The sequence below is a fragment of the Thunnus albacares genome, chromosome 22 (assembly GCF_914725855.1).
Source record: "Thunnus albacares chromosome 22, fThuAlb1.1, whole genome shotgun sequence".
NCBI classification, from domain to species: domain Eukaryota; kingdom Metazoa; phylum Chordata; class Actinopteri; order Scombriformes; family Scombridae; genus Thunnus; species Thunnus albacares.
Window position 1 is genome coordinate 4,699,934 of NC_058127.1, and position 121,896 is coordinate 4,821,829.

Below are 121,896 nucleotides of genomic sequence, written 5' to 3' on the forward strand. Positions count from 1 at the left end.
TACACACTGGTCCTTTAAAAACTCTCCAGAGATCTTTTTTGTAGTTTGAAGAAAACATACATGATGGAAACTTGTTGAATGTCTTTAATACACGTTAAAATACGTCATGGTTATTTGTTTTCATAATAAAAACAATGCAAACCATGATGAAGGTTAGTATTGAATTCAGTCTCTACCCCCGAACACTACAATGATAGTATAATATGTTATCTTTGTACTGACTCTACAGAACAACAGCAACAACCAAAGCTGCAAGTTTTTAGATGAAAAACTGACTCTTCAAATTAATAAAATATAAAGGACAATCAAAATTAATCTGAATTAGATTTACAATTCCAAACAACTGCCTGAAGAGTTGAAGGAAATTAACAAATCTAAATCCACCAAACGAAGGCCAAGGTTTATACAACATGCAATATCTGGTCAAGACAACTTTTGGTAGCGTTAGAAGAACTATTTTTATTTGTTGACTTCATGTAAAATTTTAAGGCAGCTCTTTCACTCATAATTTTAAGATGAAACAACAACTTACATTTTATAGTGTACTTAAGCACAAATTTGAGGTACTTCAGTTTCAAAATCTCCTTTTCTACAAGAAAAAAATCTCATTTGTATTTCACTATTACACTTTTTTTGTGATAATGTTGGTTCGGAAGTCTTCAACCTCAGCTTCAGGTGTGCTTGTGACTGTTTTTGGTATTGTTTGCTGTGTTGAATAATGTTCAGTGAATACCAATCACAATCCTAAAAATCAGTCAACAAAGTTTCAAGTGAAAATTTTAAAAATATGTAAAAAATTTAAAAGGCATCTTGAAAAAGGATACACAAAAGTTCTTGCACTTAATTTCTGTCATGTAAGAGAGACAAACATATAGAAAATGATGTATTGTTACATCAACTAGAGAGCCAATGTTCAGTACCACCTTTCTGTAGGATGTACTAACACTCTTTATATCCTTTCAAACTCAGAAAAAACTTGTTCATTCTGCTCCATTCTGTATTTTTTGTGTACAAACAATTAACTTTTTTTTCCTATTAACATGCTCAAGCTCATTAACTTTCATCTTTATCTATGTTCTTTATTTTACTCCCCTGTACACAAGCATATGTATGAGTTTTGTTTTTCCATTTGGATAAAAAAATACATAGCTAACAACTCAAAAAGCAAATGAGCCCCCCCAAAAAACAAGAAAAAACAAGTCAAAAAGAAATGGACAAGAAAGGAAACAAAATAAGATATATGTAAATAATAAATAATAATAATTAATAAATAAAGCTTGTATAGTTCTACATGTATTAGAGATACTTATCCACACATGTAGATAAACGGAGGCTCAACACACGTACAGTGTATACATGTACACACACATACATACACATATGCACCCACATTAAAGTCACACATATTTAATATGAGGTGATAGAGATACATCAGTCCTTTTTACCATTCTACAGCCACACATGTGAGGTTACATATATTGCTTTATAAGGCTTTTGACCAATTTTCAAGTGTTTCCGTTCTTGTGCAATTTAGTTTAGCTGTTGATCTAAAATGCAGATATCAGAATTTGTATATGTTTTTAAGAATAACCACTTTTCCTGCTGTCTTTTTAAAAAATTGCAGTGCACTTTGTGTGAAAGTTATTATTAAATTATTATTATAAAAAAACAGATGATACACTTAATATAATATGATGCAGTACTATTACTATTAATCTACCCAAAATACCTAAAATTGGCTCCACATTGATGAACTGCAGCATTAAAATACCCTTAAATGTATTTGTAAGTGTTAAAAACAAACAATATAATATAATAATAACACTCAATAACACTCTAAAAGAAGGCAGTCTGCATATTAAGTACTTTTTTTACTTGAAGTACATTTAGCAGAAAATACTACTGTACTTTTACTTAAGTAACATTTTCAATTCAGGACTTTTAAAAGGATCTGAATACTAACACCACTGCCAGTAGAAACCAGTACACAGTAGATACCATGAAATAAAACCAGGGACATACTATTCCGTTAAAAAAATGCTTCATCTGGCTACACAAGATGATATCAAAAGATTTACAATGATGACTTAAAGAGAAATATAAGATAAAGATAAAATGAAATTTAACAAGAGAACAAAAAGATATGGAAGTACATGTTATCAAGAGCTTGTTATATTTTGAAAGTTTTAAAAGGAAATTGTCATCACATTGTTTCTTGATGTCTATTTTTTTTCTTTTTCTCCGTACTGTCTCTCATATATTTCTTTGTTTTTATGGGATTTTTGTCAACTGAGTGGTTAGTTTTTTCATTTGTGTGCTTATTGTCATAACTTATTTCATCATTGTATTTTCCTAAATTATGTTAGCTTTTTATTTTTGTTGTTTGTTTTGTTTTTCTTTAATTATTATCTGGGTTTTATGCAGTCTTATGTGTGTACAAATAAAATAAAATAGAAATGACTGATACGAATTCATAGTCCCAAACTGAATTTATATATATATATATATATATATATATGTATATATATATATATATATATATATATATATATATATATATATATATATATATATACACATATATAACCTTTAACCTTTTTAGTTTCAACCAGCAGACTAGTGCTAGTAGCCTGCAGAAGTTAAAGTAGTAGTACCAGCTGTAGTACAAGCAAGTGGTTGTTGTACCAGTGGTAGTGTAGTAGTGGTACAGTATTTATAGCAATAGAAGTGGAAATGTAGTTGTAGTAGTAGTAATAGTAATAGTGGCAGTTTCAGGGTAGTTAGAAGTAGTAATATTGATAATAATAGTACTAGTACTTTAAATAATATTATAAGTAATAGTAGTGCTAGAAACAGCAAAAGTAGAAGTAATAATAGTTTTAGTATTGGCTAATAGACTAGCAGACGCAGTATCTGCAGTAGTAGTAAAAGGAGTAATAGTGGGAGTAGCCCTTGTCGTAGAAGTAGTGATAGTTAGAATAGTAGAAGTAAATGTACTACAGTAGTAGAGTAGTAGTTGTGATTGTTATAATGGTAGTACTGAAAGTAATGATAGTACAGTAGAGTAGATGTGATTGAAAATATTGAAAGTATCAGTGGTAGTAGTATTTCCATAAACAATAGTATTATTGCAGTAATAGTAGCAGTACAAGCTATGACAACCAGTAGTTGTAATAGAGATATAAACAGTGATAGTATTTGTAGAAACAGTAGTATAGAAGCATGAGTACAGTTACAGTAAACTTAATGGGAGCCTACTTGTTGTAATAGTAGTAGAAGTAGCAGTAGAAGTGTAAGCAACAGTTGTACTAGTAAGTTAGTGGCAGTAATAGTGGTAGTAGCAGCAATACTAGTAGATCATATTGGTGGTAGTAATAATAGTTTAAAAAGTAGTGGTAACAGTATCAGTAACAGCAGAATAAAGTACTAGTGATAGTAGTATCTGTACAGTAGTAAGTGAAATACTTCTGGAGTGCAGTGTCCTGTGTCAGCCTGCAGGGGGAGACAGAGACAGCTGTTTGTTTCTGTTTGTGATTACTTATCTCTGAGTGTAAACATCACACCAAGATATAAACAAAAACACAAATGAACAGAAAGTCTCACTAACTTTTATTTCCCTTTATTGTTGATGTTGATGACAACATATTGTACATATACAGTAAGTAGTAATAGACTGGCATTATTGGATATTAGGGCTGTCACAATATCAGATTTTCACTACACAAATTACAAAAAAAACAATTACACTTACACGACATATTTCAGATTTAAGACCAGTTAATTGTGGGCAGCTTGTCCAATTTTTCCCCCGGGGGGAAAGTGAGAAATGAAAGAAACGGAAATTATTTAAGAGGTGCTGGATTATTCACATGGTATTATCAGATGTGTATTATTAACATGATATGAATATTTCATTTTTGAAATATCACCATTATCGTCAATACCAGTATATTGTGACACCCCTATTAGAAATAATACAAAAAGGTATTTCTTATTGCAAACAATGCATTGAAAGTATAATGAACCTTAAATTCAACATTTCTCGCATGAGGTTTTGTGACTACAAGAAAACCTTGTAGAAGATATATGAGGTTATTTCCTTGATCCTGATGGAGAGGTCTGTTTCAATCTCGTTTCAAAAGCCTATTGCTTTCATTTGGAAAAATACTGAAAATACAAAAATAGAGTTTGAGATTATTAACAGCTGAATTTTAAAAAATAACTAAGAAAATGACACTAAATTACTTGTTAAGATGGATATTTTTTTGCATTTTTTATGCATGACTCACCTTTACCTCATCAACATTCATCATCCTCTAATCACAGGCTCTGCAGGAGAAACACACACATTCAGACCCACATTGATCCCCCACAGACAGATAGATCAATAGCTGTAAATATTGATTTGTTCTTACACAGCCTGGTAGAGACTCTTCTGGTTCATCATGTGCTCTCTGAAGATGTTGATGGCTTGATACTCGTCCATGTGATCCTGGTGTTTCTCTAAAACCTTTCTGTACCTGTCACAAACAAGTAAAAAACAGAAAAAAACACTGTTTCTCTTATCCTGTTTTACTCGATCACACTCTTTTGTTCTTCAAAAAAAAAAAAAAGTTTTCAGAGATATTCCTCCCAAAATACCTTTCATGAATTTGGAAAAAGTTTGGCTCCTGAGCTTAAACATGTCACACACTTGTGGGAGGCAGATTTAAAAAAAGACAGAGTCAAAATTAACGCAGCAGATCCTTCAAATGTACTTTCAATGTAAGTGATGGAGGCCAAAATCCACAGTGTGTCCACACAGTCATTTAAAAGTTGATGTGAAGCTTATATGAGGCTTCAGCAGTCTGAGTTAGTCATATCAAGTGGATATCTGACACATTTACAGTCTTTTTAGCATCAAATTCACTCTTTGTGTTTCCTCGGACAGTGTTTCTCTGTTGAGCTGCGGTGGAAGTATAGTAACAAAAAGAGGAACTTTGGCAACGTTGAAAGATATCTACTTGATTTGACTCATTTGGACGTTGAAGCTTCATATTAACTTCAGATAAACTTTTAAATAAATTTTTGCACAGAAGGAGGACTGTGGATTTTGTCCCCCATCACTTCCATTGTAAGTGCATTATGAAGGGATCTTCTAATGGTCAGTATGAACAGGACGAATGATTACAGCAAGAAAAAAAGGATTCACTGACTGTTGGTTTAAGACACACTTGAAAATTTTTAAATCTGTCCTTTTTTTCCAAAACAATTGCTCAGAGACCCTTTAGATGAAGTGGTCTCGGTCCAGTCACATAACAATTCTGGAGCGATTTGTTTGTGGTGGGAACGTGATCCGACCTCTGACCCAACTGAGTTCAAGCTAAATGGCTTCCATAGCCAGGTGTGCTAAATCAAGAGCTGCTAGCAGCAGTTGAGGTCCAACCTGGGCTGCTAAAAAAAGTACATTGCCTTCTTGATATTTGGCAGATAGGAGTTTATTAAGGACCACCCTCTCATTCACATGAACTCACCTGGCTTTTAGTGATGCATTTTGGTTCACTTTAATCTTTTTTCTATGTGAAAGGAGACTAAACCAGGTGAGTTACCAACTCATCCGCTAATTCGGACCGTACAAAACAAACTTTAGGTTTGAAAACGCCCATAGTGACTTGGAGAATTGGGCACAGGTACTCCCAGGAAGCAGGTGGAGTAATATGAACCAATGAGTGAACTGACCTTCATGTGTATAATAAATGGGAATGCCCCTTTCAATAAATCAATCAGTCTGCTTCTATCTAATTATGGAATAAAACCTGCTAATTAAAGTATACCTGCGTGGAACAAACGTGTTAAATGCGTTACAGAACTGTTATAACATTTACCTGTTTATCCAGTCGACGTCCTTCATACTGTCTCTCCTCCACTGCTGGTAGAAGCTGTTGGCCTCAGGCCCAGAAACCAGTGTGGGCTCAGAGGGGAGCAGCTCCTCCACCAGATACTTATGGAGGCAGGCCCGGGCCGACAGAGCCACCAGCCAATAGACCGGCTCCTCCAAAACCACAGAGTGGAAAGACTGGAGGGAGTATATGAGCCACTTTGGGAGAGGTGAGACGATGGCACTCTGGAGGAGGAGACAATGAAGATTTGATCCAACTCTCCTCTATGACATTAAATTTCTTCTGATTTCTCCTGATCAGTGGGTCAATTTAATCTGACCAGGCTGTTATTCTGACTCTTAGTGGTCAAAAATGCTCTGTGAAGATGCATCCAGTCTCACCTGGTTTCTGCTTCTGTAGTGTTTAAGTGCGTCCAGCAGCAGTGATCTCATGTCATCTGCTCCCTGGAAGCTAGTACTAATCAGGGCCTGCAGGAAGAAACAGGACACTTACATCACCACCAATCACACCAATTCACCTCAGATAGGGGAACAAAATCACATTTGCAGCACAGAGCAAACGTCTCGTCACTCAAACCAGAGCTTAGTTTGTTCTCTCTGCCTACAGCTTTATACAATATCAGATATTTAGGATTTTTGCTTGTGATGCACTGATCTGATGATCTGGATCACTATCAGGCCTCTTGACCATATTACTGAACAGACACGTACACGTTCAATACTTACCATCTTAGTCACTATCATTATAATTCTTAAGATATAAATATAAAAATAGAAGGAAAAAAGAACAGTGATATTGTGATATCAGTGATATTTTCTGTACCGGGTAAAAGCCAATATGCACAATTTAAGTATGTGGCAGGAAAAATGCAATGAAGTGTCTGAAAGATTATGAAAAAGGAGTGCTACAAGTCTTAGTTTAGCATGCTAACACTTACTACTGGCCGCTCGGTGGAAAGTAACTAAGTACATTAACTTAAGTACTATACTTAAGTACATTTTTGAGGTACTTGTACTTTACTTGAGTATTTCCATGTGTTGCTACTTTATACTTCCACTTCACTACATTTCAGAGGGAAATATTGTACTTTCTACTCCACTACATTTATTTGACAGCTTTAGTTACTTTTCAGATGAAGATTTGACACAATGGATAATATAACAAGCTTTTAAAATACAACACATTGTTAAAGATGAAACCAGTGGTTTCCAACCTTTTTGGCTTTGACGTCTTACAAAAAGCAGTGTGTAGTCGGGGTCACATTTCACATGTCTATGAGTTGTTAACAGCTCCACCAAATAGTGATTTTTCCCTCTAAACTTCTCACATGCTTTCATTTCAATAAATGTTCAAATGATCCAATATTTCAGCAAAAATCAAAGATTTGAGAAAAAGTCCAAAAACTGAAAACAGATTTGTGTATCAGAACTTTGTTTTTTCTTCTTTCCTCTCCCATTAATCATCTCACGACCCCTCAGATTTATCTGCTGACCCTTTGGAGGGGCCCAACCCCTAGGTTGGGAACCACTGGACTAAACTAGCTAACTGTATATAAAGTAGTGTAAACTAGCTCCACCTCCAGCAGCTACAACAGTAACATGCTGCTCTAACACTGATGCTTCACTATTAATAATCTAATGATGTCATATATAATAATATATCAGTCAGAGGGACCAAACCACTACTTTTACTGCAATACTTTAACTACATCAAGCTCATAATACTTATGTACTCTTACTGCAATACTTTAACTACATCAAGCTCATAATACTTATGTACTTTTACTGTAGTAGGATTTTTCATGCAGGACTTTTACATGTAATGGAGTATTTTTACATTGCTTTATTGGTACTTTTACTCAAGTAAAGGATCTGAATATTTCTTCCACCACTGTTTGCAGGTACTTGACAATCCATCCAATAGTTATAGAAAAATTTCACTCAAAATCAAAAATAAAACCTCATGGTGGCGCTAGAGGAAAGGTCAGGGATCACCAAAGTCATTAAGATAATATGTCTGCTAACCATGAATATCTGTAAAAAATCTTGTGTCAGTCCATTAATAAGATGTGATATTTCACAGGATACGTGGACAAATTTAAATTTTGACCTGACGCTGGCGCTAGAGGGAAAGTCAAAGAATCACCAAAGTCATTAGAATTCATCCACTGAGGAACATGAGTGTCTGCACAACATTTTGTGGCACTGCATCTGATGGTCGTTGAGATATTTCAGTCAGAGAAAAGCCAAAATGGATGACATCTGACCTCCAGTGTGTGGCTGACTCGGTGCAGATAAAGCGCCTCCTGCTGGGTGAAGCTGGTGTAGCAGCGCTCCGTCGGCTGACCGGACCGCACCTCTTTAAGGAATGAAGAAGAACGGAAAATCTCCTCCGGCAAAAAGTCGCTTTGACCCCACACAACATCAAACAAACTCACACCGGGGACAAGGCCTGAGAGAGAGAAACATACACTGATCTTATATTGCTGAAATAAAACAGTGAAAGCTAATTTGAACTACTTTATATACAGTAAAATATATAAAGTATATACTTAAAGTATAAATGTAAAAGTACTAGTCACCATCACTGTGTAAGCGGCATTTTTATGTACTTTATATACAGTCTGATAATTTAGTCCAGTGGTTCCCAACCTAGGGGTCGGGCCCCTCCAAGCGGTCACCAGATAAATATGAGGAGTCGTGAGATGATTAACGGGAGGGAAAAAAGAAATAATTAAAAAAAGAATTTTTAGACTAATGTTTTGTTTTTGTTTTTTTAAATATTGGACTTTATCCTCTTTGGGCCTAAAATGGCTTTTTAAATGAATCGATGTGAGAAGTTTAGAGGGGAAATGTCTCTTTAGTGGAATTGCATACAACTCACACAGCCTGAAGCATGACAGAAGAGCCGCTTCACTGCTTTGTGTAAGCACTGGTTCAATCTTTAACAATCTGTTGTATTTCAGAAGATTACTATGTGTTTTTAAATGTAAAACATCAATCTGAACAGTAACTAAAGCTATCAAATAAATGTATTGGAGTACAAAATATTTCCCTTTGAAATGTAGTGAAGTGGAAGTATCAAGTAGCATACAATGGAAACCCTCAAGTACAAGTACCTTGAAATTGTACTAGTAAAAGTATTTAGTTAAATATTATTTGACCACCGACCAAGAAATAGTCCCACCATGTAACTCTCTAAAATTAGAAAAATGGTTAATCCAGTTATGCATGATACATTAATGCTCACCTGGCTTAACTGGTTTACTGCTGCTGGGGAAAACAGCAGAACTGGAGGTGGAGAAGGACAGAGGAGATGACAGTGTTTAGGCTAATGTAAAATGACAGTGTAATTCAAGAACATGTCAATCTGCACATAATACAAGAGGGAGACGTGAGCCTTAAGTTCAGACAAAAAAGGTAGGTAACACATGTGGTCGATCACAATACATGCTGGGATTTAATACATCATCGACACATAGGATATCACATAAAGCTGCAGGGGAAGTAAAGATTTTGTTACCTCAAACCTCCCAGGCCCCAAGCATCTACTGCTTCAATTCACTGACCTTCACCACAGATAACTCCATGGCACCAATACAACATTGGGTTACTCTGTAGACATCTGTTATTTTGACCCAGTGTCACACAACACGCTTTAGCTAAAAAATGTATTGTTTGTTGTACAAAACAATGTGCATATGACATTCAAAGGTTTCACCAGGTATTAACAATCAATAACAAACTGTGACATGTAAGTTTAAAAAGAGAAGAGCATATTATAAAGCTTTAGTTTTTCCAACAGTAAAATAAAAAATAACACCAAAACTGGGTCAAAACAACCTCTTGTCTTGAGTGGCTTTCTGGGTAACATTAATCCAGTATTGTGCTGGTGCTGTAGTGACCCAAAACTGTGTAAAATTTCAACCCAGTGATTTTTATTGTGTTGAAATACGCACGCATACATAGTTTTTAATGCCCAAGAAACTTCTCTGATCTCATAGATTAATGGCTGATAGATATAAATCCCCAGAAGTCACTACACTTGGACAAGAAATAGTCCTTGTGTGTTACTCCCCATAAAATCACAATTCATTGTTTTTACATTTCTTTGTTTGTTTGTGGGGTTTTCAAACCCTGACACTGAAAAATTAACTTAATTTGTGCTAATTAAGTCTTTTCAGGTCACATTATAGTGCTATCATTAGCCAGCACTTCTTGCTCGAGTCAAGAGTACCACAAAGTAGCTTAATGTGCTGTTTGTCATATTTCCAACGTTTAGTTCCTGTATTTCAGTCTGCAATGTTCTTTGTATAAAAACATTGCTTAATTTCGCTACTTTAAGTACCTTGATTGCCTCCTCGTTTTCCCCTGCTCCCAGTCTTTGTGCTAAGCTAAGCTAATCACCTGCAGGCTCTAGCTTAATATTTAGCATACAAAAATGTAAGTAGTATTGATCTTCTCATGTAACTCCTGGAAAGAAAGTGAATAAGTATATTTCCCAAAATGTTGAACTATTTCCTTTAAAATGATTTGTATCAATAAGATTAACGCTTGTGTAGCCTAGCTAGCTTACCTAACTTCTTGTTTGTTTAATGTTCAATTAATGAAAATGCTGTGATGTATCCACAACATCTAATGAAGTATTTTTTTGGTTTACTTGAAAACTACCACAATTTTTGAATTCACACTACAAACATTTTACCACCACCATTACATCTACTGGGATTGGTGGTTACCTGGCTTTGGAGCAGATGTAGAATCTGAGTTCTCCACAGGTGGCGCTATGCAGTTCTCCACCTGAACACAAACAAACACAAATGCTCATTTGTTTACACCAAACTTTCTGTCTCTATGTTATTCCATTATTTTTACAAGGGATTTTGTTTCATGTCCATTTTTAGACATTCTTAAGAAACACAATACAAGATCAAGCATGTATTTGTAGCCATGATAGCATGACAATGTCAATTTTTTGGTCCAAACTGAGATATATTAACATTGGATGGATTGCCATTAAATTTTGTACAGACATTCATGGTGCACAGAGAATGAATCCTTTTTGACTTTGGTGACCCCCTGACTTTTCCTTTAGCGCCATCAACACAGACTGAAAGGTCTGAACAACTATTAGATATATTGCCCTGAAGTTTGGTCCACACATTGACGTCCCCCCTCACAATTAACTGTAATAACTTTACCTCTAGCACCATTATCTGGTCTAAATTTAAAGTTGCCCAATATGTTGGTTTATGATGAAATACCAACAAAACTGATGATATTCCCATCAGCCTCAGCTGTACTTTGTGTTCAGTGCTAATTAGTGAATGTTAACATGACAACACGCTAAAGTAAACTGGTGAACATAGTAAACACTATACTGTAAGTGTGAGTATATTATCATGTTAAAATTTGCATTTAGCTCAAGGTATCACTGTGCCTAACAGAGCTGCTAGCTGTATCACCAGTATTATACAACACAAAAAACAAATCATGATAAATTCTTCTAAATTATTCACATACATCTTGACATTTAGTAAAAACAAGTTGCCTTGTAATAGATCTATAATTATTCATCTATAATCTACAATGATTTTTTTTTTTACTTTTTGGTGTCATTTCCATGCAAGCTCCACCGACTCTGGTCTCCTTCTGCCTCTGATTGACCCAGCTGCTGATCCTGAAGGTGGAGTTGTCACTCCAAAACCAAGAGTCATTCTTCAGAGAGATTAACAGAGACAAAAAGAGATACTTGTTACATTAGAGCAATGTTTTTTTAGGCAGAGCTCCACCCTGGTTAAAGTATTCAGAATCAGAATCAGCTTTATTGGACAAGTATGTGGTATGCACTCAAGGGATTTGGTTTCAAGTGGCTCTCAGTGTACTTCCACGCAACCATCTTCAGAAAGTTACACAAGGACAACAAGCTTTTTTGGATTTTCAAACAAAATCAGAGGTACCTTTAACTGCCACTAAATGCAAGTATAACAGCGATAAAACACTTTACCTGTGGTATCTGGTATCCACCCAGCCAGACAGAAGTGTTTGTATTTGCTAGCTGACTCACAAACTGCCTCTCCTCTGGTGTGCGGAGCGATACGAGGTTACCACCTGTCTGAGAGCACATGGACTGACAAAGACAAACGCACATTAAACCATAAGGAAACCATGAAATATTTAAATCTCATGTATTATGATTTGTATATTATGTGTTTTATTTTGTTTACATTAGCATTGCTCCAGGAGCTCCACACGGGGTAGAAAGTGAAGCATCGCTGCCCAAACAGGTGCCATCGAGGTGGGCAGGAAGAGGCTGACTCATTCCCTACAGACAAATTATTAACTAGAAGGTTTTAAAATATATGAGGAGTCTACTGTTGCATTTGGGTGAAGTATTCCTTAATTATAATGCGTACAAGACAGATGGTGTGGGGAAAGGTATGAGTTTGCATCTAATTGTTCCTCTTACCTGATAGGGACGGCGAGGCGGAAGTCTCAGTAACGACAAACAGGAGGAGAGGAACCAGCACACACAACATCCTCTACCTGTAACACGAACATTCATGTTTCCATCACTTCAGAAGACATTAAATTGACTTACATTCATTTCCTGGAACCTCACCTTAATGTAACCCTAACCTTACTCAGTGGTGGAAGAAGTATTCAGATCCTTTACTAAAGTAAAAGTACCAATGTACCGTTGTAAAAATTCTCCATTACAAGTAAAAGTCCTGCATGAAAAATCCTACTTAAGTAAAAGTACATAAGTATTGGCAGCAAACTGTAGTTTAAGTATTGCAGTAAAAGTAGTGGTTTGGTCCCTCTGACTGATATATTATTATATATGACATCATTAGATTATTAATGTTACATCTGCCCCCGGGACATCATCTGCCACACCCTCTACCTCCAGTTCTGCTGCCACGCCCTGAGAGTCTGTTTCCCTCTCCCTCCCTGTATGTGTGTGATTATCTGCAGGTGTACCGGAGTCAGAGCAGAAGCACACCAGCTGCACCTGGTCTCTGTAATCAAGTTTCTACAAATACTCCACCCTGCCAGATTGTAGACCCTGCTACTCACTATGTTTCTAGCCAACTTATTCCCAGTTTTGCTATTCAGCCTTTTGTTCTTCTGTTTTTGTTGTTCTTCGCCGTTTCCTTTGTAGTCCTGCCTGCTCTGACTCCGGACCCTGTTCCCTGCCACTCGTCTGCTCAGCCCTGGAACCCTGCACTACTCAGCTTCTTCAGATCCCTGTTGGGACCGCTTCCTCAGCCCCTAACTGCCCCTGCCCCAGCTCAGTTCCTGGCTCTCAGCTACCTGCTCAAGCTTCCCCGAACCTGCAGCCTGTCTTCACTGTGCTCAGCAATAAATTAATGTTTACCTTATTCCTGTTTCCTTATCTGTTTTTACTTTTTGCATATGGGTCCACCTGCAGCTGTACGAAACAATTAATACTGAAGCATCAGTGTTAGAGCAGCATGTTACTGTTGTAGCTGCTGGAGGTGGAGCTAGTTTACACTACTTTATATACAGTTAGCTAGTTTAGTCCAGCGGTTCCCAACTTAGGGGTCGGGCCCCTCCAAAGGGTCAGCAGATAAATCTGAAGGGTCATGAGATGATAAATTAATTAATTAGGCAAAAAAAAAAAAAAAACTAAGTTCTGATACACAGCTTTTAGACTTTTTCCCTAATCTATGATTTCAGTGAAATATTGGATCATTTGAACATTTATTGAAATGAAAGCATGTGAGAAGTTTAGAGGGAAAAATCACTATTTGGTGGAGCTGTTAACAACTCATAGACATGTGAAATGTGACCCCGACTACACACTGCTTTTTGTAAGACGTCAAAAGACAAAAAGGTTGGAAACCACTGGTTTCATCTTTAACTATGTGTTGTATTTTAAAAGCTTGTTATATTATCCATCGTGTCAAATCTTCATCTGAGAAGTAACTAAAGCTGTCAAATAAATGTAGTGGAGTAGAAAGTGCAGTATTTCCCTCTGAAATATAGTGGAGTGGAAGTATAAAGTAACATCACATGGAAATAATTGTAAATATACTTATTTACTTTCCACCAGTGACCTAACCTTAATTTTAAACCAAGTCTCCACCCTAAATGGGAGGTGAGTCCCCACAATGTGACTGTATAGACTAGTGTCCCCACGATGTGAGTAATAAAGTATAAACACACACACACACACACACACACATATAAATGATGACCCAAGAACACAAACAAGCACAGAAAACATGCGTATACATGTGCTTGTGTACAAGGAAGTAAAAGAGAGATTATAGATAGAGATGAAAGCTAATGAGCTTGAGAGGGTTAATGACAAAAAAGTCAAGTGTTTGTACACAAAAAATTGCAGAACAGAGCAGAATAAACAGTTTTTTATAAGTTGGAAAAGATGGAAAAGGTATGATTACGTGGTATATCCTCACTCTTACTTTCAACCTCACTACAGAAAGGTGGTACCTTGGCACTCTATTTAATGTTACTAATACAACAATACAGCCTGACTATGGGAGGATGAGAAAATTGCAGTTCAAATCCATTCACTGTAAGTCTGTTTTACCTGTTAACTGTTTTGCGATTATAATTTTTTAGGGCACACAGTACATTTTTTAAATAAATATTGGAATGTCACTGTAACTCCAAAACCCGTGTGGACCTTTTACTTGGTTATTTTATTTGACTGCTGCAGGTGTGGCTATTTAATCAACCGGATAACATCTTAAAACAACAACAATCATATCATATCAGCAAAATGGCGCAGACCAAGACAAAAGGCCGCCAGTATTCTGTTGAACACCTTAGCTATGGATACATATCTTTCTGCTTTTTCCCAGTAGCCTCAGACTTTTTCCTTGGTAGGTACTTTCAACCTCACTACAGAAAGGTGGTACCTTGGCACTCTATTTAATGTATTAGTATATTATTTTCTGTATGTTTGCCTCTCTTACATGACTGAAATTAAGAGTAAGAGCTTTTGTGTTAAGTTTTTCAAATATATTTAAAATTTCCACTTGAAACTTTGTTGTCTTGACTAAATTTTAGGATTGTGCTCCGTTTTATCAAAATTTCTGCGACAGTTTGTGACAAGTCTAAAAATAAAATTTGGCATTAATTACACAGGTGTAATTTTTGCATTTTGTCTGATTGTGAATGTTTTGTGTGTCGATTAATATTATTTCTTATTGGTATCCTCATTCTGCTGCTTCAATTCTTTAGTAATGAAAAAGAACTGATAAGAGTATTGATAAATACTCTAACTTCTTTCTCCTGGTGTTTCGTTCATTCCACCAATGCAGTCAATAAAGCAACATAACTCATCAGTATAACAACCATCTCTACTGTTATCAGATCATTAACACCTGCAGACAGAAACATGATGAAAACTATTGGTTACATTACCTTTAGATGCTGAAAATAATCTGAATCAAGCTGATGAATGAAGGTAAAATTAATCAGCGGCTTCAACCAGTGAAACAACCAGAAGAGGAACAAACATATAACTCAGAGCTGGAGGTTTTTAACATCTGTTGATCGACAAACAGTTTCAACTCCCTGTATTAACCTTTAATCTGAAATGTTCTTTAAGGCAAGCTGATAACCAAGCAACGGCACTGACCTCAAGAATGCAACATCTGCAACAAAAATTAAATATTAACAGATGTTCTAAATCTTTATCAGTTGAATCATAAAGTCTAATTTGTGCGTTTTATTCCAACAAGGAATAAAAAGTGACAAGATGACATTAATGCAGTCTGTTGTATCTCTGTGATATCTGCAAAATGGGACAAATAAATTGTTTGTAGATAAAATAAAGATAAAATTCTAACCATAGTCGTCTGTACGGCTGGCTAGTGGCTACAGCCTGACTATGGGAGGATGAGAAAATTGCAGTTCAAATCCATTCACTATAAGTCTGTTTTACCTGTTTACTGTTTTGCGATTATTATTTTTTAGGGCACACAGTACATTTTTTAAATAAATATTGGAATGTCACTGTAACTCCAAAACCCGTGTGGACCTCTTACCTGGTTATTTTATTTGACTGCTGCAGGTGTGACTATTTAATCAACTGGATAACATCTTAAAACAACAACAATCATATCATATCAGCAAAATGGCGCAGACCAAGAAAAAAGGCCGCCAGTATTCTATTGAGCACCTTAGCTATGGATACATATCTTTCTGCTTTTTCCCAGTAGCCTCAGACTTTTTCCTTGGTAGGTACTTTCAACCTCACTACAGAAAGGTGGTACCTTGGCACTCTATTTAATGTATTAGTATATTATTTTCTGTATGTTTGCCTCTCTTACATGACTGAAATTAAGAGTAAGAGCTTTTGTGTTAAGTTTTTCAAATATATTTAAAATTTCCACTTGAAACTTTGTTGTCTTGACTAAATTTTAGGATTGTGTTCCGTATTCATTATGATATAGCTGAACATTTTCTGCATAAAAAAACAATATCAAAAACAGTAACGAGCACATCTGACGCTGAGGTTGAAGAGTGCGTTGTACCTTGTACTGCAGAAGTATCCACAATAGTTTAGTATTCTTGTAAAAAAAATCTATAAAACTTGTTGCTGATATACTGTTGTGTACGTCACAAGGTTTCAACACTGAAGCAACACCAAGCGTGTGAGTTAACGTATTTCTATCAGTTAACATCTCAACTGTTGTGTTAATCAATGCAAATATTCTATTTGCCTACAACAGTTACTCCATAGTATTTGAATTGCAAAAGTAAGTTTTGTATGTTGGAACATCATTTAATCAGACATTTTTTTTCTGTATTTCTGTCACTTTACATGATGGAAATTAAGAGTAAGAACTTTTGTGTATCCCTTTTCAAGATGCCGTTTAACAGTTTAACGTATTTTTTTATATTTCAACTTGAAACCTTGTTGCCTTGACTGAAATTTAGGATTGTGGTTGATATTCATTAGGATATAGCTGAACATTACTCAATGCAGAAAACAATACCAAAAACTTTAACAAGCACACCTGACACTGAGGATGCAGAGTGCCGATCTAACTTCATCACAAAAAACATGTAACAGTGAAATACAAATAAAAAGGACATTTTTTATTTCTTAGTTGACTCAATCTTTGTCCCAAAACATCAAAAACATAAACTTAAGTTGATCAAAACTAATGTAAATTTAAAGAGAAAACCTACCTGTCTGCTCTCTTTGCACTGGTTATAAGATGAACGTTGTACTGCGGAAGTATCTGCAGTAGTTTAATACCCTCATAAAAAAAACCGTTATGGTTGTCAGCGCAAAGGGGAGGAGAAGAAAAAGGAGCTGGATACGCAGCTGGATAAAAAACAGGCTTCACTTTGTGAGGCAAAATCAAGTGTTTGTGCTTCAGTGTTTATATACTTTAACATCGCCGATACAAATATTCTATTTAGCTAGCTAGCTTAGCTTTGTTTCCTGGTTTACATTTAACGTTTGTGTGTCTCCTGTTTTATCAAAATTTCTGCAACAGTTTGTGACAAGTCTAAAAATAAAATTTGGCATTAATTACACAGGTGTAATTTTTGCATTTTGTCTGATTGTGAATGTTTTGTGTGTCGATTAATATTATTTCTTATTGGTATCCTCATTCTGCTGCTTCAGTTCTTTAGTAATGAAAAAGAACTGATAAGAGTATTGATAAATACTCTAACTTCTTTCTCCTGGTGTTTCGTTCATTCCACCAATGCAGTCAATAAAGCAACATAACTCATCAGTATAACAACCATCTCTACTGTTATCAGATCATTAACACCTGCAGACAGAAACATGATGAAAACTATTGGTTACATTACCTTTAGATGCTGAAAATAATCTGAATCAAGCTGATGAATGAAGGTAAAATTAATCAGCGGCTTCAACCAGTGAAACAACCAGAAGAGGAACAAACATATAACTCAGAGCTGGAGGTTTTTAACGTCTGTTGATCGACAAACAGTTTCAACTCCCTGTATTAACCTTTAATCTGAAATGTTCTGATAACCAAACAACGGCACTGACCACAAGAATGAAACACCTGCAACAAAAGTTAAATATTAACAGATGTTCTAAATCTTTATCAGTTGAAACGTAAAGCCTGATGTGTGCATTATTCCAACAAGGAATAAAAAGTGAAAGGATGACATTAATGCAGTCTGTTGTATCTCTGTTGTATATGGGAGGATGAGAAAATCGCAGTTCAAATCCATTCACTATAAGTCTGTTTTACCAATGTTTTGCGATTATTATTTTTTAGGGCACACAGTACATTTTTTAAATAAATATTGGAATGTCACTGTAACTCCAAAACCCGTGTGGACCTTTTACTTGGTTATTTTATTTGACTGCTGCAGGTGTGGCTATTTAATCAACTGGATAAAACAACAACAATCATATCATATCAGCAAAATGGCACAGACCAAGAAAAAAGGCCGCCAGTATTCTGTTGAACACCTTAGCTATGGATACATATCTTTCTGCTTTTTCCCAGTAGCCTCAGACTTTTTCCTTGGTAGGCTGCTCTTTTTTTCCATTGGAACAATTGATAAGAATGCTTCTTGTTTGGCATCTGCACCAAATTACTGCTTTCTGATTGGCTGCTGTTCGTGATCAGTAACAAGACCTAATTAAAGTGTTAATGTCAAATTTCTAACTGTTGCATTTGTTTAACACTCGTAAATATAATTTCTATTCACATGGCTCTTTGCTCCCTACATGAGACACTAATGATAATGATATTCCAATGAGTTATTGGGCATCCAATGACATGATATTTAATGATATAACAGAATAATAGTCAACATTAATATTCAGGGGAGACAATCAGCCTACATTTTCATTGATGGGGGGTGGCAAGGGACCTGGATAATGGATATGGGGGCGCTGGCCCAAAAAGGGTTGAGAACCACTGCCATGCACGTACAAACAAAGCTTAAAGCTTTAAATTGTGTATTTCTATAGTTTGATATGAGAGTTGTTAACTCAGAGACTGTTCAGTTGGGCCGTGCTTTCAGTGCCTTCAGTGGACGAGCCCCCAGCGTTTTTTCCACAATTTTGAAACTTGATTTTATAAACTTGGCGATTTTTTAAAAAAATCATTCAAATTTGGCTGGGTGGTTAATAACGCATTTGTCTGTGGTGTGATGAACTCAGAACACATATTTATTATTGCTTTACATGGACTTTAAATGATTTACCGCAGCAAGTTGACGCAATTAAAGCTGCTTTTTGAGATGTTTTAATAACGTTTTCGCAGCAACATCACTGGCCGTTTTAACACATTCACTATTAATATCTGATTGTTTGACAGTAAGGAAAGTATGGAAACATTGTTGAGCACAATGTAGAATAAAAATAACAGCTATGAAAATGCAGGAAAAGACATAAAATCATATCCTGACTTTGTACTACACTGTAAATAACTTTAGTACAAAGTCAAGAGGTTGTGATATGTAGCACAACAAGCTAGTGAACTTACGCAGAACTACTCTCCAGAGACTGAAAACATGATGATTTGGCTCTGCACAACACAAAATTTGTTGACAATAAGAAAAATATACTTTACCAGTCAAAAGTTTGAACACAATTTCTCACTCAAGTGAAAGGGAACTTTTGACTGGTAATGTAGAAAACTGCTATAGTAGGTGATGAATATAGTTTTATCCTTTAAGTAGTATAGAAATAAAAAAAGGTAAATGCAGCATTTATTATCCAAAGCACTATACAGTGTTTCTGCTGTTCACTCACCCATTCACACACACACTCTTGCACACTGATGGCAGCGAGCCACCACACAGGGTGCTGTTGTAACCATTGGGAGCAACGTGGGGTTCAGTATCTTGCCCAAGGACACTTCAATATGCAAACAGGAGGATTTGGGGATCAAGCCACTGACCTTCTGATTGGTGGACGACCTGCTCTACCTCCTGAGCCACAGCTGCATAGAAGGAGGGATGCTGCAAGATCAGTGACAGAAGTTAATGACAGAGAAGTGTTTTATTAGAATCTGTACAGTTTACTACTTGGAGCAATGCTGTTGTTAATCTGCTGGCAATGACACGTGTGTTATTTAATGTTGATGTTTTATCATACCGGTTCTAATATTGTTTTTTTTGTTGTTGTTGTTTTTTTTTGTTTTTGTTTTTTAACATTTTTTACCTTCTATTGTTGTGTATTTTATTTTATTTCATTCTCTGTGCTTATATTTTCTTGATTTTATTTAACTGTAGTGCTGAATTGTTTTTATTTATTTATTTTTTGTAACTTTTGAGAGGTTATTATTATATTTGTTAGTATTGGTATTCTGAATGAAGCTTTTATATTATATTTTGCACACTTACAATTATCTGAAGAAAGGCTGGTTGCCATTTAACGTGTGTTATAACATCTTTAATAGAGTTTAAAGTTATTTTATGATGGAAATGACAACTAAAATCTGAGCAAAATTTGTCCCTGAGGTTATAATTGACAAAATGATGAGTGACTGATTCATTTTCTTTTCTACAAAAACAACAGTTTATATTGACATCAGCAAAATGTAAAACAAATACATTTGTGGGAATGGGAACACGCTGTTCTGTTTGCAGAACAGACCAGAACAGACCAGATTTTGTCTTGTCTTAATAAAAGGGAGGCTGAATGAAACTTGATTCTGATTGAATGAGCTCTGTGCAAACAATGCTATGTAATGCTATGTACACATACTAATGTATGTGATTATATTCTATATAAATAAAAACCTGAAGCATTTATTAATATATGTTTGTTTTATTAATTAATACTAATGTATGTATTGTATTACATTTAATAATCAAGTATTCATTTATTTATGATAAATTATAATATATATTATAATGCTTATTTTTAACTCTCAGTGACAACTGAGCAAACTCTAACAGCTGATGAAACCAGTATTCAGATTATTTACTTGAGTAAAAGTAACAATAAATGTTGAAATACTCTATTACAAGTAAAAGTCTCATTTAAATTCCACCTTACTGTAGGTACAAGTACAGTAGTATTATCAGCGAGTATAAATGTCAAGTACGAGCCACTAGCACTGTGTAAGCAGCATTTTTATATACTTTACATACAGTCACATAATTTGGTCCAGTGGTTCCCAACCTAGGGGTCGGCCCCTCCAAAGGGTCACCAGATAAATCTGAGGGGTCATGAGATGATTAATGGGAGAGGAAAGAAGAAAAAACAAAAGTATACGACAAAAATGTGGATTTATTTTTTCAACTTTTCTCTAATATTTGCTGTTTCGTGTAATATCAGAGAATTTTCCTTCTTTGGGTCTCAAATGCTTATTGACATTAAACAATCTGAGAAGTTTAGAAAGGGAAATCTTTTTTTGGTGGAACTTTTAACAACTCATAAACATCTGGAACACGAAGAAACAAACAGACATAACTAGACACTGACTTCTGTAAGAGTTACAAACCAAAAAATGTTGTATTTTATAAACTCATCATATGCTTTTTTAAATGTAAAATCTCAGTCTGCAAAGTAACCAATAACTATGATTGTCAGATAAATGTAGAGGAGTAAAAAGTATAATATTTACCTCTGAAATGTAAAATGTAGCACAAAACTTTCAGGTAAAGCACAGGAAGCTTGTTACATGCTACATAAGGTTAAGTGTTACCTACATTATTTTTTGAGACTACTGAGACTCTGTGCACCTACCTGAGTTCGGTTAGAGATCTTCTTGGAAAATGAGCTTTCTCTTCCGTCATCCACAACAGCTCTCTGTCAAGCGTTGAGTCTTTGGGGATACTAGCTTTCAAAGTCTGAACTTGCATGAATACATATTCTCAAAGAAAGCTAAGACAGGTTTGCACAAGTTATTTGCATGTTGGATTATGGATTCATGTAGGGCACCTCAGTCAGGTTTGACTGCATTTCATCCTGGTAATCACAAAGACAGTTTTCATTAGCACTGCCTGCAGGCTGTGGTTACAAGTGTCAGGCAATTATGTAGAGGCAGAGGGAGGGGAGTGAGGTAGGGAGGCAAGAGAGAAGAAACCAGTAGAAATGCTCAGGGGATCCTGGAGAGAGGCGGCTACAGCTGGTGTACATCCTGTTAGTTTGTGTGTGTTGGGGGTCCTAATCTCATAGAAATGCCTCCACTAGAAAAGAAGCCTTTCTTTCTGCAGTGTAACAAGAGATACTACAGAAAGTTTGAGTTACATAATGGTACTCTCATGACCTCATGGCCCCACAAGGCTGAAATTCTATCTAAACAGAGTTTCTAGATTTAGGTCATTTCTGAGCACCTTTGTGTGTTTTTGTATAAGGAGAATAAGTCAGAAATGATCAAATGCTACACCCATGTGCTTTTACTGAATTTCCTTTTCTTAAAATGTTTGTTCTACTTTTGGAAAAACAAACTGCTAAAATGTTATTGAACAAAAACAAAAAGATGATGAATGAAATATAAATTAACAAATTTAAAAATTGGTGTTGCTATTCTGATACATAAAAAAAAATTATCTTAAGATACCAAGATTCTGTACTTCATGGTCTATCCAAGTGTGTTTAACACCTAGCGCTGCAAATGTTACAATTCATCTGCTTATCATTTTTCTCAATTGAACTTATAGTTTGTAAAATGTCAGCAAATAGTAAAAAAAAAAATACAATACAAACAATTAATAATATAATTTCCTGATGTCTTTGAATTCCTCATTTTATCCGACCAACAGTCCAAACCGCAAAGTCAGTTTTCATATCACAGATCACATCCTTAAAACTGAGAAGCTTGAACTGGGGAATGTTTGAATTATTGCTGAAAAAAAACAACAATTGAACTATTATCAAATTTCTGTCAACTGACTAATTGATTAATCAAGATAAAGATATAAAATGTAACCATATGAAAACAAAAAGGTTGCAACTGTGGCACATAATGGCTTCCATACATACACACAACCACACACAAACATATAATAGCATACTATTCTTCTTCTACTATTCTAAATGTAATGTGCTCGGGGATCCGACCTGCAGCTCTACATATTCTGGTTCTACATCCCCCCAACACCACCTCCAAATCCTGGACCCCAGGATCCCTCCAAACTTCAAGCTCATCTTCACACACTTTAAACACTTTGGGAATCAAACAGTCCAGAGGCTTTTACACACCGAACACCACAACAACTAAAGTGGAAGACTGCGACAGTGATTATTCATAAACTGACGAAGAAGAAGAGGAGCATCAGGCTGTTGAGGTGCTGAACATTTTCTGGACATCGTTATTGAACCAGAAGGTAGGAAAGCTTAAGAGCAGACTTAATTAAAACTTACATCTATCCTGTTTACTTCTGTACCATTTATTCAATTATTTGTAATTTTTTTCATTTAGATAATATTTGTTTAATATGTAACATCTCATTAACATGAATGTCCTGCTTAAAGATGACAACAACACAAAAAAGCCCCAAAAAGGTCAGAAAATAATGAAAACAAGAAAGAAAAGAAAAAGGGGTCAACAAAAAAGTCAAAATTAAGAGAGAGTTAGCCAAAATTTTGATTTGACATTTTTTTGGATTATCTTATTTGGATCTTTTGTTCAATCTTATTTAATGGAAGTTATAGAATTTTTCCTTTATTAACTGTTTATTGGATCTGGTTAATTTGTCATAGTCTCTCACAAATATCTTGTTTTTTAATTATTTTTTTAAAATTTTATTTTAAATTTGTATCTAATTTTGGATTTACTGCATCATGAGTAAATATTTGAATATTTGCAGGATGCACTTATGCTATGAGAACCTGACAGATATTTTCATAAACAAGCCAAGATTATTAAAGGGTAAGTCTGGTGATATTTTGTATTTCTAATTGTCCACTAATTCCATGAAAAGATGAAAACCAACAATGAATTGATTATTCTATCAAGTTTTGTTTGTATATCCAAAGCCTGATATATCTTATTCCTCTGTGTTGTAGAGCTCCATTGTTGTCCAAAAACTATTAAAAACACGTCAGTGAGACACACTGATACTACGCACTGGGTGACATGTTCCTTTATGATGATGAAGTGGGAATTGTAGTTTGTTTTGATTCAAACCCACATCATCCTGCTGCTGAAAATACTCAGAGCACCAAATGTAGATTCATCCAACACTGAAATTAGGAAATTACACAACCATTTTAAAAAATGAAAGTATATATTTCATTTATAGATTTACTTAAGTTTTAACAAACAGGTTTGGGGGTGAGAGCAACACACAAGCTGAGGAAGTTGGAACTTATTGAAAGATGGACTAACATATTGTTTTGGTCCTTTCATAGGATTGGTTGACGATAAGAAAAATAAAGAATATTGCCAGCCTTACCCTTCAATCCCTCTTCCCCTAAAAACTGAGAACTGTAGTTCAGTTTGTTTGGAGTGAGAAAAAAAGTAAAAGTCTGACAAATAGTTTTTTTTTTTAAAATACAAATATCAATTTCCAAATAACATAAAATGTCCTCAATCTTCATGCCAGCAGTCAGATTTTATTTTAAATGGTAGAAATCACATTTTTCTAAGTAGTCTTTCAAGTATTCAGACTAAATTTTCTCACTTAAGGAAAATGTCATGTGAATTGCATTTACTGTCTGTCTTTGCTTTGATTAAATTGCAACAGAAAATGTATGTGTGTGTGTGTGTGTGTTTATGTGTGTGTGTGTGTGTGTGTGTGTGTGTGTGTGTGTGTGTGTGTGTGTGTGTGTGTGTTATGTGTGTGTATAGATGAAGTCCTCCCTCCATTGTTTTGGGGTGGGTGTCGTCTTATTGTCGCTGGCTCCATCCACCCTGTCATTCTCCCGTGGTGCCAACCACGCCTCCTGTCAGGAAATGACTCCCGGTCACATCCGCGCTCAACCCCAGGACCCGCAGCGCAGCCACGTCACTCTGCGCACGTCCGCCTCTTCGTACCTACCGGGGCAGTTAGTCACAGGTAGTAATTAACTAACCAATTAATGACCAACTTACTTGCTGTGACAACTAGTAACAGATAGTAATTTTAATTTCAATTTCAATTTAAATTCATTGTTTAAACAACTAAAGACTAACTTACACTTGTCAACACAGTTGGTCACAGGCAATAACTAACTATTAATTAATTTACTAAGGGCTAACGAACTTCTGCCTGCCAAGACAGTTTGTCACGTGTACTAAATATCTGTTAATTAACTCACAGCTCGATTAACTAACTTCTAGGTTTCATTCAGGTACATATCAAGTAAAAATAACCTCTGTGAAAAGTTAGTGGTAGAAGTAAAAAAATAAAATAAATAAAAACTTATTTTATTTTTTATTGTGTTGAGCTTAATTCACATTAATTTTGCCTAGATTTTGAGTGGTTTTATTTGTTTCCATTCATATCTCTGCCCTCAGTAACTGTTCGCAGCTCTCGGGACTTCATGGGCTTCCTGCTCCAGGCTCGCAGTATGGAGGGTACCAAGGAGGCTGGAGCTGGGGCCAGGGTAAAGGCCAGGGCCAGAGCTGGAGTTGGAGCCGGGGTAAAATCTATGAGAGTGGGACCAGTACTGGTGGGTGGCTCCTGGACCCTCACTCCCCCCGGCACTCACAGCCTGCGCTGCCTCTCGGAGGGTGACACCCTCACACACTCTGACAAACAGCCAAAGAGAAACCTCTCGTTTGTGTGGAGGGCTCCTGATACACCGATGGGAGACATACGGTTCTAGTAAGTATGGGCTTATCATTAGTACAAGTTAAGGGTTGGAAATCACCACTATCTAGCAGTCAAATATTTATTGGACAATCGGTTTATTATGTACATATCTTTTTGGACAATTGCATAATTTTTTTTATCAAAACACAAACTTCTTTGTCCTTCCAGCATCACAGTGGTGCAGTCCTACTTTGTGTACTGGGCAGGTATTGAGTCTGCAGTGGTGCGTGATGGGAGTCGTAGTCCTTGGAGTGAAAGTAACATTACAGGGGTGGATGAAGGGAGTTCAATTTTTGCACTGCAGGAGGATAAAGTTACTGCTCCGCCAGGTATTCAACCAGCTTGTAAGTTGTTGATGATTTATTTATGATTTGTGATTATTTATAAGTAAAAAAAAGGAACTCCAGGCCAAAGCCAAACACAAACTAGGCATCCTGAAATGCCTAACTTTCTGTCCCTCTATCCACACTTCATCCGAACTAATACCTTCTCTTCTCTCATCTTCCCCTCTTGCAGCTCTAAGAACACATAGAGTATCATTCAAACAAACTGGCAACGAGATAGCCAACCCTCCTACTACCTTACAACCCCCTACGACAACAAGCAGTGGAACACAAAGCTACAAATCTCTGGAAACACCAACAGAAGTCACTCGTTCAATCTTGGAGATGAACAGCTCTGCAACTTTAGCATCCCTTGCAGTTAATCACCTGACAAATCAGGCCATCAACAAAAGGAACATCTCTGTTACTTTAGGGTCTCTTCAAAATTCTACTGAAAGCAGTGAGACTGACATCTATGTAACTTCAGGATCCCTTTCAGGTGTGACTGAAGAGGCAGGCACTAACACAGGAAACCTTGTTACTCATACCAAAGACCCCAAGAGCTCTTTTTTCTCATCCACCCACCTTCCATTCACAGCCTCTTTCTCATCAGATGAGGCTAAAGAGGTAAAAGCAACTTCCACTCTATTGGCAAACATCTCAGTGCAAAAGTCAACCAGTCCTCCTTCCTTGCCACGCTTCTTTACTCCCCTCCCTCCTCTGAAGGGTAGTAAGATGAAAAGAAAAGAGGCAAAGATTAATTTGCAGGATTTAAAACTGTCCACCAATCCTGAAACAAGGGACATAACATCAAACCCCAAAACCACCACATCTATACCTTCAAGCAATCAAATCTTCCACGATATAAAACCTTCAATGCCAACATCTCAGAATCCAACAAGACCAATCCAGGACCAAACTAGTTTTGTAAGGTTTGAGACCCAAAGTAGTTCTTTGCAGCGCTGGATGGCTAGTCTATCCAAATCCCAAGTTAGTCTAATCAAATATGGAATGGGTAGCCAGTCTAGCCCCCAGTCCCCAAATCCTTACATCAAACCTTTATTTCAGTCCCAAACTTCTTCACCCAAGCCTTTTCTTCAGGTTCAAACTTCTCCATCCAAACCTCTTCTCAAGTCCCAAACTGGTACATTTAAGACCTTTCTCTTCTCTCAAACATCTTCACCTAAGACAGTTTCCCAGCCCCAAACCTCTTCTCCAAACTCCATGCTCCCATCCAAATCTCCTTCCTATCAGTCCTTTCTCCAGTCCCACACAACTTCATCTCTCACTCAGGCCCTACCTAACAAACTACCCAACAAAGTCCTGAATATCACATCCCACCACCAGCCTGCAAGTGATTTACCCAAACCTCGGCCAGAAAATAGTCCGTTTGCCCCCAAAAGTAGACTAAGACAAACCAGTCCACCTCAACCTCAGCGACAAACTCCTGGAACTCTGAGCAGTACTCAAACTCAAACTCAGAGCAGCTTTCACCAAGCCCTGCCTCAAAATAACCCAGCTCAAACTCCGGGCCGAGCTAGTTTTCTTCAAGCAGATCATACCCATTCTGACATCCCACTTGTGGCTTCAAGTATCTCCCCCAAACCGTGGTCCCAGTTCCATCCCCAAACTGGTGCATCACAGGCACATACCTTTGGGTGGAAGCAATCTCAACCCCCATTTACTCCTAAATTGTTTAATCTTCTGCTCTTCACATCAAGGTTTGATGCAACCCTCACACCAGATGAGGGTATAGAGGTCAAAGATGTTCAGTCACAAACGATGATAAAAACCATCAGCCCAATCTTTGCCTCTGTTCCCTCAGGCACTGCTTCTTCTCCCAAGCCTACTCATCTGACTAACCTTCACTCTTCAGCCTCTTCTTCCACCCATACTTTGCCTTCCTCTTCCATTAGCTCTATCACTCCCCTTTATCCTCCTGGAGATTCAACCCTGGTATCCATACGTCCAACTTTCAGGTCAAAATTACTCACCCATTCCTCTTCCTCCTCCACGAGAAACCAACCAAAAACAGCTCCAGTGCTTTCTGCTCTTCCCTCTCCTTCCCCGATATCTATTCCTCCTCATTCTCCCCCTGCCCATCCTTCCTCTGCTTCCCCCAGGCCATCCTCCTTTACCTCCTCTTCAATACCTTCCTCTAGCTCCTCCAACTATCCATCATCAGCTTCCCTCTTTTCCCCAGTCCCTGTATCTACATCTTCTCCTTTTGAATCTCCCCAATCCACCACATTTTCCTCACCCTCTTCTTCCAACATCTTCCCATTCCTCTCCTCCTCATCCTCCCTCTCCATTGCCTCATCAACCTCTTCACTTTCTCCTACTTATTCTCCCCCTTCACCTCCTCCTTCTTCCTCACCTACCTCTACTTCTAACTCAACATCTTCCCTCTCACTGGGTTCCTCATCTTCTTTCATCTCATCCGCCACCTCTTCTTCTTTCATACCCTCGCAGTCTACCTCCCCTCACCCAGGACCCTCTCCAGCTCCCCGTCGCTCTCTCTACAACCCCTTTACATCCTCTTCATTGCCTTTTCCCTCCCAGAAACTCACTTTAGGTCAGAGGTTGCTAATCCAGAACCCCATTGCATCATCTGACCCTGAGCCCAACCTCAACCCACCAACACCAAGTTCAGTGGTTCACCCAAACCCTGTACCCCATCCAAACCTTGTACTAAATGCTGGACATGAATTAAAACCAAACCCTCCTGAGAGTGATACCAAACCTAAACGTCCCTCCAATCCCTCTAGAACTCCAGACAAAGACGGGAAGTATCCAGACATTATCCCTAGACACAGTACCTGGGAGGTGGGCATGCTGCTGGGCTGCTCAGCTGGCCTGGGCATGGTGCTGGTGGTTGGGATAAGGTACGTGTACCGTCAGACCTGTGGCAAACGGACAGAGGTGACACTGAATGACAGGGAGAGAGAGTATGGAACAGGAGAGAGAGGGCTGATCCATGTCCAGGAGTGTGGAGATTTGGTCAGAGTGCGGAGAATCAGAGAGAACAGTTTTGTGCTTCTGGCAGAGTATGATATTCTAGCAGCACCTGGAGACTGAAATACATATAAACAGATTTAAGTTTAAGATACTTAACCAAAATATTTCTTGAAGTCAGAGCTGCTGTGAGGGCAGAAATAATCTACTGCTTAAGGCTAACTGAGTCAAAGAGAAAATTCAAGACATTAGCGAACAAGTTGATATTATGAAGTATAGTATTCTATTACTAATTGTAAAACATAGCATAAATACACGAAGTAACTTCGGTTATTGATAGCTAGTTAGCCTAGCATGCCTTTCCAATTATCTTCTTAGCTAAGCTATTTTACAGTATTCTAAAATCATGAAAACAATGGTCATGAATAAATGAAACAAGGTCATTGTTACATATTTTGGGTGCAGTAACGATGCTCAATGATGGTCAATGCAGTTCAGAGCAAGATTGATTGATTCAAGATTCAAGATGCAAGATGGACAACTACAATCCAGTTTGCCAGGGTTTCCAGAGGACCCCTCCCCTTTTGTTTAGCAACACACCCAGGTAACTCTTTGGTGCCTGACAAAGTATCTCAAAAACTACCCTACAGATTTCCTTGATATTTGCTGTGCATATTCATGATCCCCAGAAGATGAACCATTTTTGGTGCCCATTTAGTCTAACACCACCATAAGGCCAAACTCATACTTGTACAAATGTTATGCAATACTGCAGTGAAATCTACTGAGCACATTCATGCTCTCAGGCAGATAAACCTTTTTTTATTTTGGCTCCATGAGTTTTTGACATGTGCCACCCTTGGGCCAAAATATCAACTTTGCAACAGAATTTTATACTTTTAGCCCCACTACCAATAATGTCAAAACTGGTAGTATGTTGTTTGTTCCAGCCACTTTTAAAGTGTAATAATCAGTGGAACCTGCAGGGACCATTTGTAGATTTTAGGAGTTTTAATCCTGTTTCCATGAATAACTACAGTTTTGTTTTTCCTTCTCAAGTTTACCAAATGGTGCTCAAGAAATTGTTCTTGGCTAACTATTTTTGCCTCTATGGATTTCTGCCTCCAACATGTTTAGACAACTAAAACTATAATCTGCCTTTTGACAGGTAGAATAACAAACCCACATAAATCCTCTTCATCTTTCTTCTGAAAACACATGACTGGTAAAACAATTTAACTGTGAACAGACAATTTCTGACTGTAAACTGTTACTGGACAGAGCAACATGATGACCAATGAAATGACATTTGTGCTGCTGAGACTTCAGTGGCTCCATGACTCCATCATGGAGAAACAGTCTGACAGTTTGTGATGTGTAAATCTCTACTAAAAGAGGCAGTATAGAGCTGAAACTGCGCATTGTGTCTGTTGATTCCTTCAGTAACATTCACTGTCAAAATGTACACTCTGATATGTCAGGTTTGAAGGATGCATTCATTTTAAGTCAAGACATTGGTTTTTGTTTCTCATGCGCAGCTAGCAGGGCACTCAACCGGTCCTCTTCATGTTTTTCAGAGAACCTGGAGTTACAATGGTTTTAAGGTGTTTTCAAACTTATGTTTGTTTGCTCTCATTCAAATCAGTTTGGTTTATTTAATTTTCACATTGAGACAGAAAGAGTGAACCAAAATGCATCAATACAAGCCATGCAAGAACGTTCACTCCTCTCATTGGTCAGACGTGTCTTGGGGCGGGAGCGATAACAAAAAACAGGAGGGAGATCATATCTGCCAAATATAAAAAAATGCAATGTACTTTATTGTTAGTCCATGTCAGACTACAAATCATTCTCCAGCTAGCTGCTAGCAACTGCTGATTTTGCTCATCTGCATCCCAGCATGCTCCCAGCCAGGACGTAAGGCCCCCATAGCTCCTGGCTATGGGAACCGTTTAGTTGGGTCGGATCATGTTCCCATCACAAACAAACTGCTCCAGATTTTGTTTGTAGCCAGACCACTTCCTCAAAGGGTCTTGTTACAGTTGTTTTGGTCTGCGACTGAGTACAATTGCTGTTCAGATCTGCCCAAACAAATCGCACCAAGGCGGAAAACAAGCCAGAGTCCGACTCAACCGGACTGAACAGGGCAGGTTTAAAAACATCCTCATCATTAAATGTTCAAGATCTACCTATAAGGAGGTGGGACTACTCCCTGATTCCCAGCAAGGGACCACCAAGGAAAAGCAAAACAGCTCTATGGTCCACAGGTGGTGCAGGACCAAACATCATCATCCACAGCTACAAAAATGTGCCACCCTTGGGCCAAAATATCAACTTTGCAACAGAATTTTATACTTTTAGCCCCACTACCAATAATGTCAAAACTGGTAGTATGTTGTTTGTTCCAGCCACTTTTAAAGTGTAATAATCAGTGGAACCTGCAGGGACCATTTGTAGATTTTAGGAGTTTTAATCCTGTTTCCATGAATAACTACAGTTTTGTTTTTCCTTCTCAAGTTTACCAAATGGTGCTCAAGAAATTGTTCTTGGCTAACTATTTTTGCCTCTATGGATTTCTGCCTCCAACATGTTTAGACAACTAAAACTATAATCTGCCTTTTGATAGAAAGTAGGACATGTAAATACAAGGCTAGGATGACATACACCATTTCATTTGGTGGGCACTTTTTGTATGTTTTTGCATCACAAAGATGGATAGAAAATGCATAAACACACACTCACACAGAATAGTGACACAAGGGCTGTGAGTCCAGCTCTATGGCATGATTAGATTATTTCAATATATATATATACACACACACACACACACATACACACACACACACACATATATATATATATAGTACACTCTTTACCTCAGAAGAACACATAGAAACATTAATCTGGTCTGTTCAAATCCAAGTTTATTCATTAAGCAGATTTCATCAAGTGTATCTCCAACTACTGTTACTAATGTCTTTTCTTTGGTAAATTGTCATGTTGAGTCATATGGATGCACTTAAAAATAAAGTATATTTTAAGTATTATGCATTGTGTATTTCTTTATTTTAGCTCCTGCAGTATGTGGCTTCATGGATGGCAGTGCTTGTTTCTTAGTTCTTTCAAATCACCTGGGTCTGGTTGTGTGTTAGAAGAGGTCTCCAGGGTGTGTTGGCAGGACTTCCACAGGCTTGTTTTGCTATTGCTTCATCCAAATAAAGTGACAGAGGAGCCATCTGTCGAAAAAAAGTTGGGTCAGTGAAATTATTGAGCTGCCAACACTTCCTTTTGCATTTGGAGTTTTTTTTTTCTAATTTGGTCTTTTTTATACCAAAGTTTATATATCCAAACCGGCCCTGAGGAGGAAAGTTGTCTTAATGTGATATAGAGGAGTGCTCATTAGGTACACGGCTGTTAAGACTACAGGAGAAAGAATGAAAAACAAATTTAAAGCACTGTAATCTCTCGTGGGTGCATGAAAGAATACAATATAATGGTGCTCATGCTGCTTTTCTCTAGCATGTACTGTGCAGGATTAACAGTGCATCATAATTTAAAAGTTCACCATCCAATACACATGTATGCAGACGGGTGACAAATTAATGGAAAAACCAACATTAGCGTCTTATTAAGTTTTGGGCCACCATGTGCTGCCAGAACAGTTTCAATGTGCCTTGATATTAATTCTTTAAGTTTCTGGAACTCTTCTGGGGAGATGAACACCGTTCTTCCAAAAGATATTCCCTCATGTAGTGTTTTGATGATGGTTGTGGAGAGTGCTGTCACGTTGGCCCTAAATCTCCCATAGGTGTTCATTTGGGTTGAGATCTGGTGACTGTGAAGGCCATGGCATATGATTCACATCATTTTCATACTCATCAAACCATTCAGTGACCCCTCGTGTTCTGTGAATTGGGACATTGACATCCTGGAAGAGACCACTCTCATCAGGATCGAAAAGTTTCATCATAGGATAAAGGTGATCACTCAGAACAACTTTGAATTGATTAGCAGTGACCCAACCCTCTAAGTGGGCAAGTGGACCCAAACCATGCAAGCAAAATGCCCCCCAAAGCATAACAGTGCCACCAGATCCCCTCACTGTAGAGGTCAAGCATTCAGACCTGTACCGGTTTTTCCTTTAATTTGTCACCTGTCTGTATGTATACTCTATAAACATTTAATCTTTCCTTTGAGGAAAAGACTATTATTCTCATTGCTTACACACATTTGGGGAAAAGGCTAACCTTACATTCATTATCTAATTATTAGAAATTTAAAAAAAACAAGCTGCTCCGAGTTCCGAAAAACCCAAGAAGCACTCTACTGAGGGATGCTTTGCTTATGGCTTTTGGTGTGTGGAAACCGAGTGAAGTACAGTAAAGTAGTAAAGTAGTAAAGTAGTACCTTTGTAGCAGGTTTAAATACCCTGCCATTACACTACTCAAAATGTGATAGTATAGTGCAAGAAAAAAAACACAGTTTTCACAGTTTGTAGGTTTATTTTCTTATGCTTTTCTATAAACAGGTAGAATAACAAACCCACATAAATCCTCTTCATCTTTCTTCTGAAAACACATGACTGGTAAAACAATTTAACTGTGAACAGACAATTTCTGACTGTAAACTGTTACTGGACAGAGCAACATGATGACCAATGAAATGACATTTGTGCTGCTGAGACTTCAGTGGCTCCATGACTCCATCATGGAGAAACAGTCTGACAGTTTGTGATGTGTAAATCTCTACTAAAAGAGGCAGTATAGAGCTGAAACTGCGCATTGTGTCTGTTGATTCCTTCAGTAACATTCACTGTCAAAATGTACACTCTGATATGTCAGGTTTGAAGGATGCATTCATTTTAAGTCAAGACATTGGTTTTTGTTTCTCATGCGCAGCTAGCAGGGCACTCAACCGGTCCTCTTCATGTTTTTCAGAGAACCTGGAGTTACAATGGTTTTAAGGTGTTTTCAAACTTATGTTTGTTTGCTCTCATTCAAATCAGTTTGGTTTATTTAATTTTCACATTGAGACAGAAAGAGTGAACCAAAATGCATCAATACAAGCCATGCAAGAACGTTCACTCCTCTCATTGGTCAGACGTGTCTTGGGGCGGGAGCGATAACAAAAAACAGGAGGGAGATCATATCTGCCAAATATAAAAAAATGCAATGTACTTTATTGTTAGTCCATGTCAGACTACAAATCATTCTCCAGCTAGCTGCTAGCAACTGCTGATTTTGCTCATCTGCATCCCAGCATGCTCCCAGCCAGGACGTAAGGCCCCCATAGCTCCTGGCTATGGGAACCGTTTAGTTGGGTCGGATCATGTTCCCATCACAAACAAACTGCTCCAGATTTTGTTTGTAGCCAGACCACTTCCTCAAAGGGTCTTGTTACAGTTGTTTTGGTCTGCGACTGAGTACAATTGCTGTTCAGATCTGCCCAAACAAATCGCACCAAGGCGGAAAACAAGCCAGAGTCCGACTCAACCGGACTGAACAGGGCAGGTTTAAAAACATCCTCATCATTAAATGTTCAAGATCTACCTATAAGGAGGTGGGACTACTCCCTGATTCCCAGCAAGGGACCACCAAGGAAAAGCAAAACAGCTCTATGGTCCACAGGTGGTGCAGGACCAAACATCATCATCCACAGCTACAAAAATACAAAATACAAAAGTTCAATTCTCAGAAGAAGTATCTCAAACTTGGTACCAAATGAAGACAACTGAATCCTGCGGCGCCAGTGACTCCTACCGGTTGGTCAGGACACCACACCACAATGGCAAAGACACTGACGGTAACAAACATAGAGATTCATTCTTGACTTTGACAAGAAGCTAGTGAAACCATCTACTTTTTGTCTTAGCTTTCAACCACATCTCAGAGTCAATGTGACCTAAGTGAGGAACTTTGGTCACAACATCGACTTGGAAGGTGTCACAGTCACATGACCAGGAATCAGTGGACAGTTGGAGAAACATCAAGAAGGACATTCCCATTAAAAGCCAAAGATCATCTTTAAAGCAGACACAAGGGTTAGAATTCCCCCATATATGATCAGCTTTTGTCAGATGACCAAAGCTCAACATGTGGGCAGTATAGCATCGCAGTTATATCCTTACACAACTTACTACGACAGAAACCCAATCAGCAGTTCACAGAAATGAGAATCTCCAATATGTCTGCTGGGGGTTGAGCCCTAATGTAACACGAAGGCCCTCAAAAATGTCAATAAGAAGGTTTGGAAATCAGAATTCATGTTAACCTCCACAAGGGAGTAAGGCTAAGCAAAGACATGCCCTTATATTGAATGTCTTCCATTTGTGTTTTTATTTTTTGTGCTGGATTTGAAGGGGATATGTCATGCTTTTTGTGTTCTTCTGTCATTTATATCCTGTTATGATGTTGGATGGTTTGTAACAATGCATATAAAAATGCTTCCTGAAAGACAAAACCTGCTCTTAATGCTTCATTTGCAAAGTTTTTTTTTTTTTTTTTTTTTAAACTTTCCTGACAAGCTGCATGTCCATAAATGGCAGTCTGTCCTGTAATCTTTGTTGCTGACGGTTGTTGCCGTTGTCCACTGTCACATTTCAGATAGGATTCGGGCTCAAACATGTACAGATGTATTTGAGAAGTTGCCACTTTGAGTAAAGGACAAGAAAAAGAAGTGAAACCTGACTACTACTCTTTGTTTACGTAGCCTCTGGAGCTGGAGGAAGCTTCCTGAAGTTGGCCAATGAACTCATCAGGAGGCGGGCCTTCAAGAGACAGGGGCTAAAACGGCCTGTTTCAGACAGAGGCTGAACTGAGGGGCTGCATAAAGAGCCAGTACAAGATAAATAAGGAGTATGTTAAACTGTAAATCATGCAAAGATATTCCAGTAGAGCCTCGAGATATAAATATAGACCTGGAAATGTGCAGAATACGTCCCCTTGCAAGATTTTGGTCAATGATCTATATGAAAATATCAAACTGACATATGGCAACAGGACCATATCAGTCAGTTACACTTAGAATGAGTCACCATCTTCATAAAAATTTACAAATTCACATTTGTACATTTGGCATCATCATTTTTCAAAAATATTTGTAGTTTTTAACTATTTAAATGAGATTTTCTGTTTTTTTCTGTGCAGGATGAAATCTGAATGTTAGGAACCCTCATTGTGCCTCCTTATTGGTCCAAGTCATTGATATATGGATCACATACTTGATCAGAATATAAGGAATTTGATTAAGACAAACAAATTAAAACAGATGAAGTAACTGTGTGAATAAGGCAGGAAAAGAGACTGTCTCAGTAATCATGTTTTACCTTCATCATTTCGATAAATCATTCATCAACTCAACATCATCCCCACAAACATCATTTCAGATAAAAAAAAAAGTTATTTCAGAAAGCGTAAAAAACAAAAACAAAAAAAAAAAAACAGCCAAGTTTGACCTCGTTATACTGTATATTAAATGTCAGATAATCCAGCATTAGTTTGATCTATCAAGAACATAAATGTAACAAACGTCCACATTTGTCTTGGCAGTGAAAGCTAGAGGAGAGATAGAGTAGAAAAAAAGTAGAAAATAGCAAGAAAAATAAAAAAAAAGAATGGTCCCAGTAACTCCATCCTTCCTGTTCCTGCTGGCAGGTGCTGTTTTTCACATCTGTTTGAAAACAGCTGTCCTTCATTTTGCAGGATTTTTTTTTTGGGGTACTCCATATAAAAATAAAACATGTACTTTTTCTTCTTTTAAATATAAAAGAATATATATGTGATGGAAATAGGAGAGTTCATTTTTTGTTGTTGTCGTAGAAACGGAGAATATTGAGGCGACTGGTGATCCTCGTGCCCTCCGCCACGCTGAGGTCTCTGTTGGTTGGTTGTAATAAGGCACGTAAAGGCTGCTGTATCCCTCCGCCTTAGTCCGTTTTGTATCACAGCAAACACACACACACTCACACACACACACCAAAAACACTCATTTCATCCTCGTCAGATGGGCTGCAGGGCTGTTAGTTTCACCGCCTGGACAGAGAGAAAGAAAGTAAAGAAGCAGAGTGAGAGATTCAGAACAATAAACAGAAGTCTGGTCATTGAATCCACCACCATCAGCATGTAGGGTGAAAGTTTGAACATGTGCTGTATCTTCTGTCCACACTGGAATTAATTCAATTGCTGTCAAAAGTAAAACAATCACAAATTTTTCATCTAATTCGTGCAGCGAGGACTCTTCAGCGAGGTTACTGTTGGCTTTCTGTAGTATCTTTATATCTTATATGTGACAAAAAAGAGAAGCACAGTTCTGTAATCGAGGTAAAGGATGAAGAAAAATGGAGCTGAAATATTAATCGATTGACAGAAAAATGATCGACAATCATTTTGATAACTGATAATTAGTTGCAGTCACCAAATTCTGGTTCCAGCTTCTCATATAGTCTAGTAGGAAGGGGGGGTCACCATGCAAACCACTGATATATCTTTCTAACTTAGCTTTTTGTAATCCTCAAGGTGTCTAGTAAACATATTTTCATGTTCCCAAAATATTGTCCCATGGGTCCGTTTGGCGGCCATCTTGGATTTCTGGTGGAAATTGAAAATTGACATAACTTTTGAACAAGACATCATACAGAGACAAATGACCCCATTTTCTATATAATTTTGGCATGAGGAATTGATTGAGATGGTTATTGTAGTGATTTTATCAAGTTTGGTATATTAAAACTCGAAAAATAAGAAAGAAGTCTGTATAATTTACACTCAAAATCTTGCAAAATGACTGTCTACATATGGGTGTACATGTGATAAATATATACAGTGTTATTACACATCTTGACATAAAGAATAATCACTAAATAATGTAATTTAATAAAATTTATGAAGCATTTTATGGGTCCAAATACCACTTTTGTTCATGTTCCACAACTGTGGTCTTTCAATTACAATATGACATTATTTCAAATGAGATATTTTCATATAAATAACACTTTAAACCATATTAAAATTCATTCTTTTTGTTTAATGATTATTTATATGATTTTTTCACCCTCACTTCTGATAATCTAATATGTGAGGATTTGCTGCTTTTCTTTTGTCATATATCATTTTAAACTGAACGTCTTTGGGTTTTGGACTGTTGGTCGGACAAAACAAAACATCTGAACTCTGAGCCTTGATTAACTGTAAAGACAACTTTTTGACATTTCATAGTCTAAAACAACCCATGGTGACACAGGTGTCACCAACCCTTTCAATGTTCTGGAAAAATTCCTTATACAGTTTTTATCCTTGATTTTAACTCATGAAGTCCCCTAAGTGACATCTACTGAACATCCTGGTGCAGTCATGTGACAATGTGTGAATCTGTGTACCCATGACATCACTTCCATGATGGCGGCAGTGTGCCTGGTCAGCAAATGTGACAGAACTAGCTGATTTTAAAAAGCTTGTTTTTTGTTACTAAAGGTAGGTTTCAACCCATTTAACAATTCTGATGCTTTAATAAGACGTCCTGTATCATATTTAACCTGTTCTGACCACATTTCTTGAACAAACTGATATAAAACAAGTTTGGGAAATTACATATATGTTACATTACAGATCTTTGACACTGAAGGTAGAATTCCTTGTGGTCCATTTGGTCTGTTTTATATTCCCCATAATTTTCCTTTAAGGGGAAATGGGTTCTTATGGGTTAATCAGAAAAATATACTTCAGATTAAATCATTAAATAAAGTAATTGTTAGTTGCAGCCCTGTTCTGAAACCAGGTAACACATTTCTGCTGCAATACCAAATGTAACCATGTGGAGGCGCTTCAGACAAGGAAGCAGAGCCTGGCTGATATATTTAGTTTATTACAGATACATTGAGATAGTCTGTGTGCATATTAACTTCCACACCAGGTGCTCAAGCTGTAAAGACTGATAATTACACCTTGAGGTGGACGGGCAGTCCACGCCTTTACTCGAAGAGTTAGCCAACTTTTATGTGAACAGCGTCACGGCTCTTGTCAATCAGATATAATTGTCTTTTTAAGGGCTGCACCTAAACATTATGTTCTTGATGGATCAATTAATCATTTAGTCCTTTAAAATGTTAGAAAATAGTCGCTGACAGTTTCCTGGAGCCCAAAGTGACGTCTTCAAACGCCTGTTTTCTGTTTTTTTTAAAAATCAAAAGTCCAAAACACAAAGGAAATAATTAGTTTAGAATGATATAATACATTTTATCATATTTGAGAAGATGGAACCAGCAAATCGTTTTAATTTATTAATAAATGACTTAAAGGATTATTCGATTATTACTAAAATTGTTGATTAAAGTCGATCAACTGCTCGATTAATTGCTTCAGCCCCAATCATATCTGTCAAAATGATTAAATCCAACAGTTTGACTGAACAGAAGCTACAATAACGTAGTTTTTATAAGTTTTCAACATTATAATATACAGAAGATTTCATTTGCAGTGATTGTCATCATCATCACACCCTCCACCATTAAACCAGTAAAACCCTACTGGTGCTGAATCAAAGTGAAGCTGGTGAGTTTGCAGCAGTGAGTCCAGCAGGAGGGAGGCTCGTTTTTAAAACCCTCATCAGCATCGAGGGAGAGGAGCCTGCTGGACGCACCGTCACAAGATCACATGATCATATCAGATCCCACGCTCAGATTATAAAAGGCAAAAAGAAGAATTACAGGAAACTTTTTTTATTAATTAAATCAATTAAATAAGAGTCTGTTTTCTGGAGTCAGTTACTCACTCGGGGCAGCAGTGTTGGCATGCGGCCCTATCGCAACAACAGACTAGACTGTAGAGGAGAACAAGGTGAAGAGATTAATGTTGGAATGAGGCCTCAAACCGGATCAGATCAAACCTGAGTGTGTGTGTCAGGCCTGTCAAAACTGGCAAAAAATGACGTTCAGTTACTTCTAAAAAAAATTTAAAAAACACCATTCGATTATCTATTTTTGCTCATTAACGAAAGACATAACTACTTGTATATTTATCTCAATGTAAACATGTCTCTTAAAACATCTACACACCTAAACTTCACAAAATAAGCAACTAAAATAATGTCTTATACCTTAAAACTTAATTTAAACACCGTCTCTCTCTCTCTCTGCGCTGTGATTGGTGCTCTCTCAGACTGAGATCAAATCAATGATTCATTATTGATATAATGTTTGATAGCCTCATTTTTTATAAAGGTTTGGTAATATTCATACTGGTGTTTCCAAACGTGTGAACTCTCCGCCATCATCATCATCATCATCATCATCACACGGTTGTTGAATTATTCGCTTGTTTCAGTTTGACGGACATTTAATTCTTAATCAATGACAGTGACTTCTGTCTATCTGTCTGTTTTTTTTGTTTTTTTCTTTACAATTCGATTATATAATTGAATTTAGAAGTGTGTGAACCAGGTATTACTCCTGTCGTGGGGACAAAAATCAAATCCCCATAATGTCGATAATAACATTTCCGGATGAAGACTTGGTTTGAAGTTAAGCGAAGGTTCGGTTGAGTCTGCAGGACGTGAACGTGAGTCTGTATCGTACCTTCTGCCGGCTGGTCATCCAGCTGCGGATGGTCGGCACGAGGACGGAGCCGAGCAGGATCTGAGCCGGGTGATAGATCAACAGAGGGACCGAGATCAGAGAGAGATGCTCGTAGCCTTCGAACACGATCTTCAACATGGGGATACCTGGAAGGAGGAAGAAGAAGATGTTTTTATACTTTTTTTATACTTAAAACTGGCAGATATTCAAATTTATTCTTTCTAACTCTACACCTCCAGATGTTTATTTAAAACCTGTAGTCTTCAGCCACATCCGACGCTGACTCAAGTGACATCACTTAAGGCAGTTTATATAGCTTCATATTAACCTTTCACACATAGAACAGCTGGAAACAAACTCTGATGCAGCTCCACTTTAACATATAGTTTGTTTCTGTATCTTAAATTTTACTTATAACACAAATCCAATGTGTGCGTGTGTGTGTGTGTGTGTGTGTGTGTGTGTGTGTGTGTGTGTGTGTGTGTGTGCGTACCCAGAGTGAGTGACTTGTGTGTAGAGCAGAACACGATGGCGACTGTGTCCGCAGGGCTGAATCCTGAGCCCGACCTGCAGAGACAAACAGGAAGTTACGACTCATGTAAATCTGAATTCGAACGCCCAAAAAAAATCACAAATCTGCCTCACGGAGCTTTAAAATCTGTTCAGCATTTAACGTCATCCATCATCAGACACTCTGTTCCATCTACTGTCTGAGTGCTGTGACCTCTGACCTCTTATTGTGCCTACAGATAAACTTGAGATCTGTTTAAATGCTGCCATCTTTATACTTCTTAAAAGGACGAGTTCACAATGTCTCAAATCTGTCTTAAAACAACAGTCAGAAGCCAAAATGTATTTAAAAGTTTATCTGAAGCTAATATGAAGCTTCAGCGTCCAAATGAGTCAAATCAAGTAGATATCTTTCAACGTTACAGTCTTTTTAGTGCCAAAGTTCCTCTTTTTGTTACTATTCTTCCACCTGCAGCTCAACAGGGAAACACTGTCCGAGGAAACACAAAGAGGGAATTTGATGCTAAAAAGACTGTAAATGTGTCAGATATCCACTTGATATGACTAACTCAGACTGATGAAGCTGAATAGAAGCTTCACACAGACTTTTAAATGAGTGTGTGGACACACTGTGGATTTTATTCTCCATCACTTCCATTAAAAACACATTTGAAGGATCTTTTAATATCCAGTATGAACAGGAGGAATGATTACAGCGAGGAAAACCTCTTTCACTGTTACTATGGACACCTGACTGTTGTGAAAACCAGTGAACTCGTCCTTTAATCTAAATATCAGACACTTTTGTTCTCCACTCTTCCTTCATACTGATACTGCAAGTTTCTATCTAAATATTTTTATTCCCAGTATGATGAACTTGAGGCAGTTTTTGCTTTTATCGATTAAAAGTTATTAAAAAAAAAGACATTTGGTGGATAAAAATGAAGAAATATGTTGTAGCTGAGAGGAAAGAAGATGTTTTGATTTTACTGCAACATGTGATTCATATTTAATGTAATTCCAACGTTGCTTTCTAACATATTGGCCTGAATATTCTGCAGTATGTTAAACCACCGACATCCCGGGTCGAGGCCATCTGTTCTCTAGTGTTTCGACCCCATCGCACGGATCAGCTCTCTCTCCTCATCCTGCACCCAACAGGATGCTCGCTCTGCAGCCGCCGAGATCTTCTGCACTACTGTTCTCCGCGTTCAGCCTGTCACCCCTGGAGAGATAAACTTCCGCCGTACAGACTGAGCCGGAAAACCTCGACGTCCCACCTCGACTGGGAACCAGCCGAGTTGTCGGCAGTCGGCCATCAAGGTGTCGCACTTGGCTCTCTTCCTCTCGTTGGCACGGTAACTTCTGTCATAATGATCATCCCGGTCTTGGACGACCACAGGATGATGTCGGGGCAGGAAGTAACATTTGAAAAAGTGGGAGGTGTTTTTGATTTGAGGTCTTGATGATTGTTTTGTAGACTTAACGTTGCAAAGTTTCCTCTTTTTCCAAAAGCGTTTTGTTTAACCTGCAGGAGTTTCTGAAGCTCGTTTAACGTGTTTTTTCTGCCGCAGAGGAAGAAAATTAAAAAGATAAAAAGACAAAAAGAAAAGTATTTTTTACAAATAACAGGTGCTGGAAAAGCAGGAGTGGTTTTATATTCAGGCTGATACGCTACACTTGCCTGACAGCTGAGACTTGTAAGTAAAAATGTGAAACTGATGGAAAGAAAGCGAAGAGGAGGAGGAAGAGGAGGAGGAGGAGGAGGAGGAGGAGGAGGAGGAGGAGGGAATAACAGAGGAAGAAGAAGAGGAGACTCACCTGGTAGAAAAGGCAAACGTGAGCAGCATGAAGCTGAGCTGGATGGAGAAAACTGCAGAGAGAGAAAGATTTCACTTTAATATTCAACTAAAATCATAAAGTTTCATTTATTTTTATTACTCGTCATGTTAAACTGATTTAACCGGATCAATGAATTTATTACATTAGTATCAAACCTGTAATTATGTTGTTGGAATTAAATCCAACAGTTATAACTTTCTGTTTAATATGAAGAAGAATCTTGTAATATGTGAAAATTATTTATCTTCTAATTTATCTTTATTACTATTCTGATAATCAATTAATCCTTTGTCATATTTTTAATAAAAAATGTCCAAATTCTCTGATTTCAGCTTCTTAAATGTGAATAAACTGAACATCTTTGGGTTTGTAGACAAAAGGAGAAGATTTATATTTTATATATATTTGACAGATTACGTTAGTTGGAGCCCTAAAGTTAAATTTTAAAGTTATATTTATATTTTAAATTATTTCCCTCTTGAAAGTTTTGTGACTGGGAAGTTTTTTGTCCAGAACCAGTCAGTAACTGGTTGACCTGATTTTAACTATTAAGTCTTTCAAGTCTTTCAGGTACAAAACCAGTTTCACTGCTTTGTGTTTGTACTGGAAGTTGAACTATGTGACTTAAAAATGTGTTTTCGGATGTTCTTCACAACCTTCTTTCAGTTGAATTCAGCTTTTTCTAAAACTTCTCCACTTAATTAAAATATCGTTTGTTTGTTTTCTAACTTGCGTGGCATTAATTTACTTCCATAGAGACGAATAAAAACAGTGCACTGACTGATGAGGACGACCAGCAGCAGGCTCGTGGGGTCCAGCTCGATGTTGGGGTTACTGAAGGTGTCACAGAAGGTGGTGTAGATGATCATGAGGAGGACGGCGCTGCTGATGGCGCCGAACGGAGGCTTTCTCCGCTCCAGATACTCCCTGAGGAAACCTCGACACACCTGCGCGCACGGACGGACACGACAGCTTTCAATGTATTCAGACACATTTAAACATTTCACACACACACACACACACACACACAGAGTCCTACCTGACCCAGGATCAGAGGCACCACAACCGTCATGAAGAGCTGAGAGAAGATGGAGGTGAAGGGAACGGAGGAGGAAGAGCCAAGCTGGAGGAGGAAGAGGAGGAGAACCAAACACTCATCATATATATTTATATGTATTTATAACCAGAGAACCGTCAGAAGACGATGCAGCAGACTAAACATTCAATTTGTTATAAATATGATTAATATTCAGCTTTATCCTGTTAAAGTTTTAGTGTATAAAGTACTTTGAGCTCAGTTTGATTTGTATTAATGTAAATTAAAGCTGCATTCATAAATATTTTTATATTAACAGTGTGAGAAATGACAATGAATGTGAAAGATGTTGCTTGCAGTGATGAATCCACAGAGATTATCACCACCTGCAGGTCCCTTCAGCGTTTTAGCCTCTTTCAGCTCATTGTTTTGGTTTTATAGTCAACAACTTTACTGTTTTGGTTCAATCTCACAGCTCTCATCAGTAGAAAAGCTCTAAAAGCTAGTTTAGAGTCGTGTTTCTGTCCACCTGGTGAACATAAGTCCAATATTCACTCTCTTTTAGCTCTGTTTTTGGTCTCCACCAGCTCCTGAGGGAAATATCTGGCTGTTTAGCAGCTAAACGCTCCACTATGTTCACCAGCTAGTCTACAGCTAACTGTGTCGAGGCAGGTAAAGTATATTTATGAACGTGGTGTCACAGTTTATGTGTATTCAGTGTAAAAAGTGTTTTAAATCTCAGCAGGTCTGACTTACAAACAGCAGCAGCAGCACTGGAGTCACTACGATTCCCTGCAGGACACAAAGACACGGTTACAGGTTCGACTCCCCGCAGAGCGTCACTGACGTTTCATTACTGATGGACTCGTTTGGAGGAAAAGTTCAGCTTCATTATATATTCTACACATATAGATTCCCTAAAACCACGTCTAAACCTGGACTCAACATGCTCACTGTCCAAAATCTGAACCACACATGAACATCTTACCAGGAAGCTTCCAAATGCTGAGTTGAAGATGGCAGCAGCCTAGAAACACACACACAGTCAGTCACCATGACAACAACACACTAATATACTGTTTATTACTTTACATGATTTGTCAAACACTGGAGGAAACAAACTGCTAACGTGTGTGTGTGTGTGTGTGTGTGTGTGTGTTACCTCGTTGCCTCCGACAGCTTTGGTGAGAATAACAGCAGAGGAGACTGGAGGCGGCATGCAGCCCACCGTCTGTAACCTAGGCAACCACAACAACAGGATAAAGATGAAGAGGAGGATGATGAGAAAAGACTTTCTTTCCCCTAACTGTCCTTATTCTGCCTGCTTCCTTCAGAGGTCAGAGGTCAGAGTCTGGAGCTGACACACACACACACACACACACACACACACACTATAAGACCAATTATGAAAGAACAGATGTTAGAGAGCAATAAGATCAGGTTTTAATATTCCAAATAAAACCTATAATTAGTTTGTTAGACTGCAGCTACAGTGAGTCTGAAACTCTTCAGGTTCAAGATGATTAATAATAACCACGACTGTCATTTAGGAGCCTTTTAGTTTAATATTTCAACCTCGTTTTACCTGAACGAGCCAAGAAAAGAAAAAACATCTTTGGCTGATGAAGAAAAAGTTGACAAAATCATCAGTCAGTCGACCACTTTGGTCTAAACTGAAACTTCTCAACAACTATTAGATGAACCGTCATTAAATCTTGTGCAGAGATTCATTGTCTCCAGAGGACGAATCCTCCTTCCTCTGACTTTATCTCTAGCGTCACCACGAGGTCGACATTTGTTGTTTTTAATGAAATGTCTCAACAGCTACTGGATAGATTGTCGTCAAAGTTGGTTCACACATTCATCTTCCCCTGAAGATGAGTTTCAATCCCTTTGGTGACCTGACGTTTCATCTGGCGCCATCGCTACGTCATAATTTCTTTGATACGTTTGTTGGATGTTTACGACCAAAACCTGTGAAGCTAAGACCTTCACATCAACCTCAACTGAACTTTGTGTTTAGTGCTAATTACTAAATGTTAGGATTCTAACTTGATCAACATTATAGCTGCTAAACATCCACATGTTAGCATTTAGCTCAAAGTAAAAGTAAATAAAGCCTCATAAAGCTGCTAGCATGCTAGCAGTCTTGTTGTTCTATGAATGAAATAATTATTCATGCTTCCGACCATTAAATGTACCCAGATGTTTCCACATGTTTCTGTGTTTTTGGGCGAACACATCATGCTAACTAGTCTCCATCTCTAGCCCGTTGAGAGTGTGCACGTCCAGAACCTTCGCTAACCGAACCGGCAGCTGACTTCCTGTTGGCTCCTCGCACACACGAATGGGATAAAATAATTTAATCATACGGCTCCTCTAGACTTTCCTTTGATGAAAACAGTAATTTCGGGGGTTGTGACGCTCAGTAAAGTTTATTCACCATTTAAAGCTGCTTCTTTTCCAATAATTTTTGGCTCAGTGTGCATCACGTGATAAATCCAGGAGTTGCAATACTCCGTGATGCCACTACGCCTTTCCTGGGAATTTGGTCGGAACATCCTCAATGTTGGCGGACCTCGATTGATTTCCAGGTCAGTTATATAAGAGGACAGGAGGAGGCTCGTTAGCTGAAAGGAAAACACTCCTCATGGTTCCTCCTGTTTCTTATTCTTTGATTTCAAAGCGCCTCCGTGTGGTTTGGAGCGTCATTAAACCATAAGAGACGAAGCTGCAGTGAGTAAAAGTTTGTGCTGCTTTCAATGACACAATTATTTGAGTTTAACATGAATTTGTCTCTTTTCAGACGCACACACTGCATCGCCTGTAGCAGCAGTGAATATGAGTCTTTGTGTCCGTTCATAACTCGGCCTTCAGGTACAGTCAGGCAGGGACTCGAATAAAGGACGGCATTCACACACATTAACACACACACACACACACACACACACACACAGAGTCTTCCTACCCTCTGAGCAGCCATTGGTCGATGGCGGTCAGTGCGAGCACTTTGAGCAGCAGCCACACGGCCAGCGGGAAGAAGATCAGTGTGAACGACTGAACAAACAGATGAAGCCGAACGTGAAGCAAAGCGCTGGTCAACTCCTGCAGAGACACACAGGAAACAGACTTTCATTACTCACATTAATCTTCTCCAACCAGCAGCTGCGTCCGTCACTCTGATGTATGAAGTTTTTCAGACGCTCTGCTGACTCTGCTTCAGGATTTCTTACCTCCGTTTTCAGTGAAAGGCCGCTGTTGAAGAAGATGAGCGAGACGGCGACGTACGCGACCGTGATCTCTGGCTTCAATGGACCTGAGAGAGACAGACAGATGTATTTACAGTGGTGACCATGGTAACCGTCATCATCAAGCACCGACTACATGTTAATATAACATCAGGTCACCAGTTCAACTGAAGCCTGAATGACACATAAGTTATTATTCATCTCCTGGTTTACAACATCAAACTGCTGCATCACACTGTTAAAAAAATCATCTGAGATTTTGAGAATAAATTCTAAATGTTTTGAAAGAAAAGTTGAAATATCTCAAGAAAAAAACAGTTGTACTACAAGAAGATATTTCAGGAGTAAAGCTGCAAAATTTTGAGACTAAAATTGACAAAAAATATTGAATATTTTGAGAAAAAAAGTCGTAATATAAAATAAGAAAAGACATATTTTAAGAACATAGTCAAAAATCTAAAACAAAGTCAAAATATGTTGAGAAAAAACTGCAATATAAAAGGAAAAAAGTTGTTTTTTTAGAACAAAGTAGGAGTGTTTTGAGAGTAAAGTAAAAATTTTTACCAAAAAAATCCAAACAAAAACAAAAAAAGAAGAAAATCAGAATATTCTGAGAAAAGTTGATATTTCAAGTATAAAGACAAAATGTTTTGAAACTAAAGTCGAAAATGTACCAAAAAAACAGGTCAGAATATTTTATATTTTAAGACTAAAGTCAAAAATTTGCCAAAAAAAGTCTGAATATTTTGATAAAAAAGTTTGTAATTTTACAAGAAAAACATTAAAACATTTTGGGAGTAAAGTAAAAAATTAACATAAAAAATTCAAATATTTTTGAGAAAAAAAGTTTGTAATATTGTGAGATTTTAATTGTAATAAACAGGTGAGAACAGTTTGTCAGCTTTTATCTGCCAAATGAGTGATGTAGAATCAACATACAACTGATGATTACTTTCTTTATTGATTAATCTGCTGATTATTTTCTCAGTTAAATCGATTTATCATTTGGTCTTTGAACAAGACATTTGACACCAGCTCTAGTAAAATGTTAAACTCATCCTATTGTGTAAAATTATGGTTTAAAACAAAAAAAACTAAATCCTGTAATTTCTATTTTTCAAAAGATACCAGAATATTTTATTTAACAGACATTCTTCAAGATTTTCAAGAGAAAATAATCAGCCGATTAATCAATAATGAAAATAATCATTAGCTGAAGTCTTAATTTCTCTTACAGGATCTGTTCGACTGCAACTCCTGCTCTTTGATACAGGAGTTTACGAGCCGCACCTGAAGGCAACAACTGACAGTAGCAGCACAGGAGCTGATCTAAAGGTGACGCCGCCGTCCCTGAACGCCTCACAGATAACACTTATCATGTAAGGTGATAACAAGTGAAATTACGACTGAGATAAACTCTTTTTATCTTTATTACAACTTCCACTCATGACATCAGAGTTTCTCAAGATGTGGTCCCAAATCACCTGTGGCCGTTTCTGATGGGTCAGACCTGATCAAATCCACTGCATAGATTAAATATGAGTAAAATTTAAGACTTTTAAAGGACATTTTTAATACACAGAATACAATTTAATACCTGTTTCATGAAAAATTTCATTAAAAACAATTAAAGATAATAAGGTCTCGGGTTATTAACCAAGTGCAATGTGAAATAAATGTCAGTTTATTTAAATTAATTTCACTTTTTTTTAATTACCTGACAATTAGCCTGGCAGGATATAACATTCATTCCCCTAAATGTAACTAATGACTCATTAATCATGACGTAGACGTGGATAAGCAGCAGAAAAAGACTGGATGGATAGATTATAACTAATTTATTTAAATTCAGAAGACTGAAACAACAGAATTGGACATTTTTCAGCAAGTTTTGTTAAAATGAAAAACATTTTATAACTGACATTACTGACTTTTTCCAGCGGCAGGCTGGGAAGTTACAAGACAAAACGTTGACAGAATATTTTGAGAATAAAGTCAAAAATTTACAAAAAAAAAAAAAAAAGTAAAGATATTTTGAGGTAAAACTAGTTTAAATTATGAGAAAAAAATTACGATATTTTGAGATTAAGATTAAATATTCTGAGACTGAAGCCTAAATCAATGCTTTTTATGACCTGCAGACACACTGAAGATGTGAAGTGACACCCAACTGAGAGGTGTGTGTGTGTGTGTGTGTGTGTGTGTGTGTGTGTGTGTGTGTGTGTGTGTGTGTGTGTGTGTGTGTGTGTGTGTAGACTGTCATAGGCTACTTTTGAGGACAAATTTCAGACTGAGGACCAGTTCATAGGGGACAGCTTGTCCAAGTGGGGACAAAAGCAACGCCCCCACTTGGGGAAAAGCTGATTTTTGGGTCAGTGGTTATGGTTAGGGGTTAGGGGTAAGCCTCCAGGAAATGAATGTCAGTCTATGTAATGTCCCCAAAAGACACCATGATCTGATATGTGTGTGGGTGTGTGTGTGTGTGTGTGTGTGTGTGTGTGTGTGTGTGTTGACATTTCTGCTGAATGCAACGTGTCACTACAGAGCCAGGTAAGGCAGGGAGGCAGAGAGGGAGGAAACACACACACACACACACACACACACACACACACACACACACACACACACACACACACACTAACAGAGGAAGCCTGTTAGCTCCACTTTCTCTCCTATATGCGAAAACCGGAACTCCGTTTAAAAAATCCTTAAATTCACAGTAACATCACCTTTTGACAAACATGCGCATTATTTAAACCATTAATTTACACCTGAACGTAATCAACAAGATTCAAAATTTACTTCGGCATATATAATGTCCACAAACTAACACGTATATAAGTAGAAACTCAACATTTTAATGATTTTTTTTGTAACTCCCACATTTTCCGTCCTGGGACACAAAGCGCGAAACAGAGTTAAACCAAAGTCTGAAAGTTGGTGATTATTAAAAGTAAAGTTCCCGCTAATTAAATACACTCATGTCGATCTTTTCAGTGGGTCCAAACATTTTATTTTACAATGTCAGGTCTCTGTCTGTGAAGCCATGTGTGATCAGAAGCAAACTGTAAAGATAAAGAGGTAAAACTCTGCTCCAAGTCTGGCACCAAACATGCAAAAAAGTGGCAACTCCTGCTAGTTAATATAACACAACATCTGTTGGTTGTTGCACAGCTGGATCACCTTCAACATATGCGCACTGACAAGAGTAATTGTTAGTGATGGTTAATACTTAATGCAAAGTGACTAAACTCCGGCTGACTGACCTCCTTTGACGCCGAAGCTTGGCTGCAGTTTGGCCGATAAGATGACCAGCACTATCCCGATGATGAACCATTCCTTCCGCAGCCTCGCCAGGAGGCCCATGTTTCAGCCCCGGGATCCACCGGATCACCCCGCCGGCCCCGTCTCACCAGCCGGACCCAAGTTTCACAACTCCGCAGCTTCTTCTCCGGAGGGCTTTTCTGTCAGAAAACAAGAAGCTCAACGACCGGAGACTTTTCCGGACACATGGGCCACGACGAGGCCGTAAAGACTGAAGGAGATGCGCAGCGGCTTTTTTTCAATTACCGTGTTTCAAATGAGAGAAACATGAATAAACATAAAGAATAAACATAGAATTACAGCAAACACAGGTCATGTATTTCAAAAGTTGGTGTATGATTTAAGAAGAAATAATATATGTATTTATTATATTTGTATATTAAAAGAAATAATCACGAAAAATATATCTATAATTTTACTGAACTTCAACCTAAATGAATAAGGAAATAAAATATAAAATAAAAAAAAGGAAGAAAGAAATAATATGAAAAATATACCTAATTTTAGTGAATTTCAACCTAAAGAATAAAGAAATAAATTATAAAATAAATAATCAACATAACTAATATTTACATGACAGTATAGCTCTAAAATTCAACCATCAAAATACGACCTATAGTTACGTTCACGCCATCTAGCAGCCATAGTGACGCACTGCAGAACGACCCTGCTCTCCCAAACCGTTACAAATCACTGTTAAGAAATAATGATGTTTTATGGTATAACAACGCTGTGGTTAAGGTCTGGTTAGGTTTAGTGGTTAGTGTTTGGGAAAGATCATGGTTTGAGTTATCACTTGAAACGTTGTTTAAACTTCCAAGATGTCTGCCTCCATGTCCGCCATTCTGTCTGCAGATTGGTGCTCTTGGTTTTATTACCAAGTAGATTTGCACAAACAAGGAATTTGCTTTAGTGTTGTGGTGCATAACAGTCAAAAATATACACAAAATGAAGTAATCCTAAATAATATTTAAAAAAAAGAAAAATTTACAATAAAAATTGTGTAAAATACATTTTTAATGAGAAGAGCTGCTACAGGTTTAAATTTTAAATTGAGGACAATTAAATGAAAAGTACAAAATATTAACCAGGAATGTTCAAATCCAAAACTTCAAATTAAAATACGTTAAAAAAATTAAAATAAACATTAAATGAATTTATTTTTAATTATAAAAATTTCACCAGTGTAGTTTAGTTTCCCAACATAATTCAATGGTCAAAATCAGATGATGATTATTATTATTATAATATTATAAGTTACAATTCAAATATAAACTCTTTTATAATGACACAAGTCTCCTAAAAATTCACTGATTCATTTATATCTAAATCAGTATAAAACCAACATACAGCAGTTTTTACAAACAAACAACAAGATGATAAATTATATTTATTTTAAACATTTTTATTCTGTATAACAATGAACACAAAGTTGGTATCATAGTTTTATTAAGTGTAATAAAATCATTTTTTGATGTCGTTATAACGAATGTTTGACGTTTCAGTTTCAGAGTAAATCCACCAGCTTCAACATGTGTTTGAGTGATTATGATTAAAACTCTGAATTCTTAGATTTAATCATTTTAAGCTAATTTACTGCAAATCTGTCATCTGAATATAAAACAATAATCTGCAGTAGAGCTCTTCACCCTCCACTCAATGGCCCCGCATGCAAAAATGTTTCAATAACTAATTTATATGTTCGGACTATTCCAACTGTTGAGATCGGCAGGACAAAGTCATTTGTCGTTGGCGCGCTGTCACCAAGACAACCACCACGTCCTGCACTGATGACGTATTCTCCTGTTAAATCCTATTTTTCTATATTTTAATTCATTTGGTCACATTTCTGTACACAGCAGTACAGCGAAATAAATCATTAAAAGTGTTGCTATTACAAAAAAAGTGATAAAATTTGAGTAGACGTTCAGTCGTTTATACTAGTGTTTACTACTGTACAACAGGAAGTTGTTCCCCGACAGATTCCATGTAAGTAAATTTTATTGTATCATTAAAATCAAGTTCTGATATTTATATAATCAATCCAAAACTTTCCCTCCTAACTAGTAAAATGTTTCTGTTTGGTGTTGCAGCTTCTCATTTTTCTCTCACTCAGAGTTCAAGTTCAACATCACGGCTGTTATTATCTGTGCTCTGATTGGCTCGTCTCACAGGTTTCAATCACTTATTTGACTGTTTACAAGGAAATCTGATTATATAACATACATTTATAATATATAATAGTATAATATATCAAACAGCTATGAAGGCATCGTCTGGATTTTATTTACTTTTTATGTTTGCGTGAAAAACGTTTCTTGGCTTCAGTGTTTTTCTACATTTCGTTCACCGATCGATCACTTTTATAGAACAGAATCTTTATCTGATGTGGAGCAGCAGGCAGCAGCAGTGTTATCTGTGGAGTCTGTACTGAGCTCCTGACCTCCTCTGGTCTCCTTCCAGACCAGCAGTCGTCGCAGGGCGGCGGGCGTCTCCGACACAACGTCAGCGCTGTACTTCCTGATGAAGGAGTGAGCGCAAGCGCTGCCGACCCAAACCTGACGGACAGAAGAACAGCTGTCAACACGTGTGAGGAAACACAGAGAAGTTTGTTGTTGGTGACGATGATGACGACATGTAAAAAGATGAAGAGTACCTGAACTTCCTGCAGCAGAGCCATGTCTCCAAGGTTACAGGCGACTTCATAACTCTGCAGGAAGTACTGACTGGCTCTCTCATACTGACGCTACGGAGACACGGAGGGAAAACAACAACTATTTATCTATTTAGGTGATTTAATGTGAATGTTTTTCCATTCTGAGAAAACAGGACGTCACCTGAAGTTCATCTCTCAACAAATCAATTAAAACAAATAAATGAAAATGTTCATATTTGGTAAATTAAGTGCTTTAGAAGCTAATAATAACTTCAACTGTGTGTTTTAAAGGTAATTTTGTAAAAGAGGTGATTACTGCTACAAGGACACAGTAATCTGTTTATATAATATTCAATTTATTGTTTTATAAGACAAAGAAAAACTGCAAATTATCACATTTGGGAAACTGAAACAAAAGAACTTTGCTTGAAAATGACTAAAATCATTAATTAATCATCAAAATAGTTGCCGATTAATTTTCTTTCAATCGACTAATCAACTCATTTGATGAATTATAACTTGACTTATCATGAATCAAATAACTGTTGCTTATCTAATGTGTGTGTGTGTGTGTGTGTGTGTGTGTGTGTGTGTGTGTGTGTGTCATACACTGGTGAAGTAGATTTTGCCCAGACACAGTTGGGCATCTGCCAGGCTGCGTTGTAGTCCGTTGCTAAGGGAGATGGCGGCCAACTGTTCCAGACACCGGACCGTCTCGTCTATGTTTCCTTCACTGAAACACACAAAATAAACATCTGTACTGAGCAGCTACTGATAGATTCATGGATGTTGAATGTGTGTAAAAAGGACTAAATGATAACTGTGTGTGTGTGTGTGTGTGTGTGTGTGTGTGTGTGTGTGTGTGTGTGTGTGTGTGAACCTCTGTGTAGACTTGGCCATAGCCTTGTAGGCCTTTCCCAGTCCGTCTGGATCCTCAAGTGTGCCGCAAATCTGCATGTAAGTGTTGAAGAACTGGACACACAAACACACAATCACATCATCTTAAAGGATAAATCTGGTGTCAACAAATCTCATGAAAAGACCAAAACCAACAATGAATTTATCTTCTTAGATTTATTATGTCTAAAGTCTAAATATCTAAAGTCTGATATATTTTATTCCTCTGTGCTGTCGAGCTCCACAAACTATTGAAAACACATCAGTGAGCAACACCGTCCTTCATTATTGTAGTTTATTTTGACTCGAGCCCACACACACATACGTCCTGCTGCTCTAAATACCCTGTTTACTCCTGATATTAACATCCGATCACAAGTGGACAGCTTTAAGTGCGTCTGTTTGCACCTGGCGTTAACACGCATCCTGAGTGACCACTTGTGATCAGATCTCACTTCCCTGCTCAGTATGCAGATAAACATGGAGATAATCCGTTCGCAAAGACCAAATTTGTTCGTTATTAACCGGCGAGAGAACCAGGTGTGTGTGAGAGAGAGAGAATTATATGCAGCGATCTCCCCGCAGCCGCATCTATCCATTCAGAGACAAAATAGAAAATAGAGGACGTCAGTTGAGTAGGCCACCTCCAAATGTGGTCTGAGTGATCGGATCTCAATCCGTCCTCGATGCGTCTCAGGCGCGTTTACACCTGTATTTAGAGTTGTCCATTTGTGATCGGATGTCAATACCAGGTGTAAACAGGGCCTAAAACACCAAATCATCAATTCACCAATTCATCCGCCACTGAAAATAGTCCCCAATTTAGTGTTTTCCTGTTTCCTGTGTCCAGCTGTTTTAGGAAATAATATTTAACCCTTTTTAAAAATGAAACTACACATTTATGACCCTCTTTTTAAAAAACACGGGGCCTCAGCAGGAACAAACGCTGAGCTGAGAGCCAGTCAGGGAAAGCATTCAGAGACGGATTAACACATGGTTGGTTTTGGTCTTTTCAAATGAAAACAAACAAAAGAAACTCACACAGACACACACACACACACACACACACACACACACACACACACACTCAGGTACCTGTTTGGCTTTGTCGTGGTCTCCTGCTCTCTGATAGGTCAGTCCCAGTCGATAAGCAGCTTCCCCTTCGATCTGTTTGTCTTCAGCTGAAACATCAGTACTGTAAATACATCTTCAACCAGACACATAAACAGCTGAGTTTAGATTATATTCAGTCTTTTTGTCTCTTTTTGGAGAGTTTTTTCCTCGCTGGTTGCCGTCTCTGACCTGTATTCACGTGTTATGATACATGTTATAAATCTCTGAACTCAAACACCACCTACACTCAGTGGCCATTCTGTAGCCCTTGTGGAGCAGCGTCAGGGCCTCGCTGTAGTCCGCGTCGGCCAGCGGAGCGTCGGCCATACGGTTGAAGATCCTCCACAGCGCCTGGCGAGCCCGGAGCCTCAGGGGATGACCGTACGAGTCCAGCCAGCCGCCGTCCTCCGCCAGCTTGATGCACAGCTCCGCCTGCTGCCTCGCCTCCTCCAGCTCACCTGCAGGACGGAGAGGAAACAGATCTCAACCTCAACTGGACATCTATGAGAAATTTTGTTAGATGGCGCTCAACGAGGGAATAACTTTTGGAAGAACGCAGGTCATCCCTCCAGTAGAGTTCAGAGATTTGGAAACTCTCCGCTTTGAAGTTGTGCTGGAGACTTCTGGTGGAAAAACACCTCAGTGAGACACTTTTCTTTGATACCCATCTATATATATATGTGTATGTGAGTGTTACAGCTGCAGCTATTAGTGGATTAATCGATTAGATGCCGACTATTAAATTAATCACCAATTATTTTGATAATCGCTCAAATGCTTGGAGTCATTTTTTAAGAAGAAAAGGTCCAAATTCTCTGATTCCAGCTTCTTAAATGTGAATATTTTCTGGTTTCTTTCGTCCTTTATGACAGTAAACTGAAAATCTTTGGTCAAAACAAGACATTTGAAGACGTCATCTTGGCCTCTGGGAAACCATGCTCGACATATTTGACCATCGATAATGAGAGCCATCACTATTTGCAGCCACCTTGGTGAAGGTAGAGCTCGGCCAGGCAGGCCCGGGCCTCGGTGGCCGGTCTGGAGCGGCTTCCTTGCTGCCTCTCAGTGCAGCTGAGGTAGAAATGTTTACTGAGCCAAAGATCCTCCGGAGCCGAGAAATATCGACCCAAAAACAGACGCTGCTCGTGCACCATCGACCAGGAACCTGCACACACAGACATCTTCATGTTAGCAGAAACGACCTGTATTTATTTATTTTATATTGAAAGAAATGAAATTGATCCGTGTGAGTTCGTACCAGTCCTTTCAGCCTTCTCCGCCAGGCTCAGGTGCAGCTTCATGGTCTCCAGTTTGTCTCGTTGTTCCTCCAGAGGACTCTGAAACAAAACATCTGTACCTGGTTCAGCCGTCGCCCTCTGATCCTGATCACGGCGCAGCAGAGAGAACAACTCGGAGAACGACCTGTGAGAGAGAAACTGAGTAGTCAAAACTAAACACAGAGAAGCAGAGTTCAGTCTTAATGCACCAAATATCTGAATAAACTCCCAGAAAACACGAGATCTGCTCCAACTCTCTGTTATTTTAAATCAAGGCTGAAGACTTTTTTACTTGCCAACACCTTCTGTTAAATATAATGAAGGAGTATTTATTCATATCTTGCTCTGCACTGTAACCATCCTCCTGTTTTATCTTATGTCTTATTCTATTTTAGCTTATTTCTTATTTTCTACTTTATTTAACTCTTTTTAAATTTTATTTAAATGTTTCTGGATGCCTTTTATGTTTCATATAAACAATTTGAATTGTCTTGTTGTTGAAAGGTGCTACAAATAAACTTGCTTTAAGCTGCAGTTTCATGTCACCACCTTTCATAGTGAACTTTGCAGCAGAATGAATAGTTGTGTGTGTACAGAATATGACAGAGAGAGAGATTGTCTGCTCACATGAGACTTCAATAAAATGATTATTTTAACTCTCACACGGCTGGACGTGGTTAGCTTAGTTTAGCATAAAGACTGGAAGCAGGGGGAAACTGCTAGCGTTGCTCTGTCGCTTCTAAAAGTCACTATATTAACATGTTGTATTGTGTTTGTTTAATTTGTGCACAAACAAAAATGTGAAAATGACAATCTGTGTTTTTAGGGGGAGTTAAATGCTGGAACTATTTCTTGATGAACAAAATCCAGATGTGTCGTCACGGTGAGAAGAGCAGATGTTACAGAGACTAACCTGCACTGTGGCCGAACACGACGATGATGGAAGATGGATAAAACATTATTGGTCAAGAAAAGTTATGTGGCTCATTGATGTGTTTTTAAGTACTTTTTGTATGATGGAGCTCTAACAGGCTTTGGATACACAGATAATACCTCATTGTGGAATAGATTCATTGTTGACAATAAGAAAAATATAAAATGTCACCAGACTTATCCTCTAATTTAGCATAATAAAACGAGCCACTTCATAATGAATAAATGAGACAAAACAACAACAAACAGTTATGAGATACCTGTGATAACCTTCTTGAAGCGTCTCCACACAGATGTTCTGCTTTAGACTGTTTCTGCACCTGGACAGAGAGACATGAGAGACGTCAGAGAAGGAAAAACAGCAGATGTTATTGAGCAGATGTTTAATGTGGAAACATCACCGCAGATTATTAAAACGTGACAGTGAAATTTAAATATGATAAGTCTGCTGAGAGTCATGATCTCAGCAGGTTATTACTTGGTGTAGCAGAGGGGGGGCGCTCTAACGTTTCTGTTTAATGAACATCAGTAATCTCACAGCTGCAGTAAGACTTCCTGTTCAGTCAGTAGTTACCGTGTGTCCAGTTTCATACATTTCATATTAAAGTACACTTATTAAAAAACCAACACGCAGACTAACATCTCTTGATTTTATTTTTTTTGGTGGTGTGAAAGGAAGAATGTAAATGTGACGGAGCCACTGACGGATGGAAAAAAAGTCAACTTTAATATAAAGATAAACTTTCTAGTGCACCTGGTTACCATGGAGACCGAACTCACTGTGCAATTTCTTCCCTGGAGAGGATCTGAGCTGATTTATCCAACACAGATGCAGTTTGAAGAGACCCCACCTTCATCCTGCCGCCAAAAAAAGACACACACGTTTCATTTTTAAATATTATGAATTTATGCAACTCATCAGTAGAATAAACATCAATTTCCAGTGTTTTAATCGTGTGAGACTTTACATCTACTGTAGTTACCGCTTACTGAATTAAAACATACACCTGTGACATCATTCATCTGTCTGTGTTTGCAGCTGAACTCTACCTGCGCTGAGCATCTCTCCTCTGTTTGTTGCTGTTAATTTCCGGTAGAAACGGCCTGGTGTTACCGCCTGTATTCATCTTCACCTGTGGGTCAACCTGGAGGAGAGAAAGGACGACACCCAGCAGACAAATAAACACCAAACAAACATCATCTGGAGTCTTGTTTAGAGTAGCAACGGTTAGTCGATTCATCGATTAGTCAATAAATGGAAAATTAATTGCTAACTGTGATAACTGACTCATTGTTTTTAGTCATTTTTTTCAGAAAAAATTTTTAAATTTTCTGATTCCAGCTTCTCAAATGTGAGTATTTACCAGTTTCTTTAGTCTCCTTTGATAGAAAAATGAAATATCTTCATGTTGGTCCGGACAAAACAAGACACTTTAGTTTGGATCTCAGGCTTTGAGTATTCAGTAGTTTTACACCATTTTCAACATTTTACAGACTAAAAAACTAATCGTAATTGTTGAAAATAATTGTTTGTTGCAGCCCTAGTCTTGTTGAATTTTTGTTTTTCAATTTAAATAATAATCTCCTTTTTCAAGTTCATTTCCCATGATCTCATTAGCTTTAGCATAACTTTAAAAAAACAGCCTTACTGTTACACTGCTAAATGTGCAGGTTACTGATATACTTTATTATTTTAATACAACATGTTTCATCGCTGTATCCTGTTAACAAACCTTCTGCTCCGGTAATGTGATCCGTGTTTTCTGTTAAATGAAATAAAATAAAACATTGAAGTGAATGTGACAGTAATAAACAGCACATAAAGAGTTAATGCTGATGTACAAGAGCAACTATTGTTCTCTTATAGTTTTAAGTAGCTGGCTGCAAAAACCGTGAAACCATCTGATTATCAACTATCAGAGCAAACTCCATTCACTGATGAAGACCGTGAAATACTGTTGAAAGCACTGGAAAGTTAGGATTGTTTTGTCAAACTTATTTCCAAGTTCAGAAATGAATTTTCATGCTTAACTTTTAAAATAACACGGATAAGAAGTCTTTAAAGTGCTCTGGATTGTCACAGCAGATACTGAGCTCAATGAAGACCTCAGAATATGGCTGAGAGCTCCGGGAAAAGCTAGAAATGGACCTTTATAGATCAAATTAGGGATAATAACACCCATCACTGAACAGGTTATTTCTGTATTTGTTACACAACCTTTCTCTCAGTTGGAAAAAGGCTAATAAACCTAAAATGAGTCAGTTGGGGAAAAGGTTGCCTGAGTAAAGTAGTTGTAGCGTTAATTAACTGGCTAAACGTTATAAGACGTCACCGTTTCAAATTCAGTTTACTAACGTTATATTTTAAGAAAACTTGTATTTAACAGACTGAGTTTTTCTTATGACACAAGTTACTTTCTGTACAAACAGTAAAACACACTCACAACAACAGAAATATTGACGTACCGGAGATGATTTGTTTTCCATGTTTCTTACCATCGCTGCTAGCAGCCGAGTTACGCCGTCGCCATGGCAACAAAGACCAGGCCGCATTCCGACACTAACAACGGCTGAACGGCTGAACGCTGTATGGAAAGCCAAAGGTGTCACTATTTTTAACCACCTGAACTTTATTAACGTCGATATATTGAATAAACAATGACAATGTGATGACATTAAATATTATTTTCACATATCAAATTATAATCAAATTACTTTTTAAGTTAAAAAAATATAAATACAGTACATTTTACATTTATTTTGCACGTTATTGGCAATATCTTGCCTTAAAGTTTAAAAATCTATTTCTATTCTATTTTTATTCTACTTCTTTTATTCTACTTCTTTTTATTTAGTATTGTACTTTTGTATATATATATTTTGGTAATTCACACCCACCCACCCACCACACACACACACACACACACACACACACACACACACACACACACACACACACACACACCTCATTGTGTGTGTTTTTGTAAGTTACATGTGTTTTTTGCATTTCTTGTCATTTAGGTGATAGCTGCTGTAACACAACTCTATCTATCTATCTATCTATCTATCTATCTATCTATCTATTATGTCATTATGCAACAGCATCAGAGAGGTGTCTGATCAGTCACATATTCATTCTGCAGCATGACAACGACTCTAAACATCTAGCCAGAGTCATAAAAAACTCTCTTCAATGACAAATAGAACAAGGAGTCCTGCAACAGATGGTTTGGCCCCCACAGAGCCCTGATCTCAACATCAGGGAATTAGTCTGGGATTATATGAAGAGACAGAAGTAGCTAAGATGCCTAAATCCACAGGAGAACTGCGGCAACTTCTCCAAGATGCAGGAGAACTGGTGCTGTATGTGTTTATATAAGGGCTTATATAATTCATGGAGGAGAAATTGAGAATTGTCTCATTAAATTTACATATACAAATGTAAGCTTTTATATCATAGAATAATAAAATTGACTAAGGTATCACATTTCACCTTCTTTAAACACTGACTGCTGCCTGGTTCCATTTCAAAATAATGAAATATTTCCAAATAAGCTGAAACAAAGTCACCAATGATAACAAAAATCCTTTCTCTTGCAAAAAACAAACATTAAGACAAAATTAAAACATACAAAACTTGAACTAAAATGATTGATAATTGGATAAAAATGATCAAATCAGCAATAAACACATTTGAAAACAACAATATGGTAAAGGCCAAGTTGTATATTAAAACACCCTCACATAAGCATCTGCATGAGAAATAAAAAGGTTTTATTGTTGAGTTGTTAGAACAAATCAATATTTTGTACAAACTCGCAGTATGTCAGAAGTTGTTGGAGTGAAACTTTTCCATCTCACCACAGCTGGCATGGAAACTCGGTCAGTGTGTGACTGCGCTCGTTCTGCGGTTGTGGATGTGTTTCTTTACTTCAAAGAGTCACAGAATTTCTAATAAAGTTTCACGTTCATGGTGGAAATCAGCAGCAGCTGAGACACAGAGGCTGTTTCCTGTCTGTCTGTGTTACATGTTCACCGAGTGTCTGGGTTTGATTTACTGTGAAATTTAGACTCTTTAGATATGGCTTGTTTGTTCTTCTCATTCTAATTAGCTTCAAGTGTAATTTGTCCATTAACCAGCACTGTTTTTGAAGAGAGAAGTGAGAATTAAACCATGTTTTTACAACACTTATAATAGTGGAGACTAATAACATAGACTAAATTGCAAACAGTTGGTGGTCTGATAAACTCACTGCATGTTACATTGCAAGAGGTCATCAAAACGTAGTGTTTCTGCTTCAAATAAGTCCACTTAAAGTGCAGTATATTCCTTTCTTCTCTGCAATTAACTATATTATTTTCTTCTATTACTGCTACAAACTAAAACTAGTATTTTTACTGCTACTACTGCAACACATCTACAACAAAACTACAGCAACATTTTTATTATTGCTCTAATAAATTTCTATTTAATTATACTCATACATAATTGCTTGGAGTTGCACTGATCAATATTTTTATATTAACAGCAGACAAAATGACTGCATGTAGTGTGAAAGTGTGTTTTAGTGGTGTATTAATAGACTATTTTCAGTTGTGTTTTCACATTTGGTGGTTGTGAGTGCCCAAAACGCTCGACAATGGAGCGCTCCCGGATTAAAGATACACAGGTGGACTAAACCATTTGACATTAATAAAGGGGGGAGTTGTTATCAATAGCAGCACTATCCTGATGATTCCTGTCTTTAATAGTAAGAATTAAATTCTGTGTGTGTCTGCTGTATTTGCTGAGTGGCAAAAAACCAATGCTCAAGTATCATGCTGCAGTACCTCTAATGGCCACAAGATGGTGGATGATGCTTCCGAAACAACAAACAAACAAACAAACAACAACCTGAAAGTATTGTAAATCAAAAGAAAAACCACAACCTTTCTCTAAAAAAAGCACAAAGTAAATAAATTTTTCCCCTTAAAGTTTAGCTCACTAATTTTAAGTTAATTAAAAGTGTTTCTTAGTGATGATGAAAATCCCTGTTTTATTACTGTAAAGGTACTGTGCGATGTTTTGATCAGCATGTTTGTATCTTATGTAATGCAGCACGCTCACAATGAGGCACATGGACACCACGAGCACGGGAGTGATGGGATACACATTTCTGCTGACTGCAGAGGGCAGTAATGCATATTGGCAGTTGGTGAAATCTAAAGATTTTCTAAATATAAATAATTTATTATTGTCAACAAATGTCATGTTCAGAGCCAAACCAACGATAAATTGTGAAATGTAACACAACAAGCTAACAAAGCACTGTAAACGGAACCACATTTCCACATGCTCAATGGTGTCCACATTACACAGAACTACTCTCCGGAGACTGAAAATGTGATTTTTATTAGTCTTTGGAGCCACTTCTAAACAAACTACAATAACCGTCATCTTTGTGGTGAAAGAACACGTCACTCTGTGGCTCATTGATGTTTTTTTAATAGTTTGTGGACAACAACAGAGGTCTACGACACAGAGGAATAAGATGTATCAGAATTTGGATACACATGCAATACTTGTAAGTAGATCAATCCATTGTTGGTTTAACTCTGCACATGAGATTTGTTGATTTGTTGCCAGACTTATCTATAAATATGTAAAGAGATGTGAGTGATGGAGGTCAAAGAAGTATTCAGATCCTTTACTTAAGTAAAACTGACAATACATCAATGTAAAAATGCTCCATTACAAGTAAAAGTCCTGTGTGAAAAATCCTAAATAAAAGTGCAAGTATTATGAGCTTGATGTAGTTAAAGTATTGACTGATACAATATTATATAATCATTAGATTATTAATAGTGAAGCATCAGTGTTAGAGCAGCATGTTACTGTTGTAGCTGCTGGAGGTGGAGCTAGTTTGACCTACTTTATATATAGCTAGCAAGTTTAGTCCAGTGGTTCCCAACCCAGGGGTCGATCCCCTCCAAAGGGTCACGAGATAATTCTGAGGGGTCGTGAGATATTGCTTTTTGCAAGACGTCAAACGCCAAAAATGTTGGAAACCACTGGTTTCATCTTTAACAATGTGTTGTATTTTAAAAGCTTGTTATATTATCCATTGTGTCAAATCTTCATCTGAAAAGTAACTAAAGCTGTTAAATAAATGTAGTGGAGTAGAAAGTATAAAGTAGCATCACATGGAAATACTCAAGTAAAGCACAAGTACCTCAAAATTGTTCTTAAGTACAGTACTTGAGTAAAGGTACTTTGTTACTTTCCACCACTTGTGAGTGAGTGAACAAGTGTTCCTGAGCTTTTTCATTTAACTGAAAAACACAAAGAGGCACAAACAGCTGAGATTTGTTTTACTTCTTTCTATCTTGTTTCCTCTTGCTGCTTTAACATTTCATTCAGATGCAATTTTGGCTGTCTACTACTGTGTTGCTCAATAGCTCTAAGCTGTGTGCACATCAGGATGTTGTGTGTATTTGAGTGTGCATGTGTGTGTGTGTGTGTGTGTGTGTGTGTGTGTTTCAGAGAGATCCCATTATCTGCCTGCATGGTTCAAGTCACGTAGAGCCTTCGACTGTTTATCTCTGCAGGTACTGCAACAAACAAACAACACACAGACACACTGGCGGTCCACATGTCTCCACTGATACTCAGTTAACACAAAATGACTTCTTTGTAAAAACCAAATTTAGCCGTGACATTGAGTGAATCTCAACTCCCCAGGGTCAAAGGTCAGATGAATAAAAAACAGTTGGCTGAGAGAAAGTCAAAGTTCACAGCAGTTTCTTGCTCTTGCATGAACATTTTCCATCACAGAAGGATGGATGGATGATGGATGGATACAGAGTAGATAGATAGACAGATTTTTATACTTAATATTATAGTTTATCATATTTTATGTTTAGATGTAAGAGGGGATGGATAGATAAACATCTGTAGGTGTGGCTGTGACTACCACACGTTTGTTAAAGATGTGTAAACACAACATGCACAGCATGTGTTGCTGCCACGAAGACATAACACAGGCTGCGTGTCACTGACAGATGTTTAAACCTCTGCTGCGTCACAGCAGATCATGGACGGTGGTGAGAAAGCTCCAGGATCATCCCAGAAAACAAAAACAGAAAGCATCTTGGAGACGAATTAGTTTTCAAAGCCACAGTTTCAATCATACACAAGTGAAAAATTGTACATTGACTGTCAAAACTGTCCAAGCTCATAAAAGGCCTAAATTGAGATATGTTTATGATATGATATGCAGCTATAATCAATATTTATATATGGTCACGTGACTGCAGTGATGACTTTGCAGTTCCCCTCAGCTCTTCAAAATGCTTTAGCATCTTTCAGCTCATGTTTTAGCTGTTTGGCTGCAACTTTACTGTGTTGATTCACTCTCAGCGCTCTCATAGTGTCGTTTTGGACCACAGCAGGCAGCTGTTTTCAGAAAAAAGCTGTAAAAAGCCACTGTACACTACGTGCTCAGCACCAAACAGCAAACAGACACAGTTAGGTGTAGACTAGCTGGTGAATATAGTGGAGCATTTAGCAGCCAAAGAGCCAGCTAGGTGGACAGGTGGACAGAAACACGACTCCAAATGAATGATAATGTTGCTCCATAACTGCTGGATGTGGAAATAAGCAACTGTTGGCTAACAAGTTGAACAAATTAATTTAAAGTGACCCTATTTAACTTGCTAAATGCTAAGATCTACTATAATAATAACATAACTAGAGATTCTACTGAATAATGTCTGTTATATAGAAAAATCTACTTAAGGTTAGCTAACATAAGCTAACATTAGCCAACAAAAGGTGGTCATACCAGACCAAGTAAGACTGCAGCAGCAGAACTCCTGTGTGTAGTCAGTTGAGCAACGGTACATCTTATTGTTGAAAAATCAACTTTTCATTTGTAAGAGAAACAATGTGACAATTTCCTGTTTCAAAAGTGAAATCACATGTCAGTGTTGTGTTTACAGCTGGCCCCAAGTGTCCAAAACATTAGTTATTGCAGGTTTAATAATATTGTAAAGGAATATATTTTAACCCCTGTAAATGTTAAACCATTGTTTTCAGAATGTTTTCTGTACCCTACAAACTTTTTTTGAATTGATATTTTCAGGTAAAGAGATCAGGCTGACATGAGCAACATAATACATATACAGGAACAGGGTCTTTCAATGACATATGTAATGGCTTACATCTTATAAGCACCATGTTTTATGCAACTAACGATTATTTTCATCATTGATTAATCTGTCAATTCACTTGTTTGATCAATATAATGTCAGAAAATGGTGAGAAATATTGATCATTGTTTCCCAAAGCCCAAGATGACATCTTCAAATGTCTTGTTTCATTCACAACCCAAAAATAATCAGTTTACTGTCATAGAAGAGTAAAGAAACCAGAAAATATTCACATTTGAGAAGCTGGAATAAAGAAATTTGGACATTTTTTTCTTAAAAATGGTTAGCAAATAATTGAATAATTGACTGATCATTGCAGCTCTACATATTTTCTGGTATTTTAAATGCTGATCATATCGTAGGTAAAGGTCGATTTCTCCAAACAGTTTATTTCATTGGTAGTTGCAGCCCAGTCGTCCATTGTTGGAGGGTTTGCCTGCCACCATTTCTGTGTGATCGCTTTCTTAATAGCTGCCAAAAGTATTTTAATGAGATCACTGTCCCTGAGAACCACTTTGTATAAATTTCAAGAGTTGGAGTCACAAAATATCATATCATGTTCTTCTAACAGACCTCTCATCTGGATCTTGAGTTGGAAGTCGAGGTCTGGCTTTCCCCATATATCACTCCAATCATCCTCAGATATCTAAGGCCCTATTCTTGCAAAAATGGGTGACCTTTTCACAAAAACTAATCAAAAACAAATAAAATGTCACTTTGATGACTGAGACATTTAACTAAATGGTGGAACTGTATGAAACCGACAGTAAAGAAATTAATTCCTTGTTAAAATACATTTAAATCAGAAAGTAAGGAAATGGTTTCAGAGGTCAACAATAAAGTCTGATAGAGAGGGGGACTTGGTGGTGTAATAAACTGAATCTGGAGTCTGGCATCACTTCAGTTCAAACACTCCAATAAAGTCCAATTTGCCGTTCAAACACAGTATTAAATTTTACTGCCTTAATTTCCACAACATTGTTTTTTTTTATCAACAAATCCTTAAGTGGGAAAAACAGGTTAAAACTAACTATCGCTGTATGTCAGAGTGTTTATGAGATGTTCCACTGTTACCGACTGAAAGATGAGAAGAGGAGGGAGGAAAGAAAGGAGAGGAGGTGACAAAAGACAACAGAGGAGGGAGAGAAGGAGCAGAGAAGACGAGAAGAGGAGAGAAGGTGTGAAGAGACACCCAATGAGAGAGAGAGAAGATATTGGAGGGAGGAGAAAGAGGAAATGAAGAGGAGAAGGAGGGGGAGACACAACTATCAGAGAGAGAAAGTCTGACTTTATTAGTTTTGTCTCAACCGAACAGAGCACACTCTTCTCTTATTCATCCTCTTCTTCTTTTTCACACTGTAGCTAAAATTTCTGAAGCTTTTCATTTAACTAAAAGCCACAGAAGGAGACAAAGAGACACAAACAGGTGAGATTTTTTTATATATATATTTTTCTCTTGTTGCTTTAATATTTCATCCAGATGCAATTTTGAATTTTGAAGAGGAGGAATTTATTTCCAAAAGACTGAGAATTGTTGCTCTATGTTTGAATGAGACCATATTTAACAGGCATTGCTTTAAGAAATTGTGCAGAATCCATATCCGAAAATATTTACTTTAAGCCCATTTTTTTCAGTTGAACTATGTGGTTGGACTGTGAAGTTTCACAAAAAGTTTAGTTTATTATGTGCTTTAGTTTTTACAGTAAGGAAAATGACAATTAGATGAGACATAAATACTTTGTTCAGCTGTAATCAAAACTAGAGCTGCAATGATTAGACAACTAGTTGCCAATTATTAAAAGAATCGCCAACTATTTTGACTAATCATTGGGAGTCATTCTTTAGGAAATGATTCTCTGATTTCAGCTTTTCATATGTGAATGTTTTCTGGTTTCTTTAGTCCTCTATGATGGTAGACTGGATATCTTTGGGTTGTGGACTGTTGGCCCACTGCTCCCGACATTCCTTCCAAATAAACAGATAAAAAGATAAAAAGATTTAACGATCTACAGTCCAATTAGTCCAAGGTTTGAGTTTGTTACAAGACCATTTATGAGTTCAAACTAGTGGAGCTGCTGGGTTAAAGCTGTTATAATCAATGTTTCTTTCTTTGTTTGATTTGGTTCACTCTCAGTGCTCTCATAGCACTGCTTTCTGTGAAAAAAGCTCTGACAAATCTACTGTACACTATCTGCTCAGCACCAAACAGCAAACAGAAACAGTTAGCTGTAGACTAGCTGGTGAACATGGTGGAGCATTTAACAGCTAAAGAGCTGAAAGAGAGTGAACATTGGACTTATGTTTACCAGGTGGACAGAAACATGACTCCAAATGAATAATGATTTTGCTCCGTAACTGCTGGATGTGGAAATAAGCAACTGTTGGCTAACAAGTTATGCATTTGCACTGGATGTAGTGTATTAACTTCATGAGGTGATAATTTTCCAATGTTTACAGTTTGTCTCCCATCCCCAAGGAACCAAAAATCAGTTACTGGGAAGTAGAGGAAGTAGAAAAAAGTTTTAGTGTTTAGTGTTGTGTTTTTTAGTGTAGCATTTCTTTAAAGGCGTCTAGAATTCAGAGAGGCAAATTCAGTTCAGACCTCTGACATGTATAAACCCAACACCGACATGAACCAACTCTGCATATACTGTAAGAAATGAAGATCAGACACATGGAAACCAGAGGCATTGATTTCTAAAACTGGCACGACAAAAATGCACTTTTTGACTCCATGACTCAAGATGTCATGAAAGATCTGATGGAGTCCTGAGGAAAATTTTTCTCACTTAAAGTCAGTGGTGTCCACACATGTGCCACAGTGAGCTGTGTGTATGTGGGTTTACATTTCAATCAAAAGCTGTTGTAGCCATTTTAAATTCCCTTTTCTGTTTGAAAGCGTGTTAAATATTTTTTAGGTGAAAACCTGCACACACACAGCTGAACAATGGCATCTGGTTACATAAACAAGACAACTTGAATCATCTCATTTATGTCAACATTTAGAAAACTGACTTTCCGCGATGTCCACTGAGTGGATAATGGATTAAAAGGTCAACTGACAATATTTTTAACCTCAGTTTTTATACATTAAAAAGGAAAAACTGATATAATTGGTAACAGTGTTATTAGTCATCCTTTCAATCTGTGCTTGCTAATCAATCACCTGCTTCATTTGCATCTTGCTTTCCAGATTTTCGCACCAAATTCATCCAAGAACCTTGAACACCTTCTGGTCCACTCTTGACGTCAACCCTGAGAACATCTAGAGCCTCTAGAACTTATTTGCAAATTGATTCTGGAGTCACAGCTGTGGCATTTTAGAACAGGTTCTGGAATCAGAGCAGGTTCTAGAACTGGTTTCGGAATCCATTCTGTAATAAAACCAGGTTCCAGAAACACAGCAGGTTCCAGAGTGGACTCTAAATTTACATTTGGTTCAGGAATTGGTTCAGTAGTCTCTGATGGTTTCTGGGGTCAAAGCAGTGGATTCAGGAATCACAGTGAGATCCAGAATGGGTTCCAGAGTTCCCTCCATACCTGGGATGTTTACCTTGCTCCTGGTAGTTTGGTGTTTGACATTGTTTTCCAATCCAGTTGGTTGCCACAGTAACATTTCATCTGAGCCGTCTCTATCAGATCTGATGATGCCAGACCTGCCTGGTTTCTATGGCACCGACCCACCAATATTAGCGAGGATCTTAGAGCGAGAGCCACATCTGGTGCAAGAGACAGTGAACAAACCCCTGTCCTCTCTGGAGCCCGAACCAAGAAAGTCAAAACACGCATTTGAGTTGAAACACAAACATGAAAGAAAACCTCACTCATCTTCCTCCAACTCCTCTATGACAGTCCGTAAGCACTCGGAAAGGCTCCCTAGCTGCCTGCAGGCCACATCAATCAAGACAGCCTTCAAGTACATCAACGTGGTTCTGTCCTGTTTGATATTTGCTGTGGGGATCATAGGAAACGCCACCCTGCTGAGGATTATCTGCCAAAACAAAAGCATGAGGAATGGACCCAACTCTCTGATAGCCAGCCTGGCTCTGGGAGACTTGATCTACATCGCCATCGACATTCCAATCAACGTCTACAAGGTACTTTAGTATGTCGTTAATGTTAGGGTTAGGTTTAGGTATTCAAATGTTGTATTTACATATTTGTTTGTTTAGATGTTTCTCGCTTCAGATATCTTTGTTTATTCACTGATACCTGAGCTGATGTACTCAGATCCTTTACTTAAGTAAAAGTACCAATACAGGAATGCAAAAACACTAAGTCAAAGTCCTCGATACATCTTTTTTGACCATTAATTTGGACCTTTGTCCTTTGGATTACATTTGTTTGGACAGCCCACTACTTTGGATTGTAATAAACTGTCATTACAGGAGGATTGTATACAATATGTTTGCTATAACTCGTGGTCCCTCTACAATAGGGTCTCAAGATATGGTGTTTGTCTCTATAAATTTTGCTTATATTGTGGTTTTTGTTACAGTGTTACAGTATAATCTATCTTTACTATTTACCCACTATAACTGCAGTGGTGGAAGAAGTATTCAGATCCTTTACTTAAGTAAAAGTACCAATACAGCAATGTGAAAATACTCCATTACGAGTAAAAATCCTACATAAAAAATCCTACTTCAGTAAAATAAGTATTAGCAGTAAAATGTAGTTAAAGTATTGCAGTAAAAGTACATAAGTATTATGAGCTTGATGTAGTTAAAGTATTGCAGTAAAAGTAGTGGTTTGGTCCCTCTGACTGATATATTATTATATATGACATCATTAGATTATTAATAGTGAAGCATCAGTGTTAGAGCAGCATGTTACTGTTGTAGCTGCTGGAGATGAAGCTAGTTTCAACTACTTTATATACAGTTAGCTAGTTTAGTCCAGTGGTCTCCAACCTAGGGGTCGGGCCCCTCCAAAGGTCACCAGATAAATCTGAGGGGTCGTGAGATGATTAATGGGAGAGGAAAAAATAAGAAATAATTTGTATTCATTTTTTGGAGTCTGGACAGAATTTATTTTTTGTTTTGTGAAATATTGGATCATTACTGGATATTGGATCTCTTTTGGCCTTTAACAATTATTTAAATGAAACCGAGTGAGAAGTTTGGAAGTAAAATCACTATTTGTGAAATCGCGCTGTTGTTTTTTGAGAGCTCAAAAGACGAAAAAGTTGGAAACCAATGATTAAACAATGTGTTGTATTTAATGATATATGAGTAGAATATGTTTATTTATGTAAAATCTTAATCAGAAAAGTAATCAATAACTATACTGTAGCTGTCAAATAAATGTAGTGGAGTAAAAAGTAGAATATTTCCCTTGAAGTATAAAGTACTCTGGCATAAAATGGAAATACTCTAGTAAAGTGCAAGTACCTCAAAGTTGGCACAGTACTTGAGTAAATGTACTATGTTACAGTCCACCACTGGCTAAAGAGTTAAACATTTGATAATAAAGTCAGTTAAGTGTGTCACTTAATCTCATCCCTAAACTGGATACTATAAGATAAATACAAGCACCTCTATATATTTTAATTATGATAAATGTTTTTTTTTTCTTTTTTATTTACCATCACTACCAGCTGCACTTTTTCTAGTTTAACCTCTCAATAGGACTGGGAAGTAGAGGTTACTGGGTTGCAGAGGAGCAGAAATGCATTATGGGTACACAACACATCCCCATGTTGGCTGTGTGTGTTGTGTGTCTCACTCTGGAGGTTGAGTGTTGCACTGATAAAAGCACCAAAATATCCTACTGACTGTGATAACACACCAAACACACGCTGACACTGATAACACACATGCAGCCACTGTGATATTATGTTAATCTGATAATGCTGTGTGTGTATGTGTGTGTGTGTGCGTGTGTGCAGCTCCTGGCCATGCGGTGGCCGTTTGCAGACAGTGCAGTTGGCCTCTTCCTCTGTAAGCTGTTTCCCTTCCTGCAGAAAGCTTCAGTCGGCATCACCGTCCTCAACCTGTGTGCCCTGAGTGTGGACAGGTAACTCACACCTGTAATTAGTATTCCCTGGCCCTTAATCATAACCATAACCCAAACTTAGTTCTAACCTTTAGCCTAAAACCAAGCCTTGACCCTCAATTTAGTTTGTGTAGCACATTTCATGCACAAAGGAAATTCAAAGTGCTTTACATAATGCATTAAAAACATGAAACACAATGTCAAACTTTAAATCACAAATTAAAAGGATATGAACCACACAGCCTACAGGGAACATATGAGAAGGTTTTGACATAATCAATGTGTTCTTTAAGCTGTAATCAATTATTAGTCCTAGATTTTTGGGCTTTAGACTTACCGTTATTCTCAAGTGAGGTCTTTGATCAGTTATTTAGAAATTCTTTTTGTTTACTGAAAATAATACTAATAATACTAATAATAATATTTTGTAATAGAGCCTACTTAGTGACAGTTTGTTTGCTTTCAACAATTCTGCATGAGCACATAAAATATACGAGTAAGAACCATGTGTGCTATTAAATCAGTTGGACCAAAACATTTGTACAGTAAAAGAACAAACCAAACATTATTTTGCTGGTTGGTGTGTTTTACTTGAAAACTTGATAAATACATTTGCATCCAATTAGATATGATTAAGTCATGTTTACATGTGACAATTGTGCTACTTCTGCAAAAACCATAAAAGCATTCATTTTAACAAGTGACCTGTTTCCTTGAACTGACAATTTCTTGTGATAAAATAAACTAAAATCAATGCCCTTGTACTCAGGTATCGTGCAGTGGCGTCTTGGTCACGAGTGCAGGGCACAGGCGTTCCCACCGTTACGGCGTTGGAGATCGTGGCGATCTGGCTGCTGTCCGTGGTGCTGGCGGTGCCCGAGGCCATCGGCTTCAACATGGTCACCTTCGACTACAAGAACGTTACCATGATGACCTGCATGTTGCAGCCCAAGACACCTTTCATGATTGTGAGTGTATGTGTGTGTTTACAGAATGTGACCGGAAGTGTCTGTTTGCATGTGGGCAGGAGAGGGAAGGGAGAGTGTATACAACATGTATGTGTTTATGTGATGATGGATATCTTGTGCTCTGTACACAGAGCTAATGAGCAGAGTTGTGGGTGGCAGCCGCACCAGCTTCTATAAACCTCCCTACAGGTTTAATACAGAACTAGAGGGTTTCAGGCTTGGATCACTGCAGAACCTGTTATGGTGTTTCAAGGAACCTTTATTGGGTTTTTCTCGAGCTCTGCCATGCTCTAACAGAGACTGACAACCTTTTTTGTCAGATGCACCACCACAGCCTTGTCAGATAACCTCAAGCACCCCTTTAACGACCCCACCCAACATGTTCCAAATGTGTCCATTTGCGTAGATTCTAAACAGGACATTTCATAACACAATTACAAGTGGATATTGTTACAATAATGTCCAATTTTAATGTTCATAGAGTATAACAGAGCTGTCAGTATTTGGTCAGTTTTGTCAAGTTTTCTACTACCAAATGCAGTGGTAGAAACGGAATGTTTCAACCATTTGTCCATTAATTTCAACTAACTATTTCAACAGTTTATCCTTTACTATTAGCTAAAAAGTTGAATTGTTTATCCTTTACTTTAGGTAACAATTTCAGCTATTTATTTGTAAGCTTTTGTGAACTCTTTCAGCTATTTATTCATTGCTTTTAGCTAATTTTTTAGCAATTTTCCTCCATTTCTTTAAGAAGAGCCCCCTGGGGTACAGGTACCCTGGTTGGGAATCACTGCTCCAACAATTCTAAAGTAGAACCATTTTAAGGACACGTTTAAAAAAACAAAAAAGAAATTATTTAGAAATGTATAACCAAAGAACTGAAATTAAACTCTCAGTGGCAAAAAAAGTTGTTGGGAAAGAACAACCCTTTCAAAAACCTTGCGTAACATCATCACATTACTTTCATTTAGTATGGCCCCTTCGCTGTGGTGCAGCTTTTGTTGTTTGACAAACATGAATAAATATATAAATTAAATTTTGAAGTTGGCCTAGTTTATATTAAGGCATACTATGTTAGTTTCAACAGTTTCGTGCATGATCTAAATTTGAATTTCCATGACAGAAAGTTCTATAACAAGTTAAATTTAAACAATTAATTCCTGTAAGATGACTGTCAGTAATATAACGTAATAGGTCATGAGTAAAGGCATAGGGTACACTGGGGGCTTGATCTCATCTTATCTAGATGATGGATGGTCTCTCTAGGGAAAATAAATGTACTCTTAGGCCCATTTCCGCAATCTCTTTTTTGTTGTGTTTCAGGGCGAAGTCCCTGTAACTCAGATAGTTTGAAGCATAATTTCCTGTTTATGTCTCCAGGTCATGACTTGGCTAAACACACTCAACCCAGACACTCACATCTCAATCTGGGTCTGCTAAACTGCTATCAGTCTTTAAACATGGCCTTTTCAAAAAAAAATTTTGGATTTATATATTTTTTGAATATTGAAATTAAACCCTGTTGTAACAAGGCAGTTGAGTTAAAGGAGCAAAAAGTGGTTCTTGATAATATGCATCTACAATAATACAAGAGGGTTCTACCACATCCAGTGAAAGTTACAGTGTTTTCAATATTTTTATGAGGGTTGTTAAGGGGGTTAAGGGTTCTGCCACGTTTAGAAAAGCTTTAGATTGCAATATGATACTTAGTAAGACATGTTGTGCTGTACTACAATATGTATGCACCTTTATAGGGGTTCTAGAATGTAAAATTTAAAAAAATAATCTTTCCATCATGAGGAAATGTTGTGAAAGTTATTTTGCCTTTAGAAACCTTCAAAGCTTTTTCAGTGTTCTCTGGACTTGAAAACATCAAAACAGTTGTTGAGTGCCAAGAAGCTGTTAAACTGTTACAAAACAGCCTGTTATTTAGATAGTTAAGAACATTTGAAATTGGGTCTTTACTTTAGAAACAAGTCTTGCTTTTCCTTTGAGGTCAAAAGTAGAGTTGTTGCTGCCAACTTTATGTCTGTGCTGGATTATGGCGATGTTATAAACATGCCTACACGTGCAGAATACAGTCTACCATGGAGCACTGAGGTTCATTTCAAATTTTAAAGCCCTTACTCACCATTCCTCTTTGTATGCTCGGGTTGTATGGTCTGTCTTGTCCACCTGTAGACTTAACCATTGGCATATTCTTATTTATAGATTGATTGATTGATTGATTGATTGATTGATTGATTTTATGAATATAGAAGACAATGAATCCAAGGGATAATATGTAAAAGTGAGAACACTTGTTTCCAATGTGGTCCCCGATGTCAGAGAAACAGGGCAGACAGTAACACATACTATCCACAGAATCCTCTAAAACAATAAGCAACAAAAATTCAAAGACAACCTCAATATAAAAACAACAGACACGAAACTTTTAGTCACAATCAGTACATCCTAAAGCATTTTACAAATAATAAATAATGAAAAAACACAATATATGCACCCAACCTAACTGGTCGTCTTACTCCAGAGATGAGCCTGGACCTGACCGCTAAAAACCCCTCTGGATTCTGACAGTTTGATGCTAAATGGAAGGCTGTGCCACAGTAAAGTCCCTGTATAAATAAAAGGAGCTCCGAGCTATGCTGTTTACTCCTGGCACCTTGCATGAGCGCACATTAGCTCTGATGTTGTTTCCATGCTGAGTAAGGATCGTGACTATCAGCAAGAATACGGTACAGCAGGAAAAAAAAGAAAAGGTAGAAAATAATATTTTTGTCTTTTTTTTTTTTTTTTTAGAAAAAAGTAAACATCCAACAATGGCTCATTGGCAAAACTATTACTGAAACAGTTTAGTCATGCTGCAGTGGAAACTATTACCGAAACAGATTAGTTATGCTGCAGTGGAAAAGTAAACAAGCTTTCTGTTTCTTGCTGACAGCTGTTTTACGCTCATTTATGGTTTAACTGTATATAAAGTGGCTCAAACTAGCTCCGCCTCCAGCAGCTATAACAGTAACATGCTGCTCTAACACTGATGCTTCAGTATTAATAATCTAATGATGTCATATATAATATAAAGAACAATTTATAGCTATGTTAAAAATCCATGTAACAGAATTGCAACTGCCTTATTTGAGCTGGATTTAGTCTCTTGTGTGTTTGATGTATGTAATCCCTATCTGTTGTGTTTTATTTTCTACTTAAACTGAAACTGGTGTGCTGCCTTGGTCAAGTCTCCCTTGGAAAAGAGATTTCAATCTTAAGGGACTTCCTGGTTACAGAGAGGGGAGGCGGACGGGGAGACATGATATCATTTCCCTATGGAGATAATGAAGCATGGATGATGATTCATTGTTGACTGAGCCACAGCCATGCTATATGAGTAGCAATAGAACAAGGCACTTGAACATTACATCACACACACAAACACACACACACTAGGGGTGTGCCTGAATAAAAATACGTTATTTGGCGAGGCACAAATAGTGTGCTTTTTATGAATATTTGTTTCATACAAATATTTGAAAATTTCTTTGAAAGAAAAGAACAAAAAAAAACATGTCAAACACAGCAGGTCTCAACGAGGGGAGTCACATCCACCTGCTACATGACGCACATTTCCTTATTTGGACATCACTCCCGGAGTTGTGTGTGTTCCCCAGAGATAGAGCTGAACTACTGACACAAGTGAAGTGTTTCCAAGGGACCCTCCATAATCTGTTGTTCCCCTTCTCCTTTCCACAAAGTTAGGTTGTAAAAAATAGGCAATAAATGCAAAGTGCAAAGCAAGAATCAGATACAAACAGATACAAATACAAATACTGGACTCTCTGCACATCCCTAACATACACACACAACAATCGAAAACATAACACTGAACAGGCCATAGGTAGTACTTTACAAACAGGCTTTCATTGAAGTATACTGCTCCCTCTGCTTGGAATCAATTGCAAAATTACCTGAATTTTCAGGAGGTGGTGTCACTGAATGCATCTATCTACTAAAGGAAGGAATGTTTGTCTGTATGTCTTTGGCGTACCTCTTGAACCGTTCAACTGATCAACTCCACACTTGGTGGGTGCATTGCTGGGGAACAAAGGGAGTGCGGTGTCGAATTTGGTGCAATTTGGACATGCAATACATTTAATATTGATAAACTTTGAATAAACCAGCTATCAGTGAGCCCCTTCGCTCTGTGCAGGGTCAGGGCAGAACTCCAGGGCCAACTGACTGCAGTATGTCAGATAGACCAGTGACTTTTACCCAGTGTCTAGACAGAAAGCGTAGCATTAACAGCACGTTTAGCACATCAGTAGCGAGTCACTACACGGGAGGCATTCAGGTACATTGTTGAGCATAGGTCACTTGCATTTTAGAAGTGCTCAGAGCCCAATACACAGTGACTGTAGTTCAGCACGTAAAACAGAGCAAATACTTTCCACGGGCAGTTCAAAATCAGTTTGTCTCATCTGCTCTGAGACCGTGACGATTGTGAAGCACAACTACAGACAAAGCACAAATCTTTGGAGCAAATATACCCGCTCAAATCCAAACTGAAGGCACAGAAAATAGGAACAATGTAAGAGCCCAGTATGACTTTATTTTAGGATGCACATTATTTTATTTTTAAGTGCGGCCCTAATTTTATTTGAAATGATAAAATAACACGTATTTGCTATCATAGTACTTAGCCTATTATTTATATCATCTGTCTATAATAGAATGTTAGTTTCTTTTATGTTGTTGGTGTATATACTCATTCACACCTCACATCGACTGTATTAAGTTTTTTAATGTGCTGAAGTGGCGGCCAGAGACAAAGCAATCGGCCTGTTCCCAACAGGAACGTTTTGAACGGGCACTGCGCTACTTTAAAGTAATTCTAAATGACCTGGAAGCACATGTGGCTGTAGATGTTTTGACTGACTCACATTGCCCCTGTTTGATCCCTGACTTGGCCAGGATGCAATGAAACTTTTCCTGGTTAATTAAAGGTTAAATAAAAATTAAAAAGGTAAAAAAAACATCTCTGTGTTTCTCTGTGTTCCAGTTTTACCGGGATGCAAAGGACTGGTGGCTGTTTGGCTTCTACTTCTGCGTTCCTCTGGCCTGTTCAGCTTTTTTTTACAGCCTGATGACCGGTGAGATGCTCAGACATCAGAAAGGAAGTCTGAGGATCGCACTGAGTGAACACCTCAAACAGGTGCACATACAAACACAAACACACAAGTACATATGGTAGGATATGAGGAGCATGATTTGAGATGACGATGTTACACAAGCATGTTTCTGAGGCAAATTTCTCTCCACAGCGTAGAGAAGTAGCTAAAGCTGTGTTCTGCCTGGTGTTGATCTTTGCTCTGTGCTGGTTTCCGCTCCATCTGAGTCGCTTGCTGAAGTGGACCGCCTACAAATCCAATGATGCACACCGCTGCGACCTGTTAAAGTACGTGCCCTACACTTTTCCTCTCTCGTAGTTTTTGTGATTGTCATCTCTTCTCTGTTTGCAGTTTACAAATCATCTTAATAATCATTTATTTCACTTTTACTCTTTGTATTTTCACTGTTGTTGTCTTCTCTTCCTTCAGTTTTTAAAGTTATGTGTTCTTGTTGTAGTTTCCTCTTGGTGCTGGACTACTTCAGCATCAACATGGCAACCATCAACTCCTGCATCAACCCCATAATCCTCTACTTCGTCTCCAAGAAGTTCAAAAACTGCTTCAAGGTAAAAACACAACTACAGTGTTGAGGATAGTAAAGAGCTAAGAGTCTCTGCTTTTCCCCCAGTCAGTGTGACATCACAACAAGGTCACTGGGTCAGAGGGCGTGAGATATAGATACAACAGACACAGAGAGGAAGACTCTATCAAGATTGCAGACTTCGTGAGGGTAGAAAGGGTAGTTCAGACATCTAAACATAGAAAGGTTGTGACCTTTGATAAAAGACTTGCGGGAAGTGAGCAGTGACGTGTTGGGTTAAAGGGGCACTCCACTGACTTTACAAGGTCAGTTTACTCATGTATGTGTATTCTGGGGCTCTACAGGAGCTTAATAAAGTCTGAGAAAATAACCCTGATGATGTCATAGTGGTGTCAGCAAGGACAGCTTGGGCTCAGATTACAAATTTAGAGCCTTTAAAGCCTGCGTTGCTGCGGATGTGGTACATGAGGATTTACCAGAAAGGGAGGGTCAAATCGAGTTGCTAGGTGGGAGGGGAAGTGTCTCTCCTTATTTCCATTAATTTTTTTTAAACATATCTTCAATATTACTTAACATAGTAACACAGGACTCTCATGGATAATGTAACAACCCTATAGGTTTATGTTATAACCACCAGTTTCAATTATTTCAACTTTGTTTCTGAGAAATCATGTTTTGTCCTTCATTTTGGCATCATTGATGGATTCAAATGCTTCGTTGTTGCAGCTGCAAACAAAACGCGGCACCATCGTTGCTGGATTTACCCAAAAGTGACCCAGAAATTAAAACTGAGCTGATGTACGTTGAAGATTGTAAAATCAGTTTTTTCAGTGGCTAAATCTTTAGCTTCTACCCAGCCTTAGCTGTGCATGTGATAGAATTTTAAGCTCGATGATTGGACGTTTCTTGCCGAATTGTACCTTGGGAGTCGTAGTTAACTTCTACCCTGAAGTTTTTATGTCCTCAGTCTTGTACCTTCAACTTTTTACCAAAGAGCCAGATATTTCATGTCATGAGTCATGTAACATTGTGGTACTCTTTGAAATGACAGTATTGGGTTGCATTATGGGAATTGTAGGATATGGTGTATATAGAGTTTAATATACAGTATATACTAGAGACTAAATGATAGGATATCTTGACCTCTGCAGCATCACTTTCAACCATTCTTTTTAAATCTGTCTCTTGTGAGTCGACAAACTTTATAGAAGTGCCATACTAAATAGCTGGAGTACCCCTTTAATCAAACTGCCTCTCCCTCTTTCTCTCTGTCTCTCTCTCTGTCTCTCTCTCTGTCTCTCTCTCCAGTCCTGTCTGTGTTGTTGGTGTTATTCTGGCTCTCTCTCTAACAGTATGCTGCCTCTCCACCATGGGACGAGCCAGCAATACAAACACACTGACCACTGAGTGAGAGTGAGAGTGAGAGAGAGAGAGAGAGAGAGAGAGTGAGTGAGAGAGAGAGAGAGAGAGAGAGAGAGAGAGAGAGTCGCCCTCATCTGCAATCAGCAGTTCAAACAACGAGGACGTCTGACGCAGACGCTGAAAGAGACATTGTTGTGTTTGGGAGAGAAGACAAAAAGATGGAGCGAGACATTGTGTGTGTGAAACGGCTGATAAACACCTCTATATCAATCATTTTTACCTTTTCATGGTGTATTTATGCAGTTCTAAATATAAATGTATTTTTATTAAGTGCAAATTATTTTATAGTGATATATTGTACACTATATGGTCTGTGCATGGGCTTAATGTTCAGCTGTCCACTTACTTTTGGCCACGTTGTGTATTTATTATCATGTTTTATATGTAAAATATTCAATTACAACTCTACCTGTAAAGAAATAAAAATAAGTCTGAAGTTTAAAGCCTCACTAGTAGCCTCTAGTGACTGAAATGTGTATTACATGCCAAAATAAACACGAAGCTGTTGACAGAATAAACAAAATACTGATGATGTTTCTGCCTCAGTCGACTAAATTGCACACACTTTAAACTTGAGAGCTCAATCAAATTATCTTTTATTAATTTTCCAGTACGCTGCCCACAATTAAGAGCTGTTGTAAACACACACACACACACACACACACACACATGGTCATATGGTTTCCAGCTGAAGCTCTCTACAGACTCCACAGCTACGCTTTGAACTAAATGCTTACATCACCATGTTAACATGCTCACAATGCCAATACATCCAATTGTTGTTGAGATTTTCGTCTGGGCCAAAGTTGTATTGAACTGTGGTTCAGCTGAAACGTAAACAACCTGATAAACCTGTGTCCTTGTCTGCACACTTCCCTCTGTTGATGGTCCAGCTGGAGGAGGAGGAGGTGTAAGAGCCAAAGGTCATCATAATATACTGTAAAACTGCTGTAAATAAATAATTATATAAGATAATTGTTGACAAATTGTGAATATTTTTTGCTGTCTAAAAGATGAGTTGTGTTTATTTTTTCTGTTAGTTGCCTATAATTCAAGTATACTGTGGGTGTATTACTAGGTCATTATTGTTAAGGTGCACCTCTAAAAAAAATCCAAAAGTCTTATGTAATTTGGCTCGATACAGCTTTTCTGACTATTAATTTGGATTTTTTTTTTTGGACAGCCTACTCCTTTGGATTGTAATAAACTGTCATTACAGGAGGATTGTATACAATATGTTTGCTGTAACTCAGGGTCCCTCTACAATAGAGCCTCAAGATATGGTGTTTGTCTCTGTAAATGTTGCTTATATTGTAGTTTTTGTTATAGTGTTATAGTGTAATCTATCTTCACTATTCATCTGCTAGAGCTGCAGTGGTGGAAGAAGTATTCAGATCCTTTACTTAAGTAAAAGTATCAATACATCAATGTAAAAATACTCCATTACGAGTAAAAGTCCTGCATGAAAAATCCTATTACAGTAAAAGTACATAAGTATTATGAGCTTGATGTAGTTCAAGTATTGCAGTAAAAGTAGTGGTTTGGTCCCTCTGACTGATATATTATTATATATGACATCATTAGATTATTAATAGTGAAGCATCAGTGTTAGAGCAGCATGTTACTGTTGTAGCTGCTGGAGGTGGAGCTAGTTTACACTACTTTATATACAGTTAGCTAGTTTAGTCCAGTGGTTCCCAACCTAGGGGTCGGGCCCCTCCAAAGGGTCAGCAGATAAATCTGAGGGGTGGTGAGATGATTAATGCGAGAGGAAAGAAGAAAAAACAAAGTTCTGATACACAAATCTGTTTTCAGTTTTTGGACTTTTTCTCTAATCTTTGATTTTTGATGAAATATTGGATCATTTGAACATTTATTGAAATGAAAGCATGTGAGAAGTTTAGAGGGAAAAATCACTATTTGGTGGAGCTGTTAACAACTCATAGACATGTGAAATGTGACCCCGACTACACACTGCTTTTTGTAAGACGTCAAAAGCCAAAAAGGTTGGAAACCACTGGTTTCATCTTTAACAATGTGTTGTATTTTAAAAGCTTGTTTTATTATCCATCGTGTCAAATCTTCATAAAAGTAACTAAAGCTGTTAAATAAATGTAGTGGAGTAGAAAGTACAATATTTCCCTCTGAAATGTAATGGAGTGGAAGTATAAAGTAGCATCACATGGAAATACTCAAGTAAAGTACAAGTACCTCAAAATTGTACTTAAAAGTACAGTACGTGAGTAAATGTACTTAGTTACTCTCCATCACTGTAGGACTGTGTGGGCTATGAAGAAGCATTTACACGTTCGTGTCACGAAATAAAAGTTACAGAAAATGTAAAATAAATAGGATATGAAAAATGCAAACGATGTCAAAAAAGTATTTCTGTGTGAGCAGTATGGCCTGAATGTGGATTAAAATATCATTAGATTAAGATAATTAAATTTGTGCCGCTTTTCTTCCAAACACGTGACTGATGGAGAGAGAGATGGTTGAGATTCCTCCCGGTGACGTGAGCGCGTCAACACGGGGAAACAGGAGGACAAACACGGACTGCTGCAGCACCCTGACGCCGGCGGATCGGCTGTGTGTTGTTCGGCCTACGGTGACGGATTAAACGGATCGGTGTGATCGATCATCGGGGCCGGTGATCAGCCGGTGAGCGGATCAAACGTCAGTTGGCGGTGTGCGGTTGGGCGGAGGAGATGCGTTGCCTGGTAACAGAAACAGGACAGGAGACGAAAACAGGCCAACCGTCATCTTCAGCTCTGCTACCATTCAACATTTATCTCATCGTATTTTAGCTATTTTATTCCTGCAACCACATATTTTGACGACCTGATGACAAAAAATGACAAATCTTCATATTTATGTTCGAAAAATACACTGTCATATTTCTATGATCTGGTCTGTACTGTTTATTGATATGTTTATCGTGACCTACTGCACTTTATGGTAATTATTTAGAAAATAACTTAACATAACTTAACATTTTATTGTATATGGGGTAATTATAATATTATAGATGTAATATAGGACCTAAATATATGTGTTTTTACTGCCACATACATTATACTGTAATGTTTGATGATTCAGTAGCATAATTCCTGTAAAACTAGCTAGCAGTTAACTAAAGTCTAACTATTCAACTTTCATGGATAAAAAAAATAAGGAATAATATTTAAAACTGTGTAATTTCACATTTTATGGACTAATGTGAACTGGACTAGTGTCTCTGAGCACAATATATTCCACCAAATTCAATTTACTTGAATGGAAACATGTAATATGTTAGCTAGTGATGCTAGCTTCCACTTTCATAGATGCAGACACATTTTTTATTTAATCACAGTCCATAAAAATATATATCTAGAATTATCCTTTAAAAATATATTATTATTATATATATATTTTTTTTTCATTTGGTGAATTGGATTTGATTGAACATTTCAAAGTGACACACAAATACGCTGTTGGCCAATAACAAACATTAGTTTTGTTGACCACTGGGTGGTAATGGTCCAATATTTTTCTTATTCAGATGCGTCAACTTCGACAGAATTTTAAAAAACAAGTCGTTGTACCTCTGGTTGGTTGGTTTGTGCTAAATTTTGTAAAATCCAAAGAATGTTTTGGTTATTTTGTGTTAAAGACTTTGAAAGAGCTAGATCGATCAAACCAAACAAATCTGGACAACTTGTCTCTCTACCTTGACTGTTTATTCATCAGTTTTACCCATTCAATCAAACCCCACCACAGGTTTATGAGCTTGTGTTCAATGAAACATGGATACTGTACCTTGTTAAAAGTGAGAAAAAATGGAAGATAAAAGAAAAGATGTGTCATCAATTACACATAATCTGTCTCGTTGTTCCTCAGGTGTGGCCTGTGGATTAGGATGTGCCTGTAGTCGACGCTGAGGGTAAAGCAGCCATCATGCCGTGTACGTGTGCAGAGTGGAGGAGGTGGATTCGCCCGCTGGTTCTGGTTCTCTACGCTCTTCTGCTGGTGGCCGTGCTGCCGCTCTGCATCTGGGAGCTGCAGAAAGACAAGGTACACTTCTGTCTTACAAATTTGCAGTGTTGGAAGATCAGATCCTTTACGTTAGTAAAAGTACCAATACAGCAATGTAAATATTAACAGCAAAATGTAGTTGTAAATGTAGTGGAGTAGACAGTACAATGTTTCCCTCTGAAATGTTGTGGACTGGAGGTATAAAGTAGCATCAAGTGGAACTACTAAAGTAAAGTACAAGTACCTCAAAATTGCACTTAAATACAGTACTTGAGTAAATGTGCAAAGTTGGATGTTACATTTTGATTTAGGCTACTTTTAGGCTGTTAGGGTTCATGTCTTTCTGTCTCTCTCTCTGCCAGGTTGGGACTCACAGTAAAGCCTGGTTCATAGCCGGCGTCTTTGTCTTTCTGACAATCCCAATTTCACTTTGGGGGATTCTGCAGCATATGGTTCACTACACACAGCCTGAGCTGCAGAAACCAATCATCAGGTGGAGACACACACACTCACACTCTTTAAGTTAGTTTAAAGGATTTTTTCACCTCAATAAGGAAAGAAAAGAAGACTCATTGTTGGGTTCTTTTGGCCAAAACACACAGCGAGTTTGCACCACAGCTTTAACAATTTAACATCATTTTGGGTAAACTGTTCCTTTAACTTTCATTACTTTTCAGAGGCAACAGAGCGCATGATACACATATATACACACACATACACCAAGTATATTGGTTACATAAGATGACGCACTCTCTGTCTTTCTCCTGCAGGATACTATGGATGGTGCCAATTTACAGTTTGGACAGTGTGAGTCATTATTACACACATTCACACACAAACACACACACAGAGGAGTTTCACTACGTAGCCATGGCAACAGGACTTAATTGGAGACGATGGGACGATGTCACAAGACCAGTCATCGAGTTACACAGAAACACACACACTTCTGTGTTTTTGACTGTTTTCTTCTTTTACAGTCTGATATCACTTAACTCCATTATAGTTAATGAAATGATCTTTGGTACTTGATCTTTCTTTCTTATGACTTTGTATAATCTTGGCCTGAACAAAATCTTTTATTAATGTTTTATCATGACTACATATTAAAAATAATCCTGTTTACTTCCCCTCCTTCATCTCTCTCTACATCCTATCACTTCTTCCTCCTCCGCTCTCCAGTGGCTGGCTCTGCGTTATCCTAACCTGGCCATCTACGTGGACACGTGCAGGGAATGCTACGAGGCCTACGTCATCTACAACTTCCTGGTGTTCCTGCTGAACTTCCTCAGTAACCAGTACCCCAGCCTGGTGCTCATGCTGGAGGTCCAACAGCAGCAGCCCCACCTGCCCCCGCTCTGCTGCTGCCCCCCATGGCCCATGGGAGAGTAAGATATACACCAGTGGGGACACAGTATATGATGGACTGATGTATGTATGTATGGATACTAAAACATTCCTCTTTCTCTGTTAGAGTGCTGCTGTTCAGGTGTAAGCTGGGAGTCCTCCAGTACACTGTGGTCAGACCAGTTACCACGGTGATAGCATTGTAAGTTTCCTTCTGTGACCAAGGTAACACCACCATGGGTTTGTCACTGTAACCACGTTGACACCACTGTATGTTTCCCACCGTAACCAAGGTGACACCACTGTAAGTTTCTCATTGTGACCATGGTGACAGCTTTGCAAGTTTCTTACTGTAACCATGGTGACTGCTCTGCAAGTTTTGTACTGTAACCATGGTAAAACCACTGTATGTTTCCTATTGTAAGCATGGTGACACCACTGAAGGTTTCCTACTGTAACCATGGTGACACCACTGAAGGTTTCCTACTGTAACCATGGTGTCAACTTTGCAAGTTTCTTACTGTAACCATGGTGACTGCTTTGGGAGTTTCCTACTATAACCATGGTAACACCACTGTATGTGTCCTACTGTAACCATGGTGACAGCTCTGCATATTTCCCACTGTAACCATGGTAACACCACTCTATGTTTCTTACTGTAACCATGGTGACGTGACTGTACGTTTCTTACTGTAACCAGGTTCACAGCGTTGTAAGATTCTCATTGTAACTACAGTGATTGAGAATTTTCCTACTGTAACCATGGTGACAACATTGTAAGTAGTTTACTGTGATAGTGTTTCACACGGTACTCACTGTAACCTGTAACTATAGTGATAACACTGCATGTTAATCACACCATGGTAACATATAATAATAGTTAGCAAAGTAGCTAACTGTAACCATGGTGATAACACTGTATGTGACCTGTGGTAACATGTATGCTAATAGCACTGTCTATAATGGTGTAGTCACATCAGCTCTCAAAAAGTAAACAACCGTGGCTACTTGCTGTGTTTTGAAGGTCAAAGGTCAGGACCAGGCATTGGCTCATACAAACTAAATGCCCTTGAATTTAACAGTGGTGACTAAATGAAAAATATGTGAATGCAAAATGATGTAATTATGATAATAATAGCAATGATAATACAAAAGACATTTGACAGAAGGGGTGTCATCTGAAAACACAGTAACAGGTTGAAGTTCCTGTTGTGTAAGAAGCTGAATGTTTGATTTTTTGTTTCCGTCTGTGTCTGCAGGATCTGTCAGCTCTGTGGGGTTTATGATGAAGCCAATTTCAGCTTCAAAAACGCCTGGTCATACCTGGTCATAATCAACAACATATCACAGCTGGTAAAAACACATCACACACACTGTGATTGTGAGGATTGTATTGTATTGTCATGTTAATGTCTTAGTCCTAACCCCAACCCAGCTGTCACTTTCCAGCTGTTACTTTTCCCCACACTCAAAGCGTAAAGAATTCACAGACAATTTAACAATTTTTTTTTTCAATTCAGTTTGATTCAGTTCAACAAGTAAACTGAATCAAACCGACATCTTCACTCATTTTTTTGGTTTGTCTATGATTTTGTTAACACCTGCTGGGATGATGCTCAAGTTTTTTAGTATTTCTGTCTTTGTCATTGTTGTTGTCCTCATCTTATTATTTTGTGTTTGTTCCTCTTGTGTTGTGTGTGCCAATATTATTATCAACCTAGGATTGATTTTTATGCCCTCATCCATGGGTGGAGTGTGGCATAAAAATCGATTCTAGATTAATAATAATAATAATATAAATATAAAAAAAAAATTAAAAAAGCCTTTAATAAAAAGGAAAGCTGCAAGCACCTTTAAGACCACTAGGGGCAGTTGAAGCAAAACAAGCAATAAATGTTCTGACCACTAGGGGCAAAATGCTGTCTATACCACATGGAGACACACAACTCACAACATGTCCCAACATGGAAAGCACTTGCAAATTGAAAAGACATACTTTAATTAAAACCAACATACAGATACAACAGTTTTGGACAAAACTCTGGTGACATTATTGTTCCTGATCGACCTGCAGGATGTTACCATTCATAGGTGTTAATGTGTTCTGCTGGCTTGTGTCATATGTGTTGAAGTGTAAATGAGTCTCTCTCTCTCTGTCGTCAGTTTGCCATGTACTGCCTGGTGTTGCTCTACCGATCTCTCAGAGAAGAGCTGACTCCCATCAGGCCTGTGGGCAAGTTCCTCTGCGTCAAACTGGTGGTGTTTGTCTCCTTCTGGTAAGGATGGATGGACTGGGAGGGGGAGGGAAAGAGGGAGGGGAACTGCGCTGATGTATTCATCTCTCTGTCTCTCTTTGTCTTTCTGCAGGCAAGCTGTGTTTATAGCGTTCCTGGTGAAGGTCGGTGTGATCTCGGACAAACACACCTGGGACTGGGACAGTGTGGAGGCCGTGGCCACTGGACTACAGGTACACACGTTTATAAACACACAAACCAAATGGCTGCCTCACAGTCATGCGACCTTTGACATTTGATTTATTTACTGCCATGTTGGCTGCCAGAGGAGTTCTGGCAGTTGTAATTTCTCACCTTGAAAGCAGAGAACAAAAAGAAAAGACCACAAAAGCTTTAATTCAGACAGAAATGTTGTTCTGAGAGACAGAAGAAATAATCTTTTCACACTGGAATACACTCAGCTGATCATTGGTTGTCTATAAAAACATGCAGAATCAGGGCACTGACATTTATAAAATGCTGTCATTTGGCTTAAATCAGATTCTTGTTGTTGGTAGCTATGGTGTTTCTGCAACTGAAAATCAGTTATTGATTGATTAACTGATTGAATAATCGAACCATAGAGGTAAAAAGTAACTAAGTACATTTACTCAAGAGCTGTACTTAAATCCATTTTTAAGGTACTTGTACCTACTTCAGTATTTCCATTTTATTTGTTTTCATACGTCCACTCCGCTACATTTCAGAGGGAGATATTGTACTTTTTAATCCACTACATTTATCTAACTTACTTTTAAGGTTAAGAACTTTTAATAAAAACATATTGATATGATGATAACATATGAAGTTTATAAGATTAAACCAGCAGTTTTGGTTTGTGACAAAAGAGCAGTGTCTAGTTGCGTCTCTTTGTCGTGTTTCAGATGTATAGTTTCATTTCATTAACTGTTTGAGGCCCAAAGAGATAAAAATGATTCAATATTTCACAAAACAGCAAAGAGAAAAGTCCAAAAAATAAATGCAAATGTTTGGATTATTTTTTTCTTCTTTCCCCTCCTCTCTATATATGCAACAGAGAAATATTTGTAAATAATTGTATTTTAATGTATTTAATTGGCTAAACATGCATGTTCTGTGTTTTCGCTACCATGTTTCATATTTGTATTTGAACAACATGGTATGACTACAGAGTTTTATTGAAACACGCATCAACTATATACTAGAACCATATAGCTTAAGTGAAAACGTAGATCTCCCATTAATCAGTACTTTTACTTGATACTTCAACTACATTTTGCTGATATTTGTCTTTTATGTAACTGCGATTTTGACTGCAGAACTTTTACTTGTAATGGAGTATTTTTATATTGTTGTATTAGTGCTTTTCTTTGAGGAATAGTTGTGAATACTTCTTCTGCCTCTGTTCATCCAGGACTTCATCATCTGCATAGAAATGTTCCTGGCTGCCATCGCTCACCACTACACCTTCACCTACAAGCCCTACGTACAGGTAAACTATCTATCTATCCATCTATCTATCTATCTATCTATCTATCTATCTATCTATCTATCTATCTATCCATCCATCCATCCATCCATCCATCCATCCATCTATGACTTATTTATCTGCCGATCCAGGAAGCAGAGGAGGGATCGTGTTTCGACAGCTTTCTGGCCATGTGGGATTTCTCTGACATCAGAGCTGATGTCACAGAGCAGGTTCGCCATGTCGGTGAGTGTCTGACTCAGTATTCTAGGGCTGGAACTAACAATTATTTTCTTTATTGATTAATGAAATAGTCAATTATATTCTAGATTCATCAAATAATCATGTAAAATGTCAGTAAATATGGGAGCAATTTCCCACAGCCCAAAGAGACGTCTTCAAATGTCTTTTTTTGTCCGACCAACAGTCCAAAACAGTCATGTATGACAAATAAAAGCAAATTCTTACATTTGAGAAGTTCAAACCTGCAAATATTTGGAATTTTTGCTTTAACAAAAAGAAGAAAGCAATTATTCCATTATCAAAATAGTTGCTGATTCATTTTTTGTTGATCAACTAATCAATTAATCGACTAATCATTGCAGTCCTGTAGTATTCACACTGCCTGATTTGAGAATATATATCTGCAGCCGTGGTTAACACTCTCTAACCCTCCGTCAGGTCGGACGTTTCTTGGTCGTCCCAACAAGATGTATTTCGGTTCGGCAGCCCGACCCGAACACACCGAGCACACCGGCCTCCTCACAGCAAGCTCCCAGGACCCCGTTGCCGTGGCAGCCACATCAATGCCCTCCTCCCCCTCCTCCAGTGGGCGGTACCAAGGCCTCGGCCACACCCCCGCCCCACACTCCATCTCCGCTCCTGCGGGGTTCACCTCCTCGTCCTGGGAGGACGACAGCGATGGCTCGCCTTCGCGGGCAGGTGACACCCATTAACATGGTGACATCACCAGGAGCACACAGCGAGGGGCGGGGCTTTTTCTCTTCATTTACGTCCCTTGATGTGCTTCATGGCCGTGGACAAAGACACTCTCAGATTCTGTATTAAAGTCAGAATAAAAATATAAACATGAACTGAACTCTCATCTTCAAATTTGTGGAAAAGAAGCAAAGGAAGCAGAGAAGAGAAAGAGATTACACTCTCTGATGTCAAAGCCATGTTTGTTGAGAAACTTTGGTATTTTTAAAATAATTATTGAGTTTTAAGTGTTTGAAATCTGTATTTTGATGTCTAATGATGTCATTTTGATAAATGTACCTCTAGCTGTTGAAAAGGAAGGAAGAGTTCGTGTTTTCATCAGAAGGGGAAGCAGGTTGTTTGTTTTCTTGGTTTTACACTCCGACTGTGCTGAAGTGTCCTTGAGCTACTCTTGACTTGACTTTCTTCTGGTCCAGAATAAATCTACATCTCATCTGTCATTAACAGGAACTGTGTTGTTGTCATCTTACTTTAAGTACAGGACTGCAACTAATTATTATTTTCATCATCGATGAATTGTTTTGTCCATAAAATGTCAGGAAATTGTTAAAAATGCTTGAGCCCAGGGTGACATCCTCAAGTGTCTTGTTTTTACTCGAACAACAGTCAAAAATCCAAAGAAATTCAGTTTACTATCATGTACGACACAGAAAAGCTTCACATCATCAAATTTTAGGGTTTTTTTTTATTATGATTATTTGATTACCAGAATTTGAATTAATTTGTTGTCGATCGACTAATCATTTGCAGCACAGTTTCACTCCAGCGATTACAAAGTCAGGCAAAGTCTTCAAAAACACGTCTCTGAGGAAGAAGGAGACAAGTCGAACAACAGAAAAACATGGACGTAACATCTGTGAAGACCACTTGAGGAGACATTTTGAAGCTCGGATTCGATGTACCACTCATCGTCATCTTTGTCAGTTACTAGAGCCAGAAAATCTCAATGTAACTCAATTTAGGAAATAAATATAAATACAACACCACAATATTCCTCTTTGTAAGCCTGAACAGGTTCTTTTTTTTTCAAATCACCACTGAGAGACACATCAGTAGAAAAATGTACCATGGAGAGTAAATCAATAATCCTGTGAATCCTATATTTCCAGAGGCAAATTAAGGTTCTCCATTGACTTCAGTACAGTGAGAGCTGTCCTGAAGCAGCATCTAGTGGCCTTCAGAGGAACTGCAGAAGAGTTGATCTTAACGATCAGCTGTGGAAATGTTTTCCACTTATAAAAAATAACTTCCTGGTTACATAAGACATGCTTGTATGCCACCAATGAAGATTTTAACCCAAGTTGTGACTCAGACATGTTTTCCAAACCTCTGTGAGCTTTGAGAAAATGAAGGTCTGGCTACACAATGACAAATTACAACACAGCAGACTCATCTTTTTTTTTTTTTTAATACTTTATTGAGAAATTATTTGAGTTCTGTGACAATATTCATACTGGGTTCACAGACCCAAGTTAATCATAATTCAAGTGTTTTATGTGCAGTAGTGATAACTAATCATAAAAAAATTACATAATTCTGATTCATGAGTAAAAGAAATAGAGGCCAGACAGCATCTATGGATCAGAAAAGACAAGATCTATCTATCTATCTATCTATAGATAGATGTCAGCGTTTTGGTGTAAACAAATCAAATCATAAACATCCCACAGTATTAAAAAATGATATAGTCAATATGTATTAAATGTAAACAGTATATTATAACAATTATTTAAATAATGACTGGGCCTAAATATACAAAAAGTGTGAAATTGCTAATAATACACAACTTATTTACTAATTATAAAACTGATAGCTAAGATGTCTTAATCCATAAATCATCATTGTACATGTAATGAAATTATTAATATATTAAAATTGTCCTCTTCCCACTTTTAGATAACAATAGCTTATATATCAGAATTTCCATATTGGAATGTCAGATTTGGCCTTGATATATGCAGATGGTTAACTAGCAGCCTGTTCAGTAGTGTTACAGGGGGGGACGCTCTGCTTTCATTACATCACAGCCTGTTTTGGGCAAAGATGAAACATGATGCACACCTGGCGCAGCAGTAGAGTTTTAATTAGATCAATTCCACAGATCTACACATTTAACAACTTTTCATTTTGTTACAGACATACTGCGTGGTGGTGCAGCAGGTATGCAGGCTGTATACAGAATTCACAACCAGGCTCCAGACATGTTTATCTGCTAAATCTGCCTTTTTTGGCTTCTACTTCTGAAACTATTGTTTGCATTTCACTAGCAGCCTATAAAGTAGATCTAGTAGTCAACTGCCTTTTCTCAGGTCAAAGGACCTGTGAGAAAAGGCAGTTGAACTTTATAAATAAGGAAAAGGATATAAAAAGATATCCAAAGATTTGAAAATGCCAGTCAGTAGTTTTCAAGCTCTAATAAAGAAGTGGAAAATTCAGGGTTCTGTTGATACCAAGCCACAGTCAGGTAGACCAACAAAGATTTGCTTGATGCACAATAAGGAGGTACTTGAACAAAAATGGGCTGCACGGTTGAGTTGCCAGAAAAAAAGATGTTACTACGCCAACGCCACAAAACAGCCCGCTTACAATGTGCCAGACAGCACCTAGACAAGCTTCAAAACTTCTGGAACAAAGTCATTACGAGTGATGAGACCAAAATTAAACTTTATGGTCACAACCATAAACACTATGAATGGTACACATCTTACAAATTCTGCCAGGGTATGTAAACTTATGACAACAACTGTATATGGGCTAAATTCAGAGTAGAAGATTTCTATTCTAAACTACATACAAACTTTCATAAGTTTGTATGTTATTAATAACTTTTATTAACAGCATCCTGAGTAGTAGTATAATAGTAGCATAATGAAAGTATTGTATTAAATTGGATTATAATATTAGCTAGTTAATATAATTAGTTAATTCATTTTAATGCATAGTTGGCACCTGCTGCATATTAAAATATACTTAATTTCAGCTTTAAAACTTAAATTTAGAACAATTTTAACCTTGACTTTGAGTGATACCTGCACAGCACCAAATCAGGCTCTTGCAGACCTTCTGTACATATTATTGATAATACATCTATTGTAAAATTATCCAGAATATACATGAAACTGATGGGAAATGCTAAAACAGACTAAATAATAAATAATCTCATGTTGGAATTTATCCTTTACAAACCTCTTGAGAGTTTTTTTTTCTTCCTGTTGAAGCTCTCGTCTTAAGTTGTTGTGTCTGTTTCACCCTCAGCAGTAGACATGGCAGAAAAGAAGAAGAAAAGGAAGTGGTCTGACTCCACAGCCTCCAGCCAGTCCTCCTTCATGTCTGAAGAGCCAATCAGCTCCTGCAGTGAGTCATCAGTCAGGTACTGTAATCAGGTAATTTAATGACAAAGTCCCAGTAAAGTTCTCTAATTTCTCATCTACATATTTCATGTGGAATAATAAGGACATCTGTTTTTAATGGCATCATCACAACAACATTATTCTGGTGAATCAGTTGTTTAATAGGAATAGTTTACTGATGAGGAGTTTTTTTCATTACAGAACAACATCCCTGTAACACCTGTTGCTATGAATTTATTGTTTTTGCAGCAACACTGTCTATGCAAAAAACAATTAGTACTTGAAATGTATTAATTTGTGACTTTCCTTTAATAATATCCACATCACTATATCATATACATAATTTCAATAAATGTTCAAATGATCCAATATTTCAGCAAAAATCAAAGATTAGAGAAAAAGTCCAAAAACTGAAAACAGATTTGTGTATCAGAACTTTGTTTTTTCTTCTTTCCTCTCCCATTAATCATCTCACGACCCCTCAGATTTATCTGCTGACCCTTTGGAGGGGCCCGACCCCTAGGTTGGGAACCACTGGACTAAACTAGCTAACTGTATATAAAGTAGTGTAAACTAGCTCCACCTCCAGCAGCTACAACAGTAACATGCTGCTCTAACACTGATGCTTCACTATTAATAATCTAATGATGTCATATATAATAATATATCAGTCAGAGGGACCAAACCACTACTTTTACTGCAATACTTTAACTACATCAAGCTCATAATACTTATGTACTTTTACTGCAATACTTTAACTACATCAAGCTCATAATACTTATGTACTTTTACTGCAATACTTTAACTACATCAAGCTCATAATACTTATGTACTTTTACTGCAATACTTTAACTACATCAAGCTCATAATACTTATGTACTTTTACTGCAATACTTTAACTACATCAAGCTCATAATACTTATGTACTTTTACTTCACTGGACAGGACTTTTACTTGTAATGGAGTATTTTTACATTGCTGTTATTGGTACTTTTACTGAAGTAAAGGATCTGATTTTTCCACCACTGCTGGTTTCACACAGGCCTCCAGAAACTAGAATATGGTTTTTACATGTGCAACACATAACTGTTATATCATGAACACCTGCTCATGCTCGTGTGCACTCAATGTTTTACAGTGTGGAGTCTATGCTGGTGCTGGAGGCGGGACTTTCCGTCTTTTCTGCCTGCGCAATACTGACTGTCTCTGTACCAACAACGTTAAGAGAGATGATTTGGATTTAAAAAGGAACAAGGAGGGAGACATTTTGGAGATAAATGTAAGTAGTCGTTCATGACTCTCAGCTGCAACCTTGTGGCGGGAAGGACAGACTGAAAGTGTGTTTGTGTGACCGAACAGACGACTTGGTGTTTGTGTTTGTGGCTCGCAGCTGCAGTAACCTGCAGTAAATACGAGCGTGATATTCTCTGTATTCCCGAAGTGCAGCAAACTGGAATTCATATTACTTTGTCAAAAACGGACCCAGTAAAGATATGACAGAGGTTGTTACCTTGTGTGGACTGTAATAGGAAGGTTTAACATGGTTTTGCTGATTTGCACCTAAACTCCTGCACATATTATTGATAATACATCTATTGTAAAATTATCTAGAAGTAACAACAAACTGATGGGAAATGATAAAACAAACTAAATAATAAATAATCTCATGCTGGAATTTGTCCTTTACAGACCTCTTGAAAAGCAGTTTTTTTTCTTCCCGATGAAGCTCTCCTCTTGAAAAGTTGTTCTGCCTGTTTCATCCTCAGCAGTACACATGGCAGAAACGAAGAAGAAGAGGAAGCGGCCGGACTCCACAGCCTCCGGCCAGTCCTCCTTCATGTCTGAAGAGCCAATCAGCTCCTGCAGTGAGTCATCAGTCAGGTAATGTAATAGTCTATCATAAATGAGCAGCTGTGATGTCATGAAAAACACACTGTAAGAAGTTTTTACTGACAAAATCCCAATAAAGTTCTCTAATGTCTCATCTACATATTTCACGTGAAATAATGACATCTGTTTTTTTTTTTATCTCGGCTCCACCACAACATAAATCTGGTGAATCAGTTGTTTAATAGGAATAGTTTACTGATTATTATCAACAACAACATCATTGTAACACCTGTGGATGATGTAAAGGTGTTTAGTTCAATCCCTTCTGGTATCTGTTTGCTGTTTAGGCAACAACCAAGAATTAATCATCAATATTACCGTCTTTGTTTTTCTTTGCATCTCTGTAGTAACAATAAATCTCATACTGGAATCACTTTGTCAATAACTTGAGCAGGAAAAAGGCCTGGCTCAACAAAATTAAGATCCTTTCCAACTTATTCATAGATTTCACACAACTAAGATATAGTTTTTAAAAATTCAGAAATATATTGATATAAGTTTTACATTTCTGCACTTTTATGAGACTCTTGGAGACTTTTGGAATAGTGTGAACAGCCATATGAGTGAAAATTATATTATTATTTTGGAAACATTTGGCAAACTAGAGGATAACATTAATTTGAATTCTCATCTGTTTACTAATCTTTTCATTTTATTGTCTAAATTTCATATTCATAAAAGCAGATTTACAAGTGAAAAAAGATTAAAGATCACATCAATGCAATCTGTTTTTCTTCTAGTCAAAAGGCTATAAACACTATTAATACCTGTTGTTGTTTAAAGTCGTATGAACCGTAACTCTCCCTACTTCTGAATTTTTGGTTTTTCTTCTGTAAACTGTATGATGTTTGTTCTCTGTGTGATCATTTTGTGGTAAAATAATTTGTTACTGTGTCTTTATACCAATAAAGAAAGGGGGAAAGAACACATACAAAAAATATGTTTTAAGTTCAGTGAGTCTCGGGTTCAGATAGTTTATACTTCATATTTACACAAATGTATATATTTATATATGTAGTTTATGTATTTGTGTTCCTGACATCGTGTTTCAAGTGATTAAATGGTTATTATAAGGATTCAGCACCCACATAAGCAAACTGAAGTTAAGTGTATTGATTTGTTTTCAATGTCCAGTGGATCTCATCAAATCCACCTTTATACTTTTTATGAAACAAACCAAGCTAGTAACATGGCTAATGTACAGTATATAAGTGAAAGTTACTTTTTTGTGGACATTAATCTCTTCTTTTAGGTCACAGATGAGTACAGCTGAGTCCACAGCTCCCAGTCATGTGTCTATGAAGCGTGATCGATCCATCTCCCCGCCACTCAACTTTGGTCATGTAAAAACACAAAGGTAAGGTTGAACAAAAGTGGTCCAAAATGTGTATAAATGAATCCACCTGGGTCTGACATTAAGAAGATATTATTTACATGTTATTGCAATAAGTTTATATTATATTGGAAAATAACAGAAAGTATTTGTGTTCTGTGCATGATATTAATAATGACTAACCAGACCAGCAACCCAACCTCCAAACTTTATTTCTGATTTAACTTCCTCCAAAGTCCTTTTGAGTCTTTGCACACAGTCTCAGACTTCTGCTTCTTCAGCCTGAGCTGGACTTCAAAGCTTTCTGCTGTCATGTATCTAATTCTTTTCAAGGGTCCATTTAAAGGGGAACTCCTTTATTATTGCATATGTGTGAAAAGTACTATAAAGCCTTTTCTGACTGAACTGTTGTCCGTCACGTTGCATTGTGAGTAATGTAAATATCTTATGAATTTTAATGCTTTTATATTTAAATTATCCATTGTAAATCCGACAAAGTTCAAGGAGTGCAGTAATACTAAATCAGTCTTTTAAGCCTGCCATCTTAACATTCATTCAGAAATCTATGTAGATACTTTTATGAAAGACATCTTGAACCTGCCTGCTGATAAATCAAACACTGTGTTTTCTCAGGTTGTCAGGTTGTCAGATCACAGAGGCTGGTTGTGCTTCTCTGGCGAAGGCCCTGAAATCCAACCCCTCCCATCTGATAGAGTTGGACCTCAGCTACAACCATCCAGGAGTTTCAGGAGAGGATCAGCTCTCTGAGCTGAAGAGAGATCCACATTACAAGCTCAACACACTCAAGTAATTATAATACCAGAAAACAACATTCCTGACTTTTCTAGTGAACAGAGAGACAATTTGTTTCTGGATTACTTCTACACTTCTCACTATAGTGAGGTGGATTGTACTGCCAACCATAAAACTAGTTTGTATATAAGAGTTTTACACCAGAGCTACTCTACGCATAGACCCTATAGACAATAGAAATTATTACTAACATTTAGAGTATTGTTCAGTTCTTACAACATATCTAACAGCAAAGGTGACTTATTATCTGACCAAAGGTAGCCATGGAGCACAATATTTTCGGTGTTGCTAGTACTGTAGAGTAATAGATAATGCATATACTATAGATTTACTCTACTAGGCTCTGAGAGCAATACAGTGTTAGCTTATTGGTTGTTCTTTGTCTGAAAGTTTCAATACATTTTTCTCCACAGCGTTGAACACGGTGGAAGTCACCGAATGAAACCGGGATTCAAGAAATGTGAGTATCTGTGGAAACTAAAAATGGATGATGAGGACTTAAATATAATACTGAACATTTTGCTGAATGTTGTGTGACCATTTCAATTATTAGTTAAAATAACTAGGTGAACAAAAATATTTTACTGCACTTTTACCTGCACCAATACAGCTACTAAAATGAAACCTTTTCCTTTGATGGCAACGCAAACTCTCATTACAGATGACAAATAACAGCATAATGTTAAGTTGAGGGGAGTGAACAGAAAGAGCTCACCAGACAACAATAATAGCAGCCATGCTACTGGCTAATGTGGGACAAGTTATTCTAACATCAGCAAAAAAAAAAAAAAAACGTGAAAATTTTTCTAATTTGGATAGTTAAAATGATGAGCTAACATTAGCTGACATTGACATTAACTAATGACTTGTGTTGCCCTGTTCGCAATATAAAGAGCTGAAGTCAAGTCATATCCAGGCTATCCTCTTGTCCACTAGCTTCTGTAATTTGATGAAATCTTTCATTCAGTGTTTATTTCATCTGTATTTCTGAAAAACATTAATTTCGTTCCTTTAATTTTGCCATATTCTAAGAGGACAACAAGCGTGGCAGCGTAGCTACTTACATCATTGTAATTTGGTTTTGTTTATATCCATAAATCTCAAAAACACTTTCTTCTGGTCATTTTTTTCAACTTTCTAATTGTAATCTCTGCTGTTTAAAAACATCTACAGCATTTGCTCCTCTGTGCTGTTAGTCTGAGCTAGTTGTGACCCTTCAACTCACTTATGGACGTGCTCCTCTGTCAAGCCGTAACATTCAGCCCACAATGTCTAGGGGTTTGTGAAATCTTACTTTACCAAGAGTACAGAGGTATTATTAGCAAAATGTGCTATAAGTTTCGAAAGGATGTAGACAAACAGCCCACATGTAATAATTGCTATACATTATATTACTTTATTATTGTTACTGATGCATTAATCTGGAGGTAGGATTTCACTGTTGTAGTTGGTGGAGCTGGATCTAATTTCAACTGCAATATGTACTATTGGGTAGTTTAATCTATTAAATAGTATCATCTTTTATGGACTAGTCACAGGTTTTGTATGTTAAATCATAATTAGAAAATTAACTGTAATCTGTAGTAAATTCCACTGGCTCCTGAAATTACATGTTTTTTTCCCTCCAGATGCCTGCGAGCTCACTTTGGACCCCAACACAGCCCACAAGAACCTCCATCTGTCTGAGGGGAACAGAAAGGTGACCTGGGTGGAAGAGGAGCAGTCATATGGCAATCACTGAGAGAGGTTTGATCTCTGCCCACAAGTGCTTTGTGAGCAGGGTCTAGATAAGCGCTGCTACTGGGAGATCGAGGCGGTGGAACCATTTAAAATTGGGGTAACATACAGAACCATTGGTAGAAAAGGGGATGTGAATGATTGCAAGCTGGGTCAAAACGACAAGTCTTGGTGTCTGGTTTGCTCTGAGGAGGGTTGTTATGTTATGCACAACAACAAGAGTATCAGTGTAGCTTCACTCTGCTCGCGCTCCAGTCAGGTGGGAGTTTATCTGGACTGGCCAGCTGGCACTTTGTCCTTCTACAGAGTTTCCTCTGACAATCGGACTCGCCTGCATACCTTCAAAACAACGTTCGTTGAGCCCCTCTATCCTGCTGTTGAATTTCACACTCAGTCCTCTGCTTTATTTTGTCAACTAACATAAGCAGACTTTCACTGCATCCATACGAGCAGCCAAGGGTGTGTATCTGCATGCAGATGGTCGGGACATGTCCCATACTGTCAACAGTCTACTGACTTTATGTCCCTACCAGTGCTTCTAGCAATCTAAACTAAAGTTGCCAGGTTCACGTGTCTGCAAAAAGAAGGCCATAATACAGCATGAATACAATATCAACAATATGGTTGTGTGTTAATATCAGATATGATGGAAAAAACAGAAGGGATTAATGTGAAGTTTTTAACAATCCTATGATAAGAGACACTCTGAATAAGTTAGTCTTCCTTGCACACATAAACAACAACACTATCTATACACCAGAAATGACCTTATCACATAGTAAAGCTGCTATTTAGCTCATCTATTTAAAAATGATATACACTATCAACTCATGATACTGTAGTCCTGTAGCTGCTACCATGTGGTACACGTTATTTTAAACACAATCTATGCACCTGCCTATTATAGAAACTAATGTACAGTTTACAGCTGAACTGTTGCTGTAACACAACTGTTTGATGTTCAAACAGGAAACATTTCCATTGTGTACATTTTTCTCTTGGAGGCAAAGCAGCCATGTATTGAACAGAGGAACAATTTGTTTGTTAAATGTTTTAAAATTAGTTATAATCTTTGTGGGAGACTGTGTTAGTGCTGGAAAAAAAACTTGGCTGGAAATTTCATTTTCTTTTTTGTTTTACGGGTTTTAAATTGTGTTTATATCCCTCACCCTTTAGCTTTGAGTTTCTGATTAATAGACGGTATGAAAATGATCACAGTTCACATCATTTAACTGAATCACTATGAGGCTGCACATTTTGTGGAAGTAGTAATTACAGGTGACAGTCTTCTCCAAAATGAGTTGAATACACTGTCTTTTTTATTTGTAACAAGGGAGATTTTATGTGTTAAAATTGTTTTTTATGTATGTATTTTATGTATTTTACCTTGCTGTTAAGATCAGAAATATACTGGTTGTTTCAGTGTTTAATGTAATCAATGATGTAATGTTTAATGAAAATGAAAGTGTTTTCTGATTGTTGCACAGAGAGATGTCTCATCAGCCTCACAAAGCCAGTCCAAATGTTGATAATACAGTAGACTTTAAAAAGTCACTAAAAGACTGACAGATGCACTTTTTTTTACCTTCCAGCACTTGACTGGTCATGTTTTGCCTTAAATCTGCAGCACAAAAGGTTCAAGAATTGTAATTGTACATTGTACAAGTGCTGTGTGTGTGTGAACGATGTGGTTTGTGCTCTCAAAATGAGCCACAAGTGAAATAAAAGTGCTTTATAGTGAGATGACTCATTCTGTCTGAAAAAAAACTTTTTCTATTGTGCAAAAATTGCTTTCAAACATCTTATAGAATGAACTGAACCCATTTATATTACTGGTTGCCTGTTGTGATAAGTTTTACCTTCACTAACATACTTTACTTTCAGTAAAATCACATTTTTGCTTCTGCTGGTCCATCTGATACACTGATCACTTTAAATCATGAAGAGAGTTCAAATGTTTGTTAAGGGCTAATTTTCACTGTTGAATGAACGATGTTTGTACATTGCATACATATATATATATATATATATATTTATACACACATCTACTCCATTGTCTGTATGCTTTGATGACCGAAAACTCAAAAATCAAGTGAATACTGCATAGATCTAAGTATGTGGAAATCTATTTCATTATATTTCCTAGATGAAGATTTATACTGTCTGTTAATATTTAACTTTTGCTCCAGTTTTTTTGTTCCAAAGGTCAGAGCTGCTGTTCTGTGATCAGATTTCCTCAAAGAGTGATCAGAGAGATGAGACTATTTGTGAGGTGAGTTACATGTTTGTTCTTCTTCTGGTTGTTTTAGTGGTTGAAGCTGCTGATTCATTTCACCTTCAATCATCAGCTTTATTCACATTATTTTCAGCATCTAAAGGCAACGTAACTAATAGTTTTCACCATGTTTGTGTTTGCAAATGTTAAAATGATCTGATAACAAAAAATCAAAAATAGTGTTTGTCCATTTTAAGGAGTTTTTTTTTTTACCCCTTACAATGGGCCATATTTTTCCAGGGGTAAATGAAAGAGTAATTCATGGTGTTTTAATGGATTTTTGTTTCATAGTGATAATTAAGCAGGATTTAGGCCCTGTTTACACCTGGCATTAACATGCGTCTCCACATGCGTCCAGAGTGACCACGTGTTATCAGATCTCACTTCCCCGCTCAATATGCAAACAAACACGTACATCATCTCCGTTTGCAAAGACGAAATTCGCTCGTTATTAACCGGCAGGGGTCCATGTACCCTCCGTCCAAAGCTGTGTTAAACTTATTTGATAACAAGTAAACAAATATACACTGCATTGTTTGCCCCCTCACGAAAATGTCCATCCTATTGCTTTGCTCTAGCGCCGCATCGGAATATAGACACATATACAGAGTTATATGCACCCGAGACGGATGTTATTGCCAGGTGTAAACAAGGCCTTAGACTGCTAACTAATACACAACGTAAGGCACACATCACACCGATGTTGGCCAACCTACATTGGCTACCAATAGAATGCAGAATTGATTTTAAAATTCCTTTAATTACCTATGCAGCACTACACGGGCTGGCCCCAACCTATATCTCTGAATTATTGTGTCCCCTGACCACGATGAGATCACTGAGATCTACTGATCCATGCCCTCTGGCTGTCCCGAAATCTAGGTTTAAGACCAAGGGTGATCATGCTGGTTGTGGCCCCCACCCTCTGGAACCGTCTTCTCCTAGTAATAAACATGCAGAGTCAGTCAATTGTTTTAAGAAGCTCTTAAAAACTCACCTGTTTCGTAAGCACTTAATGTCGTAATATCTGATTACTCTCTGTGTTGCTTTCACTGTTTGTACTGTTGTATCTGACTTCTGTGTGCTTTTTATGCTTTTATTGTTTTTATATTGATATTATGTGTTGTTACACTTTTTATTTATTTATTTTTAGTCTATTTTATTTTTCTCTCTTTTTTGCATTGTAAAGCACCTTGTAACTTGACACTGTATCGAAACTGAAAGTAACTTTTTTCCGGGGAAACCCCGTTAGCTGGCTTTGTCTGCGATTCGTGACCAGCAGAGATTTTTTTTAAACAAGCAAGGAGGGAGATTTTTATTTTCCCAAACGTAAGTAGCCATTTATGATCCTACCAGGTATTTTTTTACGATGAGACACGGTGACTGGGTCGTGTGGTCTGCGGTTAGTTCGGGTGTTTAATTGGCCCTGCTGCACACTCACTGCAATGCATTTGTATTCTGTGCTGTATATATGTTGCTGTAAAATTGATCACACGATATAACTTGATAGTGAGACAACTTTTAAAGTGGCTGCACTTGCAGACGGAGGCTGCAGCAGGTGTGTGGAGGACAGTCTGTTTATGAGAGTGGAACAAAGCTGCAGGTGTACTCACAACGTGGGAGACTGTGCACATGTTAGTAGGCTTCTCTCCCAGGCGTGGGAACACTTTCAACTTGATAGTTTTACTTTCAGGATCACTTATACTCATTCTGACTTACTGGTTGTAAAGTTCAAATATTTACCTTTTTAAATGAGAGCAGGGATATGACTGTAATAAGGGCTGAAGAACACTCTTCTTATATTGGGTACATTATTTTCGGGCCTGTGCACATGATAGGGGTGACTGATAAGAGTTTGAAATGGTGCAAAAACCATGAAAACCAGCCTTTATTTTATACTTTAAAATGCCTTAATTTCCTAATTAAGGTATATATTAAGGGGTGTTTTTTATGTTCTTTGCACCATTTTCAGGATTTTTAAACCTGGCTAGCATGCTAAACCCCTTAATCCTACTTAAAGTGGGTTGGTATGTTTTCAGGGGTAAATTAAAGAGTAATTAATGGTACTTTAATGGATTCTTGTTTCATGGTGTATCAGTTACTATCTACAACTATAACTGAATGACACTTATTAACCTTATTTTGCATTCAATAGCAACACTGAGCAAGAAAATGTTAGTGAAAAGGCTTCAGACTCAAGGGTAACATTAGCTGGGTAGCTAGCCAATGTGTCTGTAGCAGGCAGAATTAAATACAAATAAAAGTATACAGAACAATGACTTTCGTTTATATGCTATATTATTAAAGGACGAGTTCACAATTTTCAAATTTATCTTAAAACAACAGTCAGGAACCCAAATGAACACTGAAACTTGTTTTCTTGCTGTAATCATTCCTCCTGTTCATATTGACCATTAGAAGATCCCTTCATAATGACTTTACAATGGAAGTGATGGAGGAAAAAATCCACAGTCCTCCTTCTTTGAAAAAATGTATTTAAAAGTTTATCTGAAGCTAATATGAAGCTTCAGCGTCCAAATGAGTCAAATCAAGTAGATATATTTCAACGTTACAGTCTTTTTAGTGCCAAAGTCCCTCTTTTTGTTACTATACTTCCACCTGCAGCTCAACAGGGAAACACTGTCCGAGGAAACACAAAGAGGGAATTTGATGCTAAAAAGACTGTAAATGTGTCAGATATCCACTTGATATGACTAACTCAGACTGATGAAGCCTCATATAAGCTTCACATCAACTTTTAAATGAATGTGGATTTTGGCCTCCATCACTTACATTGAAAGCACATTTGAAGGATCTTTTAATATCCAGTATGAACAGGAGGAATGATTACAGCGAGGAAAAAATTATGAACCTGTCCTTTAAGGTAAATTTAAACCATATATGGAAAAAATAAAATAGATTAAAACAGAATAGAACAATTTCTATTTAATGTGGTTGGCATGACGCCTCTGCTGTTGGACATTATACCTTCATTTTTTGCAAATTACCACTGATACACTCATTAGAAGAAAAAGTAAATCTTCATGTGAAAAAAAGTACTGACTGTATTTCCAGAGGAGAATTCATGGTTTTGTCATTGACTTCAGTGAAGTGAGAGCAGCATCTAGTGGCTGTTAGAGGAACTGCAGAACAGTTGTCTTTAACAATCAGTGATAGAACTGTTTTCCACTTCCTGGTTACAGTAAAACATGCTCATATACCGCCAAAAAAACAATCAGAGGTTTTGTATCTGGAAACGGATGTTTTTAAACTCAAGTTGTGACACAGACATGTTTTCCAAACATCTCCACTAGGTGACACTAAAGCTCCATCAAAATACAACATCTTTGAGCCTGTTCAACAAGTTTATCTGAATTTCCTAATCTCTCTCTCTCTCTCTCTCTTTCTCTCTCTGGTTAATCTTTTTCATATTTTGGTAGAATGGGGACTGATAATAAATGTCAGTTGAAACACACTTCCTCATTTGTAACAGACTATCCTTCTGTTAAACCTCAAAGAAACGACCGCTGAGAGGAGTTTTTTATTAGGGAAGGAACATTTTTTGACATACATGTAAGTAGCTGTTTAAGATTTAAGTTATGTTGATTTTAGAACTTCATTGTTGTGAGTAAATGATGTGTTAACATTTGTTAGATCAATTATCAGAATCAACATTAAGTGTGTTGACTCTAGTTCTTAGTAGTTGTCAGTATGCTAAAAGACAGTACAGAGGACACATTCACAGAATAATACAGATACAGATATGGAGCTTAACAAAGACAATAAATATAAGCAAACTTAAACATGTAGCTATTGTATACAGACGAGAGCTGGACAACAAACTATTCTGTATGTAAATGATGCTGATGGTGTAAATTATGCTGGAATATACATTATAAACAGAAGTGGTTTAATGTGCATAAATGAATCCACCTGGGTGTGACAATAAGACGACATTATTTACATGTTGTTGCAGTTATTACAGTATTGCAGTTTATATTATATTCTTATAATCCAGTAACACTGACCCTCTGATGTACAACATATTCAAAACCTTTTATTGCACAACACAGGTAAAAAAATGACCTGCATTACATCTTTGAAGCAAAATTATGTCATCACCCAAGATTTTAAGAAATAGGCTAATTATTTTGTTTTTTAGCATTATAGGTCATTGTTTTCATTTTTCTGTCTTGCTATGTAGAGAAAAAAGTTCTTTTACACATCTAACTGAAATTTACAGACAGACAAAACATATTCATACTTGTTTCAAATTCATTTTTTTGAGACAACACTATACAAATGACAAATAATACTTGTATTAATTGCACGTATTAATATGTAATACGTACTTAATTGTTCGTATTCATTTGTGACTTTCCCTTTATAATACACACATCAGTATATCACATATAATTTCAACAAATGTTCAAATAATCCAATATTTCACCAAAAATCAAAGATTAGAGAAAAAGTCCAAAAACTCCTAATACCCAGTACTTTTACTGCGATACTTTAACTACATCAAGCTCATAATACTTATGTACTTTTACTGCAATACTTTAACTACATCAAGCTCATAACACTTATGTACTTTTACTGCGATACTTTAACTACATCAAGCTCATAATACTTATGTACTTTTACTGCAATACTTTAACTACATCAAGCTCATAACACTTATGTACTTTTACTGCAATACTTTAACTACATCAAGCTCATAACACTTATGTACTTTTACTTCAGTAGGATTTTTCATGCAGGACGTTTACTTGTAATGGAGTATTTTTACATTGCTGTTAGTAAAGGATCTGATTCTTCCACCACTGCTGTTTTTTTCAAAGGCCTCCAGAAACTAGAATATGGTTTTTACATGTGCGTCACGTAACCGTTATATCATGAACATCTGCTCATACTCGTGTGCACTCAGTGTTTTACAGTGTGGAGTCTGTTCTGGCGCTGGAGGCGGGACTAAACCAAAAGTAAATAAACGACGGGACTTTCCGTCTTTTCTGCCTGCGCAGTACTGACTGTCTCTGTGCCAACAACGTTAAGAGAGATGATTTGGGTTTAAAAAGGAACAAGGAGGGAGACATTTTGGAGGTAAATGTAAGTAGTCGTTCATGACTCTCAGCTGCAACCTTGTGGCGGGAAGGACAGACTGAAAGTGTGTTTGTGTGACCGAACAGACGACTTGGTGCCTGTGTTTGTGGTTGGTGTTTGTGTTTGTGGTTGGTGTTTGTGTTTGTGGCTCGCAGCCAGTTCCTGCAGTAAATACGAGCGTGATATTCTCTGTATTCCGAAGTGCAGCAAACTGGAATTCATGTTACTTTGTCAAAAACGGAACCAGTAAAGATATGACAGAGGTTGTTACCTTGTGCGGACTGTAATAGGAAGGTTTAACATGGTTTTGCTGATTTGCACCTAAACTTGGTTAAATTCAGAGTAGAAGATTTCTATTATAGGCTACAAATAAACTTTTTTCAACAGAATCCCGAGTACATGAAATTATAATGAAAGTATTACATTAGACTGGATTATAATATTAATTAATATAATTATTAATTATTCTATTCTAGATCTATATTCCGACTATTTTGGCACTTACTGCATATTAAAAATACTATATTTCAGCTTTAAAACTTAAATTTAGCACAATTTTAACCTTGACTTTGAATGACCCCCACACAGCACCAAATCAGACTCTTGCAGACCTCCTGCACATATTATTGATAATACTTCTATTGTAAAATTATCTAGAAGTAACAACAAACTGATGGGAAATGATAAAACAAACTAAATAATAAATAATCTCATGCTGGATTTTATCCTTTTACAAACCTCTTGAAAAGTTTTTTTTTCTTCCCGTTGAAGCTCTCATCTTGAAAAGTTGTCCTGCCTGTTTGACTCTCAGCAGTAGACATGGCAGAAAAGAGGAAGAAGAGGAAGCGGTCTGACTCCACAGCCTCCGGCCAGTCCTCCTTCATGTCTGAAGAGCCAATCAGCTCCTGCAGTGATCCATCAATCAGGTAATGTAATAGCCTATCACAAATGAGCAGCTGTGATGTCATGGAAAACACACTCTAAGAAGTTTTTACTGACAAAGTCCCAGTAAAAATTTCTCATCTACATATTTAATATGGAATAATGAGGACATCTATCTTTTTAATCTCATCTTCACAACAACATTATTCTGGTGAATTAGTTGTTTAATAGGAATAGTTTACTGATGTGGAATTTTTATTACAGAACAACATCCCTGTAACACCTGTAGATGATGTAAAGGTGTTTGGCACAGTCCCTTCTGTTATATGTATGTATGCTATTTAGGCAACAACCAAGAATTAAACATCAATTTTACCATCTCACTAATTTGAATTCTCATCTGTTTATTACTAATCTTTTCATTTTATTGGCTAAATTCTATATTCATAAAAACAGATGTACAACTAAAAAGAGATCAAACAGTACATTGATGCAATTTGTTTTTCCTATAATCCTAAAGGCTGTAAATACTATTAATACCTGTTGTTGTTTAAAGTCGTATGAACTGTAATTCTCCCTACCTCTGAGTTTTTGGTTTTTCTCATGTAAACTGTATGATATTTGTTTTCTGAATGACAATTTTGTGGTAAAAGAATTTGTTATTGTTTCTTTATACCAATAAAGAAAAGAGGAAAAAAAACACGATACAAAAAAGTTTTTACCTGAGTAGGTCTTGGGTTCAGGTACTTTGTACTTCATATTTACATACATTTATATATTTATTTTCATAGTTTATGTGTTCCTGACGTCCTGTTTCAAGTCATTAAATGGTTATTATGAGGATTCAGCACTCACATAGGCAAACTGAGGTTGAGTGCATTGATTAGTTTTCAGTGTCCAGCGTATCTCATCAAACCCACATTTATATTTTTTATGAAACAAACCAAACGAGAAACATGGCTAATGTACATTATATAAGTGAAAGTCTCCCCTTTAACCTTTATACCTTTTAACCTTTAAAAAAAAAAAAAAAAGAAGACATTTATCTCTTCTTTTAGTTCACAGAAGAGTACAGCTGAGTCCACAGCTCCCAGTTGTGTGTCTTTGAAGAGTGATGGATCCATGTACCAGCCGCTCAACTTTGGTCGTGAAAAGACACAAAGGTAAGGCAGAACAAAAGTGGTCCAAGTACTGAACCCCATGGAGCATCATTTTTTGACCTTAAAGGTCCAGTGTGTAATATGCGTGGTATTTAGCGGCCTCTAACGGTGAGGTTCTAGATTAAGCAGTCCGCCGCTCACCCCTCCCCTCCCTAAGACTTTGGAGAGGTTCCAGAAGCTACGGTGGCCTTCAAGGACAAGAAGCTATTTGCTGAAGATGTCATCGTCCACGACAACTTCGAGCATTTCTAACAAGTCAAGCGATGAGGTGAAGATTTTATTTCATTATTTAGTCTATAATACTATATGTTATACCTCACAAGTAAGATAGCAATTATGAGTGTTTTATTGTTTTGGTAATACAAGCTAACATTAGCAACGTCATGCTAAACAAAACTTACCTTATTTTATTCTAACGGTCGGCATTATTGATAGTGAGATAGTGTTGGCAGGATAACGTTACATATTTTATTATCCGTTTGCAGAGTCAAGTACTGGAGGTTAGAGGAGGAGGAAGAGGGTGAGAAAGAAGGCGAGTTAGCGGTTCTGCTGCAGGCAGGGCCAGGCAAGGGAGGAGAGCAAACACCGGCACCTTGGAAGCAGGACAAGAGGCTGTAAACCCTCCAAAGGGACCGAAGCGACTGAGGTTTGTGACATTATTTATACAATTATTTTATCATATTCCTACCCGTTCTGCACGATATTAAAAATGCCAATACAACACAAAGTGGTATTTACATAGCAGCTCTGTGCTTTACATTACTGTAGTCTGTATAGTTTGATGTGTTATCAGTGTAACATGAGTCAGTAGCCCCTTTTACACAGCCCGTTCAAAGTGGGAATACTGCGCCTGTAATCCGCCTCACTGTTCTGTTTAGCCCGTATTCAGACCAAATCAGGCGGCGCAGAGCACATGCAGGGTTGAAGAGGTGTGTGGGTGTGTTTGTGCTTTAGAAGCTAACCGCTGTGAAACAATCAGAAAATAACATTTATCGATCTGGTTCACCAGCTTCCTCACTAACGTTACTAGCACTCCCTCTCCTCTTCATTCACCCTCTAGCTCACTCGACCACAGCTGCGCTCTCTGTCTTTCTCTCGTCTTTTTAAAATGAGTCGGGAAGCCAACAGAAAAGTCTAACTTTACTTTTAACGTTATCAAACAAAGAGAAATGTCCTCCCCTTGGATCTTCTTTACGGCTATAATGCAGGTTCTCTGTATGAAAGAGAATACTGAAAACATCAGCAACACTACTGAATGATTATATAAATACTATATAGGAACAGTATCGAGCAGCAATATTTTGACTTTTTTAAAAAATCATGTTATTGTTGTAGACATGTTTTGGAACACTGGACAGCGTAAAATCCATATTCTGTACTACCATTACCATATTTCCAACATATCATGAAACTTATAACCTATAAAGCCTTATCTGTGTTTTTCCTGTGTTTTACTTTTTCAGAAACTTCTTGAAGAGATGACCTTGGAGGAGCACAGGCAGCTCACCAGTGAACTGCTTCAGAGGCAGCCAGGGTTAATTTTTGATGCCTTGATGATGCATCAGTGCAGGCATGGTGTCCCACCGTTTGCTGGAGTGCCAGGGGTACCATGGTGTACTTGTAGTAACTGTACAGACATGCCTATGGACCGGGAGAGGAAATGCTGTGGCCAGTACCCTGCAGATTGTGTAATAATAATACCCCACTTCTCCCAGTACTGTCTTGAAAATGCTTTTTATGCATTCACAGGCGGTACTGGGACGACACTATGGTATTTGGCCAAACCAGGAAGCCTGGGGATGACAACCGGGAGTACCGTTATGCTGCCTATAGATATTTCGTCTATTGACAGCATGGCTCTTTAGGCCAGGGAAACTGACTTGTCATCCCCAGTTGCTGTGTTTGGAGGATCAGGGACAAGTTCCCTGGTCCTCCAAAGACATCACACTGGTTTTACACCTGGCCTCCGAGTTTCCCTCCAGGTCCTATGGAACGCCCACATAGTATGTCAGGTACTCACACACCTGCCTGTTCATCATCAAGGCATCAAGTCATCTCATATTCATTTGTTATATTTCTGATATTTTATTCATTTTATACTAGTTCTATACATTTTCTATATTTATATATTTTCTGGATAATTATTAAACATTTATTCAACTTAAATGTGCAAGTTTATCAAATAAAAGATATTCATCAGATGTGCTGTGATAATTGCAATGACAAACATATTAATATATACTTATACAATGACAGTATTTCCCTGCAGTCAGTATATTGTCATTACCACTTCCACCATTAATTTATATTGTCATTATTTATATTTAGAAAGCAACATAAAACAGTAGTGAAGTTGGAATACCACTGATCCTCAGAACAGGGCACTGTAGTACATGTTATGGATTAATTTTCATTGTCATTTCAGGTTATGTTAACTGTAATTCACTAGTTTGAACCACAAAATAAAAATATAAAAAACAACACTAAGAATAATGACATTTGTAATAAAAATATATTTTATTTAACAGAAACATTTTTGGACATCCTTTTCAATCTGGTCAATAAAAGGATAACATAAACATGCAGCTTTTACTGTTCAAACACAAACATATTGACAGCTTATTCTGTGTTCTTCAGAGTTGATTCTGATAAAGACAGAATAATCTATCAAATCATTAGTCTGTTTGAACACTAAAAGCAGTGTGATTAAACTCATCTGATCACCTTCCAGCAGTCAAATTGTTGCACATATAATAGCTGACAAGGGTCAGACCAATACCACACCAAAGGTACTCAATTTACTGCTCTGGATGAAGATGCTCTCAGGGCAGGAACAACACCCATGATTCACTGGCACTGCTGTTCCTCATCTGCTCCAGGAGCTGTATGTCGAGCAGCAGCTGCATGGAAAACTGCTTCTGTGGAAGACAGTACCATTACACATAGAGTTAATTTACTATCTCATACATTTTATACAGTTGTACATGTGAAAATGATGCTATTTAACCAAGAGTAGGACTTACAGGGTAAGTTAATATGCTACATAGGCAAACAAATGTGTGTCACTTACCTAGACCTCTCCTGACTTGGTGTGCAATACTTCTGATATGACGGGTGTGAATGTCACAGACATGGTGAATAATGCCAACCCATAGTGCCTGAGAAAAATAAAACAGCACAAATGAATGAATATCTATCTATCTATTTATCTAATGTGCTTACCAGAAACTGTTCAACCTTATTCCATGCAGATTTTCATCCCAACAACAGACTAGATCAGATTATTTAATTGATTAACGCACTTTCAGTCAGAGACAAGTAGCTATTCAGTGAAATCAACTTTTGTTGTCTTGGTTGTAATGAAAACCAACGTACTCCCAGCCATCAATGGCACATGGTGAAATACCCCTGACCTATTACACAGTCACTTTAGGATGAAGATAAAGGCTATACCATGCATCAATGCTACAGGACCTCTCTCATAGCTAGAGAAACAACAGCAACATCAAGAAAATAAGTGCTACATGACACAGTCACAAACCCTTGTAATACATTATGTTATGTCCTAAGATGCTGGGAGCCTTGGCTGGCCTGGATAGACATACCAAAATAAATAAGAGAAAAATTCTACCTCTGACTGATAAATGTAAAATTAAAACTCTGGTAGCAATTACATGTTTTTCAACATTGAAACGGGGAAAACCTTACTTGTGTTGGATTATAAGCTAACTTTGCCCCCCAATGTGTACATGTGCTCCTAAATGATAAATTAGGAGCAAACAATGAAATCATGGAGCACTGTGAAAAATATAAATATATATTCACAGGATGTATTAACTCGGTGATGAGCAGACTTCTCCTCAGTTTATCTTTCACACTAACTCATTACTCTGACTTACTGTCTTTAGCACATCACCAGCGCTATATATCTTAGTCATCAGTCAATGTGTTGTCTTACTGCCACAGAAAATGAATAAATCTTTGGGTTATTAGCACGGCATTGCCTCCCTGTTGTCTCTTATCAGACCACCAGCTCCGTGAGAGGCACAAACTAAGGCTAAAGTGTGCTAATATTTAATGTTATGTGGCGGAGTTTCTTTTCAGGGAAACTAATGTACTGCTAATAAACATTGTACATCATCTAGGTTTTGAGCCATTACCAGCGGGGCAAAATAAATATACATTACACTCTTACCTGTCCAGCAATAAACAGGAAACTTTGGCGTCAGTCTGCAAACATTTCTCTCATCAGGGATTTCCATTTTGGTTTATCCTCGTTTTATGCCGTTGCTTGTCCTGAATTTGTTTAGCTTCTTCGTGTTTTCGTTTCTTTGACGATGACAATTCACGCTCCTGTGATTTTCTAAATAAGTATGATCCTCCATTTATCAGATTTTGGTTTCAAAAACTTCTCACAATACAAAATGTTTGGTCCGTTCTTCTTCTTCGTTTTAAAACTGGTGCAGTTCCGGTAGTCGCGTAAGGCGTAGGGACGTGCTCCCATGTAGATATAAAGGGCCTATTTCTAAGGTAACGAAAACACAACAATTATTATTTTCAGCTGATTAGACATTAATTAAGATATACATATAAATAATCTATTCAATTTTTACCAAGTCTGTTCTTTTAGATGTTACTAAAGACTACACACTGGACCTTTAAAGCAGGAAGACATATTGGTATTGTGCGCAACTTTTTGCGCTCTATTATTGAGATATGAAAGGAACCAATACACAAAGACATTCACATAATACAAAACACAATTTTACTTACATAGAGTATACTCTTTTATAAATTAATAAAAGTGCGCAGGAGAGGTACAAACCTGATAGCTTAACCAAATACCTCCCACAGAAGCCTAAGATAACATAGTGAATAAAAGTAATATTAGTAATATAGATGTGATAACTAGAAAACTAAAATAATAGATGTGTTGTTGGTCGTTGAATGAATTACTGGGTACTTTTACATAAGATATCTCTTTAGTTTCCAGATGAGTGCAGCTGGTTCTACAGCTCCCAGTGATGTCTCTATGAACGGTGATGGATCATCTGTATATTACTAATTTTTTCATTTTATTGGCTAAATTTCATATTCATAAAAGCAGATTTACAAGTGAAAAGAGATCAAACATCGATACAATTTGTTTTTCTTCTAATCTAAAGGCTATAAATACTATTAATACCTGTTTTTGTTTAAAGTGGTCATATGAACTCTAACTCTCCCTACCTGGGGTTTTTTGTTTTTTCTTCTGTAAACCATATAATGTTTGTTTTCTGAATGATCATTTTGTGGTAAAAGAATTTGTTATTGTTTCTTTATGCCAGTAAAGAGACGGAAAAAAAACATACAAAAAATAAGTTTGTAGGTCAGTAGGTCTCAGGCTCAGGTTGTTTGTACTTCATATTTACACATTTATATATTTATGTATGTAGTTTGTGTTTGTGTTCCTGACATCCTGTTTCAAGTTACATGGTTATTATGAGGATTCAGCACCCACATAATACAACATTTTCAATGTCCAGCAGATCTCATCAAACACACTTTTATACTTCTTATGAAACAAACCAAATTTGAAACTAATGTACAGTATACAATTGAAAATCACTTTAAAAACAATAGTTTTGGACACTTGTCTCTTCTTTTAGTTCACAGAGGAGTACAGCTGGGTCCACAGCTCCCAGTGGTTTGTCTATGAAGAGTGATGGATCCATGTACCAGCCGCTCAACTTTGGTCATGAAAAGACACAAAGGTAAGGCAGAACAAAAAGTGGTCCAAGCACTGAACCCTGTGGAACATCATTTTTTGACCTTACAGCAGGAAACACTTTGTGCACCATTATTCAGATATGAATGGAACTAATACTCAAAGACATTCACATAATACAAAACACAATTTTACTTATATACAGTATACTCCTATAAATTATTTAAAGTAAAAAGGTGCAGGAGAGCTACAAAGCTATTGGCTTAACCAAATACCTACCATAGAAGCCCAATGTTACATAGTAAATAAAAGTAATATTAGTAATATATAAATGTGATGACTACAAAAATAAAATAATAGATGTGTTGTTGGTTGTTGAATGAATTACTGAGTACTTATACATAAGTAAAAAGATCTCTTTTTAGTTCCCAGATGAGAGCAGCTGATTCTAGAGCTCCCAGCGGTGTCTCTATGAAGATCGATGGATCCATGAATCCGCCACTCAACTTAGCTCTTGGAGAGACACAAAGGTAATTTTGATGTTTTTATGTAAATTAAATATCTTGCATGTAAAAACATATTAAGATTAGTTCATCAAAGTTTCTCCACAAGATTTATATGGTGAAATCATTTGTGACTGTGGTTTATAAATGTTGTGCATCACATGTATGTAATTGTCCTGAAATGTTTGTTACAGAACGTTCAGTTTGGTACTTGACATTCTTTGTTTCTTTGTTATAATATTTACTGTTGAATTAACCTAATACACACCTAATAAGTCTATGTCTTAACACATGTGGAAGGTAAGTGTCATCGTTATGTTATCAAACAACATCAAACAGATTTATCACAGTGTAGAATTGTAACATTATCTGCTTTTCTGTTGCTCCTTGAGATAAACTTGCAGAGCCAAGTTACAAACGTTTTCCTGTTGCATCAACTCACTTGTTAGATGATGGAACCACTGACCTCCAGGGTCCCCCTGACCCTCATGAGAACAGAAAACGATAATGATGATACGAGAAAAGAAAACTGCATTCAATGAAGAGGTTATTTGTGTCATTTGTTGTCTTTGCTACAGACAGCAGCCTGGGGAGCCATCCAGCTGTTCAGTGTGTAAGAAGGATTTGAGGGATCTAGTCCAGTTCTTCTGTGGACACCGGTCATGTAAAAAGTGTGTCAGCTCAGACTGGGACCAGTCGGACTCTACAGCAAACTACCCCTGCCCTGTATGTGGAAAGAAATTCAGAAAACACCAGGGAAAAACATACGAAGACACAGGTAGGTTTAACTATTAACTTTCAAATGATTTATGCTCCTACTATATCAGGGTGTCATATCTGTTGTTTTTATTCCAATCACTCACCTCAATAAATGTTTTGACTGATGAGTTTTTCACCTCAACTTGAAAGAGTGCTAATCAGTGTGTGGAATAAAATCCTGCAGCTTTCAGATTTTCTGGTTCTTAACAGATCTTATTATGAAAAATAATTTAAAAAATAAAATTATTTTTTGATTGTTACAGGTAAAAGCCTAATTCAGAAAGCAAAGAATGCAATGCAAAAGCAATTTGCTTCAACATTTGAAGGTATTGGTGACCGAGAAAACACCTTAAAAAGCATCTACACATCACTCTACATCACCACTGGAGAGAGTGCAGGGGCGCATGAAGAACATGAGTTCAGATACTACAAAAATAAACTGAAAAAGCAAACATCGTGTGATGAAGTTGACCTCAGTGATATCTTCAAACCTTTTCCTGGCCAAGAGAAACCGCCCAGGACAGTCCTGACAAAGGGCGTAGCAGGCATTGGAAAATCATTTGCTGTGCAGAAGTTCATTCTTGACTGGGCTGAGGAAGAAGCAAACAAGGACATTGATTTCGTTTTCTGTCTTGCTTTTCGAGAGCTGAATTTGATTATAGATGAGAAAAGCTTGCATGAGCTCCTGACTGAATTCCACCCTGCTCTCCAGAGTTTGAAAGATTCAGAGGATTTCGCCAAAGGCAGGGTTATAGTGATCCTGGACGGTCTGGATGAAAGCAGACTTCAAATGGACCTCAAGAATGTTAAGACAGTAACGTCTATCAGTGAAGTAACCTCTGTTGGTGATCTCCTTGTAAACCTCATCCAGGGAAGCCTTCTTCCTAATGCTAACATCTGGATAACTTCCCGTCCAGCAGCAGCCAATCAGATCCCTGCAAAGTATGTCGACATGGTGACGGAAATAAGAGGGTTCAATGATCCTCAAAAAGAGGAATACTTCGGGAAGAAATTTAGTCATGACTCGAGCCTTGCCGACAGGATCACATCACACATCCGGTCTTCACAGAGTCTCGATATCATGTGCCAGATCCCGATCTTCTGCTGGATTTCTGCCATATTATTTCAGGAGGTGTTTAGGGGAGACGAGAAAGCTGAATGTCCTCAAACTCTGACAGAGATGATGGCACATTTCCTGTTTGCCCAGACAAAACGCAGGAGCAGAAAATATGAAAAGAAGACAGAGAAGAACAAAGAGCTATTTCTAAAGTCACAGAAAGAATTTCTTCTGAAACTTGGCAAGCTTGCATTTGTTCAGCTGCTGAAGAACAATCTCATCTTCTATGAGGAAGACTTTGAAGAATGTGGCATCGACATAAAAGAAGCAGCTATCTACTCTGGATTTTGCACCGCAGTCCTTAGAGAAGAAAAAGTGTTTTCTCGGCAAAAGGTCTTCTTCTTTGTGCATCTGACCATACAGGAGTTTTTTGCAGCTCTTTATGTCTATGACTGCTTCACAAACAAGAATACAACTGAGCTCAGCGACTTCCTCAATCTGGAGCAGAAAGAACATACACTGCTTGATCTTCTAAAGGTGACAGTTGACAAAGTGCTGGAGGAGAAGAATGGCCACCTGGACTTCTTCTTACGATTCCTCCTTGGCCTCATGGCTGAAGCCAACCGGAAAGTCCTTCAGGGTCTGCTGACATCGCCGGATCCAAGCCAAGATACTGACAAGAAAATCCTGACTTACCTTAAAGCCATCCGAAGGAAGAACCTCTCTCCAGACAGTTGCATCAACCTCTTCCAGACCATGGTCGAGATGAGAGACCACAAAGTCAAAGATGATATTCAGGAATATCTCACATTGTCAGATCGTTTGAAATCAGAACTGACCCCGCTGCATTGTTCTGCACTGGCCTACATGCTGCAGGTTTCGAAGAATGATGTGGAGGTGTTGGACTTGAAGAGTTACAACACATCAGATGAAGGCAGAAGGAGGCTGATACCAGCTGTGAGGAGCAGCAGAAAAGCCATGTAAGTTTACTTTCGTTGTAGTATTGAATTACATCTTTAAACAGTTGCATCTTTTCTTTATCATATTATAACCCTGTTATACATCCCCAGACTAGCAGACTGCAAAGTGACAGCAGAGTGGGTTAAGTACCTGGCCTTTGGACTCAAGTTCCCCTACTCGCCTCTAAGAGATCTGGACCTGAGCAACAATGACCTGAAAGACATAGGTGTAGAGCTGCTCCATGAGGGACTGTCGAGTCAATGGTGCAGACTGAAGACACTGAGGTATTTATACATATTCATATAATAGATAACATACCATTATGTAAACAGGTGAACAAGATATGTAGATGTTATTTTAAAGAGCTGCAAGGTCAAAATGTTTACAGGTATGCAATTAAATGTTGGTACACTGTTCTAACTGTTCAAAAGCTAGGTTTCCATCCAAATGTAGCACAAATTTCTAAAATATCAGCAAAAGAAAATTCAAATTTATGTGCATTTCCATCAACTGCTGTATATTTGGAGTTGGTTCATCAACTGGTGGCACTTTTAAGTTTGGGCTATTAAACCACTGCAGAAGAAGTGGACGCAGTAAGATGACATAATTAAAAGAGTGTCAGTCAAACCTCAAACAGTGGAACATAACAGAAAATATTTGTGTTCTGTGCCTGATTTTGATAATGACTAACCATACTAGCAACCCAACTTCCAAACTTTATTTCTGATCTAACTTCCTCCAAAGTCCTTTTGAGTCTGTAACAAAGTTTATTCTTTGCACACAGTCTCGGACTTCCGTCTGAGCTGGTTCACAAAGCTTTCTGCTGTCATGCACCTAATTCTTTTCAAGGGCCTGTTTAAAGGGGAACTTTATTACTGCATATGTGTGAAAAGTACTAGAAAGCCTTTTCTGACTGAACTCTTGGCCTTCAAGTTGCATTGTGGATAATGTATATATCTTATGAATTTTAATGCTTTTATATTTACATTGTCCATTGTAAGACTGCCAAAATTAAAGGAGTGTGATAATACCAAATCAGTCTTTTAAGCCCACCATCTTAACATTCATTCAGAAATCTATGTAGATACTTTTATGAAAGACATCTTGAACCTGCCTGCTGATAAATCAAACACTTTTCTCAGGTTGTCAGGTTGTCAGATCACAGAGAAGGGTTGTGCTTTTCTGGCGAAGGCCCTGAAATCAAACCCCTCCCATCTGATAGAGTTGGACCTCAGCTACAACCATCCAGGAGATTCAGGAGAGGATCAGCTCTCTGAGCTGAAGAGAGATCCACATTACAAGCTCAACACACTCAAGTAATTATAATACCAGAAAACAACATTCCTGACTTTTCTAGTAAACAGAGAGACAATTTGTTTCTGGATTACTTCTACACTTCTCACTATAGTGAGGTGGATTGTACTGCCAACCATAAAACTAGTTTGTATATAAGAGTTTTACACCAGAGCTACTCTGTGCATGGATCCTATAGACAATAGAAATTATTACTAACATTTAGAGTATTGTTCAGTTCTCACAACATATCTAACGGCAAAGGTGACTTATTATCTGACCAAAGGTAGCCATGGAGCACAATATTTTCGGTGTTGCTAGTACTGTAGAGTAATAGATAATGCATATACTATAGATTTACTCTACTAGGCTCTGAGAGCAATACAGTGTTAGCTTATTGGTTGTTCTTTGTCTGAAAGTTTCAATACATTTTTCTCCACAGCGTTGAACACGGTGGAAGTCACCGAATGAAACCGGGATTCAAGAAATGTGAGTATCTGTGGAAACTAAAAATGGATGATGAGGACTTAAATATAATACTGAACATTTTGCTGAATGTTGTGTGACCATTTCAGTTATTAGTTAAAATAACTAGGTGAACAAAAATATTTTACTGCACTTTTACCTTCACCAATACAGCTATTAAAATGAAACCTTTTCCTTTGATGGCAACGCTAGCTCTCATTACAGATGACAAATAACAGCATAATGTTAAGTTGAGGGGAGTGAACAGAAAGAGCTCACCAGACAACAATAATAGCAGCCATGCCAGTTGCTAATGTGGCTAATAACAAAGTTATGCTAACATCAGCAAAAAAAACAAGGTGAAAAGTTTTCTAATTTGGATAGTTAAAATGATGAGCTGACATTAGCTGACATTGACATTAACTAATGACTTGTGTTGCCCTGTTCGCAATATAGACAGCTGACGTCAAGTCATATCCAGGCTATCCTCTTGTCCACTAGCTTCTGTAATTTGATGAAATCTTTCATTCAGTGTTTATTTCATCTGTATTTCTGAAAAACATTAATTCTGTTCCTTTAATTTTGCCTTATTCTAAGACGACGACAAGCGTGGCAGCGTAGCTACTTACGTCATTTTAACTTGCTTTTGTCTATATCCATAAATCTCAAACAACACTTTCTTTGGGTCATTTTTTCAACTTTCTAGTTGTAATCTCTGCTGTTTAAAAACATCTACAGCATTTGCTCCTCTGTGCTGTTAGTCTGAGCTAGTTGTGACCCTTCAACTCACTTATGGACGTGCTCCTCTGTCAAGCCGTAACATTCAGCCCACAATGTCTAGGAGTTTGTTAAATCTTACTTTACCAAGAGTACGGAGGTATTATTAGCAAAATGTGCTATAAGTTTCGAAAAGATGTAGACAAGCAGCCCACATGTAATAATTGCTATACATTATATTACTTTATTGTTGTTACTGATGCATTAATGTGGAGGTAGGATTTCACTGTTGTAGTTGGTGGAGCTGGATCTAATTTCAACTGCAATATGTACTATTGGGTAGTTTAATCTATTAAATAGTGTCATCTTTTATGGACTAGTCACAGGTTTTGTATGTTAAATCATAATTAGAAAATTTACTGTAATCTGTAGTAAATTCCACTGGCTCCTGAAATTACATGTTTTTTTCCCTCCAGATGCCTGCGAGCTCACTTTGGACCCCAACACAGCCCACAAGAACCTCCGTCTCTCTGAGGGGAACAGAAAGGTGACCTGGATGGAAGAGGAGCAGTCATATCGCAATCACTCAGAGAGGTTTGATCTCTGCCCACAAGTGCTTTGTGAGCAGGGTCTAGATAAGCGCTGCTACTGGGAGATCGAGGTGGTGGAACCATTTAAAATTGGGGTAACATACAGAACCATTGGTAGAAAAGGAGATGGGAATGATTGCAAGCTGGGTCAAAACGCCAAGTCTTGGTGTATGTTTTGCTCTGAGGAGGGTTGTTATGTTATGCACAACAACAAGAGTATCAGTGTAGCTTCACTCTGCTCACGCTCCAGTCAGGTGGGAGTTTATCTGGACTGGCCAGCTGGCACTTTGTCCTTCTACAGAGTTTCCTCTGACAGTCGGACTCGCCTGCATACCTTCAAAACAACGTTCACTGAGCCCCTCTATCCTGCTGTTGAATTTCACACTCAGTCCTCTGCTTTATTTTGTCAGCTAACGTAAGCAGACTTTCACTGCATCCATACGAGCAGCCAAGGGTGTATATCTGCATGCGGATGGTCGGGACATGTCATCTTAGGAAACACAAAGGATTAACTGCTCCTATCCGTCAGTAGCCTATCTGTTCAAAGCAGAGTTGCCAGGTTTGTGTGCCTTTGCAAAAAGTATGTGAAAGTAATATGGATGGAGAGAGAGAGAGAGAGAGGCAGCGAGATATAGACGACCAACACACCAGCTTGCTGTAAGCTGTGTGAATGCAACAGGGACTTTGAGGCATGTATCATTGTTGGTGGCTGATTGAACATGTTGAATTGATGATAGAGGTAGTCAGTTACATTTGCAGTAGGGGAAGTCAGAGCTGTTAGTCAGATTGTTTAGTCCATGGATGTATTAATGATGGAGCTGATACAGCGTCAACACTCAGCCTTGCTGCCAATTTGTCCCAGTGGCCCAAAAGTGTCCCAAACAGCAATTTCACCATAGACCAACATTATAAAAGAGATGTCTGGAAAATGGTTAACAGGACACCTGCAACTGCGTTCAAAGTAAATTATTACTTTTTGTATCATGACATTTTTAACACATGTAGGTTTATTTTTTGTAAACCTTTTCCAGAATCTAGAAAAACTGGTCTTAAGCATAGACTGTAAAAAATATTGACGTAGCCACGGTGACGTCACCCATTGGTTTCTGAAGAGTGGTTTTGAAGCTCAAAGTGGGCGGCTCTGACCATCGCCATCTTGGCAGTTCCTGACTCCAGCTAACTCCTGGCTAATTCAAAATGGGCAAAGAGGTGGAGCTGAAGCGGACCGAATGAAGCCTGGTTGCTGAAACAAGCCACCTAGCGGCTAGCGTCCTGTCACTCAAAGTGGCCTCATCCATAGTTATGCATATCTTTACAGCTTGATAAAATTTAAACGGGTGAGTTATAAAAAAAAATCACCCCCCATACAGTTGTCATGAAAGGAAAAATTAGCTATAGAGACTAAAACCGTTTTTTGTGCCAGGCTGTAAACATGTACATTTCTGCTGTAAAGTTGGGCATTTTAACATGGGGGTCTATGGGGATTGACTCACTTTTGGAGTCAGCCTCAAGTGGCCATTCGAGGAACTGCAGTTTTTGGCACTTCAGCATTGGCTTCATTTTCCAGCCCTGGAGGTCGCCACTTGGTCTTAACATGCTTGGCGTCATCCCGATGTAAAGTCTATGGGCTGAGCAGGAACAGCAGTGGAAGAAACATGATGTGCATGTCCTTTGAG

The 121,896-nt window shown here is 37.6% G+C and overlaps 6 protein-coding genes and 2 long non-coding RNA genes across 26 annotated transcripts; 5 read left to right on the plus strand and 3 right to left on the minus strand.

Annotated features, from left to right (window-relative positions):
• Positions 1-3,592: 3,592 nt before the first annotated feature.
• On the minus strand, positions 3,593-17,846 carry LOC122974162. 2 transcript variants are annotated; one of them, XM_044342107.1, is made up of 13 exons: positions 17,711-17,846; positions 12,348-12,424; positions 12,106-12,203; positions 11,886-12,008; positions 11,485-11,596; positions 10,618-10,678; positions 9,129-9,169; positions 8,146-8,330; positions 6,260-6,346; positions 5,865-6,103; positions 4,416-4,520; positions 4,296-4,329; positions 3,593-4,167 (listed from the first exon to the last, which is right to left on the minus strand). In XM_044342107.1, the coding sequence occupies exons 2-12, from the start codon at positions 12,415-12,417 to the stop codon at positions 4,317-4,319; spliced, it is 1,134 nt and encodes a 377-aa protein (XP_044198042.1). In that variant the 5' UTR covers positions 12,418-12,424; positions 17,711-17,846; the 3' UTR covers positions 3,593-4,167; positions 4,296-4,316. The 2 variants fall into 2 exon arrangements, with proteins under 2 accessions (XP_044198042.1, XP_044198041.1); XM_044342106.1 differs by having other exon boundaries at positions 4,290-4,329; positions 17,711-17,843.
• An 18,317-nt stretch (positions 17,847-36,163) lies between these two features.
• slc10a7 (solute carrier family 10 member 7) lies at positions 36,164-50,425 on the minus strand. The gene is made up of 12 exons (XM_044342128.1): positions 50,326-50,425; positions 47,045-47,127; positions 46,780-46,916; positions 44,974-45,049; positions 44,800-44,838; positions 44,568-44,603; positions 43,815-43,898; positions 43,557-43,722; positions 42,755-42,806; positions 40,917-40,990; positions 40,424-40,569; positions 36,164-36,887 (listed from the first exon to the last, which is right to left on the minus strand). Exons 1-12 carry the CDS (start codon positions 50,423-50,425, stop codon positions 36,855-36,857), a joined length of 1,026 nt encoding a protein of 341 aa, XP_044198063.1. The 3' UTR covers positions 36,164-36,854.
• Positions 50,426-50,437: 12 nt separating this feature from the next.
• On the minus strand, positions 50,438-59,837 carry ttc29 (tetratricopeptide repeat domain 29). Of its 5 annotated transcripts, XM_044342048.1 has the most exons (14): positions 59,726-59,837; positions 58,993-59,022; positions 58,310-58,404; positions 58,040-58,117; positions 57,520-57,579; positions 56,308-56,471; positions 56,038-56,214; positions 55,295-55,507; positions 55,032-55,117; positions 53,920-54,011; positions 53,649-53,772; positions 53,040-53,129; positions 52,827-52,941; positions 50,438-50,523 (listed from the first exon to the last, which is right to left on the minus strand). In XM_044342048.1, the coding sequence occupies exons 1-14, from the start codon at positions 59,810-59,812 to the stop codon at positions 50,489-50,491; spliced, it is 1,446 nt and encodes a 481-aa protein (XP_044197983.1). In that variant the 5' UTR covers positions 59,813-59,837; the 3' UTR covers positions 50,438-50,488. The 5 variants fall into 5 exon arrangements, with proteins under 5 accessions (XP_044197983.1, XP_044197980.1, XP_044197982.1 ...); XM_044342045.1 differs by lacking the exon at positions 50,438-50,523 and having other exon boundaries at positions 51,539-52,941; XM_044342047.1 differs by lacking the exon at positions 50,438-50,523 and having other exon boundaries at positions 51,539-52,941; positions 59,756-59,821.
• A 6,868-nt stretch (positions 59,838-66,705) lies between these two features.
• On the plus strand, positions 66,706-80,077 carry LOC122974136 (endothelin receptor type B-like). Its single transcript, XM_044342054.1, has 8 exons — positions 66,706-66,875; positions 68,644-69,547; positions 71,341-71,468; positions 72,217-72,415; positions 77,472-77,624; positions 77,734-77,867; positions 78,038-78,146; positions 79,430-80,077. Exons 2-8 carry the CDS (start codon positions 68,915-68,917, stop codon positions 79,526-79,528), a joined length of 1,455 nt encoding a protein of 484 aa, XP_044197989.1. The 5' UTR covers positions 66,706-66,875; positions 68,644-68,914; the 3' UTR covers positions 79,529-80,077.
• Positions 80,078-82,038: 1,961 nt separating this feature from the next.
• Positions 82,039-90,076, plus strand: LOC122974145 (transmembrane protein 184C-like). 3 transcript variants are annotated; one of them, XM_044342074.1, is made up of 12 exons: positions 82,039-82,263; positions 83,426-83,599; positions 83,923-84,053; positions 84,331-84,367; positions 84,743-84,948; positions 85,035-85,109; positions 86,167-86,260; positions 87,071-87,183; positions 87,275-87,374; positions 88,574-88,651; positions 88,780-88,873; positions 89,309-90,076. In XM_044342074.1, exons 2-12 carry the CDS (start codon positions 83,483-83,485, stop codon positions 89,581-89,583), a joined length of 1,320 nt encoding a protein of 439 aa, XP_044198009.1. In that variant the 5' UTR covers positions 82,039-82,263; positions 83,426-83,482; the 3' UTR covers positions 89,584-90,076. The 3 variants fall into 3 exon arrangements, with proteins under 3 accessions (XP_044198009.1, XP_044198008.1, XP_044198010.1); XM_044342073.1 differs by having other exon boundaries at positions 82,039-82,204; XM_044342075.1 differs by lacking the exon at positions 82,039-82,263 and adding an exon at positions 82,271-82,501.
• Positions 90,077-92,869: 2,793 nt separating this feature from the next.
• On the plus strand, positions 92,870-121,624 carry LOC122974073 (protein NLRC3-like). Of its 12 annotated transcripts, XM_044341928.1 has the most exons (12): positions 94,018-94,255; positions 94,743-94,857; positions 96,119-96,223; positions 108,068-108,172; positions 113,818-113,922; positions 114,302-114,406; positions 114,958-115,157; positions 115,402-117,175; positions 117,266-117,439; positions 118,298-118,471; positions 118,891-118,937; positions 120,107-121,624. In XM_044341928.1, the coding sequence occupies exons 2-12, from the start codon at positions 94,751-94,753 to the stop codon at positions 120,637-120,639; spliced, it is 3,429 nt and encodes a 1,142-aa protein (XP_044197863.1). In that variant the 5' UTR covers positions 94,018-94,255; positions 94,743-94,750; the 3' UTR covers positions 120,640-121,624. The 12 variants fall into 12 exon arrangements, with proteins under 12 accessions (XP_044197864.1, XP_044197863.1, XP_044197867.1 ...); XM_044341929.1 differs by lacking the exons at positions 94,018-94,255; positions 94,743-94,857 and adding an exon at positions 92,870-92,996; XM_044341932.1 differs by lacking the exons at positions 94,743-94,857; positions 96,119-96,223 and adding an exon at positions 106,939-107,053.
• Positions 96,556-100,782, plus strand: LOC122974291. The gene is made up of 3 exons (XR_006400284.1): positions 96,556-97,006; positions 97,426-97,472; positions 98,641-100,782. It is a non-coding gene; the product is annotated as an uncharacterized LOC122974291 (long non-coding RNA).
• LOC122974312 lies at positions 108,299-110,199 on the plus strand. Its single transcript, XR_006400313.1, has 3 exons — positions 108,299-108,437; positions 108,655-108,815; positions 109,633-110,199. It is a non-coding gene; the product is annotated as an uncharacterized LOC122974312 (long non-coding RNA).
• Positions 121,625-121,896: the final 272 nt, after the last annotated feature.

Coding starts and splice junctions, on each gene's coding strand:
- slc10a7 (XM_044342128.1), bottom strand. CDS start 50,425: ATGGGCCTCCTGGCGAGGCTGCGGAAGGAATGGTTCATCATCGGGATA. Junction 43,723..43,814: donor TGCCTCTGATCCTGGGTCAG/GTAGGACTCTGT, acceptor CCGTGCGCGCAG/GTGTGTCGAGGTTTCCTCAG. Junction 36,888..40,423: donor GGATGACCAGCCGGCAGAAG/GTACGATACAGA, acceptor CTCTCTGTCCAG/GCGGTGAAACTAACAGCCCT.
- LOC122974145 (XM_044342074.1), top strand. CDS start 83,483: ATGCCGTGTACGTGTGCAGAGTGGAGGAGGTGGATTCGCCCGCTGGTT. Junction 83,600..83,922: donor GGGAGCTGCAGAAAGACAAG/GTACACTTCTGT, acceptor TCTCTCTGCCAG/GTTGGGACTCACAGTAAAGC. Junction 87,375..88,573: donor CCGTGGCCACTGGACTACAG/GTACACACGTTT, acceptor CTGTTCATCCAG/GACTTCATCATCTGCATAGA.
- LOC122974073 (XM_044341929.1), top strand. CDS start 92,890: ATGGCAGAAAAGAAGAAGAAAAGGAAGTGGTCTGACTCCACAGCCTCC. Junction 114,407..114,957: donor GCTCTTGGAGAGACACAAAG/GTAATTTTGATG, acceptor TCTTTGCTACAG/ACAGCAGCCTGGGGAGCCAT. Junction 117,176..117,265: donor AGGAGCAGCAGAAAAGCCAT/GTAAGTTTACTT, acceptor ATACATCCCCAG/ACTAGCAGACTGCAAAGTGA.
- LOC122974162 (XM_044342107.1), bottom strand. CDS start 12,417: ATGTTGTGTGTGCTGGTTCCTCTCCTCCTGTTTGTCGTTACTGAGACT. Junction 12,204..12,347: donor CGCCTCGCCGTCCCTATCAG/GTAAGAGGAACA, acceptor ATTTGTCTGTAG/GGAATGAGTCAGCCTCTTCC. Junction 6,104..6,259: donor ACTACAGAAGCAGAAACCAG/GTGAGACTGGAT, acceptor CTCCTCCTCCAG/AGTGCCATCGTCTCACCTCT.
- ttc29 (XM_044342045.1), bottom strand. CDS start 59,812: ATGCGGCCTGGTCTTTGTTGCCATGGCGACGGCGTAACTCGGCTGCTA. Junction 57,580..58,039: donor TCCAGGGAAGAAATTGCACA/GTGAGTTCGGTC, acceptor CTCTCTGTCCAG/GTGCAGAAACAGTCTAAAGC. Junction 53,130..53,648: donor GCAAAATCTACTTCACCAGT/GTATGACACACA, acceptor GTGTCTCCGTAG/CGTCAGTATGAGAGAGCCAG.
- LOC122974136 (XM_044342054.1), top strand. CDS start 68,915: ATGGTTTCTGGGGTCAAAGCAGTGGATTCAGGAATCACAGTGAGATCC. Junction 69,548..71,340: donor TTCCAATCAACGTCTACAAG/GTACTTTAGTAT, acceptor GCGTGTGTGCAG/CTCCTGGCCATGCGGTGGCC. Junction 77,625..77,733: donor TGAGTGAACACCTCAAACAG/GTGCACATACAA, acceptor TTCTCTCCACAG/CGTAGAGAAGTAGCTAAAGC.